This window comes from Salmo salar, chromosome 03 (assembly GCF_965601325.2).
Source record: "Salmo salar chromosome 03, fSalSal1, whole genome shotgun sequence".
NCBI classification, from domain to species: Eukaryota; Metazoa; Chordata; class Actinopteri; order Salmoniformes; family Salmonidae; genus Salmo; species Salmo salar.
In genome coordinates, this window is record NC_138293.1 from 102,341,326 (window position 1) to 102,485,504 (window position 144,179).

Genomic DNA, 144,179 nt, shown 5'->3' on the forward strand with positions numbered 1-144,179 from the left:
GTTTACAGAACATCTATAATAACTAGGTTCAGGTCAGATAGAGGTCATATGTTGTTACTGTTTACAGAACATCTATAATAACTAGGTGCAGGTCAGATAGAGGTCATATGTTGTTACTGTTTACAGAACATCTATAATAACTAGGTTCAGGTCAGATAGAGGTCATATGTTGTTACTGTTTACAGAACATCTATAATAACTAGGTTCAGGTCAGATAGAGGTCATATGTTGTTACTGTTTACAGAACATCTATAATAACTAGGTTCAGGTCAGATAGAGGTCATATGTTGTTACTGTTTACGGAACATCTATAATAACTAGGTTCAGGTCAGATAGAGGTCATATGTTGTTACTGTTTACAGAACATCTAACATGTTCACCTGTTTTACCTGTTTATTGCATCATAACATCAATGTCTCCACTGTTCTTCCCTTAGAACAGAATCTATCTAACCTCCCTAACTCTGGACTTCACCACTGTCTCCACTGTTCTTCCCTTAGATTCTGTTCTAACTAACCTCCCTAACTCTGGACTTCACCACTGTCTCCACTGTTCTTCCCTTAGATTGTGTTCTAACTAACCTCCCTAACTCTGGACTTCACCACTGTTTCCACTGTTCTTCCCTTAGATTGTGTTCTAACTAACCTCCCTAACTCTGGACTTCACCACTGTCTCCACTGTTCTTCCCTTAGATTGTGTTCTAACTAACCTCCCTAACTCTGGACTTCACCACTGTCTTCACTGTTCTTCCCTTAGATTGTGTTCTAACTAACCTCCCTAACTCTGGACTTCATCACTGTCTCCACTGTTCTTCCCTTAGATTGTGTTCTAACTAACCTCCCTAACTCTGGACTTCATCACTGTCTCCACTGTTCTTCCCTTAGATTCTGTTCTAACTAACCTCCCTAACTCTGGACTTCATCACTGTCTCCACTGTTCTTACAGAGTTCCTATCCTTGCATTCTGAAATATGAAGATAAAAAAGTAATTTTCAGTCATCGTTCATTTTATTCTTACACCTGATAGAATGGTAATGTATTGTATTATTACACCTGATAGAATGGTAATGTATTGTATTATTACACCTGATAGAATGGTAATGTATTGTATTCTAACACCTGATAGAATGGTGTTACGTTCCCCAGTTTCTGTTGTGGTTTGTGTATTATCATGTATGTATTTCAGGAGATGGATTCCTGAAGTTCTCAACGAGCAGCTGATTGGGCAATCAACATTGATTGTTTGGAGAGCTGACCCCGCCCCCTCATCAGGACGCAGCTGTCTCCAATTACTAACTTCTTCTGAAGCTATATAAGCCCCAGTTCTGTTGCTCAGAAGGGAGATGATTGCTGAGAGACAAGGCTAATGGCTGAGGGTTATAGCATGTTGGTTGTTTCCAAGAATTTTGGTATGTACTGTGTCCGTTGTTGCTGAGGGAGCTGATTGGTTGTGTGTGTCAATAGGATGCAGTGTTTTGATTATTGACTTACATTTGTGTAATTCTGTTTCATTTGTTCCCAGGGGGGAAGGGGAAGGCACCTAGGGAGTGTTTAGGCAAGAGGCCCGCGGGCATACATATACCCGTAGTAGTTTGCTGTCTATGCACACTAGGAAAGACCTGGGCGGACCAACCCCTGTATTTTGGTTAGTGCACCAGGTGGTGCTAGATAGTTAAGTAGTGGGTAGTCAGGTAAGGTAGGAGAGGGGGCTTTGATATTTACTTTCTTTGCTTTGGTTCCGTCCAGCCCCTTTTTCCCAAACCTTACCACGTGAAGGAATAAATTCCCTGTTAACGGTATTCTCTGCTTATTCGTCATACTTGTTCACACCTACACTTCCCTACCTTATTCACAGCAAGGAGAGTTGAGTTGTAGCAGGGTGTTGCGTTCCCTCTTTCTAGAGGCGTGCGTAACAAATGGTAATGTATTATATTCTACCACCTGATAGAATGGTAATGTATTGTATTCTAACACCTGATAGAATGGTAATGTATTGTATTCTAACACCTGATAGAATGGTAATGTATTGTATTATTACACCTGATAGAATGGTAATGTATTGTATTCTAACACCTGATAGAATGGTAATGTATTGTGTTCTAACACCTGATAGAATGGTAATGTATTGTATTATTACACCTGATAGAATGGTAATGTATTATAGTCGTTGCCTCAAACATAGAAATACGTGCTGTTGATAACTTGGTCGACTTTCAATGTCATTGCTGGTACATTAATAAACAACTAAGATAATGTGTGGTACTATAGAGATGGCAGCCCAGACTAGCATTGTCAACAGTGACAAATGGAAGATAGGTCCATGTACCTTTGCACTCATTCAGTTTCTGTCTTTTCTGTCCCTCTGCAGTGCCATTGTCCTCCTCCATGTTATTTGGTTTCTGTCTTTCTGTCCCTCTGCAGTGCCAGTGTCCTCCATGTTATTTGGTTTCTGTCTCTCTGGCCCTCTGCAGTGCCATTGTCCTCCTCCATGTTATTTGGTTTCTGTCTCTCTGGCCCTCTGCAGTGCCATTGTCCTCCTCCATGTAATTTGGTTTCTGTCTTTCTGTCCCTCTGCAGTGCCATTGTCCTCCTCCATGTTATTTGGTTTCTGTCTCTCTGGCCCTCTGCAGTGCCATTGTCCTCCTCCATGTTATTTGGTTTCTGTCTTTCTGGCCCTCTGCAGTGTCAGTGTCCTCCATGTTCACAATGGACCCCTGCTTCTCTTCCACAGTGAACTTCAACCTGAATGAACACACACAGACATGATTGGTATTGAAACTCTTAGGTGGCACATACACATTATTTGCTGGTCCAAATTCACTCCCTCCCCCTCTTACTTGGCCCTGACTTAACCTTTAGATTATTCTGAAGGGTCTGGATAGGTAGAATCAGGAAAGTGGTGGAGTTTACACCATATTGCTTACACCTCATATACAAACATCTAAGGGTTAGGGCCAAGGGAAAGAGTTAGGGAGAGAACTGATTCTCTATGGGTAAAGAGTTAGGTAGTGAACTGATTCACTATGGGTAAAGAGTTAGGTAGTGAACTGATTCACTATGGGTAAAGAGTTAGGTAGTGAACTGATTCACTATGGGTAAAGAGTTAGGTAGTGAACTGATTCACTATGGGTAAAGAGTTAGGTAGTGAACTGATTCACTATGGGTAAAGAGTTAGGTAGTGAACTGATTCACTATGGGTAAAGAGTTAGGTAGTGAATTGATTCTCTATGGGTAAGATTTAGGTAGTGAACTGATTCAATATGGATAAAGAGTTACCCATAGTGAATCAGTTCACTACCTAACTCTTTACCCATAGTGAATCAGTTCACTCCCTAACTCTTTACCCATAGTGAATCAGTTCACTCCCTAACTCTTTACCCATAGTGAATCAGTTCACTACCTAACTCTTTACCCATAGTGAATCAGTTCACCACCTAAAGCCCAAACCACACAGGGAGCCCTTTTTATACGCGTGTGAACAAGCATGGTAATAGAATGCATGGGAGTCAATGAGAGAAGACAGACAGGCTGTGAGTGTTACTCTGGTAACAGAATGCATGGGAGTCAATGAGAGAAGACAGACAGGCTGTGAGTGTTACTCTGGTAACAGAATGCATGGGAGTCAATGAGAGAAGACAGACAGGCTGTGAGTGTTACTCTGGTAATAGAATGCATGGGAGTCAATGAGAGAAGACAGACAGGCTGTGAGTGTTACTCTGGTAATATAATGCATGGGAGTCAATGAGAGAAGACAGACAGGCTGTGAGCGTTACTCTGGTAATATAATGCATGGGAGTCAATGAGAGAAGACAGACAGGCTGTGAGCGTTACTCTGGAAATATAATGCATGGGAGTCAATGAGAGAAGACAGACAGGCTGTGAGTGTTACTCTGGAAATATAATGCATGGGAGTCAATGAGAGAAGACAGACAGGCTGTGAGTGTTACTCTGGTAATAGAATGCATGGGAGTCAATGAGAGAAGACAGACAGGCTGTGAGTGTCAACGACATCACATGTATATAGAAAGTCAACTTAGAAAGCTATTTTTCACGCGGCGCAATGCTACTAAAATGAGCTGATTATTTCTCAGAAAATAGACTGTTTCTGCATTGTTACCGACTCTGGAATTGTGAAGTGCAGGTTAACATTTTACATCATGAATCTTGTTCTGGAGGCAGCTCTACAGAGTGGTGATTCTGGAGGCAGCTCTACAGAGTGGTGATTCTGGAGGCAGCTCTACAGAGTGGTGATTCTGGAGGCAGCTCTACAGAGTGGTGATTCTGGAGGCAGCTCTACAGAGTGGTGATTCTGGAGTCAGCTCTACAGAGTGGTGAGTCTGGAGGCAGCTCTACAGAGTGGTGATTCTGGAGTCAGCTCTACAGAGTGGTGATTCTGGAGGCAGCTCTACAGAGTGGTGATTCTGGAGGCAGCTCTACAGAGTGGTGATTCTGGAGGCAGCTCTACAGAGTGGTGATTCTGGAGGCAGCTCTACAGAGTGGTGATTCTGGAGGCAGCTCTACAGAGTGGTGAGTCTGGAGGCAGCTCTACAGAGTGGTGAGTCTGGAGGCAGCTCTACAGAGTGGTGATTCTGGAGGCAGCTCTTCAGAGTGGTGATTCTGGAGGCAGCTCTACAGAGTGGTGATTCTGGAGGCAGCTCTACAGAGTGGTGATTCTGGAGGCAGCTCTACAGAGTGGTGATTCTGGAGGCAGCTCTACAGAGTGGTGATTCTGGAGGCAGCTCTACAGAGTGGTGATTCTGGAGGCAGCTCGGTTCCTGTCGTGAGTCTTGATTGACTTATGTGAAATAGGTTGACCCATAGACTGGCCACTCTTCATGGACACACAGCTGGGTACAGGGGAGGCTGGTCTCTCCTGCTTGACTGGACTGCAACACAAGAGAGACAAAGATTACATCTCTCATCTACTCTGAGCTCAGATGGGGAAACATAAGAAGAGCTTCATTCCAAAATGATGATGATCGCATTCATAGAGGAAAAGGAGGACTCCCAGGTGTAAGTCGATCCAAACTTTGTTAGCACATAAAAGGCAAGTTTCTTTATTGTGCTGTATTCCTGTGAGCTGCCACCTAAAACGCACACAAGGACTCGGCACTCCTGAGCGCATCCCTGATTTGGCTCAAATTCAATTTGGAATTCAATCAGATCAGTTTGAATTGCGGCCTCATCCAGCGAGGGTATCATATTAGCAAGGGAGGAGAATTTTTCACCTGGTCGGAATGTGAGAGGATCACGTCCAAACACAATGATATCCTTGGGCATGCTGTAATGATATCTTCGGGCATGCTGTAATGATATCCTTGGGCATGCTGTAAAGATATCCTTGGGTATGCTGTAATGATATCCTTGGGCATGCTGTAATGATATCCTTGGGCATGCTGTAATGATGTCCTTGGGCAATCTGTAATGATATCCTTGGGCATGCTGTAATGATATCCTTGGACATGCTGTAATGATATCCTTGGGCATGCTGTAATGATATCCTTGGGCATGCTGTAGTCTTCAGATCTGGTGGAGAAGTTGTCCCTCAGCTGCTTGATGATATTTTCCATCAGCTCTGTGACAATGCTGCGGCCTGGTCCCTCTGCCTGTTATTCTTCAGTGTGCTGAAGTGCAGTAGCCTTCCAGAGGACAAGTCCAAATCCAACAACTCAAGCTTCCTAGTAAAGGCCTCAAGCTTTTTCACCATGTCCACGACTGTTTTCTCTCTTCCATGTAACTGCAGATTTAAGTTACAGAATGTCGCCAAAAAAGCTACATTAGAGAGGAATTTCTCAATTTCTAAAATACGAAGGTGATCAGGTGCTGCCCTCATTGAGCTTTTTCTGACAAAATCCACAACCTGGTCATGCAGCTCACAGAATGGCTCTAGAGCAGTTCCTTTACTCAGCCAGCACACGTTATTGTGAAGCAGGAAATCATCCTGGATGGACTCCTCTGGTTCTGTCACCAGCTTGCTGAAAAGACGGTGTTGTGTTGCTTGATGTCTCCCTGACAAAGTTGATTATGTGCATTACTTTACCCATCAAATCTTTTAGCTCAGCGTTTAGTCTGGTACACTCTGATGGATGAGACAATGTAAACCATGTTTAGTCTGGTACACAACACACTCTGATGGATGAGACAATGTAAACCATGTTTAGTCTGGTACACAACACACTCTGATGGATGAGACAATGTAAACCATGTTTAGTCTGGTACACTCTGATGGATGAGACAATGTAAACCATGTTTAGTCTGGTACACAACACACTCTGATGGATGAGACAATGTAAACCATGTTTAGTCTGGTACACAACACACTCTGATGGATGAGACAATGTAAACCATGTTTAGTCTGGTACACTCTGATGGATGAGACAATGTAAACCATGTTTAGTCTGGTACACAACACACTCTGATGGATGAGACAATGTAAACCATGTTTAGTCTGGTACACAACACACTCTGATGGATGAGACAATGTAAACCATGTTTAGTCTGGTACACAACACACTCTGATGGATGAGACAATGTAAACCATGTTTAGTCTGGTACACAACACACTCTGATGGATGAGACAATGTAAACCATGTTTAGTCTGGTACACTCTGATGGATGAGACAATGTAAACCATGTTTAGTCTGTTACACAACACACTCTGATGGATGAGACAATGCAAGCCATTCGTTTGTGGGGTGATCTCCTTCAACCTGCTGACCAGGCCCCTGTGTCTGCCCACCATAGCAGGAGCCCCTTCAGTGACGACAAAGTTGACATCTTCGAATGACAAGCCATGCTGCGTAAACAGTTCTTCCAGCATTGTGAATAGGATGTCCCCGGTGGTATGTCCTTCCAGGGGAACGTCCCCGGTGGTGTGTCCTTCCAGGGGAACGTCCCCGGTGGTGTGTCCTTCCAGGGGGTCGTCCCCGGTGGTGTGTCCTTCCAGGGGAACGTCCCCGGTGGTGTGTCCTTCCAGGGGAACGTCCCTGGCCTGGTGGTGTGTCCTTCCAGGGGAACGTCCCCGGTGGTGTGTCCTTCCAGGGGAACGTCCCCGGTGGTGTGTCCTTCCAGGGGAATCAGGGCCAGTAGCTCTTCTTTAAAGTAATTTCCATGAACATAACGGACATATACACACAACTGTGCTACATGGGTGTTGTCAGTACTCTCATCAATAGCCAGGGGAACATGCTCAGCCTGACTGAGCCCCTCCAGAACAATCCTATGCACGTCATCCTTCAGAGCACGGACACGCCGTCCGGCTGTTGTCACAGACAGGGGCGCCTGTTTGACAGACCAAATTATGCTATCCATAGACTGGTCTGTAGCCAATTCCTCCAAAACTGTCACCATGCACTTTTTAAATAGCTCTGCTTCTGTGAAGGGCATGTTGCGTTTGGTTAGAACCCAGGATGCTTTTAGGAAAGCACTTGGACCTTTGTTGGGTCAGGCCACGAAGGAGGATTCTACTGCTGTGTTTGTAGGTTGTAGTTAATGCTTCAGTGTTTCTGCTTCAGGCCTCTGGGGCGGGAAGGCCACTTTGAAAGTATCACGCTTATATTCATAATGCCGTCTGAGATTGAATTCTTTGCAAACAGTGACATTTTCATTGCGAACAAGACACTCTGGCTTGGCATTGTAGAAAGATGGTAAGATGAATGGATATCTCTCTGTCTGTTCTTCCCTGAAACTTTGATTTTCATTTTCCACCTTTCTTTTGCTACTTTTTGTTCTCTTGCTATCAAGGTAATTGTTCTGAATGAATGTTGACATTAATAAAGTAGTGTAGACTACAGTAAGCTAAGTAGACCTGTTTTTACCCACCAATCAACGCACAGAGATATAAACAAAAAAATATAATTGAATAGAGATATTGGGGATTTTATGAACTTAATCAGATCTAAATGATTTTATTGTCACTCAATGTATTATCTACTAATCAAATGTGTTAAACATGTTGTTAAATTTGTAGTGTAGGCCTGTTAATTGTGCTAATATTATATGCTAATTATGTTCTGGCCCGCCGACTTTAACTCAGAAATAATTTCTGATGTCACGTCCTGACCATAGAAAGCTGTTATTTTCTATGGTAGAGTAGGTCAGGGCGTGACGGGGGTTTTCTAGTTTAGTTTTTCTATGTTGTTATGTTCTAGTTTTGTATTTCTATGTTGGGTTTTGTTTGGGATGATCTCCAATTAGAGGCGGCTGGTCATCGTTGTCTCTAATTGGAGATCATACTTAAGTAGGTGTTTTTCCCACCTGGGTTTGTGGGAGATTGTTTTTGAGTAGTGTATGTTTCACCTCTGCATCACGGTTTGTTGATTTTTTTGTTCTTTAGTTTATGTGTATTGTGTGTATTGTGTGTGTTGCATAGTTTCACAGTTCAATAAAATATGTGGAACGATAATCACGCTGCTCCTTGGTCCGCTCCTCTCTATGACAACCGTGACACCCGAAGCCAAATCTAGTTGACCAACCCTGTTTTATAGTATGCCATGGCCTTTACTGGCCAACTGCTGTTATGTTTATGATATATTATGGTGTTGTGTCACTAGACTTTGACCAGATATTATTGCATCCAAAGATCAACTGTACCTAGAACACAGATACAAAGCCACTTGTCATCAGGAAGCTGCTCTGACAGAACAACGGAAAATATCTCAATGACTTGACATGTTCTGGTTGTGAATTCAGGCTACAAGGTAAGAATCTTCCCAGGGATTATTGTAAAGTGTGTAGGGAAATTAAATGTATGGTGTAATGTTAGTTTAGTGAATGACAGTAAAACACTCAGATCTAACAGTCCATTTCACCTGGGACGGCTACGTGACAGTTCAATCATACAAAATGGCGCTAACTGGGCGTTGGCAAGTCAAAAACAATAACATATTGTTCATATATCGTATTATACTATTTGTTTATCGTGGTTATTTTACAATTTGTAAAAATGTTAATGTATCATAGTTCTAAATCATTTTTCAGAATATCAGAACATTTGTTGTTTTCTAAAATACAATGAGCTCCTGCTTCCTGTGTAATTTGGTATGAAACCACTGAATATACTTTTCTTAACATTGTCATTATGAACTGAATTCAGTAACAGCATAATAATATCATACCTGTTGAACAAAGCAACACACTAGAATGAGAGAAATTATTAAAAGAGAAAGTGAGACATTATTATTAATATTATTATTATTATTATTATTATTGTTAGTGTTATTATTATTATTGTTATTATTGTTATTATTGTTATTATTGTTATTATTATTGTTATTATTATTATTAATAGTTCCACTACATGGAGAAAAGTTTAAAAATATCAATCACAACTACATGTTCATGTGATGCATTAAATCACCTGACTGTTTGGATGTGTCTGTTAGTAAATGTTTTATTGCAACAAAAATAATCATAAAATAGAACAATTGACATTCAATAATTAGTTGTCACTGTGTTAACCACAACCAACAGCCTGGATCTCGACCACAACCAACATGCTGGATCTCTGTTTAGTTGTCACTGTGTTAACCACAACCAACATGCTGGATCTCTGTTTAGTTGTCACTGTGTTAACCACAACCAACATGCTGGATCTCTGTTTAGTTGTCACTGTGTTAACCACAACCAACATGTTGGATCTCTGTTTAGGGGTCAGTGCTCTAAAATGAGTCTCTCTGGAGCGAGAAAGGAGGGGGCCCCTGACTCTAAAATGAGTCTCTCTGGAGCGAGAAAGGAGGGGGCCCCTGACTCTAAAATGAGTCTCTCTGGAAAACATGACACCAAAGCTAAGAGGTGAGGTAACAATGTTGTTTAAGAACTTATAAAGAGTTTATTTCTAAAACGTTATATTTCACATTTTTCATCAGAAATGGTTGCTTATGGGTAACTTCATGTGTCTGTAAAATATTGTTGTTCTAAGATTTTAATTCATAGATTTTTGTGTATGAATTTTTATTTTGCAAAACGCTATATAGCTGGAATTAAATGTTTGTATCCTTTATATTTGACTGTGATATGTGGTTGTCTCACCAGCACACACACACACACACACACATACACACACACACACACACACACCTTAACCAGCATACACACACACATAATTTAGCCTACTCTTAGTTATTGCCTAATATGTTGGCAGGCATAACTTTATTGTTTTTACTAATTCTGATTGTTGTTACAAGCTGAATTCTAACAATATATCCGTTATATCAACACACTTCACTCCTGTTTAAACCAAAAAGGGTTCTATCTTGCTTAATGTATGGAATCACTAAAAGTACTATATAGAACCCTTTATAGGGTTCTTTGATCAGAACTCTAGAGGTTCTCCTTCACTGAACCAACATTGTTCCATATAGAACCCTGCATGGTGCCATTTATGAATTATGGCTACTATTAAATAGTAACATTTTTAGCTAAGAATATAATTTATAGGAAAACAGAAATGGAGGAAAAATCACAATATTAGTTTAAAATGATCTTTCTAAATAGCAGTGCTGGGGTATTTGGAAAGCCATAGTCAGTCAATCAACAATAGAATAATACTCTTATGAAAAATATGTATCTTTAACTTACAGTCTGTGGATACTATGAGACTAGAAAGGTTCAAATGCATGTAACTCACAGCACAGTTGAAAAATCTATGTCAGGTGGACATCAAATGAGGATGTTCTACAGAGATAGGTGGGCTGGGCTGAGAGGAGCAGAGGGATTAAAATAGCTCATGATGGGTAATAGTCCTTACTGTAAACACTATAGATGTCTGAGTACTATCTATCCACAGGGTAATAGTCATTACTGTAAACACTATAGATGTCTGAGTACTATCTATCCACAGGGTAATAGTCATTACTGTAAACACTATAGATGTCTGAGTACTATCTATCCACAGGGTAATAGTCATTACTGTAAACACTATAGATGTCTGAGTACTATCTATCCACAGGGTAATAGTCATTACTGTAAACACTATAGATGTCTGAGTACTATCTATCCACAGGGTAATAGTCATTACTGTAAACACTATAGATGTCTGAGTACTATCTATCCAAAATATAATGTGTTTAATTGATTATTATTATAAAAATCAATATAAATAATTACTGTGTATTGTGGGGGGGGGTAGAATTGATCTTCATTATATCCAAACACACTTGTGGTCAGGGAGGCATCTCTTAATTTGAATGATGGCCCACGTCAACTCTGGCTGACTTCTTTACAATACAGTACAATACATTACAATGCAGTACAACTTTGTCCATTAGTTACAGCAAACAACAGCAATGTGTGTTCTGCTCCGTTCTCAACCCCCCAAACAGCAGTCCTCACACATACAGTTGAGACGACCATAGATTCAAGCTGCAGTGCAGCTCCCCTGGATGGAGAGCATGTTGTGGGGGTAAGGGCCTTGCTCAATGGCCCAACAAAAGGTGATTGTTTTGAGGATGTGAACACAGCAGCCCTCCAGTGGTCATATCAATTCCGTCCGTATTTTCCAGCTACTGGCCCGGGATTCAAACTGAACACTTTTCAGGCCGCAGGTCCAACGCCTGCCAAAGCTCCAACTCATTTGCCACTGGGCGAAAACCTGAGTTAATCTTCCGAAATAAGCATGAGTTAATCAGCGAAAATGAGACCGAAATGCTATGCAGACATGATTATTATGATGTAGAACAACAACTTATATGCAGTTGTCATCAGCAGCAGCCACAAGAGAGAGCCTCTGATAGTTCTGGGTAACTGCCAGACTGAGCAAAACATAGATACTGTGTTAAAAGTCATCTAATGATTAACTAGGCTATTGAACAACAACCATCAAGCGCTATGATGAAACTGGCTCTCATGAGGACCGCCACAGGAATGGAAGACCCAGAGTTACCTCTGCTGCAGAGGATAAGTTCATTAGAGTTACCAGCCTCAGATTGCAGCCCAAATAAATGCTTCACAGAGTTCAAGTAACAGACACATCTCAACATCAACTGTTCAGAGGAGACTGTGGGAATCAGGCCTTCATGGTTGAATTGCTGCAAAGAAATCACTATTAAAGGACACCAATAAGAAGAAGAGACTTGCTTGGGCCAAGAAACATGAGCAATGGATGTTAGACCGGTGGAAATCTGTCCTTTGGTCTGATGAGGCAAAGTATTAGGTTTTTGGTTCCAACCGCCATGTGTTTTTCAACAGGACAATGACCCAAAACACCTCCAGGCTGTGTAAGGGCTATTTTACCAAGAAGGAGAGTGATGGAGTGCTGCATCAGATGACCTGGCCTCCAAAATCACCCGACCTCAACTCAATTGAGATGTTTTGGGAAGAGTTGGACACAGAGTGAAGGAAAAACAGCCAACAAGTGCTGCTTTTAGTTTTAGACTGTTGGAAAAGCTTTCCAGGTGAAGCTGGTTGAGAGAATGACAAGAATGTGCAAAGCTGTCAAAGGGTGACTACTTTGATAAATGTATTTTGATTTGTTTAAGACTTTTTTTGGTTACTACATGATTCCAAATGTGTTATTTCATCGTTTTGATGTCTTCACTATTATTCTACAAAAATATTAATAATAAACGTGAATGAGTAGATGTGTACAAATTTTGGACTGGTACTATATATATATATACACATCTACTCAAAATAAACTGGAATGAGTACTTTAGTCCCAGAGGCCTTAACCTATAGAAGGACTATAGTATGTTTAGTCCCAGAGGTCTTAACCTACAGAAGGACTAAAGTATGTTTAGTCCCAGAGGTCTTAACCTACAGAAGGACTATAGTATGTTATAGATACTTTAGTCCCAGAGGTCTTAACCTACAGAAGGACTATAGATTGTTACGCACGCCTCTAGAAAGAGGGAACGCAACACCCTACTACAACTTAACTCTCCGTGGTGTGAAAGAGGTATGGAAGTGTAGGTGTGAGCAAGGATGACAAATAGGCAGAATATACCGTTTACAGGGAATTTTAATCCTTCACACGGTAAGTTTGGGGAAAAGGCAGGAGAAAGCGAAATTATGTTACGCACGCCTCTAGAAAGAGGGAACGCAACACCCTGCTACAACTTAACTCTCCGTGGTGTGAAAAAGGTAGGGAAGTGTAAGTGTGAGCAAGGATGACACAAAGGCAGAGAATACCGTTTACTGGGAAAAGGGGCTTTTTTAAGGTTGGGGAAAAGGGGCTTATATAGCTTCAGAAGAAGTTAGTAATTGGAGACAGCTGCGTCCTGACGAGGGGGCGGGGTCAGCTCTCCAATCATCAATGTTGATTGACCAATCAGCTGCTCGTAGAGAATTTCAGGAATCCATTTCCTGAACTACATACATGATAATACACAAACCACAACACAGAAACTGGGGAACGTAACATAGATACTTCAGTCCCCAGAGGTCTTAACCTATAGAAGGACTATAGTATGTTTAGTCCACAGAGGTCTTAACCTACAGAAAGACTATAGTATGTTTAGTCCCAGAGGTCTTAACCTACAGAAGGACTATAGTATGTTTAGTCCCAGAGGTCTTAACCTACAGAAGGACTATAGTATGTTTAGTCCCCAGAGGTCTTAACCTACAGAAGGACTATAGTATGTTATAGATACTTTAGTCCCAGAGGTCTTAACCTACAGAAGGACTATAGTATGTTTAGTCCCAGAGGTCTTAACCTACAGAAGGACTATAGTATGTTTAGTCCCCAGAGGTCTTAACCTACAGAAGGACTATAGTATGTTATAGATACTTTAGTCCCAGAGGTCTTAACCTACAGAAGGACTATAGTATGTTTAGTCCCAGAGGTCTTAACCTACAGAAGGACTATAGTATGTTTAGTCCCCAGAGGTCTTAACCTACAGAAGGACTATAGTATGTTATAGATACTTTAGTCCCAGAGGTCTTAACCTACAGAAGGACTCTAGTATGTTTAGTCCCAGAGGTCTTAACCTACAGAAGGACTATAGTATGTTTAGTCCCAGAGGTCTTAACCTACAGAAGAACTATAGTATGTTATAGATACTTCAGTCCCCAGAGGTCTTAACCTACAGAAGGACTATAGTATGTTTAGTCTCCAGAGGTCTTAACCTACAGAAGGACTATAGTATGTTTAGTCCCCAGAGGTCTTAACCTATAGAAGGACTATAGTATGTTTAGTCCCAGAGGTCTTAACCTACAGAAGAACTATAGTATGTTTAGTCCCAGAGGTCTTAACCTACAGAAGAACTATAGTATGTTTAGTCCCAGAGGTCTTAACCTACAGAAGGACTATAGTATGTTTAGTCTCCAGAGGTCTTAACCTAGAGGACTATAGTATGTTTAGTCTCCAGAGGTCTTAACCTACAGAAGGACTATAGTATGTTTAGTCCCAGAGGTCTTAACCTACAGAAGGACTATAGTATGTTTAGTCCCAGAGGTCTTAACCTATAGAAGGACTATAGTATGTTATAGATACTTCAGTCCCCAGAGGTCTTAACCTACAGAAGGACAATAGTATGTTTAGTCCCAGAGGTCTTAACCTACAGAAGGACTATAGTATGTTTAGTCCACAGAGGTCTTAACCTATAGAAGGACTATAGTATGTTTAGTCTCCAGAGGTCTTAACCTATAGAGGTCCTAACCTCTCCAACTCTCCCTGACCTGAGTGTGTTAACTCCTGAGAGTCTAGGGGGGAACCATAACCTGCCTCTCCAAATCTCCCTGACCTGAGTGTGTTAACTCCTGAGAGTCTAGGGGGGAACCATAAACCTGCCTCTCCAACTCTCCGTGACCTGAGTGTGTTAACTCCTGAGAGTCTAGGGGGGGAACCATAAACCTGCCTCTCCAACTCTCCCTGACCTGAGTGTGTTAACTCCTGAGAGTCTAGGGGGGAACCATAAACCTGCCTCTCCAACTCTCCCTGACCTGAGTGTGTTAACTCCTGAGAGTCTAGGGGGAACCATAAACCTGCCTCTCCAACTCTCCCTGACCTGAGTGTGTTAACTCCTGAGAGTCTAGGGGGGAACCATAAACCTGCCTCTCCAACTCTCCGTGACCTGAGTGTGTTAACTCCTGAGAGTCTAGGGGGGGAACCATAAACCTGCCTCTCCAACTCTCCCTGACCTGAGTGTGTTAACTCCTGAGCTACTTTATTCCCCTCTGGCTGGGGGTGGAGTCAGTGAGTCACAAACCAGTAAAATAGGTCGCTCTCTTTCAAGCTCTGAGATTTAAAGATGTTCCTATGAAGGTTCTAACGATTAATTTAGCCTTCAGATGCTTTTGGGAAACCAGGCCCTGCATAAGAACATCTGCTAAATGACAAAAGTGTCAAATGTAAATGTTTTACAAACAGATCACATATACATTTCTTGAATATTTAAAAAAATATATATATATATATATTGATGTCACAAATGTATCATTTGTACATATCTTTATTAAAAATGTAGTAATTTGTTATATTTGACTGTATAAAACCTAGCAGTACTACTGATTTCTCTGAGAGTGAGGCAGATATATATTATTACTGTGTAAAACCTAGCAGTACTACTGATTTCTCTGAGAGTGAGACAGATATATATTATTACTGTATAAAACCTAGCAGTACTACTGATTTCTCTGAGAGTGAGACAGATATTATTACTGTGTAAAACCTAGCAGTACTACTGATTTCTCTGAGAGTGAGGCAGATATATATTATTACTGTGTAAAACCTAGCAGTACTACTGATTTCTCTGAGAGTGAGGCAGATATATATTATTACTGTGTAAAGCCTAGCAGTACTACTGATTTCTCTGAGAGTGAGGCAGATATATATTATTACTGTATAAAACCTAGCAGTACTACTGATTTCTCTGAGAGTGAGGCAGATATATAGCATTTAGCAAAAAAACATTATTTGTCTCTCTGAAATGAAACCATCAAGTGATAGATTTTAAACAATTACGTGTCTGTCACTGAACAACCCCATGCCATGATTAGATAGTGAAAAAACACAACAATCTCTTTCATAATTTCTTTAAACAATAAAGGCACATTTATGAACATTTCTATAAAGTGATATGTTGTGTTTTGGAATGAAACTCTTCTTATGTTTCCCATCTGAGTTCAGAGTAGATGAGATATGTAATGTTTGTCTCTGTTGTGTTGAAGCCCAATCAAGCAGGAGAGACCAGCCTCCCCTGTACCCAGCTGTGTGTCCATGAAGAGTGACCAGTCTATGGGTCATCCTATACTGTTTAGAGAGGGAGACTTTTCTACTGAACAAAGGTAAGAAGAACTCATTGGTCATGGTCAGTGATTTAAACAACACTGTCTCTAGTAATTTCTCCTCTCCCATTTTCCCATTTCTTTTTGTTGTTTTCATAATCCATAGGCTAATCCTTTTGTCCATTTACATAGTCCTAAAATAATGTTAAACAAACACAACATTCCCTTCGTGTGTGTGTGTGTGTGTGTGTGTGTGTACTCCCTGGATGATGAGATGTAATCTCATGTTTTCTCCACAGAAACCAACAGGAGAGATCAGAGTCAGAGATTCTCAGTGGTCAGTCTTCCCAGAGTCATCAAACAGACCTGGCCTCCATATTCAGTGTATGTGGTCCTGTTATGTACATTTGTTTTTGTTTACCTCAAGTAAAGTTTATCTGTCAATTATTCATTAATGTGTTAATGAGAAAGCATTTCTTCTCTTGCTTAACTTATTTACTTGATTTATTTTAGTTGCTTGAAGAGAAAATTATGACATTTGTGAAGAACGAGCTGAAGATGTTCAAGAGGATTCTTAGTCCAGAACTCCCAGAAGGCTTTGAGAGTCAGAAGCAGGATAAGGAAGTGGTGGATGCTGAAGATGAGAAGCAGGAGAGAAGTGCCAGAGAGGGGGCTCTGAAGATCACACTGCACGTCCTGAGGAAAATGAACCAGAAGGAGCTTGCTGACACACTGGAGAACTGTAAGAGCTGTCTGCCTCATGTTGAATGCTGTTTTATAACATTTAAAAGCTGTAGCTAAAGTACAGCTAAAGTAGCTGTGTAACTCAATGATATTGTAGCAGCCTTAACACAACACCTAGTGACCTCATCAAGTAGCAGCAGGGATGTGTGTGATACATTTAGACAGAGAGACAACATTAATGATACTGTCTGCAATACGAATAATATTAACATAATCAGTCACTCCAGTGTGTAATGCATTATGAAAATAGATACACATTTATACAGGCAGTTAAGAATAAGAAAAAATTATTCTAATGTACACCTTTATAACAGTCCTACAATACTGTAGGCATTAAAACAGACGTAATATTAATATCTTCTGTGTTATTTCTTCATTCAGATGAGCTTGCTGTGACTTGCCAACGTGAACTCAAATCTAATCTGAAGAAGAAGTTTCAATGTGTATTTGAGGGGATCGCTAAACAAGGAAACCCAACACTTCTCAATAAGATCTACACAGAGCTCTACATCACAGAGGGTGGAACAGGAGAGGTCAATAATGAACATGAGATGAGACAGATTGAGACAACAACCAGGAAACAAGCAAGACCAGAGACTGCAATCAAATGTAACGACATCTTCAAACCCTTAACTAGACAAGACAAACTTATAAGAACTGTGCTGACAAAGGGAGTCGCTGGCATTGGAAAAACAGTCTCTGTGCAGAAGTTCATTCTGGACTGGGCTGAAGGAAAAGCAAATCAGGATGTCCAATTTGTATTTTCAATCCCTTTCCGGGAGCTGAATTTGATGAAAGAGGACAAACACACTTTCATTGAACTTCTTAATCACTTCTCAATGGAAACCAAACAATCAAGAATCTCCAACTACAACAAGTACAAAGTTCTGTTCATATTTGATGGTCTGGATGAGTGTCGACTGCCCCTAGACTTCCAGAAGAACAAGATCTGTTGGGACGTCACAGAGTCAACCTCAGTGGATGTTCTGCTGACAAATCTCATCAAGGGAAATCTGCTTCCCTCTGCTCTCCTCTGGATAACTACCCGACCTGCAGCAGCCAATAAGATCCCTTCAGAGTGTGTTGACCAGGTGACAGAGGTACGAGGGTTCAATGACCCACAGAAGGAGGAGTACTTCAGGAAGAGATTCAATGATAAGGACCTGGCCAGCAGAATCATCTCACACATAAAGAAATCAAGGAGCCTCCACATCATGTGCCACATTCCAGTCTTCTGTTGGATTTCTGCAACAGTCCTTGAACCCATGCTGAAACATAAGAGAGAAAAGATGCCCAAGACTCAGACTGAGATGTACATACACCTTGTGGTGTTTCATACCAAACAGAAGAATGAAAAGTATCTTGGGAAAGAAGAGACATGTCCACACTGGAATAAAGAGAGCATTCTGTCACTGGGAAAACTGGCTTTTCAACAGCTTGTGAAGGGCAATCTGATTTTCTATGAAGAAGACCTGAAAGAGGCTGGCATTGATGTCAATGAAGCCTCAGTGTACTCAGGTTTGTGCACACAGCTCTTTAAAGAGGAATGTGGGCTGTACCAAGACAAGGTGTACTGCTTTGTGCATCTGAGCATTCAGGAGTTTCTGGCTGCTGTATATGTGTTCCTCTCATTCATCAACAACAATGACAATCTAATGGGGAACTTTTTTGCGCTGTTCAGAGATAAGCCTGAAGTTACTGAAGTTACTTTCTACAAGAGTGCTGTGGATAAAGCCTTACAAAGTGAGACAGGAAACCTGGACCTGTTCCTTCGCTTCCTTCTGGGCCTCTCACTGGAGTCCAATCAGAAGCACTTACGAGGTCTACTGACAATGACAAGAAGCAGCTCACAGAGCCATGAAGAAACAGTCAAGTACATCAAGGAGAAGATCAGGGAGAATCCCTCTCCAGAGAGGAGCATCAATCTGTTCCACTGTCTGAATGAACTGAATGACCATTCTCTAGTGGAGGAGATCCAAAGCTACCTGAGATCAGGAAGTCTCTCAAAAGCCAAACTGTCACCTGCACAGTGGTCAGCTCTGGTCTTTGTGTTGCTGACTTCAGAAAAGGAGCTGGATGTGTTTGACCTGAAGAAATACTCCAGATTAGAGAAAGGTCTTCTGAGGCTGCTGCCAGTGGTCAAATCCTCCAGAGCTGTTCTGTGAGTAAATACAATTACATATAAGAACTAATCATCCGGAAGAAGTATTCAGTTTAGAGAAAAACATGTATTATAATATTATATTGAATAACATATTTAATCAGTGTGTTGGTATTCACATTAGAATAACAATATGACCAAACAATTCTATGAGATTGAAGATTAATCTATATGTTGTTTGGGAGAATAAACCAAATGCATCTGCCATTGTCCTTCTACACGACTGGTCTTAAATTAACATTGTGTTTGTGAAATCATGATGCTCTCTCTGTCAGGCTGTCAGGCTGTGGAGTCACAGAGAAAGGCTGTGCTTCTCTGGTCTCAGCTCTGAAGTCAAACCCCTCACACCTGAGAGAGCTGGATCTGAGTAACAATGACGTGAAGGATTCAGGAGTGAAGCTGCTCTCTGCTGGACTGGGGAATCCCCACTGTAAACTGGAGACTCTGAGGTCAGTGTTCCTGTTGTTGGTCAACAAGTGATAACTGTTCACCAGATCCACAGTCTTCACTGTCCACACCATGTCTTTGGACAGTGAAGCTTTCAGTTTTCAAGTTGATTCTATACTCCAGCAATTTAGATCTGAGATAAAACATTTTATATTAGGTGACAGTACAGAATGTCACCTTTTATTTGAGGTTAATGGTGAGAGGTTAGTATGTTTTGTTGTAGCCTCTGTAACTCTCTCACTCATTAGTATTAATGATCCATTCATGATTTTTCTTAATCTTAGCAGTCACAAGCTTGATGAAGTCTTTGTCGGCAAGGAATTTGGGACCAAATACTGAACTTTTGACTACTTTAATACACTATAAGTGAATTGGTCAGAATACTGGAGGGACTTGATAGATAGAGTGCTTTTATTTTTCTAAATGGTGAAACAGATATGTATAAAATACCCCAAAATAAAAGGTGACTTTATATACTGTCACCTCATATAAAACATCCACATTGCTGGAGTATAGAGCCACATTTTAAATGTTAGCTTCACTGTCAAAATAGATATGGTGTGGACTGTATACTCAATACAATCTAAATCTTATACCTCACTGTCTGTCTTTTGACTGATACTGCTTTTTAAACTGGTCTGGTCAGTCAACTCAAATATTTGTGCTTCATATTTTTCTCTCTACAAGCAGTACTTTGATAATTTGGCATTTCTAATAATGATACATTAATTTATGAATAGATATGGAAGGCTTCAGGACACTGATATATCTGAGTATGTTTAAAAAATATACTGCCACTATTTTCACCACCAAAGAATAGCAGTGTGATTTTAATATGATTTGACCCTTTGCAGGCTGTCAGGCTGTCTAGTCACAGAGGAAGGCTGTGCTTCTCTGGCCTCAGCTCTGAGGTCAAACCCCTCACACCTGAGAGAGCTGGACCTGAGCTACAATCACCCAGGAGACTCAGGAGTCAGACTGCTCTCTGCTGGACTGGAGGATCCACACTGCAGACTGGAGAAACTCAAGTATGTAGAGGGTTTATGCAGGGGCGAAAATCTGATATCAACTTTGGAGGGGACAATTACATGAAATTTTCTCAAGAGCAATTCCTGAGGGGGACACCAAAAGTAGGGCTGTAACACATAGCCTACATTGTAATATGGCAAATGTATATTGAGGAACCAAAGAGATAAGGTGTTTGCCGTACTCCTAACTACCGGTACCCAAAACTACACAACTAATCACAACAGCAATACCATTGCCTTTAACAAATCTTAGTTCAGTCACCAGTTTAAGTTGAGAGTGGGGGTATCCATGGCATTTTCCAATTATGTTCCTATTTTACAAGTAAAAAAAATTGAGAACCTTTCATAATGTTGGCAAACAAAGACTCAACAAACTTACCTGAGACTCCCTGTCTCTGCCAGTCTGTCCCTGCATATCTGTCCCCAACTCTGCTGTCTGTGTGCCATCTGTTGCCTGCTCTGCCTAATGACATCATTGTGAAACATTTCCATTATAATTTCATTTCTTTCTTGTGAACATTTTATCAACTAGTCTTTGAGATATTAGGCTAGTAGGGTTCTTACTTTTGGTGTACTGAAAAATACTCTGATGTCGGTCTTTTATTTTTCTGCCATTTTTCTATCTGGCTGTCTGGCTACACACACATACAGTGTGTAGGTTATTTACAGTAGGAGATAGGCTTCTATCATCTTATCTTTTATCATTCTATTTGGGCTTCGATCTAAAAGGTAGCTAGCAAATGTGAAACGGATTAAAATGACAAGAGTTGACAGCTGTATGAGTTCACCATTTACACAACATATGCTGCAACCTTTTGTAATTTTAACCTGTTTGGGCTAGGGGGCAGTATTGAGAATTTTGGAAAAAATATGTGCCCATTTTTAACTGCCTCCTACACCAACTCAGAAGCTAGAATATGCATATTATTGTTCAGGTTTGGATAGAAAACACCCTAACGTTTCTAAAACTGTTTGAATGGTGTCTGTGAGTATAACAGAACTCCTATGGCAGGCAAAAACCTGACAAGGTTTCATGCAGGAAGTGGCCTGTCTGACAAGGAGTCGTGCGTCTTGCATCTGTTTATTGAAGAGTAAGGATCTTAGCTGTAACGTGACAATTCCCAGGGCTCCAATAGGCTCTCAGAACCCGGGAAAAACCTGAACGATGACGAGGCAGCCTCTGGCTGAAACAGATTATCGCCTTATCCAAGTGGCCGATCAGAGGACCATTGAATGAGGCACGTGCACGATTCGCCCCCGTGGAGAAATTTCATTCGGCTGTTTAGCTTATTGCAGATTCCCGGTCGGAATATTATCGCTTTTCTACGAGATAAATGGCATAAAAATTGGTTTTAAACAGCGGTTGACATGCTTCGAAGTACGGTAATGGAATATTTAGACATTTTTTGTCACGCCATGCGCCATGCGCACGACCGTTATTTACCATTCGTATAGTGTCTAGAACGCACGAACAAAACAGAGGATATTTGGATATAACGATGGATTATTTGGGACCAAACCTACATTTGTTATTGAAGTAGAAGTCCTGGGAGTGCATTCTGACGAAGAACAGGAAAGGTAAGAACATTTTTCTTATAGGAAATAGGATTTTGGTGAAGGCTAATCTTGCCGGGTGTCTAAATTGCTAGCCGTGATGGCTGGGCTATGTACTTAGAATATTGCAAAATGTGCTTCATCCGAAAAGCTATTTTAAAATCGGACATATCGAGTGCATAGAGGAGTAATGTATCTATAATTCTTAAAATAATTGTTATGCTTTTTGTGAACGTTTATCATGAGTAATTTAGCAAACTGTTAGTAAATTCCCCGGAAGTTTGCGGGGGTTATGCTTTTTCTGAACGTCACATGCTAATGTAAAAAGCTGTTTTTTGATATAAATATGAACTTGATTGAACAGACATGCATGTATTGTATAACATAATGTCCTAGGTGTGTCATCTGATGAAGATCATAAAAGGTTAGTGCTGCATTTAGCTGTGGTTTGGGTTTTTGTGACATTATATGCTAGCTTGAAAAATGGGTGTCTGATTATTTCTGGCTGGGCACTCTCCTGACATAATCTAATGTTTTGCTTTCGTTGTAAAGCCTTTTTGAAATCGGACAGTGTGGTTAGATTAAGGAGAGTCTTGTCTTTAAATAGCTGTAAAGTAGTCATATGTTTGAGAAATTGAAGTAATAGTATTTCAAACGATTCAAAAATCGCGCCACTGAATTCAGGTGGCTGTTACGTAGGTGGGACGAATTCTTCCCGCCTTGCCCATAGAGGTTAATAGTTTGTTTCATATTTGCTGGCTTCCAACAATAGCTGAATTTACAAAGCTAGCGAGCACCAATTCCGTTTCAGTGGTGTTTGCTATAATCTTCGCTACCCAGGTTAAATAAAGGTGAAATAAAGAAATAAATAAAAGTTCCCTTGCGACAATTTAGCTGTTGCAACGAGACCATTAAATATATTTAAGACAATGGTAGTTCTGTTCAGTTTGGACTTCATTGGCGCGATTGACTGGATTAACCTCACATCAGTTACGTTCATTGAGTGCCTTTCAGACAGTAGATACCACCCCTCTGTTACCTTGCCAACTAAGGAACTGGCAGTGGATCAAACCATTGTGAGGCAAAGGGTGGGGGGGGTCGCAATCTTTTGAAAACGCGCTATGCAGTGTCTATAATCAGCACAATTGCTTTCATTGCGTATTATTAATATTATTTAACCTGTTAGGGCTAGGGGGCAGTATTTGCACGGCTGGATAAAAAAATGTACCCGATTTAATCTGGTTACTAATCCTACCCAGTAACTAGAATATGCATATACTTATTATATATGGATAGAAAACACCCTAAAGTTTCTAAAACTGTTTGAATGGTGTCTGTGAGTATAACAGAACTCATTTGGCAGGCAAAACCCTGAGACATTTTCTGACAGGAAGTGGATACCTGATGTGTTGTATTACCTTTAAACCTATGCCATTGAAAAACACAGGGGCTGAGGAATATTTTGGCACTTCCTATTGCTTCCACTAGATGTAACCAGCCTTTACAAAGTGTTTTGAGTCTTCTGGAGGGAGATCTGACCGAACAAGAGCCATGGAACGATGATGGCCCATTAGACACCTGGCGCGCGAGTTCATGTTGGGTACTCTCGTTCCAATACGTTATAACCTGTTTAGGATAGGGGGCAGTATTGACACGGCTGGATAAAAAACATACCCAATTTAATCTGGTTACCACTCCTACCCAGTAACTAGAATATGCATATACTTATTACATATGGATAGAAAACACCCTACATTTTCTAAAACTGTTTGAATGGTGTCTGTGAGTATAACAGAACTCAAATGGCAGGTCAAAACCTGAGAGATTCCTTTACAGGAAGTGGCCTGTCAATGTTTTCTAATTTTAATTATTTAATTTGTGGTGCTGACTTGACTGCCGGTTATTGGAGGGAAACGATTTCCTCAACATCAATGCCATAGGAAAACGCTGTTTTTGGATATAAATATGAACTTGATAGAACTAAAAATGCATGCATTGTCTAACATAATGTCCTAGGAGTGTCATCTGATGGAGATTGTAAAAGGTTAGTGCATCATTTTAGCTGGTTTTATGCTTTTGGTGACCCTGTCTTTGAATTGACAAAACATTACACACAACTCTTGTAAATGTACTGTCCTAACATACTCTAAATGTATGCTTTCGCCGTAAAACCTTTTTGAAATCGTAAAACGTGGTTAGATTAAGGAGATGTTTATCTTTCAAAGGGTGTAAAATAGTTGTGTGTTTGAAAAATTTGAATTTTGACATTTATTTGGATTCAAATTTGCCGCTCTTGAAATGCACCTGCTGTTGATCTAAGCCCGCCGGACTTCACTTCATGAACGAGGGGAAAAAATATATTTACGTTCGTTCAAACATGTCAAACGTTGTATAGCATAAATCATTAGGGCCTTTTTTAACCAGAACATGAATAATATTCAAGGTGGACGAATGCATTCTCTTTTATCCTCTCTAGGCTAGGCGGGACGAATTCGTCCCACCTACGTAACAGCCACTGTGGCGCGATTTTCAAAACCTTAAAAATCCTATTACTTCAATTTCTCAAACATATGACTATTTTACAGCTATTTAAAGACAAGACTCTCGTTAATCTAACCACACTGTCCGATTTCAAAAAGGCTTTACAACGAAAGCAAAACATTAGTTTATGTCAGCAGAGTACCAAGCCAGAAATAATCAGACACCCATTTTTCAAGCCAGCATATAATGTCACCAAAACCCAGAAGACAGCTAAATGCAGCACTCACCTTTGATGATCTTCATCAGATGACAACCCTAGGACATTATGTTATACAATACATGCATGTTTTGTTCAATCAAGTTCATATTTATATCAAAAACCAGCTTTTTACATTAGCATGTGACGTTCAGAACTAGCATACCCCCCGCAAACTTCCGGGGAATTCGCTAACATTTTACTAAATTACTCACGATAAACGTTCACAAAAAGCATAACAATTATTTTAAGAATTATAGATACAGACCTCCTCTATGCACTCGATATGTCCGATTTTAAAATAGCTTTTTGGTGAAAGCACATTTTGCAATATTCTAAGTACATAGCCCAGGCATCACGGGCTCGCTATTTAGACACCCGGCAAGTTTAGCACTCACCATAATCATATTTACTATTATGAAAGTTTGATTACCTTTTGTTGTCTTCGTCAGAATGCACACCCAGGACTGCTACTTCAATAACAAATGTTGGTTTGGTCCAAAATAATCCATCGTTATATCCGAATAGCGGCGTTTTGTTCGTGCGTTCCAGACACTATCCGAAATAGTAAAGAAGTGTCGCGCGCATGGCACAATTCGTGACAATAAAATTCTAAATATTCCATTACCGTACTTCGAAGCATGTCAACCGCTGTTTAAAATCAATTTTTACGCCATTTTTCTCGTAGAAAAGCGATAATATTCCGACAGGGAATCTCCTTTTCGGCAAACAGAGGAAAAAATCCCAAAGGCGGGGGCGGTCGGGTCACGCGCATAAACCCAGTGTCCCTTGATCGGCCACTTGAGAAAGGCGATAATGTGTTTCAGCCTGGGGCTGGAATGACGACATTCTGTTTTTTCCCGGGCTCTGAGCGCCTATGGACGACGTGGGAAGTGTCACGTTAGAGCAGAGATCCTTAGTAAATGATAGAGATGGAAAAGAAGTTCAAGAAATGGTCAGACAGGCCACTTCCTGTAAAGGAATCTCTCAGGTTTTGACCTGCCATTTGAGTTCTGTTATACTCACAGACACCATTCAAACAGTTTTAGAAAATGTAGGGTGTTTTCTATCCATATGTAATAAGTATATGCATATTCTAGTTACTGGGTAGGAGTGGTAACCAGATTAAATCGGGTATGTTTTTTATCCAGCCGTGTCAATACTGCCCCCTAGCCCTAACAGGTTTTAAATGACATAGTTATGTTTCAGTGATATATTGGGGGGGACAAATCATATTTTTCCCGGGATTTCCACCCTTGGGTTTATGTCAATGTTCATATCAGACATGTTTGACTTATCAGGCTAGTTAAGACAAACTTTGACAAAGTTATATGCTGGCTGTGTGTGTGTGTGTGAGTGAGTGTGGGAGTGTGTGTGTGTGTGTGTGTGTGTGTGTGTGTGTGTGTGTGTGTGAGTTCAGGTGTATCCCTCAATGACTGTCTGTTCTTCTGCTTACCGCTACAGTGTGGAACATGGTGGAGAGAACACAATGAAACCTGGACTTAGAAAATGTGAGTGTTGACTGCTGTGAAGAATATGACTAAGAATAAGTCTTAATTCAAGTTAAGTCAAAGTCAAAGACCACCATCATTACTTACTTGGTCATATTAAATATCAGCTGTAGTTCTACAGAAGCAGAAATCAGGGACACCAAAGTTTAGAAAGAGTTGCTTTGACATTGTGTGTGTGTGTGTGTGTGTGTGTGTGTGTGTTCAGGGTGTGTGTTTCATTAATGGGAATAACACGATTATTCAACAAGTCTCAAATTACCTTCATTTCTCCTTGGAAACAGATTTATTAAAAGAGAGTTAACATTCTAATGTGAATGATGATGATTTCTAATATTGTGTCCGGTTTCATCCATCAGATGTCTGTGATCTCACACTGGACCTAAACACAGTAAACAGACGCCTCTCTCTGTCTGAGGAGAACAGAAAGGTGACATGTAGGAGAGAGGAGCAGCCGTATCCTGAACACCCAGAGAGATTTGAGGGCTGGAGACAGGTGCTGTGTAGAGAGGGTCTGACTGGGCGCTGTTACTGGGAGGTAGAGAGGAGTGGGGGATGGGCTGATATTGGAGTGACATATAAATTAATCAACAGGAGAGGTGAGGGTAATGACTGTGTTATTGGATCCAATGACAAGTCCTGGAGTCTGTTCTGCTCTGATAACCATTACACTGCCAGGCACAATAATAATCCCACTACCATAGACGTCCGCCCCTCCAGCTCCCACAGAGTAGGAGTGTATCTGGACTGGCCAGCCGGCACTCTGTCCTTCTATAGAGCCTCCTCTGACACACTGACCCACCTGTACACATTCTACACCACATTCACTGAGCCCCTCTATCCAGGGTTTAGGGTTGATGACACCTCTTCAGTGTCCCTGTGATGTTTCACTCTAATCATGTGTTTTATGTTTGATCACAATATGACATTTAAATACATGGAGTAACACACCAGTTATGCCAGTTTATTCCTGTAAATAATAACCATGGTAACTCTGTCTGTTTCTTTCTGTGATCCTGCGCCCTGTGAGAACACCCACACACTGGACACACACACACACACTGGACACACACACACACACACACACACATACACTGGACACACACACACACACACACTGGACACACACACACACACACACTGGACACGTGTGGCGTAGCATCTCAGTGCAACAGGCATCACTACAGTCCCTGGTTCGAATCCAGGCTGAATCACATTCTGTATGGCCGTGATTGGGAGTCCCATAGGGCGGCACACAATTGGCCCAGCATCATCCGGGTTTGGCCGGGGTAGGCCATCATTGTAAATAATAATTTGTTCTTAACTGACTTGCCTAGTTAAATAAAGGTTAAAAAACACACACACACACACAGGACACACACACACAGGACACACACACACTGGACACACACACACTGGACACACACACACTGGACACACACACACCGGACATATTACACACACTGGTCACACACATACACACCCACACTGGATGCACACACACACTGGATACACACACACACTGGATACACACACACACTCACACACTGGACACACACTGGATACAAACACACACACTGGATAATCCATCCACCTGACAGGTGTGATATTTCAACAAGCTGATTAACCAGCATGATCATTACACAGGTGCACCTTCTGCTAGGGACAATAAAAATTCACTCTAAAATGTGCAGTGTTGTCACACAACACATTGCCACAGATGTCAACGTTGTGAACAGACTGCCCCATGGTGGTGGTGCGGTTATGGTATGGGCAGGAATAAGCTACGGACAATGAACACAAGCGCATTTTATCAATGACAATTTAAATGCACAGAGATACCGAGATGAGATCCCATTGTCGTGCCATTCATCCATCACCTCATGTTTCATCACGATAATGCACGGCCCGATGTCACAAAAAAACTGCTCTTCCATGTCCTGACTATTCACCAGACATGTCACCCTTTGAGCATGTTTGGGATGCTCTGGATAGACGTGTACGACAGCGTGTTCCAATTCCCGCCAATATCCAGCAACTTTGCACAGCCATTGAAGAGGAGTCGGACAACATTCTACAGGCCACAATCAACAGCCTGATCAACTTTATGCAAAGGAGATGTGTCGCGATGCATGGGGCAAATGGTGGTCACACCAGATACTGACTGGTTTTCTGATCCACACTCCTACTGTTTTATTAAGGTATCTGATAAACAGATTCATATCTCTATTCCCAGTCATGTGAAATCCATAGATTAGGGCCTAATGAAAGTATTTCAAATGACTGATGTCCTTATATGAACTGTAACTCAGTAAAATCTTTGAAATTGTTGCATGTTGGGTTTATTGTTTTGTTCAGTATAATAAAAATATCAGTTGTAAATGTTTTATGTTTGATATGATGTTAGTAACACTAAGTCCCACTACTGGCTTGCTTCTGAAGCTAAGCAGGGTTGGTCCTGGTCAGTCCCTGGAGAGGAGACCAGATGCTGCTGGAAGTGGTGTTGGAGGGCCAGTAGGAGGCACTCTTTCCTCTGGTCTAAAAAAGATCCCAATGCCCCAGGGCAGTGATTGGGGACACTGCCTTGTGTAGGGTGCCGTCTTTCGGATGGGACGTTAAACGGGTGTCCTGACTCTGAGGTCATTGAAGATCCCATTGCACTTATCGTAAGAGTAGGGGTGTTAACCCCGGTGTCCTGGCTAAATTCCCAATCTGGCCCTCATACCATCATGGCCACCTAATCATCCCCAGCTTACAATTGGCTCATTCATCCCCCTCCTCTCCCCTGAAACTATTCCCCAGGTCGTTGCTGTAAATGAGAATGTGTTCTCAGTCAACTTACCTGGTAAAATAAAGGTAAAATAAAAAAACAAAAAATAAAAGTCATTCCATCCTTTCACTAAATGGTAGTAACACTAAGTCATTCCATCCTTTCACTAAATGGTAGTAACACTAAGTCATTCCATCCTTTCACTAAATGGTAGTAACACTAAGTCATTCCATCCTTTCACTAAATGGTAGTAACACTAAGTCATTCCATCCTTTCACTAAATGGTAGTAACACTAAGTCATTCCATCCTTTCACTAAATGGTAGTAACACTAAGTCATTCCATCCTTTCACTAAAGCTCTAAAGTAACTTTTTATTGACAGATGCCTCATTTAAATGTTGTGGATGTTGATGAAAGGAAATCCCATATAGCCTACTGGACAGGACTTTGTTATGGCATCTTCTGTTTGGGAGTCTCAGGTCAGGTCTGAGCCATGATCAGAATGTGTCTCTGTCTATTTCCAGCCCTGCCATTTCTACCTGTCCTGATCTAGTGTTTGACCCCTGACCTCCTCACACCGTCTCACTGTCCATGTCTGCTTTTAGCCCCCACCTCTACTTCACTGTGTTATAATGGACCTTATGGTTGTTATGTCACCTCTGTAACCAGCTATCAACCATACTGACCTTTCTGACACTATCCCATGGCCCTAGAACTGAACATTTAAAGTACTCTGAGTTTTGCTTACTGTCCATTTACTTATGTATTTTGTATTTGCTGTGTATTGGAATTGTGCCTCAGAGCATCATGGGCGTTTGTATGTGTTGAGATGATCACGTTCCAGATAAATGATTGAACTGATTCCTGTCTCCTGTCTCATCATTATTGAATTATTAGCTAAGAGAGAGAGTTGGATGGCAGAAAAAGCCTTGAGACGGATGTCGGAGCGGGAAAACAACGTGATTTAAAAGTTAGGAATATACAGTGATTAAAGGAAAGGACATTTATTCAGCTGTGAAGATGAACTTTGGAATTTAAAACTGCTAAATGAAGATCATGTGACTGAGGAAAATATTGCTGTGGTTGAGGACAATACTGAAGTGACTGACAATCAGGATCCTATTGAGAAATGAAAAATGACTGGAATTGTTGGAAACATTGGACAGTTTGATGAAAGTATTGAGCAGTGGACTTCATACACAGAACGGTTTCAATATTTTGTTCTTGTAAATTACATTGATGATGACAACACTGTGCTTACAGTTTTTAGTGTAATGGGGCCAAAGACATGTAATTTACTAGTCAGCCTGCTACAGCCAGACAGAACAGGTAATAAGACGTATGGGGATATTGTGGAGATACTTAAAGGACATTTTTCACCAGAACCACTAGTTAATGCTGAAAGGTTCAGGTTCCACAGGAGATATCAGGAAGAGGGAGAATCAGTACCAATGTTTGCTGCTGCATTAAAGAAACTATCAGAACACTGTGAGTTGAATGGTGTTGTAAATGACATCATTAGAGACAGACTAGTATGTGGGCTACGGAGTGAAGCTACACTAAAGAGACTGGTGACTGAAAGTCATCTGACCTTGGTGAAGGACATTGAAATCAGTGTGTCCATGGAACTAGCTGCTAAAGAGGCTCACCAGTTGAGTTCATCAGGAACTTAGTGGATTCATCTAACAATCCTAATCACCAGCTGATACATTGTAATCTCATACACAGGGTTCACCTTCCACCTAGAAAACATCATGTAATGAAAATCAGAACCTCTCCTCTGTGTGATCTATGTAATGAAGACCTTCCACCTAGAAAACATCATGTAATGAAAATCAGAACCTCTCCTTTGTGTGATCTATGTAATGAAGACCTTCACACCTAGAAAACATCATGTAATGAAAATCAGAACCTCTCCTCTGTGTGGTCTATGTAATGAAGACCTTCCACCTAGAACACATCATGTAATGAAAATCAGAACCTCTCCTCTGTGTGATGTATGTAATCAAGGTGCCTTGGGCTCCTTTAATCAGATGTACTGGGAGTGACCAGGGGACATGTTTTGGAAAGAGGGTCCCTCTGTCTTATCTGCTGTAGTGGATATCATCATACCTTGTTCACCCAAACTGTTATCACTTAATGATCATTCACCACTATCATTACAGAAAATACCTTTAATGTTGTCAGGTTTGACAGCAGCTAAACAGATGTTGGAACTAAGATGGCTACCACCACACCTCATTGGATCAGCACTTTATACATATCATTTATCATTAACTATCCACTGTTAGGATCCATGGGGCCAAACAACAATTGACATTCAGGTTATCTCCAGCTGAAAGCATAAAAGTGTGTTTTTTACCTAACAGATCCAAATGTGGCCTGATTTGATTAACTTGATTTAGTATTTAATTTCATGGAGATCAGGGTGGGGTGGGGTGGTCCCAGGAGGGGATGGAGGGTGGGTTGGGGTGGTCCCAGGAGGGGAAGGAGGATGGGTTGGGGTGGTCCCAGGAGGGGTTGGAGGGTAGGTTGGGGTGGTCACAGGAGGGGTTGGAGGGTGGGTTGGGGTGGTCCCAGGAGGGGTTGGAGGGTGGGTTGGGGTGGTCCCAGGAGGGGTTGGAGGGTGGGTTGGGGTGGTCCCAGGAGGGGTTGGAGGGGGGGTTGGGGTGGTCCCAGGAGGGGTTGGAGGGTGGGTTGGGGTGGTCCCAGGATGGGTTGGAGGGTGGGTTGGGGTGGTCCCAGAAGGGGATCGAGGGTGGGTTGGGGTGGTCTCAGGAGGGGTTGGAGGGTGGGTTGGGGTGGTCCCAGGAGGGGTTGGAGGGGTAGGAGGGTGGGTTGGGGTGGTCCCAAAAGGGGTTGGAGGGATAGGTGGGTGGGTTGGGGTGGTACCAGGAGGGGTTGGAGGGTGGGTTGGGGTGGTCCCAGGAAAGGTTGGAGGGTGGGTTGGGGTGGTTCCAGGAGGGGTTGGAGGGTGGGTTGGGGGGGTTCCAGGAGGGGTTGGAGGGTGGGTTGGGGTGGTCCCAGGAGGGGTTGATGCTGCTCAGGTGAGTGATTGTATATGTGGTTAATTAAAATTGTATTTCCCTTCAATAACTGGTTTACATAATATACATATATAAATATATATTTTACCAGTATTGTGTCTCTAGCTGTATAACCATTCCTGCTGTTATTTGTTCTGATATATAATTTAACAGTATTGTGTCTCTAGCTGTATAACCATTCCTGCTGCTATTTGTTCTGATATATATTTTAACAGTATTGTGTCTCTAGCTGTATAACCATTCCTGCAGCTATTTGTTCTGATATGTATTTTAACAGTAAAGAGATCTACCTTCCTAGAGAAGGCTAAGCTAGCAGATGTTGTTGACACTGTACATCACCTCGGCATGAGAAGGCAGGGTGACTCCAAGCCCAGAGGAGTTATTCTCCAGTTCACATCACGGATCAACAGGGATGCCACTTTGAAAGAAGCAAAGAGCTCTACCTTCCTACGTGACAACAACCTCGGTTTGCTGAAGATCTCTCGAAAGCAGAATAGAGAAAGGAGAGAGAAACTGTGGCCAGATGTGGAAAAAATTATCTAACTTTTTGCTATTTTTACCTGCAGTAAAGTGTTTCTTGGGCTGGCAGTTATCTTTGAGTGAGAGTAGTGTCAGCATAATAATATTTTAAATCTATATGGTGTCCAGCTCTGGTTTCTTCTCAGTTTTACTGGAGGTTGTAATTCTTGTTTATCTCATAGTACTTCCTGTTGTCACGGCTGTCGTGGAAGATAGAAGGGGACCAAGGCGCAGCGGGTTGAGTGCTAATAATAGTATTTAATAATAATTAGTGAACACGAAAAACACAAGAAAACAAAGAACGACAGGAACAGTTTAGCAGGCTAACATAAAGCAGTGCTAAAACAACTACCCACAAAATACCAAACCAAACACATACCTATATATAGGACTCTCAATCAGAGGCAACTAGAAAACACCTGCCTCCAATTGAGAGTCCAACCCACAATTAACTAAACATAGAAGTACAACTAACTAGACTAAACATAGAAATACATAAACATAGAATATACCCAACAACCTGGACACAAAAATCAAACACCCCATCACAATAAACACACACCCCGAACCACTTCAATAAATACCCTCTGTCACTTCCTGACCAAACTACAATAACAAATACTCCCTCTACTGGTCAGGACGTGACACTTGTTCTATATTCCACTTTGTCGTTGTCTATAGTTTCACTCAATGCCGGGGGGTTAAGAAATCATGTAAAGCGCAATGCCTTATTTTTATATTGCCAAACAGCTTAAAACAGATTTACGTCAACTTCTGCAGATCTCAGTGGGGAAATGATTTATGTCTCATGGTTCTGAACTCTCTGCTGGAGTCACCACTCTAATGAATCATTTCAATGGTTTCTGTCTCTCTCATGGTTCTGAACTCTCTGCTGTTGTTACCACTCTAATGAATCATTTCAATGGTTTCTGTCTCTCTCATGGTTCTGAACTCTCTGCTGGAGTCACCACTCTAATGAATCATTTCAATGGTTTCTGTCTCTCTCATGGTTCTGAACTCTCTGCTGTTGTTACCACTCTAATGAATCATTTCAATGGAAGTATTTTGCACTCAGACTGGGACCCCATTGGTCACTTTCTGTGTCTTGTCATCAACTGTAACATCATCATCATTATTACCAACATTTATTGGTTCAATTCCAAACTTGAAAATGATCAGTGACTTTGGACTCTTTGGAAAAGCCTATTCTCCATTGGCTAACCAAGTTCCCTAATGCTTTACTTATAGTAGGTGGGGATTTTAATATTTCTGTGAATAATGTAATGAATAGATGGTCTCTGGGACAGTCCACTTCTATGAATATACGTTTGAGGCAGTTTATGGAAAGGTTTGATATTATAGATATTTGGAGTGTAAAGTTTCTTAATGACTAGTCTTTCACTTTCGCTCCAGACAATCACCACAGATCTTTGGTTGGTGTCTAAATGTTTTGATAAACAGGTTATTTCTGTTAACATCCTGGTCACTCCCCTTACTGATCATAGAGCTGTTTATATTGACATTACACTGTTTATCTCTGATAATGGCCCTTACTGATCATAGAGCTGTTTATATTGATATTACACTGTTTATCTCTGATAATGGCCCTTACTGACCATAGAGCTATTTATATTGACATTACACCTGTTTATCTCTGATAATGGCCCTTACTGATCATAGAGCTGTTTATATTGACATTACACCTGTTTATCTCTGATAATGGCCCTTACTGACCATAGAGCTATTTATATTGACATTACACTGTTCATCTCTGATAATGGCCCGTACTGATCATAGAGCTGTTTATACTGACATTACACTGTTTATCTCTGATAATGGCCCTTACTGACCATAGAGCTATTTATATTGACATTACACTGTTTATCTCTGATAATGGCCCTGGCAGAGCATCCTATTGGAAGATTAATAGCTCTATTAAAATATGAGTTGGTCCAGATGGAGATAAACAATGTAATTACACACTTCTGGAACAACGCTATAAATAACAATTCATACAGTAATAACTGGGAGATGTTTAAATATGAGGTTGGAAAATATGCAAGCAAACATGGGAGTATTGTTGCCAAGACCAGGAGAGCTGAAGAAGAAAGTGTTATTACAAAGATCACCTGTCTTGTTCAAAAGCCTGTTGAAAGTCTTTCAGAGGAGGATAAATCTGTTCTGTTTGATCTACAACACAAGTTGGATGATATTTATAGACTGAAAGCAGAGGGAACCTTTGTCACATGTAGGTAGAAATGGCTAGAGGAGGTGGACAAAATGAATTTGAATTTTTTTTCAGGTTAGAAAATACCACTCTAAAAATAAAACAATTCAGTAATTAAATATGACTGGTCTCATCACAGATGATCCCACATTAATCTCCATCTTTAGTTCAACTTCTACAGTATTGTGAGGTGTCCTCAACTCTTTGTTTTGATTGTCTGGGGGATGTGAAATCAGTTGGTGAGGCTGACAGGGAACAGTGTGACGACCCTATTATAGTTGAACACATCATTTATTCTATTGAACAACTTAAACATAATAAGTCTCCTGGGACTGATGGTGTATCTGCTGAGTTTAACAGAACTGTTTCTGTTGGAGGTCTCCTGGGACTGATGGTGTATCTGCTGAGTTTAACAGAACTGTTTCTGTTGGAGGACTCCTGGGACAGATGGTGTATCTGCTGAGTTTAACAGAACTGTTTCTCACCAGTTGGTCCCTTTTCTGTTGGAGGTCTCCTGGGACTGATGGTGTATCTGCTGAGTTTAACAGAACTGTTTCTCAACAGTTGGTATCTTTTCTGTTGGAGGACTCCTGGGACTGATGGTGTATCTGCTGAGCTTAACAGAACTGTTTCTTTTGGAGGTCTCCTGGGACTGATGGTGTATCTGCTGAGTTTAACAGAACTGTTTCTGTTGAAGGTCTCCTGGGACTGATGGTGTATCTGCTGAGTTTAACAGAACTGTTTCTCAACAGTTGATATATTTTCTGTTGGAGGTCTCCTGCGACTGATGGTGTATCTGCTGAGTTTAACAGAACTGTTTCTCAACAGTTGGTATCTTTTCTGTTGGAGGTCTCCTGGGACTGATGGTGTATCTGCTGAGTTTAACAGAACTGTTTCTCACCAGTTGGTATCTTTTCTGTTGGAGGTCTTTTCTGAAAGCATTGTAAATAATACCCTCCCAGTTTGACTGAAGCTCTGACTACATTAACCTGTTTAGGATAGGGGGCAGTATTGACACGGCTGGATAAAAAACATACCCGATTTAATCTGGTTACCACTCCTACCCAGTAACTAGAATATGCATATACTTATTACATATGGATAGAAAACACCCTAAATTTTCTAAAACTGTTTGAATGGTGTCTGTGAGTATAACAGAACTCAAATGGCAGGTCAAAACCTGAGAGATTCCTTTACAGGAAGTGGCCTGTCTGACCATTTCTTGAACTTGTTTTCCATCTCTATCATTTACTAAGGATCTCTGCTCTAACGTGACACTTCCCACGTCGTCCATAGGCGCTCAGAGCCCGGGAAAAAACAGAATGTCGTCATTCCAGCCCCAGGCTGAAACACATTATCGCCTTTCTCAAGTGGCCGATCAAGGGACACTGGCTTATGCGCGTGACCCGACCGCCCCCGCCTTTGGGATTTTTTCCTCTGTTTGCCGAAAAGGAGATTCCCTGTCGGAATATTATCGCTTTTCTACGAGAAAAATGTCGTAAAAATTGATTTTAAACAGAGGTTGACATGCTTCGAAGTACGGTAATGGAATACTTAGAATTTTATTGTCACGAATTGCGCCATGCGCGCGACACTTCTTTACTATTTCGGATAGTGTCTGGAACGCACGAACAAAACGCCGCTATTCGGATATAACGATGGATTATTTTGGACCAAATCAACATTTGTTATTGAAGTAGCAGTCCTGGGTGTGTATTCTGATGAAGACAACAAAAGGTAATCAAACTTTTATAATAGTAAATATGATTATGGTGAGTGCTAAACTTGCCGGGTGTCTAAATAGCGAGCCCGTGATGCCTGGGCTATGTACTTAGAATATTGCAAAATGTGCTTTCACCAAAAAGCTATTTTAAAATCGGACATATCGAGTGCATAGAGGAGGTCTGTATCTATAATTCTTAAAATAATTGTTATGCTTTTTGTGAACGTTTATCGTGAGTAATTTAGTAAAATGTTAGCGAATTCCCCGGAAGTTTGCGGGGGGTATGCTAGTTCTGAACGTCACATGCTAATGTAAAAAGCTGGTTTTTGATATAAATATGAACTTGATTGAACAAAACATGCATGTATTGTATAACATAATGTCCTAGGGTTGTCATCTGATGAAGATCATCAAAGGTGAGTGCTGCATTTAGCTGTCTTCTGGGTTTTGGTGACATTATATGCTGGCTTGAAAAATGGGTGTCTGATTATTTCTGGCTTGGTACTCTGCTGACATAATCTAATGTTTTGCTTTCGTTGTAAAGCCTTTTTGAAATCGGACAGTGTGGTTAGATTAACGAGAGTCTTGTCTTTAAATGGCTGTAAAATAGTCATATGTTTGAGAAATTGAAGTAATAGGATTTTTAAGGTTTTGAAAATCGCGCCACAGGATAGCAGTGGCTGTTACGTAGGTGGGACGAATTCGTCCCGCCTAGCCTAGAGAGGTTAATACCTGAAGCCAAGAAAGACCTGCAAATGTATTAAACTGTGATAGAGGATCACTCTGTAAATGTATTAAACTGGGATAGAGGATGTCATAACGTTGGCCTGTGGGTAAGGTTTATGACCCCCCCCCCCATAAATACCTTTCTCCCTTCCCCTTTCTGACCCTACTGAAGGACTGCTGTCCTGAAGGACTGCTGTCCTGTTCAATATAGAGAGTCTGGGAACATCAAACAAATGGGGAAAGGAACCATATTTTGGTAATAAAACCAGTTGGAAATATGCTTTGGAACGTAATGAGTATGGATGTCAGTTCGGTTGTCATCTGAGACATTATGACTGATGACAGGACGACATAAACTGTACCTGAGAAAGTATACACCCTCTAGTTATCAGAGTAACATGGAATTGTTATGCAATTGAAATGTTTGATATTGAAATTGTTTGTTAGGAGATTAAATGTAATTTTAGCTTCCAAATGAGAGAATTGGGTTTTCATAAGGAAAGTGCCCTGCTTGATCAGTGGCCCACCCCTGTGAAGAGACAGGGGTTATAAACGATGAAACACATCCTTCCCCCCTCTCCACTATATAAGCCTTTGACGAAAAGATAACCACGTTGTTCCAGTACGTGAGGTCTGCAGCCTCTACGTTAGAAGGACACACATGTCAAGTACAGAACTAAGCCAACCTCGGCGTGAGCTTTGGTGGCGAATGGTATGAACTTTGAGCTTATTCACTACAGAAATGATACTTCCTAGCCGTTGAGTTAGCAGCGGCCGCTGTAGACGTGGGCTAGGAAAGGACGGACGACGGATCCAGTCTAACAACGAACAGACGAAGATACCACCACGTATACAATTTACCACCATTGACATTCTTCCGAGGACAGGAAGATCTGTTGGCCAACCCGGCCAGCATCTACGACCAATCTACTGAAGCGCAGCTCAGAGTAAATATTTATTGCATTTTCCTTTTCAAAATGGGCGGTAATTTAGAATGGATAAGATAATGTATTTACGATAGCATAGCTGCTGTTTCTTCGTTCCTAAGTCTTCCCGCTCTTTCATTCAAGCCCAACCCCCTTTCCTTTGTGTAACCAGCCATGATACAGGTTCCGTCCACCAGGACGTTTTCTGTATGACATCATATGTATTCGGTGTATTTGTAATTCTGTGTGATAAGTTTAGGTATTTAGTAAATAAATAATTCAACCCAATTTTGTATTGCTGATTCAACTTGTTAGCCAGGGTTCGTGAAGATAGCCAAGAATTTACAACTTTCATTATGAGACTGAAAATAAGATAAGGGTTTAGGTGGGACGCTAGCGTCCCCCCCGTGGTGCACTCCATCAACAGCAGGTGCATTTCAAGAGCGGCAAATTTGAAACCAAATAAATGTCAAAATTCAAATTTTTCAAACATACAACTATCTTACACCCTTTGAAAGATAAACATCTCCTTAATCTAACCACGTTGTCCGATTTCAAAAAGGTTTTACGGCGAAAGCATAAAGTTAGATTATGTTAGGAGAGTACATTGACAATAGCTGTGTGTAATGTTTTGTCAATTCAAAGACAGGGTCACCAAAACCATAAAACCAGCTAAAATAATGCACTAACCTTTTACAATCTCCATCAGATGACACTCCTAGGACATTATGTTAGACAATGCATGCATTTTTAGTTCTATCAAGTTCATATTTATATCCAAAAACAGCGTTTTACTATGGCATTGATGTTGAGGAAATCGTTTCCCTCCAATAACCGGCAGTCAAGTCAGAACCACAAATTAAATAATTAAAATTAGAATACATTGGTAAAATATTATATTGTCCTTTAAAGAATTATAGATTTACATCTCTTGAACGCAATCAACTTGCCAGATTTAAAAATAACCTTACTGGGAAATCACACTTTGCAATAATCTGAGCACTGCGCCCAGAAAAATACGCGTTGCGATACAGACTAGCCGCCATGTTGGGGAGATCTAAAATCGAAAATACTATGTAAATAATCCATTACCTTTGATTCTCTTCATCAGATGTCACTTCCAGGTATCACAGGTCCATAACGAATGTAGTTTTGTTCAAAAAAGCTCATCATTTATGTCCAAAAATCTCCGTCTTGTTAGCACATGATCTAAGCCCGCCGGACTTCACTTCATGAACGAGGGGAAAAAATATATTTACGTTCGTTCAAACATGTCAAACGTTGTATAGCATAAATCATTAGGGCCTTTTTTAACCAGAACATGAATAATATTCAAGGTGGACGAATGCATTCTCTTTTATAACGTATTGGAACGAGGGTACCCAACATGAACTCGCGCGCCAGAGTCTAATCGGCCATCACCGTTCCATGGCTCTTGTTCGGTCAGATCTCACAGTAAAAGACTCAAAACACTTTGTAAAGGCTGGTGACATCTAGTGGAAGCAATAGGAAGTGCCAAAACATTAATCAACCCCTGTGTGTTTCAATGGCATAGGCTTAAAGGTAATTCAACACATCAGGTATCCACTTCCTGTCAGAAAATGTCTCAGGGTTTTGCCTGCCAAATGAGTTCTGTTATACTCACAGACACCATTCAAACAGTTTTAGAAACTTTAGGGTGTTTTCTATCCATATATAATAAGTATATGCATATTCTAGTTACTGGGTAGGATTAGTAACCAGATTAAATCGGGTACGTTTTTTTATCCAGCCGTGAAAATACTGCCCCCTAGCCCCAACAGGTTAATATTGACTGCTATCGAAGTAAAATATTACCAAGTATTTTAAGAGTTTATTCGGAAGATAACGGCTCTATAAACGTTCTTCCGTGGTGCCCCGACTTTCTAGTTAATTACATTTACATGATTAGCTTAATCAGGTAATATTAATTACAGAGAGAATTTTATAGGTTAGCATGTCTTATCACTTAATCCGGCATAGTCAAAGACACGACAAGGATCACTCTGTACATGTATTAAACTGGGATTGAGGATCACTCTGTAAATGTATTAAACTGTGATAGAGGATCACTCTGTAAATGTATTAAACTGTGATAGAGGATCACTTTGTAAATGTATTAAACTGTGATAGAGGATCACTCTTTACATGTATTAAGCTGTGATAGAGGATCACTCTGTAAATGTATTAAACTGTGATAGAGGTTCACTCTGTAAATGTATTAAACTGTGATAGAGGATCACTTTGTAAATGTATTAAACTGTGATAGAGGATCACTCTGTAAATGTATTAATCTGTTATAAAGGTTCACTCTGTAAATGTATTAAACTGTGATAGTGATAGAGGATCACTCTGTAAATGCATTAAACTGTGATAGAGGTTCACTCTGTATATGTATTAAACTGTGATAGTGGGTCACTATGTAAATGTATTAAACTGTGATAAAGGATCACTCTGTAAATGTATTAAACTAGGATAGAGGTTCACTCTGTAAATGTATTAATCTGTGATAGAGGATCACTCTGTAAATGTATTAAACTGGGATAGAGGTTCACTCTGAAAAATGTATTAAACTGTGATAGGGATAGAGGACTACTTTGTAAATGTATTAAACTGTGATAGGGATAAAGGATCTGTCACGGCTGTCTGAAGAAGAGGACCAAGATGCAGCGTTTGTTTTCCACATATTTATTATAACTGTGAAACTGAAGGCAATACATAAATAAACTAAATATTCAAAAAACAACAAACCGTGACGCAGAGAGGTAAACACACTACTCAAAAGATAATCACCCACAAAACACAAGTGAAACAAACATCAACTAAATATGGCCTCCAATTAGAGACAACAACAACCAGCTTCCTCTAATAGGAGGTCAACCCAAATAGAAAACTAGAATAAACATAGAAATAGAAACATAGAACAAAACCAAAAATACCCCCTGTCACGCCCTGACCTACTCTACCATAGAAAATGACAACTTACTATGGTCAGGACGTGACAGGATCACTTTGTAAATGTATTAAACTGTGCATTTGACCAATTCCAGTCCCCTTCTTCCTGGGGATACTTTTTGAGAAGCTCTGTTCTGAGATACTCAGTTCTGGTGACCAAATAAAAGTACATTCTACTCCAGAATGTATCAAAATAAAATGATGCTGACACCATCTAAAATATAATTTCCACCTCTAGAAATGAGCCTAATAAGATATTGGTAAAAATGTTAAATGATTTTAACACATTGGACCAAAAAACCTGTATGGATGGTATATTATCAGCTATTAGCAATACGCAGTATCACCTGCAACCCAACGGATGCAGCATAGTGGCTATAAATACATAGGCTGAAGCATGGGGTTTGTCTATCTACATTATCTCCTGTATCAACTGATGTAGCATAGTGGCTATAAATACATAGGCTGAAGCATGGGGTTTGTCTATCTACATTATCACCTGTATCAACATGCAGCAGTGTCCACATGGTCTGATAAACACTCCTAACAACCAGACCACTAGGAGGTGTCCACATGGTCTGATAAACACTCCTAACAACCCCACCACTAGGAGGTATCCACATGGTCTGATAAACACTCCTAACAACCCCACCATTAGGATGTGTCCACATGGTCTGATAAACACTCCTAACAACCCCACCACTAGGAGGTGTCCACATGGTCTGATAAACACTTCTAACAACCCCACCATTAGGATGTGTCCACATGGTCTGATAAACACTCCTAACAACCCCACCACTAGGAGGTGTCCACATGGTCTGATAAACACTCCTAACAACCCCACCACTAGGAGGTATCCACATGGTCTGATAAACACTCCTAACAACCCCACCACTAGGAGGTGTCCACATGGTCTGATAAACACTTCTAACAACCCCACCATTAGGATGTATCCACATGGTCTGATAAACACTCCTAACAACCCCACCACTAGGAGGTGTCCACATGGTCTGATAAACACTCCTAACAACCCCACCACTAGGAGGTGTCCACATGGTCTGATAAACACTCCTAACAACCCCACCACTAGGAGGTGTCCACATGGTCTGATAAACACTCCTAACAACCCCACCACTAGGAGGTGTCCACATGGTCTGATAAACACTTCTAACAACCCCACCATTAGGATGTGTCCACATGGTCTGATAAACACTCCTAACAACCCCACCACTAGGAGGTGTCCACATGGTCTGATAAACAGTCCTAACAACCCCACCACTAGGAGGTGTCCACATGGTCTGATAAACACTCCTAACAACCCCACCACTAGGAAGTGTCCACATGGTCCTAAAGCATACCGTTACATCATTTTGTATCACATTTCAGTGATTAAACTGTTCAGATTGCTTGCGATTAGAGTGTTGTGCCAGTAACCAAAAGGACACTGGTTCAAATACCTGAGCTGGATGATGAATGTGTGAATTATCTTGTCATCTTTTTGGGTAACCACAATGGAACATCTTTAAGGACATAAACTGGCAGAACAGGTTTCAGCAAAGTATGGAGTCATTGTTTTCAGGAAGGTGTACCTATGGCGATAGGAGAGAGGAGGCAGACCAAGGGCAAGGGTAGCCACCTGAACTACTGCCCTACAAAGATAAACAGCAGTCAACACAAACAGTGAATCTGAAAAAAATGGCCTTAAAGTTTGTTTTCTATCCATGCATATCAGCTATGTCCAATGATCTGACCTATGACCCCTAAAATACTGATACTACACTCTGCCTTGGTATGACCTTAAACAGCTGTCTGGGTAATGAAACAGCAAAGTGCAGCATGTAGAAATCTAAATGTGTTGATCCAGCTTTCTTGTTGTTTTTCTGTTTGATGGAAACAGTTTGAGAGTTCTAACTACATTCCAACTGTATTTAATGGTGTTATGTAGTTGTGTTGTCATGTTGTGAATGTTGTATTGTAGTAACCCTCAACTGTGTATAATGGTGTTATGTAGTTGTGTTGTCATGTTGTGAATGTTGTATTGTAGTAACCAACTGTATTTAATGGTGTTATGTAGTTGTGTTGTCATGTTGTGAATGTTGTATTGTAGTAACCAACTGTATTTAATGGTGTTATGTAGTTGTGTTGTCATGTTGTGAATGTTGTATTGTAGTAACCAACTGTATTTAATGGTGTTATGTAGTTGTGTTGTCATGTTGTGAATGTTGTATTGTAGTAGCCAACTGTATTTAATGGTGTTATGTAGTTGTGTTGTCATGTTGTGAATGTTGTATTGTAGTAACTCTCAACTGTATTTAATGGTGTTATGTAGTTGTGTTGTCATGTTGTGAATGTTGTATTGTAGTAACCAACTGTATTTAATGGTGTTATGTAGTTGTGTTGTCATGTTGTGAATGTTGTATTGTAGTAACCAACTGTATTTAATGGTGCTATGTAGTTGTGTTGTCATGTTGTGAATGTTGTATTGTAGTAAACCTCAACTGTATTTAATGGTGTTATGTAGTTGTGTTGTCATGTTGTGAATGTTGTATTGCAGTAGGCCTAACCCTCACCAATTTTTCCAGTGACGGAGAGAGACACCAAACAAGACACAGAGACAGCAACAGAAGAATAGATTATGATTGCGAGAGACACCAGACAAGACACAGAGACAGCAACAGAAAAATAGGATATGATGGGGAGAGACACCAGACAAGACACAGAGACATTAACAGATGACACAGAGAAAGTGAGGGAGAGAGACACCAGACAAGACACGGAGACAGCAACAGACGACACAGAGAAAGTGATGGAGAGAGGCAGAGGAGGGGAGAGCAAACAGCAGACTGTATCAGTAAGCTGCTATAGGGATTCTAATTACTGCATTGTGTGTGTGTGTGAGAGAGAGAGTTTAGGTGTTGTAGGATTCTTTAATCAGTGTGGCTCATTGGACAGGTCGGAGTCTATGTTTGAAGTTGTGGAGTGTTTTTTGGCAATACACTTTAGATGTATTCAAGGATTTAGCTGTTGAAATTCTGTCCTGGACACCCCTACTGGCTATGGGCTAAGCCACCAATGTCTTCAAATACTAGGGGAGAGAGGAGGTGCTACCCCTGGGGAGAGAGGAGCTGCTACCCCTAGGGAGAGAGGAGCTGCTACCCCTGGGGAGAGAGGAGATGCTACCCCTGGTGAGAGAGGAGCTGCTACCCCTAGGGAGAGAGTGGAGGTGCTACCCCTGGGGAGAGAGGAGCTGCTACCCCTGGGGAGAGAGGAGCTGCTACCCCTGGGGAGAGAGAGGAGTTGCTATCAGGAGAGACTGCGACCCTGCTCTATAAGAGCTTAACGATTGGTGATTGTTGGGGCTCGTTTTGTCAGGAGCTTCAGTGATGAAGACTGCTGAACTTGCTGATGTTTCACAATATGCCATGGCCGTCTCAGTCACCAGGTCTCAACACAATTGTACACCACCATCAATAAAACACCAAATTATCCAATTTATTGTGGAAGAATGGTGTCACATCCCTCCAATAGAGTTCCAGACAGTTGTAGAATGTATGCCAAGGCACATTGTAAGAGCTATGAAGAGAAGGAGTCTTAGCGAGAACAGGCAGAACCTGATATGTAAATGAGCAGAGCAAAGGAAAGTAACTTCGACGACCGAATGATCATTCAGACTCTGTTTCTATGGAGAGAGAGATTAAAGGTAAGACGGCGATTGTTATGTGTATTCATATAGTTGATGGTATTGTTATGTGTATTCATATAGTTGATGGTATTGTTATGTGTATTCATATAGTTGATGATATTATGTGTATTCATATATTTGATGATATTTTTGGTGGACAGAGTTATAATAGTCCTACTCTCCTTAAAATGTTTTTGATATAAATTAGATGCGTGGGGTGAATTTGTTCTGTGCCCATCTGTGTGCTCCAGGGTGATCGCTCCTACACTATCTAGAATCTAAAAGGTTTCTTTGGCGGTCCCCATAGGATAGCCCTTTGTAGAACCCTTTTTGGTACTAGGTAGAACCCTTTTGGGTTCCATGCAGAACCCTTTCCACAGAGGGTCCTACATGGAAGCCAGAAGGGTTCTACCTGGAACCCAAAAGCGTTCTCCTATGGGGACAGCCAGAGGACCCGTTTGGAACCCTTTTAAAAAAAAAAATTATACTGGATCATAGGTCTATAGACTTGTCTTCTTAAAATAGGCTTAAAACACAACAAGCAACAAACAATGTTTTTTTCTTTCTAATCTACTGTTATTGCTTTTCCCTCAGGAAGGTATGTTGTGTGAAAGAGAGACAACTAAATATTGTGGAAAGCCTAAAAACAACTTACACTTGCTCAAAACAGATTGTGTGTATTCATTAGTGCCGACCACAACAAAACGTTTGGTAACAGAAAACGTTTAGGTTCACGTTGTACAGCATTTGGAGTAAACTTTTTATGCAACGTTGCAAAACTGTTGGCTGTGGTGTAAACTAATGAATACAACCCAGTTTGTAGCCTACGACTCGGCTGTTGATACCTGCCTGATGCTGAAACCTGAACGTAGCCTGAGCGGTATACTATGATGCAAGCTAGATATACTGGTTTTCTAAAGCTAGCCAGCTTCAGTTAGCTTCACATTCCAGCTCAGGCCTCATCCATCAGAATATACAGAGTGCTGGTCATCAGGAAGCTGCTCTCTCAGCAGAACAGAAAATATCTCAATGACTTGACATGTTCTGGTTGTGAATTCAGGCTACAAGGTGAGAATCCTGCCAGGGATTATTGTTAAATACTTATTTCCCTCATTAAAATGCAAATCATTTTATAACATTTTCAACATGCATTTTTCTGGATTTTTTTGTTGTTATTCTGTCTCTCACTGTTCAAATAAACTTACCATTAAAATTATAGACTGATAATTTCTTTGTCAGTGGGCAAACGTACAAAATCAGCATGGGATTAAATCATTTTTCCCCCTCGCTGTATGTAGGCCATAGCTGAGGTATAGATCTTGATCTGCATATCACTAACAAACCACTACTATACATTATAACCTAGCCTACTTTACATAATATAAAATCAGATCAATCATGTCCTTTTTAGCACTTCTGTATACATTCTCAGGAACATTTAGAAAATAACATATTGAAAGACAATAAATTGCCTACTTTTAATTACTAAAAATAATTGTGAGACATGGCCTTGTGTTGTTGTACAGTCTAGAACTAACAAACAGTAACTTATTATTATTACTGACAATTGCTGTCACGTTTTCTGGAAAAAATGTCGGACCAAGGCGCAGCGGATGTTGAGTTCCACATATTTTAATAAAATTAAGTGAAACTTAGCAAAGACAAAAACAAATAAACAATAAACTAACAACGAACTGTGACTACAGAGATGCTACGTGCACTAACTTAAAACACAATATCACATAAACACAGGTGGGAAAAACAGCTACTTAAATATGTGGACCTCTCAGGAGGTTCCAGACCGTGGACCGTCTCAGGAGGTTTCGGACCGTGGACCGTCTCAGGAGGTTCCGGACCGTGGACCGTCTCAGGAGGTTCCGGGCCGTGGGCCGTTGTTGGAGGTTCTGGACCGTGGACCGTCTCAGGAGGTTCCGGACCGGCGACCGTCTCAGGAGGTTCCGGACCGTGGACCGTCTCAGGAGGTTCCGGACCGTGGGCCGTCTCAGGAGGTTCCGGACCGTGGGCCGTCTCAGGAGGTTCCGGACCGTGAAACGTTGTTGGAGGTTCTGGACTGGGAACCGTCGCCGGAAGCTCTGGACTGGGAACCGTCGCCGGAAGCTCTGGACTGGGAACCGTCGCCGGAAGCTCTGGACTGTGGACCGTCGCCGGAAGCTCTGGACTGGGAACCGTCGCAGGAAGCTCAGGACTGGGAACCATCACCGGAAGCTCTGGACTGGGGATCATCGCAGGAAGCCTGGTGCGTGGGGCCGGCACTGGTGGTACCGGACTGGTGACACGCACCTCAGGGCAAGCGGGAGGAGCAGGCACAGGACACACCGGACTGGGAAGGCGCACTGGAGGCCTAGTGCGTGGAGCCGGGACAGGTGGTGCCAGACTGGTGATACGCACTTCAGGGCGAGTGCGGGGAGCAGGCACAGGACGTACCGGACTGGGGACACGCACTTCAGAGAGAGTGTGAGGAGCAGGCACAGACGTACTGGACTGGGAAGGCGCACTTGAGGGAGAGTGCGAGGAGCAGGCACAGGACGTACCGGACTGGGGACACGCACTTCAGGGAGAGTGCGAGGAGGAGACACATAACGTACCGGACGGGAGAGGTGCACTTGAGGCCAGAAGTGTGGAACCAGCACAGGTTGCACCAGACTGCTAACCGGATCCTTTGGTCGGATGTTGAGCAGAACACACTTGCCCAAAATCTCTCTCATCTCACTCTCTCCCAACTTCACCATTGCCTCCCTTACAGTCTCTGGCTCTTCCCTCTGCTCAGTCGCCAGCTCCATGTGCCCCCCCCAAAAAAATAAACTTGGGGTTGTCCTTGGGCTTTCTGTAGCCGCGAACCCTGTCGTTGTCGCTGTCCTCCATTATCTCTTTCCGATGTCCAGAAATCCTTCACCTGGTGAACACGCTGCTTGGTCCTGGTTTGATGGGATATTCTGTCACGTTCGCTGGAATAAATGTCGGACCAAGGTGCAGCGGATGTTGAGTTCCACATAATTTAATAAAATAAAGTGAAACTTAGCAAAGACAAATACAAATAAACAATAAACTAACAACGAACTGTGACTACAGAGATGCTACGTGCACTAACTCAAAACACAATATCCCATAAACACAGGTGGGAAAAACAGCTACTTAAATATGATCCCCAATTAGAGACAACGGTTACCAGCTGCCTCTAATTGGGAATCATACAAATCACCAACATAGAAAATAAACAAGAACACCACATAGAACTAAATAAACTAGATCACCCCCAGTCACGCCCTGACCCACTTCACCATAGAGAAACAATCGCTCTCTATGGTCAGTGTGTGACAATTGCCATGGAGATTAAATTTCACAACTACATTTTCATGTGATGCATTAATTGTTTTGATATGTCTGTTCGTAAATGTTTCATAAGAGATAATGAATAAATGATAACAATTCACATTCAAGAATTACTGTGTTAACCACATGTTGGATCTCTGTTTAGGGGTCAGTGCTCTAAAATGAGTCTCTCTGGGGAGAGAGAGGAGGGGGGCCCTGCCTCTAAAATGAGTCTCATTGGGGAACATGACACCAAAGCTAAGAGGTGAGATGACAATAGTCAATGTTCTTATATTGTTTATTTGACTGTGATATGTGGTTGTCTCAGCTAGCTATCTTAAGATGAATGCACTTCTTGTAAATCTCTCTTGATAAGAGCATCTGCTAAATCAGGGGTTCTCAATCCGGGTTCTATGGAGGTACTGCAGGGGTTCCGCGTCACCCTGACTGTACTCGTTACAATGTAAGACATTTGATAGAATTTTCACATGACACAACCACTTTGCCTACTCTTAATTATTGCCTAATATAATGGAATGCATATTTTCTTTACCAATTCTGATCGTTGTTACAAGCAGAATGTTGACAATATTACCGTTATATCAACACACTCTTCACACCCGTTTAACAACTCTAAATAGCTTTGGCATAGTAGGCATCAAGTCCCTTGCAAATAATGTTGCCTACAACGTTGCATACAATGTTCATTTTCATCAAACACATATTACGCCCTAGATGCCTTGAATTTGCCTAATTTATAGCAATGCCCAATTTAAGATTGTTTTTTAACAAAGTGATGTTGCGCTCCAAAGGGAGAACTTGAAATAACATGATGTAGATAATTAAATAATCAAAAGGAAAACGTGTTTATTATACACTCTTAAAAAAGAAGGTTCTTATCGAACCAAAAAGGCTTCTATCACTTCGTTAATATATGGAATCCCTAAAAGTTATATATATTTTGGGGTTCAGTGAAGAAGAACCTCTAGAGTTCTGATCAACAAAAGGTTAATGTTTTGAAGATGTGAATCCAGCAGCCCTCCAGTGGTCAGAACAAGTCCACCCTTTTTTTTCTAACGCCCGGCCTGGGATTCGAACCAGCCACCTTTCAGCCACAGGTCCAACTCCTGCCACAGCTTCAACCTTTTAGCCGTGTCGTGGAAATATTCTGTCAATAATATTTTGCAAATACTGGAGCTTGTAAATTCAATAGACCTTTACTACAATGTAACAAGGGCCGAGTTTGTTAAACCCTCTCTGGGATATGTGGGACGGTAACGTCTCACCTGGCCAACGTCCAGTGAAAATGCAGAGCACCAAATTCAAATAAATTACTATAACATTTTTACATTCTTATCCAGAGCGACTTACACATTGGTGCATTCACCTTATGATATCCAGTGGAACAACCACTTTACAATAGTACATCTCTATCTTTTTCGTTTTTGGGGGGGGGGGGTAAGAAGGATTACTTTATCCTATCCCAGGTATTCCTTAAAGAGGTGGGGTTTCAGGTGTCTACGGAAGGTGGTGATTGACTCTGCTGTCCTGGCGTCGTGAGGGAGCTTGTTCCACCATTGGGGTGCCAGAGCAGCGAACAGTTTTGACTGGGCTGAGCGGGAACTGTGCTTCCGCAGAGATAGGGGGGCCAGCAGGCCAGAGGTGGATGAACGCAGTGCCCTTGTTTGGGTGTAGGGCCTGATCAGAGCCTGAAGGTACGGAGGTGCCGTTCCCCTCACAGCTCCGTAGGCAAGCACCATGGTCTTGTAGCAGATGCGAGCTTCAACTGGAAGCCAGTGGAGTGTGCGGAGGAGCGGGGTGACGTGAGAGAACTTGGGAAGGTTGAACACCAGACGGGCTGCGGCATTCTAAATGAGTTGTAGGGGTTTAATGGCACAGGCAGGGAGCCACGCCAACAGCAAGTTACAGTAATCCAGACGGGAGATGACAAGTGTCTGGATTAGGACCTGCGCCGCTTCCTGTGTAAGGCAGGGTCGTACTCTGCGAATGTTGTAGAGCATGAACCTACAGGATCGGGTCACCGCCTTGATGTTAGCAAGGGTCACCGCCTTGACGTTCAATACCGGAGGAAAACAAAGTGGAGCGAGTGTTCTGGTTGCGCGCCTCTATCAAAGAGTACACTTCTCTCATTCTGAACAGGGTTACTTCTTCATTTCTCAAAGGAAAAACCTCAACCAATTTCTAAAGACTGTTGACATCCAGTGGAAGTGATAGGAACTGCAATCAAGTCGCTTAGAAATCTGGAATCCCAATGAAATCACATTGAAAAGAGAGTGACCTCAAAAAATAAATTCTGAATGGTTTGTCCTTGGGGTTTTGCTTGCCAAATAAGTTCTGTTATACTCACAGACGTTACTCAAACAGTTTTAGAAACTTCAGAGTGTTTTCTATCCAAATCGACTAATAATATGCATATCTTAGATTCTGGGACTGAGTAGCAGGCAGTTTACTATGGGCACGCTTGTCATCCGGACGTCAAAATACTGCCCCCTAGGCCAAAGAAGTTGTTAATGAAATAACTGTTTTTCAAAGTCTGAGCACCCTCCCTTTATACAGTTTCAAGCACACACACACCTCTCATAGATTTTTCCTTTAAATGAATCATTACTCTTGTTGGCTTTACACCACTATTATCTTACACACTAAGTTCTTTCTCCAGGACGCACTTCCTTACACCCGTACGTATCATTAAACACTCTGGGTGGCTTTCTCATGCCCCTCCTGATAAAAAAAACACTCTACAAATCACTGGGCTAATTATATTGTTAACTCTTAACTACTTAGGACAGCTCACGAGGTGTCCTAAATATCTGCCGACTAGGTGGGACTAGAGACTAGAGACTTCATGCATAGCTTTAATTTATACCCATAAGTGTAAAATGTCTTTATTCTCAGCACTTATATGACCAATTTTCTACTCTGAGACGCTTTGTGGATATGGGCCCAGATCTCAAAATATTGTTTATAAAAAACGGATAATATTTGTTTAACATAATCATAAAAAAATGAATATTACTAATGTAACCCACTGTAAAGACTGGGTTTAGTTGATTGTGTTGCACTGCCCATTTCCGCATTCTGGAACTGTCCGTGTCCACGTACGGTGTGGCGCCAATAATGATGGGCAATCCGGTTCTTTTGGCTCCCAAACGGCTCTTTAAAAAAAAAAATGTTTTGATTTTTTTCAGGTCAAACAGTTTGCGACAGTTTGACTATGATTGATGTTAAAACAATTCAAAATAAATTATTAAATTAAATCATACTCTACCTTAACCACAATGATTTTAAAAATGCATTGATTTGTAATGCTATTAAACATTTGCATTTAAAGTATAACTTTTTAATGTATATAAACAAAGTGCATATAAATCTAACAATTCAAAAGGAATACAATCTGAACAGCATAATAATAGAATATTGCACCATATCAAAGAAAAATAAATAACAATGTGCAAAACTGCAGCATCCCACTTAAAACATTAAACTGGTCCCTCTTTTCTCTCTCTTGTGGTGGCTAATTTCTGCATTATCAAACGAGGAGAGTTACAAACACACCAGTCCGAGTTAAACTACGTCTTTAATAGTTAAGATACTTTTGCAAAAGTACTTGACCCCCAATAATGCACTCTCTCGAATGAACCATTGAATGAGGTAATTACACAATGGCTACATAGATATTTTATAGCAAAGATACACCCCCTTCAACGTACATTGACAAACCACAGATACTTAGTAACAGTTCACAAAGGTTACGTTTTGTATGACAGATATCCATAAAACACAGCAGACAGTAACTGCTATGTCAACCTTAGAACCGTCCCTCCCTGGTACGGTATAGAACGAAAACACCATTTCATCCAATGGCATATATCAATTGTCAACTCTAGATACTCCCATCTCAAGCAAACCCCCTCTTGACCCTACTCCTGGACAGGCTCACTGGGGAGTGAGCCTCTAGGCCATATATTATCACAGGATAAGTGTGAGATCTAAGAGAGGACATACAAAGGTCCAGTTACTGCCATAAACCTCCCCACAATAAAGAAAAGGAGGGAGTGACTTGCTCACAGACATTGTGGAGACAAGTCATTGGTTCCCCATTAATCACGCCATCCCTTCACATGGTTTAAGAATAAGTAAAGACACATTCCCATGATGACAAATCTGATCTCTTGTAACGGCCGTCGTCAGAATTAGACCAAGGTGCAGCGGAGGATGTGTTCATCATTAGAATTTTAATTAAAAAAGAGAACATTTTACAAAAATGAAACAAAAACGACCAGAAACAGTCCTGTCAGGAAAACACACTAACAGAATACAATTACCCACAAAACCCAAAGGAAAAACATGCTCCTTATGTGTGACTCCCAATCAGCAACAACGAACTTCAGCGGTGTCTGATTGGGAAACACACACGGCCCAAAACAAAGAAATACAAAAAACTTAGAAAACGAACACAGAACGCCCACCCAATGTAACACCCTGGCCTAACCAAAATAAAGAACAAAAAACCCCTCTCTATGGCCAGGGCGTTACAGTACCCCCCCAAGGTGCGGACTCCGGCCGCAAAACCTGACACTGAAGGGGAGGGTCCGGGTGGGCCTTCTTACGGCGGCGTCTCAGGTGCGGGACGTGGCCTCTGCTCCACCCTCGGCGTCGCCCTCTTAGGTGGCGCACCTGGCCGCGCCGAAGGTCTGGTGGGCGACCCTGACTGCGCCCGGCTGGCGGGCGACCCTGGTTGCACCCGGCTGGCGGGCGGTGATGGCTGCGCCCGGCTGGCGGGCGGCGAAGGCTGCGCCCGGCTGGCGGGCGGCGATGGCTGCGCCCGGCTGGCGGGCGTCCCTGGCGGCTCCGGCGACACTGACCCAGGATTCACCAGGCTGAGGAGACATTTAAGAGACCTGGCCCTAGGCGCAGGCACAGGCTGGCGGGCGGCTTTGGACCGGCGGGCGGCTCTGGCGGCTTTGGACCGGCGGGCGGCTCTGGCAGCTCCGGACAGGCGGGCGGCTCTTGCGGCTCCGGACAGGCGGGCGGCTCTGGCGGCTCCGGACAGGCGGGCGGCTCTGGCGGCCCCGGATAGGCAGGCAGCTCTGGCGGCTCCAGACAGGCGGGCGGCTCTGGCGGCTCCGGACTGGTGGGCAGCTCTGGCAGCTCCGGACTGGCGGCAGCTCTGGCGGCTCTGGACTGGCGAGACCCACTGGAGGCCTAGTCATAGGAGGCAGCACAGGAGAGACCAGGATGGGGAGACCCACTGGAGGCCTGGTCCGTGGAGCAGGCACAGGACTGACCAGGATGGGGAGACCCACTGGAGGCCTGGTCCGTGGATCCGGCACAGGAGAGACCAGGATGGGGAGACCCACTGGAGGCCTGGTCCGTGGAGGAGGCACAGGCTTAACCAGAATGGGGAGACCCACTGGAGGCCTGGTCCGAGGAGGAGGCACAGGATAATCCCGGCTGTGGGGGAGCACTGGAGTTCTGGTACGGACGCTCTTTACCCACACTCCAGGCTGAATGCCCACTTTGGCCCGGCATGGGCGGAGAGCAGGCATTGGGCAAACTGGACCCTCCCAGCTCCCTGGAGACACAGTGCGCAGAGCCGGTGCAGGATACCCTGGCCCGACAAGGCGCACTGGAGACCAGACGCGCTGAGCTGGCACAACCCGTCCTGGCTCGATGCCTGCCCTCGCATGGCACTTGCGGGGGGGTGGTATGTAGCGCACCTGGCTTTGAACGCGCACTGGGGACACCGTGCGCTCCATAGCATAACACGGTGTCTTACCAGTACCACGCTGCTTCCGGTAAGCACGGGGAGTTGGCTCAGGTCTACCGCCTGACTCCGCCAATCTCCCCGTGTGCCCCCCCCCCCAAAAAAAATTGGGGGCTGCCTCTCGTGTCTGCTGCGCTCCCTTTCCTCATACCAGCGCCTCTCAGCTCTCGCCGCCTCGATCTCCCATTGCGGGCGGCGACAATCCCCAGCTTGAGCCCATGGTCCTTTCCCGTCCAGGATTTCCTCCCAAGTCCACGAATCCTGAACGCTCATCTCCTGGCGCTTCTCCTTCCTCCGCTGCTTGGTCTGTTGTTGGTGGGTAATTCTGTAACGGCTGTCGTCGGAAGAAGACCAAGGTGCAGCGGAGTTAGTGTTCATCATAGACGTTTAATTGACGAAAGAACACTATACAAAAAAACAGGAAAAACAACAGCCAAACAGTACTGACAGGTAACACACTGAACAGAAACAATTACCCACAAAACCCAAAGGAAAAACATGCTCCTTATGTGTGACTCCCAATCAGCAACAACGAACTTCAGCTGTGCCTGATTTGGAGCCACACACGGCCCAAAACAAAGAAATACAAAAAAATTAAAAAAGGAACATAGAACGCCCACCCAATGTAACACCCTGGCCTAACCAAAATAAAGAACAAAAAAAAAACTCTCTATGGCCAGGGCATTACACCTCTCCCCTCTCTGGGCCCCAAGTGTCTGAGCCCCAGCTAAGGGAGACGTGCAACTGAAAAGACACCAGTGTCCAATGGACACTTTCTAATGACAAGTACCTCAAATAAGCATATTATACTTATAAAACATCTTAATTATCTATGTTACCCAACTAATTCTGATTCGTCCACAGCACTCTTCTTTATTGCCATGTTATAAACAGCAGCACATAGCAATGCTGACCATATTTTGCTTTTATGAGAGCAAGCTCATGCAAGCTGCCTCACTTTCGAGGGGCTGATGCGGTTTCTTCTCTCAATAATTATTTGTCCCATTTTTGAGAAGACCCTCTCAGAGGGAACGGATGAGGCCACTATGCAGAGTCTCCCTGTCATGACTTTAGTAAGCCGTGGGTAGACAGAGGCCTTGTTCTTCCACCAGCTCAGAGGATCTGCAGATCTTTGGAGGAGGGTCTCCACCAAATAGGATCGGACCTCCATTATGGCATCTGCTGAGGGATTCCTTCGTGCTGCATACCCAGTTGCTCTCTCGTCAAACAGCATCCAAACAGCAGACGTTTGTGGCACTACTGCTGGTGCTTCTGCTCCATCTGATCCCTCTTCTTCCTGTTTCCCTGGTACCTGATTCAGCTGACTGCTGGGGCTGTCCCTCCCTGCTAATGAGATTATTGTCACATCCTGACCAGTAATAGGGGTTATTTTGTTATTGTAGTTTGGTCAGGACGTGGCAGGGGGTATTTGGTTTATATGGTTCAGGGTGGTTGTTTATGTAGAGGGGTATTTGATTTATTAATCCAGGGTTTTGGTTATTGTTCTATGTCAGTTTAGTTCTATGTTCAGTCTAGTCGTTTGTATTTCTATGTTTAGTTAATTGGTGTTGGGGCCTTCAGTTGGAGGCAGCTGTCTATCGTTGCCTCTGATTGAAGGTCCTATAAATAGGTATGTGTTTTGTCATGGGATTTTGTGGGAGATTGTTGCTGTGTATAGCTTTGTGCCTTACCGGCCTGTTCTTTGTCGTCGTGTTTTTGTATACGTGTTTGTTTTGGTTTTTCCTTCTTTATCCTTTAATAAAAGAAGATGAGTATACATTTTCCCGCTGCGTCTTGGTCTAAACCCTACGACAACCGTTACAGTTATTCTTTGAAGAGCCTCATCAATTGCTCTGGCATCACTGAAGGCTAACATCTTAAACCTGGGGTCAAGTGCAGCGTTTCTGATAGCACGTGATTATATTCCATTCTGTGGAACTTTCTGTCCATTGATGAACATAGGGTTTCCATCAACTCTGTCACATGTCCTGTGGATACATTTGCTTCTCTCTGGCGGCTGAATGTGATTCGCGCAGACCCTTACACAGGAGTATCATTTTTGAAGCTGTCACATAGCTGAAAAGAGAGAACAGTAACTTAATAGTTCTGTTTCATGTTTTGTCTACTGATTCTACATTCTCATCTACTGCTCATATACATATATAATACTGGATTAAATAATGATGTAGTAATAACTGCTTACTGTACCTCACTGATCTCCACAGTGACCTGCTCCAGGACTCTGCACAACTCCTCCACCACCTCCCATTCCTCTTGGGTCAGAGCATCAACAGGGGTATTGACAATGGCCAGGGTAGAGATGATGGCATCGTTTGACTCAAGAAACCGCTTCAACATATAAAATGTTAAATTCCTCTTTGTTGTGCAGTCTTGTTTAGGCCTCAGCTCAGGCATCCCCATCTGACGTTGTGTAGACTTTAGTTTTTCAGCATCTACTGTGATCCTGTGGAAGTATTCAGCAGCTGCTTTCACTTTGTCCACAGTGGGCTTCATCACCTTCAGAGCATCTCTTACAATCAGGTTAATTGTGTGGGCAAGACATGGATGATGGGTCCATTTAAAAATGTTCATGGCTTTGGTTATGTTAGCTGCATTGTCGCTAACACAACAGACAGCTTTTCCATCTACTTGCCATTCTCTGGCCACTCTCAACAGTTCCTCTGTCAAGTTCTCTGAGGTGTGTCTGTCGCTGAACTCAAAGCAGTCCAGAAGACAGCTAGACATTGAAAAATCTTCACTGAAGTGATATGTAACCGACATGTAAGAAGTGGTTACCCTTGATGTCCAGCAGTCAGTGGTAAGGCAAACTGCAGTAGCTTTTTGGACTCTTTCCCTCAATGAAGCCTGTGTGCTCTCGTACAGCTGTGGAATAAGTGATTTTGAAAGGGTTTTCCTACTTGGAATTGGTTACATTGGATTTAGACTATTGCAATAATTTCTAAAACGTCTGTCCTCCACGATCAAAAATGTATGGAAATCGGTGGCAATCATTTTAGCTAATGCAATATCAATTTGCCTTGTTTTGCCTCAGACATAGACTTTGGCATAAACTGGTCCATAGAAGACTGCGTTTCTGTGGGTCGCGGAGTAGGCCTACTTGACTGAGTTGTTTCTTCTACCTGTTAAATCCCGTGGCGGGCTTCTCCCTCTCTCGTTGAAGGATGCTGGCTATCTCTGTCCGGTTCTCCTCTTTTCACTAGATGGACGGTATCTTAAGTGTTTAACCTCTGTATCCGAAGACCAAACTTTTTAATATTATTTTCGGGGCGCCACAAACAGACTGGACACATGATGTTTTTTCTGATGATAACTAGTTCATTGAAACCACCAGTGAGCCCAGCTTCATAATATTACGTTATGTCCCTTGTGATTTAGTAATGGCTAAAAAAACAGGCCTTATTTTAGGTCATTTTTCACCCTATTAGTTCTATCGAGCAACACTTTTTTTGACAACTTATTGTTTCTAAATGGCTGCTGGGTAATTTGATATCCATCAACATTTTCATTCGTAGGCATTGAATTGAGCAAATGTTGTGCAGGTTCACTGAGTTGCAAACCAAGTGGATAGGTCTAGCTCATGGATTTGTAGATCTGACACAGTTGCTACCTCAGATTATGAGCCTAGCAAGTGTCATGAATGAGTTATGTCATACCTGCAGAAGGCCACTATTTTTTACCTTATAAACCCGAAACCTAAAAATCTATCAAATGTATTCATAAAGCCCTTTTTACATCAGCAGATGTCACAAAGTGCTATACAGAAACTCTAACCCTAGGTATAACCTATTTTTGCCTTAACCCTAACCCCTAACCTACATACAAACTTTTTTATCCCTAAGGTAATACAACACATCAGGTATCCACTTCCTGTCAGAAAATGTCTCAGGGTTTTGCCTGCCAAATGAGTTCTGTTATACTCACAGACACCATTCAAACAGTTTTAGAAACTTTAGGGTGTTTTCTATCCATATATAATAAGTATATGCATATTCTAGTTACTGGGTAGGATTGGTAACCAGATTAAATCGGGTAAATTTTTTTATCCAGCCGTGCAAATACTGCCCCCTAGCCCTAACAGGTTTTAATTGCTAAATATTTCCAATAGATGGAAGCATAAGATCACGAAGCATCAGTTATAGGCTACAAGCAGCAATATGATTGACATAAAATAGTATGCAATAACAGACTATATGTCCCATGATTTTCTAAAATGGTTACATTACTTTAGTTAGCTATATATCTCGTATTAGGCCTGTGTTACTTTTGGGAGAGCAAAACAAATGTGACTATAGCAGGTGTTGAACCCCGGGTAAAATATCACTAGTCAGAACCTCAACCTTAGTATACATGCGTTATAAAAAATCATGTTAATATCTGATATTGCGAGTAAACAACCTCGGAATAGAAAAGACAAGTCTTCCAGACCTCCAATAAATTACATCATTCAACCCTCCCGGTTAGCAAATTTACCTCAACATGCCCCTCGAGAAGGCAGAGTGACGACACAAGCTTTTTAGCGAGGCTGAGTTGACTACTAGCGGGAGAAGGCAGAGCAGGTTGATGAATTTGACAATGAATGTACATGGAAGAGGTGACTAAATTAATGTTCAGGCTTATTGATAATCATCATTATATTACGTCACAGTAATCTGTTAAATGCTTTTTCAGTCCTTCCTCTTGCGTTAGCAGTGTGGAAAGGGACAGAAAGAAGCTCACACAGGAGTTTTCCTGTGAGGGGGAGTGGTGGTGTATCCAGGGAGAAAACTAAACTTATCTTCTGAAATGTAATTTGTGGTCTTATGCTGCCATCTATTGGAATTATGTAGCAACTGCAGTAGTACTGAATAATGTGTAATTCCTTACTAAAGTAGTAATTACTAAGAATTGTCAAATATAAAATCTTTTAGTTCATCTTACCACTTACAACCAAAACCACTTATATCATAACAAACAATGAAACTGACATAAACCAAAAACAACATACATTTATTTAATTATAAATATATATATATATATATATATATAAAAAAAGACAAGAGTGTGACTTGTCTTTTTATATAGAGTTATATATATATATATATAACTATTTATTTAGATGGGTGACGTTATCTGCCAAAGTAACAGCCCTGTAGACAAAGAAGAGCTCTCCAGTAGATACCAAAATGTTCAAAGGACATTTTCTCAAAAATGAGGTTACAAGTTTATCAACATTCAAAGCAGAATGACTTTCCCATTGTTCCTCAACTGTAGTGTATGATACACCATTTTATAGCCCTGACTCTCTACTTTTATCCAATGTAAAAAACACTTTTTCAAATTTTGCTACATAAGACAAAATTCAGCCGTTTGGTCACATTTGAGGGTGAGGCAGATATATAACAATTTGCGGAAAAAAACATTATTATTTGTCCCTCTGAAATGACACCATCAAGTGATAGATTTTGAACAAATGCATGTCGGTCATTGAACAACCCTATCCCTTGATTATCTAGTGAAAAAAAAAATATTTTCTTTCATAATTTCTTTAAACAATTAATTTACAAACGTTTCAGAAAATGGATATATAGCATTTAAGAATGAATCTCTTATGTTTCCCCATCTGAGCTCAGAGTAGATGAGAGATGTTATGTTTGTCTCTGTTTTGTTGAAGCCCAATCAAGCAGGAGAGACCAGCCTCCCCTGTACCCAGCTGTGTGTCCATGAAGAATGACTCGTCTATGTATCTACCTATGTGGTTAAGAGAGGGAGACTTTTCTACTGAACAAAGGTAAGAAGAACTCATGGTTCATGGTCAGTGAGTTAAACAACACTGTCTCTAGTCATTTCTCCTCTCCCATTTTCCCATTTCTTTTTGTTGTTTTCATAATCCATAGGCTAATCCCTTTGTCCATTTTCATAGTCCTAAAACAATATTAAACAAACACAACATTCCCTGCCTGTGTGTGTGTGTGTGTGTGTGTGTGTGTGTGTGTGTGTGTGTGTGTGTGTGTGTGTGTGTGTGTGTGTGTGTGTGTGTGTGTGTGTGTGTGTGTGTGTGTGTGTGCACTCCCTGGATGAGGAGATGTAATCTCTATCCAGATTGCCTAGTCTGTTTTACCCCGACCTACATGTACGTATTACCTCAAATACCTCAGTACTGGTACTCCTTATAGTCTCATTATTACCTCAACTACCTGGTAGCCCTGCAACCCCAAAAAACACACCAATCTCTTTCAATATGTCTTTAAGAAATAAAAGCTAATTTACTAACATTTCTGAAAATGGATATATAGCTTTTTGGAATGAAACTCTTCTTATGTTTCCCCATCTGAGCTCAGAGTAGATGAGAGATGTAATGTTTGTCTTTGTTGTGTTGAAGTCCAATCAAGCAGGAGAGACCAGCCTCCCCTGTACCCAGCTGTGTGTCCATGAAGAGTGACTGGTCTATGGGTAGACCAATAAAGTTTAGAGAGGGAGACTTTTCTACTGAACAAAGGTAAGAAGAACTCATGGGTCATGGTCAGAGAGTTAAACAACACTGTCTCTAGTAATTTCTCCTCTCCCATTTTCCCATTTCTTTTTGTTGTTTTCATAATCCATAGGCTAATCCCTCTGTCCATTTTCATAGTCCTAAAACAATATTAAACAAACACAACGTTCCCTCCCTTTGTGTGTGTGAGAGAGAGTGTGTGTGTGCTGTCCCTGGATGAGGAGATGTAATCTCTATCTTGATTGCCTAGTCACTTTTAACCCTACCTACATGTACATATTACCTCAATTACCTCAACTACCTGCTACCCCTGCACATTGACTCAGTACTGGTACTCCTTATAGCCTCATTATTGTTACTCTATTGTGTTACTATTTCCTTTTTTTATTTAGCACATTTTTCTTACTACGAGTGTTTTCTGCATTTTTTGGAAAGGGCTCGTCAGTAAGCATTTCATTAAAAAAAAAAAAAAAAAAAAAAAGTAAGCATTTCATGGTAAAGTGTAAACCTTTTGTATTCTGCGCATGTGACAAATTCAATTTGGTTTATTTGAAGCGTGTGCGTAAAAACATGTCATCGGGTCGAACGGTCATCTCGCGCCGAACTGCACATGTTCAGGCCGTCAAATCAAAGCCACTCCTTCATTATAAAGTTGTTTTTGACCAACATGGAAATGTGTCAGTTTGTCCCTTTCATGAGGTTGGAGTAATAACAAGTTAAATTACTTAAGACAGAACATTTTCAAAATTAACAAATAAGGAAGTTATTTTTACCTCTTAAATTGACTTGTCAAACCCAAACCCTGGCCTGGTCTGCTTCATATGCGTTTACAGTAGACATTTTTTACATCAGCAGTTGTCACAAAGGGCTTAAATAGAAACCCAGTCTAAAACCCCAAACAGCAAGCAATGCAGATGTAGAAGCGCGGTGGCTAGGAAAAACTCCCTGGAATAGCAGGAACCTAGGAAGAAACTTAGAGAGGAACCAGGCTCTGAGGGGTGGCCAGCACCTCAGGAGTAAATGTCAGTTGGCTCTTCATAGCCTAGCATTCAGAGGTAGAGGTAGAGGTAGAGAGGTAGAGAAGTAGAGGTAGAGAGAGAGAGAGAGAGAGAGAGAGAGAGAGAGAGAGAGAGAGAGAGAGAGAGAGAGAGAGAGAGAGAGAGAGAGAGAGAGAGAGAGAGAGAGAGAGAGAGAGAGAGAGGGACAAGGTATCACGTCTGGTGAACAGGTCAGAGTTCATATCCTCAGTCAGACCAGTAGAAACTGGATCAGCAGCACTACAAGGTATCACGTCTGGTGAACAGGTCAGAATTCATATCCTCAGTCAGACCAGTAGAAACTGGATCAGCAGCACTACAAGGTATCACGTCTGGTGAACAGGTCAGAATTCATATCCTCAGTCAGACCAGTAGAAACTGGATCAGCAGCGCTACAAGGTATCACGTCTGGTGAACAGGTCAGAGTTCATATCCTCAGTCAGACCAGTAGAAACTGGATCAGCAGCACTACAAGGTGTCACATCCGGTGGATCATGTATCAATACTGATAGGATGGGAAAAAAAGGGAGCACTGCTCTCAGATCAGTTTTCTCCATTCAAATCTTTCCTTAACATTATAACTATTTCACAAAACTGATGACGGATCAGCACCTCGAGAAATTGTATCACCTATGGCAGCAAATATTGAGGAGGCTTATTCTAATGCTTACCCAATAAAAGTGCACTAAATCACAGATTTGACACATCATTGTGTTCATGTTAGGTTACACATCATGAAATATATTGAGACAAATGACAGACAGTAGCCTACAAGTAGCAAAATAGAAGTCAATATATTGAACATGGAATATATTTCAATATGATTGAAATTGACCTAAAGCCTACTGCTGATATTTTAATGCAGTCATCTCGGTTTTCATTTGAAGCATAATTTCAAACGTCCCTTGTTTGAATCAATTGTAAAGATATTGGCAACTTTGTAGTTATCGGGGGTCACAGAGAGACTGATAAACCATGTGATTCTATGTTTAGCAGAGATCTTCTGTGAATAAAGTCACGTGGAAGTGCAAAAAAACATTTAACGACTCACTCAGCTGTTCTACAGTGGTCTGAGGGAGGAGGTAGATCACTCAGCTGTTCGACAGTGGTCTGAGGGACGAGGTAGATCACTCAGCTGTTCTACAGTGGTCTGAGGGAGGAGGTAGATCACTCAGCTGTTCTAGAGTGGTCTGAGGGAGGAGGTAGATCACTCAGCTGTTCTACAGTGGTCTGAGACAGTAGGTAGATCACTCAGCTGTTCTACAGTGGTCTGAGGGAGGAGGTAGATTACTCAGCTGTTCTAGTGGTCTGAGACAGGAGGTAGATCACTCAGCTGTTCTAGTGGTCTGAGGGAGGAGGTAGATCACTCAGCTGTTCTACAGTGGTCTGAGGGAGGAGGTAGATCACTCAGCTGTTCTACAGTGGTCTGAGGGAGGAGGTAGATCACTCAGCAGTTATAGTGGTCTGAGGGAGGAGGTAGATCACTCAGCTGTTCTAGTGGTCTGAGGGAGGAAGTATATTACTCAGCTGTTCTAAAGTGGTCTGAGGCAGGACGTAGATCACTCAGCTGTTCTAAAGTGGTCTGAGACAGGAGGTAGATTACTCAGCTGTTCTAGTGGTCTGAGGGAGGAGGTAGATCACTCAGCTGTTCTACAGTGGACTGAGACAGGAGGTAGATCACTCAGCTTTTCTACAGTGGTCTGAGACAGGAGGTAGATCACTCAGCTGTTATACAGTGGTCTGAGGGAGGAGGTAGATCACTCAGCTGTTCTACAGTGGTCTGAGGGAGGAGGTAGATTACTCAGCTGTTCTACAGTGGTCTGAGGGAGGAGGTAGATTACTCAGCTGTTCTACAGTGGTCTGAGACAGGAGGTAGATCACTCAGCTGTTCTAGTGGTCTGAGGGAGGAGGTAGATCACTCAGCTGTTCTAGTGGTCTGAGGGAGGAGGTAGATTACTCAGCTGTTCTAGTGGTCTGAGGGAGGAGGTAGATTACTCAGCTGTTCTAGTGGTCTGAGGGAGGAGGTAGATTACTCAGCTGTTCTAGTGGTCTGAGGGAGGAGGTAGATCACTCAGCTGTTCTAGTGGTCTGAGGGAGGAGATAGATCACTCAGCTGTTCTACAGTGGTCTGAGGGAGGAGTTAGATCACTCAGCTTTTCTACAGTGGTCTGAGACAGGAGGTAGATCACTCAGCTGTTATACAGTGGTCTGAGGGAGGAGGTAGATCACTCAGCTGTTCTACAGTGGTCTGAGGGAGGAGGTAGATCACTCAGCTGTTCTACAGTGGTCTGAGACAGGAGGTAGATCACTCAGCTGTTCTACAGTGGTCTGAGGGAGGAGGTAGATCATTAAGCTGTTCGACAGTGGTCTGAGGGAGGAGGTAGATTACTCAGCTGTTCTAGTGGTCTGAGGGTGGAGGTAGATTACTCAGCTGTTCAAGTGGTCTGAGGGAGGAGGTAGATTACTCAGATGTTCTAGTGGTCTGAGGGTGGATGTAGATTACTCAGCTGTTCAAGTGGTCTGAGACAGGAGGTAGATCACTCAGCTGTTCTAGTGGTCTGAGACAGGAGGTAGATCACTCAACTGTTCTAGTGGTCTGAGACAGGAGGTAGATCACTCAGCTGTTCTACAGTGGTCTGAGGGAGGAGGTAGATCACTCAGCTGTTCTACAGTGGTCTGAGACAGGAGGTAGATCACTCAGCTGTTCTACAGTGGTCTGAGGGAAGAGGTATATCACTCAGCTGTTCTACAGTGATCTGAGGGAGGAGGTAGATTACTCAGCTGTTCTAGTGGTCTGAGGGAGGAGGTAGATTACTCAGCTGTTCTACAGTGTTCTGAGGGTTGAGGTAGATTACTCAGCTGTTCTAGTGGTCTGAGACAGGTTGTAGATTACTCAGCTGTTCTAGTGGTCTGAGGGAGGAGGTAGATTACTCAGCTGTTCTAGTGGTCTGAGACAGGAGGTAGATTACTCAGCTGTTCTAGTGGTCTGAGACAGGAGGTAGATCACTCAGCTGTTCTGGTGCTCTGAGACAGGAGGTAGATCACTCAGCTGTTCTAGTGGTCTGAGACAGGAGGTAGATTACTCAGTGTTCTACAGTGGTCTGAGGGAGGAGGTAGATCACTCAGCTGTTCTAGTGGTCTGAGGGAGGAGGTAGATCACTCAGCTGTTCTAGTGGTCTGAGGGAGGAGATAGATCACTCAGCTGTTCTACAGTGGTCTGAGGGAGGAGGTAGATCACTCAGCTGTTCTAGTGGTCTGAGGAAGGAGGTAGATCACTCAGCTGTTCTACAGTGGTCTGAGGGAAGAGGTATATCACTCAGCTGTTCTAGTGGTCTGAGGGAGGAGGTAGATTACTCAGCTGTTCTAGTGGTCTGAGACAGGAGGTAGATCACTCAGCTGTTCTACAGTGGTCTGAGGGAAGAGGTATATCACTCAGCTGTTCTAGTGGTCTGAGACAGGTTGTAGATTACTCAGCTGTTCTAGTGGTCTGAGACAGGAGGTAGATTACTCAGCTGTTCTAGTGGTCTGAGACAGGAGGTAGATCACTCAGCTGTTCTGGTGCTCTGAGACAGGAGGTAGATCACTCAGCTGTTCTAGTAGTCTGAGGGAGATGTTAGAGTACGAGCGTTTTCAAGTGAAACGTTAATAACAATTTGTACAGTTCTTATAGTTACTTGTTACATTTGACTGTATAAAAGTTAGTATTACTACTGATTACTCTGAGAGTGAGGCAGATATATATTATTACTGTGTAAAACCTAGCAGTACTACTGATTTCTCTGAGAGTGAGGCAGATATATATTGATACAGTGTAAAACCTAGCAGTACTACTGATTTCTCTGAGAGTGAGACAGATAAGTAGCATTTAGCAACAAAAAAACATGATTATTTGTCTCTCTGAAATGAAACCATCAGGTGATAGATTACAATCAAATACATGTCCGTTATTGAACAACCCCATGCCATGATTAGATAGTGAGAAAACACAATAATTTATTTGATCATTTCTTTAAACAATAAAAGTATAATATATAATATAATTTACGAACATTTCTGAAAATTGATATATAGGATTTTTGGAATGAAACTCTTCTAATGTTTCCCCATCTGAGCTCAGAGTAGATGAGAGATGTAATGTTTGTCTCTGTTGTGTGGAAGTCCAATCAAGGAGGAGAATCTAGCCTCCCCTGTACCCAGCTGTATGTCCATGAAGAGTGACATGTCTATGGAACGTCCGATAGACTTTAGAGAGGGAGACTTTTCTACTGAACAAAGGTAAGAAAAACTCATGGGTCATGGTCAGTGAGATAAACAACACTGTCTCTAGTCATTTCTCCTCTCTCATTTTACCATTTCCTTTTGTTGTTTTCATAATCCATAGACTAATCATTTTGTCCATTTCATAGTCCTAATTCCCTCCATGTGTTCGTGTGTGTGTGTGTGTGTGTGTGTGTGTGTGTGTGTGTGTGTACTCCCTGGATGAGGAGATGTAATCTCATGTTTTGTCCACAGAAACCAACAGGAGAGATCAGAGTCAGAGATTCTCAGTGGTCAGTCTTCCCAGAGTCATCAAACAGACCTGGACTCCATATTCAGTGTATGTGGTCCTGTTATGAACATTTGTTTTTGTTTCCTCAAGTAAAGTTGATCTGTCAATCATTCATCAGTGTGTTAATGAGAAAGCATTTCTTCTCTTGCTTAACTTATTCACTTAATTTTTTTCAGTTGCTTGAAGAGAATATTATTACATTTGTAAAGAACGAGCTGAAGATGTTCAAGAGGATTCTTAGTCCAGAACTCCCAGAAGGCTTTGAGAGTCAGAAGCAGGATAAGGAAGTGGTGGGTGCTGAAGATGAGAAGCAGGAGAGAAGTGCCAGAGAGGGGGCTCTGAAGATCACACTGCACGTCCTGAGGAAAATGAACCAGAAGGAGCTTGCTGACACACTGGAGAAATGTAAGAGCTGTCTGCCGAATGTTGAATGCAGTTTTATAACATTTAAAAGCTGTAGCTAAAGTACAGCTAAGGTAGCTATGTAACTCAATGATATTGTAGCAGCCTTAACAAAACACCTAGTGACCTCATCAAGTAGCAGCAGGGATGTGTTGTGTTGATTAATTTAGAGAGAGAGAGAGAGAGAGAGAGAGAGAGAGAGAGAGAGAGAGAGAGAGAGAGAGAGAGAGAGAGAGAGAGAGAGAGATCGGGACAAGGTATCACGTCTGGTGAACAGGTCAGAGTTCCTTATCCACAGGCAGACCAGTAGAAACTGGATCAGCAGCACTACGAGAGAGAGAGAGAGAGAGAGAGAGAGAGAGAGAGAGAGAGAGAGAGAGAGAGAACATTAATAATACCATCAATAATAATATAATCAGTCACACCAGTCTGTAATGCATTATGAAAACATTTACACATTTACACAGTCAGTTAAGATACTAAATTATTATAATTTAAAACTTTGTAACAGTCCTACAATACTGTAGGCATTAAAACAGACGTAATATTAATATCCTCTATGTTATTCCTAGATTCAGATGAGCTTGCTGTGATTTGCCAACGTGAACTCAAATCTAATCTAAAGAAGAAGTTTCAATGTGTATTTGAGGGGATCGCTAAACAAGGAAACCCAACACTTCTCAATAAGATCTACACAGAGCTCTACATCACAGAGGGTGGAACAGGAGAGGTCAATAATGAACATGAGCTGAGACAGATAGAGACAACAACCAGGAAACAAGCAAGACCAGAGACTCCAATCAAATGTAACGACATCTTCAAACACTTAACTGGACAAGACCAACGTTTCAGAGCTGTGCTGACAAAGGGAGTCGCTGGCATTGGAAAAACAGTCTCTGTGCAGAAGTTCATTCTGGACTGGGCTGAAGGAAAAGCAAATCAGGATGTACAATTTGTATTTTCATTTCCTTTTCGGGAGCTGAATTTGATGAAAGGTGACAAACACACTTTCATTGAACTTCTCAATCACTTCTCAATGGAAACCAAACAATCAAGAATCTACAACTATGACAAGTACAAAGTTCTGTTCATCTTTGATGGTCTGGATGAGTGCCGACTGCCCCTAGACTTCCAGAATAACAAGATCTGTTGTGACGTCACAGAGTCAACCTCAGTGGATGTTCTGCTGACAAATCTCATCAAGGGAAATCTGCTTCCTTCTGCTCTCATCTGGATAACTACCCGACCTGCAGCAGCCAATATGATCCCTTCATGGTGTGTTGACCAGGTGACAGAGGTGCGAGGGTTCAATGACCTACAGAAGGAGGAGTACTTCAGGAAGAGATTCAGTGATGAGGACCTGGCCAACAGAATCATCTCACACATAAAGACATCAAGGAGCCTCCACATCATGTGCCACATTCCAGTCTTCTGTTGGATTTCTGCAACAGTCCTTGAACACATGCTGAAACATAAGAGAGAAGAGATGCCCAAGACTCTGACTGAGATGTACACACACCTTGTGGAGTTTCATACCAAACAGAAGAATGAAAAGTATCTTGGGAAAGAAGAGACAGGTCCACACTGGAATCAGGAGAGCATTCTGTCACTGGGAAAACTGGCTTTTCAACAGCTTGTGAAGGGCAATCTGATTTTCTATGAAGAAGACCTGAAAGAGGCTGGCATTGATGTCAATGAAGCCTCAGTGTACTCAGGATTGTGCACACAGCTCTTTAAAGAAGAATGTGTTCTGTACCAAGACAAGGTGTACTGCTTCGTGCATCTGAGCATTCAGGAGTTTCTGGCTGCTGTATATGTGTTCCTCTCATTCATCAACAACAATGAGAATCTAATGGCCGAACCGCAATCAACGTCCATTAACTATTTTGCGCTGAAGCCTGAAGCTACTGTCTACAAGAGTGCTGTGGATAAAGCCTTACAAAATGAGACGGGAAACCTGGACCTTTTCCTTCGCTTCCTTCTGGGCCTCTCACTGGAGTCCAATCAGAAGCACTTACGAGGTCTACTGACAAAGACAAGAAGCAGCTCACAGAGCCATGAAGATACAGTCAAGTACATCAAGAAGAAAATCAAGGAGAATCCCTCTCCAGAGAGGAGCATCAATCTGTTCCACTGTCTGAATGAACTGAATGACCATTCTCTAGTGGAGGAGGTCCAAAGCTACCTGAGATCAGGAAGTCTCTCAGAAGACAACCTGTCACGTGCACAGTGGTCTGCTCTGGTATTTGTGTTGTTGACTTCAGAAAAGGAGCTGGATGTGTTTGACCTGAAGAAATACTCCAGATCAGAGGAAGGTCTTCTGAGGCTGCTGCCAGTGGTCAAAGCCTCCAGAGCTGTTCTGTGAGTACATCAAATGACATATAAGAACAAATCATCAGGAAGAAATATTCAGTTTAGATTAACCTCTATGTGCTAGGCCAGTTGAATCCTGTGGCGCGTTATTCAAATCCTTAGAAATGCTATTACTTCAATTTTTCAAAAATATGACTATTTTACACCATTTTAAAGATAAGACTCTCTTTAATCTAACCACACTGTCCGATTTCAAAAAGGCTTTACAACGAAAGCAAAACATTAGATTATGTCAGCAGAGTACTGAGCCAGAAATAATCAGACACCCATTTTTCAAGCTAGCATATAATGTCACATAAACCCAAACCACAGCTAAATGTAGCACTAACCTTTGATGATCTTCATCAGATGACAACCCTAGGACATTATGTTATACAATACATGCATGTTTTGTTCAATCAAGTTCATATTTATATCAAAAACCAGCTTTTTACATTTGCAAGTGACTAGCATGTGACTAGCATTCCCACCGAACACTGCCGGTGAATTTACTAAATTACTCACGATAAACGTTCACTAAAAGCATAACAATTATTTTAAGAATTATAGATACAGAACTCCTCTATGCACTCGATATGTCCGATTTTAAAATAGCTTTTCGGTGAAAGCACATTTTGCAATATTCTCAGTAGATAGCCCGGCATCACAGGGCTAGCTATTTAGACACCCAGCAGGTTTAGCACTCATCAAAGTCAGATTTACTATAAGAAAAATGTTCTTACCTTTGTTGTTCTTCGTCAGAATGCACTCCCAGGACTTCTACTTCAATAACAAATGTTGGTTAGGTCCAAAATAATCAATCGTTATATCCAAACAGCGGCGTTTTGTTCGTGCGTTCTAGACACTATCCTAAAGGCTAAATCAGGGTTACGAGCATGGTGCAATTCGTGACAAAAGAATTCTAAATATTCCATTACCGTACTTCGAAGCATGTCAACCGCTGTTTAAAATCAATTTTTATGCCATTTTTCTCATAAAAAAGCGATAATATTCCGACCGGGAATCTGCGTTTAGATAAACAGACAAAGGAAAACAAAGCATTTGGTCGAAGCGGGCACGCCCCTAAGCCCATAGTACTCTGAGTGGCCACTTGCCAAAAGCGATAAAGTGTTTCAGCCAGAGCCTGCCTCGATATCGTTCAACGTTTTCCCGGGCTCTGAGACCCTATGGAAGACGTAGGAAGTGTCACGTTATTGCACAGATCCTGAGTCTTCAATAAAAAGAGCCAAGATGAAACACTACTTCTCAGACAGGCCACTTCCTGCTTGAAATCTTCTCAGGTTTTGGCCTGCCATAGGAGTTCTGTTATACTCACAGACACCATTCAAACAGTTTTAGAAACTTTAGGGTGTTTTCTATCCAAAGCCAATAATTATATGCATATTCTAGTTACTGGGCAGGAGTAGTAACCAGATTATATCGGGTTACGTTTTTTATCCAGCCGTGTCAATACTGCCCCCTATCCCCAACAGGTTAAAATATTTATTATTGAAAAACTTACTGAATCAGTGCATTGGTATAACATTATGACCATACAATTCTAGGAGACGGAAGATTAATCTATATGTTGTTTGAGAGAATAAACCAAATGCATCTGACACTAGTTAAATTAACAGTGTGTTTGTGAAGTCATGATGATTTCTTTGTCAGGCTGTCAGGCTGTGGAGTCACAGAGGAAGGCTGTGCTTCTCTGGTCTCAGCTCTGAGGTCAAACCCCTCACACCTGAGAGAGCTGGATCTGAGTAACAATGACCTGAAGGATTCAGGAGTGAAGCTGCTCTCTGCTGGGCTGGGGAATCCCCACTGTAAACTGGAGACTCTGAGGTCAGTACTCCTGTATTTGGTCAACAAGTGATAACTGTTCACCAGATCCACATGTGTTTAACAGGCACACATAGTCCACACCATATGTGTTTGGACAGTGAAGCTTACAGTTTTAAATGTGGTGCTATGAATCAAATCAAATCAAATCAAATGTATTTATATAGCCCTTCGTACATCAGCTGATATCTCAAAGTGCTGTACAGAAACCCAGCCTAAAACTCCAAACAGCAAGCAATGCATGTGAAAGAAGCACGGTGGCTAGGAAAAACTCCCTAGGAAAAACTAGAAAGGCCAAAAACCTAGGAAGAAACCTAGAGAGGAACCAGGCTATGAGGGGTGGCTCTTCTGGCTGTGCAGGGTGGATATTATAACAGAACATGGTCAAGATGTTAAAATGTTCATAAATGACCAGCATGGTCAAATAATAATAATCATAGTAGTTGTCGAGGGTGCAACAAGCACGTCCGGTGAACAGGTCAGGGTTCCATAGCCGCAGGCAGAACAGTTGAAACTGGAGCAGCAGCACGGCCAGGTGGACTGGGGACAGCAAGGCATCATCATACCAGGTAGTCCTGAGGCATGGTCCTAGGGCTCAGGTCCTCCGAGAGAAAGACAGAAAGAGAGAAAGAGAGAATTAGAGAAAGCATATTTAAATTCACACAGGACACCGGATAAAGACAAGAGAAATACTCCAGATGTAACAGACTGACCCTAGCCCCCCGACACATAAACTACTGCAGCATAAATACTGGAGGCTGAGACAGGAGGGATCAGAAGACACTGTGGCCCCATCCGATGATACCCCCGGACAGGGCCAAACAGGCAGGATATAACCCCACCCACTTTGCCAAAGCACAGCCCCCACATCACTAGAGGGATGTCTCCAACCACCAACTTACCGTCCTAAGACAAGGCCAAATATAGCCCACAACGATCTCCGCCATGGCACAACCAAAGGGGGGGGCGCCAACCCAGACAGGAAGACCACGTCAGTGACTCAACCCACTCAAGTGACGCACCCCTCCCATGGACGGCATGGGCTTGAGTATTTGGGTATGCTCCAGCATTTTGGATTTAAGATAGATTGTTTCATATTAGGCGACAGTACAGAATGTCGCCTTTTATTTAATCCCCTGAACAAGGCAGTTATAATGTAAAAACTTCTTAGGGATAGCGTCTAGTTTCCTGAATTTCCGCCTGACTGACATACCCAAATACTCAAGCCCAAAAGCTAGGATATGCATTTAATTGGTAGCATTGGGTAGAAAACACTTAGAAGTTTCTACAACTGTTGAAATAATGTCTGTGACTATAACATAATTGATATGGAACAAAAAAATCTGAAGAATATCCAACTGAATTTGTTTTGTTTTTTAGGCCGCAGGCTCTTCCAATGCAAACCTATTGGCTATATGTAAATCCGGTTCCCAGATTGCAATTCCTATGACTTCCACTAGATGTCAACAGCCTTTATTCAAGGTTTCAGGCTTGTTTCAAACCCCTCACATTCATACTACTTTCCGTATGAAATATTATAGTTTATTTTCATTTAAGACTTGTCACGCCCTGACCTTGGATATCCTTTGATGTCTCTATTTTGGTTGGTCAGGGCGTGAGTTCGGGTGGGCATTCTATGTCCTTTTTCTAAGTTTGGTATTTCTTTGTTTCGGCCGGGTATGGCTCTCAATCAGGGACAGCTGTATATCATTGTTGCTGATTGGGAGCCATACTTAGGCAGCCTGTTTTCCTTTGGGTTTTGGTGGGTGGTTAATTTCTGTTTAGTGTTTTGCACCTGACGGAACTGTTTGGTTGTTCTTTTGTTTGCTTGTCGCATTAGTGTTCAGTTTTAACATTAAAATGACGAACACTTACCACGCTGCATTTTGGTCTGATTTCTCTTCCCCTTCATCCGAGGACGACGAAGACCGTTACAGAATCACCCACCATAAGAAGACCAAGCAGCGTGGATTGGAGCATCGGGTTGATGGATGGACTTGGCAGAAGGAGCGAAGATTCTGGGAGGACAAGTTATGGGAGCTACGGGAGCCCGAGAGGCAGCCTCAAACATTTATTTTGGGGGGGCCCACAAGAAGTTGGCCTGAGTCAGGATGGAATACTGAGCCAATTTCCCGTGCTTATAGGAGGCATCGTAGTACTGGTCAGGCACCGTGTTATGCGGTAGAGAGCACAGTGTCCCCAGTACGCGTTGAGAGCCCGGTGCGCTACATCCCAGCTCCTAACATCTGCCAGGCGAGAGTGGGCATTGAGCCGGGGCGGAGTGTTCCAGCTCAGTGCATCTGGTCTCCGTTGCGCTGTCTCGGTCCAGGTTATCCTGCGCCGGCGCTGCGTACTGTGTCTCCGGAGCGCTGGGATGAATCAGTCCGTCCTCTGCCTGTGCGCCGCCCGCGCCGGGCTAGGTTGGGTATTCAGCCTGGAAGATGGGTAACAAGCCTACGCACCAGATCTCCAGTGCGACCCCACAGTCCAGTACGCCCTGTTCCTGCTCCTCGCACTAGCCTTGAGGTGCGGGTCTCCATTCTGGTACCTCCAGTACCAGCCCCATGCACCAGGACTCCAGTGCGTCAGCCCAGTCCAGCTCGTCCTGCTCCTGCTCCTCGCACTAGCCCTGTGGTGCGTGTCCCTAGTCTGGCGCCTCCTAAGCAAGCCCCACACATCAGGCCTTCAGTGCGCAGTTCCCGTCCAGAGCTTCCGGCAACAGTGCCCCGTCCAGAGTGTCCGGCAACAGTGCCCCGTCCATAGTGTCCAGCAACAGTGCCCCGTCCAGAGTGTCCGGCAACAGTGCCCCGACCAGAGTGTCCGGCAACAGTGCCCCCGTCCAGAGCTTCCGGCGATAGTGCCCCATCTAGAGATGGCCCAGAGTCCGAAGCCAGCAGCGATGGCCCAAAGTCCGGAGCCAGCAGAGACAGCCCACAGTCCGGGACCGACAGAGACGGCCCACAGTCCGGAACCGACAGAGACGCCCTCCAGTCCGGAACCGACAGAGACGCCCTCCAGTCCAGAGCTCCCAGAGTCGCCCTCCAGTCCGGGGCCCGCTGCGAGGGTCCCTAGTCCGTGGTCGGCGGCAAGAGACCACGCTCTAGGGGAGCCATTAAAGTGGGGTGAGCCAGCGGTGGAGCGGGGTCTGCGTCCTGCTCCTGAGCCGCCACCACGGGTAGATGCCCACCCGGAACCTGCCCTATAGGTTTAGGTTTTGCGGCCGGAGTCTGCACCTTTGGGGTGGTACTGTCACGCCCTGACCTTGGAGATCCTTTTATGTCTCTATTTTGGTTGGTCAGGGAGTGAGTTGGGGTGGGCATTCTATGTCCTATTTTCTATGTTTGGTATTTCTTTGTTTTGGCCCGGGTATGGCTCTCAATCAGGGACAGCTGTATATCGTTGTTGCTGATTGGGAGCCATACTTAGGCAGCCTGTTTTCCTTTGGGTTTTGGTGGGTGGTTAATTTCTGTTTAGTGTTTTGCACCTGACGGAACTGTTTGGTTGTTCTTTTGTTTGCTTGTCGCATTCGTGTTCAGTTTTAACATTAAAATGATGAAAACTTGCCAAGCTGCATTTTGGAATGATTTCTCTTCCCCTTCATCCGAGGACGACGATGACGTTACAAGAGTACCTGAGGATTAACCTGTCTGGGCTAGGTGGGATGTCAGCGTCCCACTCTATTCAACAACCAGTGGTATACCGTGGCGCGAAATACAAAAACCTTAAATGCTATAACTTCAATTTCTCAAACATATGACTATTTTACACCATTTGAAAGATAAGACTCTCGTTAATCCAACCACATTGTCCGATTTCAAAAAGGCTTTACAGCGAAAGCAAAACATTAGATTATGTCAGGAGAGTACCCAGCCAAAAATAATCACACAGCCATTTTCAAAGCAAGCATATATGTCACAAAAACCCAAACCACAGCTAAATGCACTCCTAGGACATTATGTTATACAATACATGCATGTTTTGTTCAATCAAGTTCATATTTATGTCAAAAAACAGCTTTTTACATTAGCATGTGATGTTCAGAACTAGCATACCCACCCAAAACTTCCGGTGAATTTACTAAATTACTCATGATAAACATTTACAAAATACATAACACTTATTTTAAGAATTATAGATACAGAACTCCTTTATGCAATTGCGGTGTCAGATTTTAAAATAGCTTTTCGGCGAAGTTTACCAGTAGCCTTTTTGGATTCCTTTGTCTGCATGTTGAACGAGTGGATTACTGAAATCGATGGCACCAACTAAACTGACTTTTTGGATTATAAAGAAGGATTTAATCTAACAAAATGACCATTCATCTTGTAGCTGGGACCCTTGGGATTGCAAACAGAGGAAGATCTGCAAAAGTAAGTGATTTATTTTATCGCTGTTTGTGATTTTGTGACGCCTGTGCTGGTTGAAAAATATGTTGTTGTATGGTGCTGTCTTCAGACAATCGCAATGTATGCTTTCGCTGTGAAGTCTATTGTAAATTGGACAACGCAGTTCGATTAACAAGATTTTAAGCTTTTAAATTATATAAGACACTTGTATTTTCATGAATGTTTAATATTACAATTATTTATTTGAATTGCGCGCTCTCCAATTTCCCGGAAGTTGTCGACTGGTGTCCCGCTAGCGGGATCTACGTTCATTTGTATGCTACCATGATTATGAATAATAATGAATGAATGATGAATGAGAAAGTTACAGAGGCACAAAGATCATACCCCCTCTGTTATTGGTAATGGTGAGAGGTTAGCATGTTTTGTTGTAGTCTCTGTTATTGGTAATGGTGAGAGGTTAGCATGTTTTGTTGTAGCCTCTGTTATTGGTAATGGTGAGAGGTTAGCATGTTTTGTTGTAGTCTCTGTTATTGGTAATGGTGAGAGGTTAGCATGTTTTGTTGGAGGCCTTCTACTGGATCTAAACTGTTCCTGTTTCCGGTCACAACTTGCAGACTTGTTTACGCTGCTGTGCGTTTTGTTGCCGATCTTACTTTGCTACCTGATGGATTTTTACTTTTTCATTACCGTATATTTTTACTTTTTCCCTCACTCAACTTTTTTCATTCAACTTTTTCACCCCGGAGGTTTTATCTGGACATGGTTCGTCAGGACTTCAAACAGCCGAAGCTAAGTAACATTAACATGATGCCTTCTAATTGCAGTCGTTGTACTTATAATATACAGGAGAACGATCGCCTTACGGCAAGGATAGCTGTGCTGCAAGCCCAGCTTCAGACGCGATCGTTAGGCAAGGGTAATTTCAGTGTAGGAAAGGATGAAACAGCGTCTGTGCCACCAGTAAGTACAGATAGTAACGTTAGTATAAACCCCCTCGCACGGTCCCCGCAGCCGGACATCTTTCTCATGGCTTCTGGAGGGAAACGCTGTAGGAATGCTCAACCGGTGTCGCTTATTCAGCCGACAGAAACTTTCAACCGGTTCTCCCCATTAAGCGAGTCGGAGTCGGAGGCCGAGATTTCTCTGGTCTCTACTCCTCCCGTTGTGGGGTCTGAGACGCCGACGGCTCCCACCATTAGCTCTGACAAATTGAAAACCCTAGTCATTGGCGACTCCATTACCCGCAGTATTAGACTTAAAACTAATCATCCAGCGATCATACACTGTTTACCAGGGGGCAGGGCTACCGACGTTAAGGCTAATCTAAAGACGGTGCTGGCTAAAGCTAAAACTGGCCAGTGTAGAGAGTATAGAGATATTGTTATCCACGTCGGCACCAACGATGTTAGGATGAAACAGTCAGAGGTCACCAAGCGCAACATAGCTTCAGCGTGTAAATCAGCTAGAAAGATGTGTCGGCATCGATTAATTGTCTCTGGCCCCCTCCCAGTTAGGGGGAGTGATGAGCTCTACAGCAGAGTCTCACAACTCAATCGCTGGTTGAAAACTGTTTTCTGCCCCTCCCAAAAGATAGAATTTGTAGATAATTGGCCCTCTTTCTGGGACTCACCCACAAACAGGACCAAGCCTGGCCTGTTGAGGAGTGACGGACTCCATCCTAGCTGGAGGGGTGCTCTCATCTTATCTACGAACATAGACAGGGCTCTAACTCCTCTGGCTCCACAATGAAATAGGGTGCATGCCAGGCAGCAGGCTGTTAGCCAGCCTGCCAGCTTAGTGGAGTCTGCCACTAGCACAGTCAGCGTAGTCAGCTCAGCTTTCCCCATTGAGACCGTGTCTGTGCCTCGATCTAGGTTGGGCAAAATTAAAAATGGCGGTGTTCGCTTTAGCAATCTCACTAGTATAAAGACCTCCTCCATTCCTGCCATTATTGAAAGAGATTGTGATACCTCACATCTCAAAATTGGGTTACTTAATGTTAGATCCCTCACTTCCAAGGCAGTTATAGTCAATTAACTAATCACTGATAATAATCTTGATGTGATTGGCCTGACTGAAACATGGCTTAAGCCTGATGAATTTACTGTGTTAAATGAGGCCTCACCCCCTGGTTACACTAGTGACCATACCCCCCGTGCATCCGGCAAAGGCGGAGGTGTTGCTAACATTTACGATAGCAAATTTAAATTTACAAAAAAAAACAATTACGTTTTCGTCTTTTGAGCTTCTAGTCATGAAATCTATGCAGCCTACTCACTCACTTTTTATAGCTACTGTTTACAGGCCTTCTGGGCCATATGCAGTGTTCCTCACTGAGTTCCCTGAATTCATATCGGATCTTGTAGTCATAGCAGATAATATTCAAATTTTTGGTGACTTTAACGTTCACATGGAAAAGTCCACAGACCCACTCCAAAAGGCTTTCGGAGCCATCATCGACTCAATGGGTTTTGTCCAACATGTCTCTGGACCTACTCACTGCCACAGTCATACTCTGGACCTAGTTTTGTCCCATGGAATAAATGTTGTGGATCTTAATGTTTTTCCTCATAATCCTGGATTATCGGACCACCATTTTATTGCGTTTGCAATCGCAACAAATAATCTGCTCAGACCCCAACCAAGGAGCATTAAAAGTCATGCTATAAATCTCAGACAACCCAAAGATTCCTTGATGCCCTTCCAGACTCCCTCTGCCTACCCAAGGATGTCAGAGGACAAAAATCAGTTAACCACCTAACCGAGGAACTCAATTTAACCTTGCGCAATACCCTAGATGCAGTTGCACCCCTAAAAATTAAAAACATCTGTCATAAGAAACTAGTTCCCTGGTGTCGTGACGTTGTATTAGTTAATGTGACGACTGTTGCTCATTGAATGATTAACGGTTTATAATTGCGTTATTAAATTAATTAAGCAATGAATCAAGCAATTATTAACTCATCAACCTGGGGCACCATGGGAACAGTATTTTGATTGAGTTTCTATTTCCCAAATTAACTCAAAGGATATCAGAATATTGATTTTACAACAGTCGCTAAATTAATCAATTTCCTCTACAGTCTCATTCTGAACGTCGCATAATCCGGGAATCTGCACGGACCCGGGCTTCACCAATGAGTATACCACACCAATCTTAGTTGATTATTTATTTACTAGCAAGCTAAAATGATGATAAAATTACACATACACAAAACACAGTCTAGATATTGATTAGGACTTAGTATAACGGGCCAACACACTATGGCGCGTGTTACCCAAAATGGGGATTTAAAAGAGAGAGAAATCAAGAAAGTACATGAGAGAAATATACATTTGGATTCATTTGTCAGCCATGCTTATTTAAACCTGGCCTTGCCCCGAACTGCCGCTCTTATGGGTCAGAATATAATGATGTAATTACGTGTTGGAGGTCTCAGGTGGGAAGCTCCGCGTGTGTCGTTTAGGCTTCTCTGTGACGCACTTCTCCGGCGCAACTCTCTGGTTGTCCTCACGATGTCAGTGTCCTTCTTGGCTAAGTGGTCTGATCCCTCGCCCTTGATCTGAAAGGGGTCTTCTGAGGACAGACAGCTCTGTAGCTCAGAGCTCACAGCTTCGGACTCGAACGGTGTCTATACCACGATTCAATGGAGAGTGTGGTTCGGCTTGAATTCACCCGCTTAGACACAGCTACTCGTCCGTAGCTCGTGTAGAAAAAGATTTCTTTGTCTTCAACCTTGTGTTTCGTTTTGGGGTTCGTTGACTTTGTTAGACCTTAGCTGCAGCTTGGGGTCACTTAGTCTCCTTGTTAATTCTTCACTCTCCTGTCTTATACCCTAGGGTCAGAAGTGGGCGTAACCGCCTTTAGGGCAATTCTCTGGGCGGACCAAGTAAAGGGGCAAGGCCTAGATTTGACTAAAATCCTATTTTAGACACTACCTTCACATCTCATCTTTACCAAAACATTCTCTTTGATTTGGATATTTTCCACACAACGTACAATGTATAAACATCAGGCATATACTGGGAAAACTCTTAAAGGTACAATGTTTTCATAATAACGTCATCTCTTAACCTTTAATAACAATTCAAAAGTTACATACATTTTCATATTCCACCTCTCGTCATGACCACCATTGTGGCTGACGGAAACCATTGTTCCAAAGTCCCTTTATTGCATGTTTTAATGTTCTGAGGCCAGTTCTCCATAGTGAGAGGACAAAGGAATTTCTCAGTGGCCTAAGGTTTATTATGGCGTGAGGGGTCATAAAACCCCCACATCTTCAGACCCCTAGATCTCTCCTCCTCTGTTGGGGTTTTGGGAGATAATCTGTAGGGTGGTGGTCTCCTGTACCCTGACCTGATCAGGACAGTCATGACAGTCCCCCTCTGGTAGGTTCAACTTGGAATGATTCTGCATGTTGCAACCCACCATAAGAATGACCATCGGATGTCCTGGTCTGTGGATCATCAGAGCAGCCCCCCCCCCCCCCCCCTTTGGTGGTTCACCCTGGTAGGCTTTCCGCAAGCTGTGGATCACCACCAGAATGGACCTAGGAGGTCTGGCAGTGGCTCTGTGTTCCGGCCCGTCGTCTGGTTATCCCGGCCAGTGGACCTAGGCAGTAACTTGGCAGACGTTAATAATGCACAACACTCAGGCAATACATCATTACATTTCCTCCCCAAACGAGCGGCGTCTTGGCTCTAAGGCTTCCTAAGTGTCAAAGGTAATGAAACAAAAAATTTGAATAAAAACATAAAAGTATACAAAATATGTCTACCACACCTTAATCATCTAATATGGACTATGTTCTATATATGTCCAAGATCTAGGCTAAATAGCTCTATCATGGCATTGTCTCTAATGTCATGTCTAGGGTGATCCTACTTGCAGGTGGGTAGTTAAGGCACTTGGAAAAACTTGGCCCCTGAAGGGCAAAGCTTACATTAGGGACATTACTGGGCTGACCTAGCGAGTTCGGGAGAGGAGGCTGGGACTGGGCCCTGTAAGAGGGTTTCCGGATCCATTGCCAACTTTCCAAAAATCGGGATCGCTTCCGTCCCACGGGTGATCCTAGTATAAGACCTCATTAGGTCTTCCATTACACGTGTGCGCCTGTGTACGTAGTAGGTGCACACGCCAAGGGAAATGAGACCAAGGATCACAGTCAGGATACTGTCCGGCACCGTCCAAGAGCGGGCGACAGACCAATCTTTTGGTCTGTAGTCAGTCAGGTCGACTAACAGTGCCTCATCCAGTCCGCTAAGATCAACAGTCATGGGTCCCTCGTACTGGATTTGGTATTGAATGGCTTGTGGTAACTCAAGGGAACGTTTAGCAAAAGCGTCCGGCATTTCAATCTCTGTGTCTATCCGGTCGTCGGGAAGGTGGTATAGAGCGAGGTCGTCTACGTGAATAATCGCCCCCTCTGGTACCGTAACAAAAACAGTCTGGTTGGGGAGGTTCAATTGGGTGATGGAGTCATGGCGTTCGTAAGTCATAGTGGCGGACGCGAACGGTGTGTTGACCAACCATCGGTTCCCTACCACCTCCACTTGTGTGGTGGTGGCCCCATCCCTGGCTGTTAGTTTGGCTCTACAGCGTTCTTCGCTGGTGATAGCTTTAATACCACAAAGACGCTCGGTGTTATCCCTGACAAATGGTTTGATAGGACAAAGGTAGTGGACATCTTTGGTTAGAGTACACATTAGCAGGTTAGGGGTGAGATAGAAATCTGGGTTGTTTTCCTGGTAAGCTACAACTGGGGGCGTGGCAATCTTTACGTGGGTACTGTCGCGCCAAAATCCTACATTGAGAACCGTTTTCAATCTATAGATATTCTCCAGTTCAACAACCGGCAGCGTCAGTAGAAAACCCACTTCATTACGATCAACATCAACGTGTATTGGCATGGCCGACCCCAGAATATAGGCCAAATGTGACTGTAACGGCCTTATCGTGGTTGAAGTAGCTGAGGTCAATATGTCGTGCACCATTGAGGGGCACTAGATATGAGGGGATTCTATTCATGGCCAAGTCGTCCATAGAAGAGCTAACTTCACGGAGAAAATCCTCCAGTAACAATCGAACCAATTGGACATGGGCATAGTCATGGTTCATGACCTCTGCTCGCTTTCCTACAGACAGGATAGTTTTGTTCAGGAGAGTAGCGTGTGTGTTGACCACCAGAATAGTGTCCTGGAGAGACTTTCCCACATGTTGCAACCTAAGGGCCTGTGCCTTCATCTGTTGCTGGATAAGTGGCATCTCTTCAGTAATCTCCCTAACATTCCTCTTGACTGTGGCTAGACTGACTGCGTTGACGGCAGTGGTACCTAGGCAAATAGTGACCCTACGGCTGCCCCTATAGATAGTAGCGCCCCGACAAATCGTTTTTCTCGCCTGGGCTCAGCTAGTTCTGACTGTGTTATTGTGAACTTTTGGAGTTGGGCCAACATATGGGCAGTGTCTTGCTGGGCGTGCTTAATTGCCTGGCTGGTCCAGTCAGCCCCGGCCCAACTCAAATGCGCCGCAGGTGGAATGTGTTGGCGGTACACATTCTCTGCATCTAGGCAGACATATACCCTCTGCGTGTGTACTCGGCAGTTAGTTATGAGGAGTCCTGGATCGTCGCGGAGAACGATTCCCGTAGGGGGTCCGTTCGTGATTACGTCTGCTGGGTTGGTTTTGACCAGGGCGCAGAGTGTCAGGATCATCCAAAGGAACTCCATCCTACAGAAACGCATAATCAGAGATTGTTGGATTATTTCAGTTATTTGTATTCGTAAACAAAAATTGTTTCGACAACTATTTTTCTGTTTTTCTTATTTTTAATCAGTACAGCGCAGGACATTTACATTACATTTACATTTAAGTCATTTAGCAGACGCTCTTATCCAGAGCGACTTACAAATTGGTGCATTCACCTTATGATATCCAGTGGAACAACCACTTTACAATAGTGCATCTAAATCTTTTAAGGGGGGGGGGGTTAGAAGGATTACTTTATCCTATCCTAGGTATTCCTTAAAGAGGTGGGGTTTCAGGTGTCTCCGGAAGGTGGTGATTGACTCCGCTGTCCTGGCGTTGTGAGGGAGCTTGTTCCACCATTGGGGTGCCAGAGCAGCGAACAGTTTTGACTGGGCTGAGCGGGAACTGTGCTTCCTCAGAGGTAGGGGGGCCAGCAGGCCAGAGGTGGATGAACGCAGTGCCCTTGTTTGGGTGTAGGGCCTGATCAGAGCCTGAAGGTATGGAGGTGCCGGTGGAAGCCAGTGGAGAGAGCGGAGGAGCGGGGTGACGTGAGACAACTTGGGAAGGTTGAACACCAGACGGGCTGCGGCGTTCTGGATGAGTTGTAGGGGTTTAATGGCACAGGCAGGGAGCCCAGCCAACAGCGAGTTGCAGTAATCCAGACGGGAGATGACAAGTGCCTGGATTAGGACCTGCGCCGCTTCCTGTGTGAGGCAGGGTCGTACTCTGCGAATGTTGTAGAGCATGAACCTACAGGATCGGGTCACCGCCTTGATGTTAGTGGAGAACGACAGGGTGTTGTCCAGGATCACGCCAAGGTTCTTAGCACTCTGGGAGGAGGACACAAGGGAGTTGTCAACCGTGATGGCGAGATCATGGAACGGGCAGTCCTTCCCCGGGAGGAAGAGCAGCTCCGTCTTGCCGAGGTTCAGCTTGAGCTGGTGATCCGTCATCCACACTGATATGTCTGACAGACATGCAGAGATGCGATTCGCCGCCTGGTTATCAGAAGGGGGAAAGGAGAAGATTAATTGTGTGTCGTCTGCATAGCAATGATAGGAGAGACCATGTGAGGATATGACAGAGCCAAGTGACTTGGTGTATAGCGAGAATAGGAGAGGGCCTAGAACAGAGCCCTGGGGGACACCAGTGGTGAGAGCGCATGGTGCGGAGACAGATTCTCGCCACGCCACCTGGTAGGAGCGACCTGTCAGGTAGGACGCAATCCAAGCGTGGGCCGCGCCGGAGATGCCCAACTCGGAGAGGGTGGAGAGGAGGATCTGATGGTTCACAGTATCAAAGGCAGCAGATAGGTCTAGAAGGATGAGAGCAGAGGAGAGAGAGTTAGCTTTAGCAGTGCGGAGAGCCTCCGTGACACAGAGAAGAGCAGTCTCAGTTGAATGCCCAGTCTTGAAACCTGACTGATTAGGATCAAGAAGGTCATTCTGAGAGAGATAGCAGGAGAGCTGGCCAAGGACGGCACGTTCAAGAGTTTTGGAGAGAAAAGAAAGAAGGGATACTGGTCTGTAGTTGTTGACATCGGAGGGATCGAGTGTAGGTTTTTTCAGAAGGGGTGCAACTCTCGCTCTCTTGAAGACGGAAGGGACGTAGCCAGCGGTCAAGGATGAGTTGATGAGCGAGGTGAGGAAGGGGAGAAGGCCCCCCGGAAATGGTCTGGAGAAGAGAGGAGGGGATAGGGTCAAGTGGGCAGGTTGTTGGGCGGCCGGCCGTCACAAGACGCGAGATTTCATCTGGAGAGAGAGGGGAGAAAGAGGTCAAAGCACAGGGTAGGGCAGTGTGAGCAGGACCAGCGGTGTCGTTTGACTTAGCAAACGAGGATCGGATATCGTCAAACTTCTTTTCAAAATGGTTGACGAAGTCATCCGCAGAGAGGGAGGGGGGGGGGGAGGGGGAGGAGGATTCAGGAGGGAAGAGAAGGTAGCAAAGAGCTTCCTAGGGTTAGAGGCAGATGCTTGGAATTTAGAGTGGTAGAAAGTGGCTTTAGCAGCAGAGACAGAAGAGGAGAATGTAGAGAGGAGGGAGTGAAAGGATGCCAGGTCCGCAGGGAGGCGAGTTTTCCTCCATTTCCGCTCGGCTGTCCGGAGCCCTGTTCTGTGAGCTCGTAGTGAGTCGTCGAGCCATGGAGCTGGAGGGGAGGACCGAGCCGGCCTGGAGGATAGGGGACAGAGAAAATCAAAGGATGCAGAAAGGGAGGAGAGGAGGGTTGAGGAGGCAGAATCAGGAGATAGGTTGGAGAAGGTTTGAGCAGAGGGAAGAGATGATAGGATGGAAGAGGAGAGAGTAGCGGGAGAGAGAGAGCGAAGGTTGGGACGGCGCAATACCATCCGAGTAGGGGCAGAGTGAGAAGTGTTGGATGAGAGCAAGAGGGAAAAGGATACAAGGTAGTGGTCGGAGATTTGGAGGGGAGTTGCAATGAGATTAGTGGAAGAACAGCATCTAGTAAAGATGAGGTCAAGCGTATTGCCTGCCTTGTGAGTAGGGGGGGAAGGTGAGAGGGTGAGGTCAAAAGAGGAGAGGAGTGGAAAGAAGGAGGCAGAGAGGAATGAGTCAAAGGTAGACGTGGGGAGGTTAAAGTCACCCAGAACTGTGAGAGGTGAGCCATCCTCAGGAAAGGAACTTATCAAGGCGTCAAGCTCATTGATGAACTCTCCAAGGGAACCTGGAGGGCGATAAATGATAAGGATGTTAAGCTTGAAAGGGCTGGTAACTGTGACAGCATGGAATTCAAATGAGGAGATAGACAGATGGGTCAGGGGAGAAAGAGAGAATGTCCACTTGGGAGAGATGAGGATTCCAGTGCCACCACCCCGCTGGCTCGATGCTCTAGGGGTATGCGAGAACACGTGGGCAGACGAAGAGAGAGCAGTAGGAGTAGCAGTGTTTATCTGTGGTAATCCATGTTTCCGTCAGCGCCAGGAAGTCTAGGGACTGGAGGGTAGCATAGGCTGAGATGAACTCAGCCTTGTTGGCTGCAGACCAGCAGTTCCAGAGGCTGCCGGAGACCTGGAACTCCACGTGGGTTGTGCGCGCTGGGACCACCAGGTTAGAGTGGCAGCGGCCACGCGGTATCGCGTGGCCACGGTATAGGACGATATCACTAGTGACAACAGATGTATATCTGGTAGCTGGGAAGAGAATAAAATATATTAGGTGCAACGTACTGGTCTCCTGGAAGGGATCAGCTGAGGCTACTTAAGAATTTCCTTAGTACCTCTGGTTTTGCTAGGGTTTTTATCTATTCGGTGCTGGCTAGCACCCCTTCTATTCCCATGGGGGGAGTGTACAACTTGATTTGGTTCCGGTGGACCCACTTTAATGTGGCGTTTTGTCGACCTTTGCTGATTTTGATCTGGTAAGCTACAGGTGATAGCTTCACCACAATCTCGTGTGGCCCCGTCCAGTGGGGCAGGAACTTTGTTGCGACGCCCGCGGGTTTGGTGTATATGTAGTACCACACCTTATCTCCGACCTCGAACACCTGGTGTGAGGCTTTTTTGTCGTAATAGGTCTTGTCACCTTCTGTACTTCTTTCCAATTGTCCTTGAGCGTACGCAAAGGTAGTCTGGAGATGGTTCCGCAAGTCGGTCACGTATTGATGAGCCGTGTAGGCGGTGGCTGCGGCGACATCTCCCGGTTGGTACAGGAGATGCAGTGGAAGGGTCATTTGCCGGCCCGTCATCATCTCAAAGGGTGTCATTCCCGTAGACCTGTTGCGTGAGGCTCTGATTGCCATCAGTACCAATGGGAGTTTGAGGTCCCAATCTTTGTGGTTGGCTGCCACATATTTCCTCAAGATTCTGACAATTGATTGGTTGCTCCTTTCTACCCCCCCCCCCGCCCCGAGCTCCTAGGGTGGTACGCGATGTGGAGTTTAGCTTTGACTCCCAGGAGTTTCCACAGTTCGGTCATTACAGCTGCCGAAAAGTGGGTTCCTCTGTCGCTGTCCACGGTTTCTCCTGGCAGGCCGAAACGACTGAAAACGTGGTTTAGCAAAAGAACGGCAGTGGTTTCCGCTGTGTCATTGGTCGCCGGCAGGCACTCCACCCACTTTGTGAATGCGCAAGTCACTGTGAGGAGGTACTTGTTGCCTCTGGCCGACCTGGCAACTGGGCCGACCCAGTCGATCTGGATCGAGCTCCAGGGGTAAGACACACCCTCACGGTGCTCTGTGAAGTGGCTTGGTGGGTTGAAACTGGCAGCAAACTAGACACCCCCTCACGTATCGTGCCACGTCTTGTTCCATGTGAGGCCAGTGGGCCACTTTTCGCAATGTTTCACATGTAGCCTTGACCCCCCTATGGCCTCCACATGGCTCGTCGTGGGCATGAGCTATCATTATCCCCCTCTGTGTTTTAGGAACCACCCACCTTCGAGCGATGTCGGTTTCTGAAACATACACCAATAGGTCATCTACAAGTGTGAGGTGCTGTTTAGTTGCTTACAGCGAACGCAAGTCGTGTGAACCTGCCAAAGCCAGTTCGGACAATGGGTTGTTGACAGGATCCGACAGGAATGCCATCAAAGTGGCGAGGGACTCATCTTGGTGTTGCATTGCTACCAGGTCGCCATTCATGAATGAATGCGTTAGCAGCACATTATGTTCGTGCGAAGACGTTTTCCGTGGTGCTACATGGCTACGCGTTACCGCAGACACCATAGCTTCCTCAGTGGGTTTCTCGTCTCGAGCATCAAACACCCAAGGGGTGCCATGAATTGCACCAGATTTCGCCATGCTGTCAGCATGGTCGTTGCCAAGTTTGTCACGACCAGGTGATTTGGAGTGTCCCTTGACTTTCTTCCAATACACCTGTATGTCGTGTTTGGTGATGAGGTCATCACAAGCTAGAATGAGCTCTTTGTTTTTCACCTCTTTACCACTTGAAGTAGTCATGTGCTTTTGTTTCCAAAACGGCAAGTGGCATAAGAAGGTGAGTCTCGCGTAGTTTGAGTCGGTGCAGATCGCCAGTTCTGCCAATTCGTGTTTTACCGCTGTTTGCAGGGTGATCAGCACGCCAGCCACTTCTGCAAACTGGCTGGTCTTGTTGCCAAGCTGAAATTGAAGTGGTTTGCACGGAATGTCGTTGTGCCATACCAATCCCACCCTAGCTTGCAAGTGGTCTAGATGGCGGTAAGAACAGCCATCTACAAATGCCATCGGCATGTCGAGACACACGTTCTCTTCGAAATAATGATGGTTCGAAGGCAATGGCGGAGCGATGTCACGCGGGAGTGGTCCGGAGTCGGTTTCATCGTCACCACAGTGTTGACACACCGCCAAAGCACTGCCCAAAGGCAGGTTTTTTTCTTTTGCGTAGTTGATTACTACATCATGGCTCTGCAGCGTCATGAGCCAAGCCGCTATCCTGCTGTTGTGTACAGCACCCTCACGGATTCGTTGGCTTTTCAGAAAAGTCACAGGCTGGTGACATGTTTCTATGATCACCTTCTGTCCGCCGACATAACTGGTGAAGTGTTTGATTGCCCAGACTGTCGACAGCAGCGCTTTTTCGGAGTCTGAGTATTTGTGTTCGGCGGGGTTGAGTGTTTTGCTCGCGTAAGCAACCACATGTTTGTCTTGGTCGTATTTTTGGTACAACCCAGCGCTAAGGCAGTGCTCTGAGAAACCGACTTCCAAAAAGAATGTCTTGTCTTTGTTGGGGTATACCAGGCAGGGTGCCTCGCAAAGCAGGTTTTTCAAGGAAGCCACCGCTTCATTGTGAGTGGCATCCCAAACGAATGGGGTGTCTTTCTGAAGAAGGTGAGTCAACGGTTTTGACAAGTCGGCGTAGTTTTCGATGAATTGATGGGAGTAATTACATACTCCCAAGAAGCTGCGCACCTCGTGAAGGTTTGTAGGTGTTTTGATGTTGTGGACTGCTTGGATTTGGTTAGACTGTGGCAGGATGCCCTCGGCACCCACCAGAAGCCCAACGTAGTTTACCTTGGTCCTGCACCATTGTCCTTTCATGATGGCCAACTTAGCCCCTGCAGTCCCGAGTTGGGTGAGAACGTGGTCCATTTCATTGAGGTGATGTGACCAAGTCTCACTTCTCATGAGAACGTCGTCCACGTAAATTATCGTCCCCCCTAGAGGCTGCGTCTGGCATCGCCTTGTGCAGGAAGATGTTGAACTCTGAGGGGGAGTTCGCATACCCGAATGGGTAACGATTGAACGTGAAGAGCTTGTTCGAGAAAGAGAAAGCCAACTTGTGTTGGTCACGCGGGTCGACTGTCATGGTCCAGAAACCATTTGCCACGTCGACGGTGGAGAAGTACTTGGCGTTTGCCACCTTTGGCAACTCTTGGTCGAGCTGTGTCATTGGCCAACGAGACAACGGAACCAGTTTGTTGAGTTGTCTATAGTCAATGGTAAGACGCCATTTACCCGTTGGTTTCAGAACGGGCCACACGGGAGCGCTGTACGTACTGTTACATTCCCTGATTATCCGTTTAGCTAATAAGGAATCGATAATCTCTTGTACTGCTGCGTATGCTGCGAGCGGGATTTTGTATTGTCTAACAAACGTAGGAGTTGCTCCGGGTGGCGTAGGAATACGCACCACATGGATACCCATAACCCCGCAATCCAGCGAGTCTGTCGACCAGATCTCACTGTGTTTATTAAACAATTCTCTCAACTGATGGCGTTCAGTGTCATTGACAAGAGCATCAGCCTCCGACAGTAGTTGTATTACCTGTGCATGGAAACCAGGATATGGTTCGGCGACATTGTACAGGTCTTCATCGGGTGGTGACGGCATGTCACTTTTGGAAGAGTCATCGGTTGTTACCTCACAAGAGTGTACTTCGCATGCCAGAGGAGACGCAATATCATCCTCCGTGACGATGGAGTATATTAACAGGTTGCTGTCAGGATCGACATCCAGCCGGAACGCCGATGTGTCGTCCAGTGGCAATACGGGAGTTAGTGCTATTGCTTTTGACTGACAAGTAAACAGTGTACCTCCCTCGCCATCTAGGTCTAGGGAGGACGGAAGAGGCCCAATCACGGGAACAACTAGTTCAAAATCATGGAAGGCGTAATCGATCAATGTTCCTAGCTGAGTGTGCCGAGGAATGGAAATATCCGCTTGAGTCAGATTTTGTACCAGGAGGTAAGTGGATCTAGCGGTTAGTTCCAACAGTGGGTTGCCATTGATAGTTAGCCCCAAGTCGAATAGTTTTGGAGAGGGTTGGAAGAAAGCCGTGGTGCCTTCCATCCGGTATCCGGGCGCCAGGTTCAGTCTTACAGAAACCTCTGTGGTTCTTGCCGGTATCACCATGGCGGACTCAGTTATCGCCTTGCAAGCTTCAGGAATAGTCTGCCCGGAAGCCATTCGCACCGGGTCGAAAGACAAGGCATGTTGGTTTGGCTGCGCCAAAGACCAAAGAACTTGGTGTATGGTATCAAGTTTAACACCCAATCTTACCAAGATATCCGCTCCCACATAGACTGTATGTGGGAGGTCCGCGACAACCAGTAGGTAGTGGGATAATTCCTTGGTTCCAATGCGGATCGATAGCGCACACACCCCTATTGCGGTGAGTGTTGTCTGGGGAGTCGTTCCCAGTGGAAATCTAAAAGTTTTCGGCACAAGGGGATGGCAGTTAGCTGTTTTCGAAATTTCGTTGAACATTTCCAAACTGATTGCGGATTTTTCTGACCAGGTGGCCAGGCTGCTATCCTCAGCCATAGTGCCGTTCAGGCACACGCCCCCTATCAGAGGAGGGCAGTAAGTGTCGGCTGGTGAATCACCCAAGCCGCACAAGAAAACCTCATGTTTGGTTAAGTTCCGAGTCCAACTCACATTGTCATTTGCCACAAATGGCGGGCTCATGGCCAAGTTCACCGGGTTTGCGTCAGATGCTGACGTCGGACACACGTCGTTGCACAATGTATGGCAGGTAGCCTTGGAAGAATGCGGCGAAGTCAACGGAGTTGGCATAGGTATTTGTGACCAGATTTGATTGGTTTTCCAATCCATTAGTGGTACCAGACGGTCAATTAAATCACTCCCAATCAGCATCCATTCGATTTCGATGCTAGTCACATACCCGGGGTGTATCAGTGACACGCTTTCGAAGTTGAGTTTAAGTAGGAGACGTTTGGTTAGGGGCGAGGTAGCTTGAGTGAAACCTCGAAGATTCGTATCGCAATGTTCCGTTTTCAACCAACGTTTTGTTGGGTCCACTGCCCTTTTTAGTTCATCCAGCAAGGTTTCGGATATGAGGGAAATTGTCGAACCCGAATCTATCAGAGCGTGACAGGTCACACAGTCCTCCAGGACTGTTCTAAGGTATGGCCTGTTCGAGTTGGTTTTTCTCGTCATATCCCCAACAAAATGGAGTGGGTTGGGAGAACGGAGCGGTTTGTAATCTGCGTCGATTTCCAAGACAGATAAGTCACCTACGTGACCCAGTGGGTCCTCTATCGGAATGGGAGAGGAATCATCTGTTGCAAAGCTGCTTATCTCGTGCATCTCCACCTCCGTGTCCAAATCTGTAGACAAAACCTGCGGGCTTGTGTCTAGAACGATTTTACGCCTAGTCAGAGCTTTTATCAGAGCTTCTATATCATTTCGGTTAGCGTTTAAATCATTGTTGAACACTTTGTTGCCCTTGTTACGCTTGTTACCCTTGTGTCCTGACCCTTTGTGAGAGTTAGGCGGAGGGGCATGTCGGCTAGGTTGATCTCTACGGGACCTGTTAGATTGGGGACGTTCATGATTAAATTAATTAAGCGATGAATCAAGCAATTATTAACTCATCAACCTGGGGCACCATGGGAACAGTATTTTGATTGTGTTTCTATTTCCCAAATTAACTCAAAGGATATCAGAATATCGATTTTACAACAGTCGCTAAATTAATCAATTTCCTCTACAGTCTCATTCTGAACGTCGCATAATCCGGGAATCTGCACGGACCCGGGCTTCACCAATGAGTTTACCACACCAATCTTAGTTGATTATTTATTTACTAGCAAGCTAAAATGATGATAAAATTACACATACACAAAACACAGTCTAGATATTGATTAGGACTTAGTATAACGGGCCAACACACTATGGCGCGTGTTACCCAAAATGGGGATTTAAAAGAGAGAGAAATCAAGAAAGTACATGAGAGAAATATACATTTGGATTCATTTGTCAGCCATGCTTATTTAAACCTAGCCTTGCCCCGAACTGCCGCTCTTATGGGTCAGAATATAATGATGTAATTACGTGTTGGAGGTCTCAGGTGGGAAGCTCCGCGTGTGTCGTTTAGGCTTCTCAATGACGCACTTCTCCGGCGCAACTCTCTGGTTGTCCTCACGATGTCAGTGTCCTTCTTGGCTTAGTGGTCTGATCCCTCGCCCTTGATCTGAAAGGGGTCTTCTGAGGACAGACAGCTCTGTAGCTCAGAGCTCACAGCTTCGGACTCGAACGGTGTCTATACCACGATTCAATGGAGAGTGTGGTTCGGCTTGAATTCACCCGCTTAGACACAGCTACTCGTCCGTAGCTCGTGTAGAAAAAGATTTCTTTGTCTTCAACCTTGTGTTTCGTTTTGGGGTTCGTTGACTTTGTTAGACCTTAGCTGCAGCTTGGGGTCACTTAGTCTCCTTGTTAATTCTTCACTCTCCTGTCTTATACCCTAGGGTCAGAAGTGGGCGTAACCGCCTTTAGGGCAATTCTCTGGGCGGACCAAGTAAAGGGGCAAGGCCTAGATTTGACTAAAATCCTATTTTAGACACTACCTTCACATCTCATCTTTACCAAAACATTCTCTTTGATTTGGATATTTTCCACACAACGTACAATGTATAAACATCAGGCATATACTGGGAAAACTCTTAAAGGTACAATGTTTTCATAATAACGTCATCTCTTAACCTTTAATAACAATTCAAAAGTTACATACATTTTCATATTCCACCTCTCGTCATGACCACCATTGTGGCTGACGGAAACCATTGTTCCAAAGTCCCTTTATTGCATGTTTTAATGTTCTGAGGCCAGTTCTCCATAGTGAGAGGACAAAGGAATTTCTCAGTGGCCTAAGGTTTAACTGAAAAGCAGCCTTCGCAAATGGAGGATGGCTTTCACTTCAGCAGTAATACATTTATGAACTTCTTTGAGGAAAAGATCATGATCATTAGAAAGCAAATTACGGACTCCTCTTTAAATCTGGGTATTCCTCCAAAGCTCCATTGTCCTGAGTCTACACAACTCTGCCAGGACCTAGGATCAAGGGAGATACTAAAGTGTTTTAGTATTATATCTCTTGACACAATGATGAAAATAATCATGGCCTCCAAACCCTCAAGCTGCATACTGGACCCTATTCCAACTAAACTACTGAAAGAGCTGCTTCCTGTGCTTGGCCGTCCTATGTTGAACATAATAAACGGCTCTCTATCCACCGGATGTGTACCAAGCTCACTAAAAGTGGCAGTAATAAAGCCTCTCTTGAAAAAGCCGAATCTTGACCCAGAAATTATAAAAAACTATCGGCCTATATCGAATCTTCCATTCCTCTCAAAAATTTTAGAAAAAGCTGTTGCACAGCAACTCACTGCCTTCCTGAAGACAAACAATGTATACGGAACGCTTCAGTCTGGTTTTAGACCCCATCATAGCACTGAGACTGCACTTGTGAAGGTGGTAAATGACCTTTTAATGACGTCAGACCGAGGCTCTGCATCTGTCCTCGTACTCCTAGATCTTAGTGCCGCTTTTGATACCATCGATCACCACATTCTTTTGGAGAGAATGGAAACCCAAATTGGTCTACATGGACAAGTTCTGGCCTGGTTTAGATCTTATCTGTCGGAAAGATATCAGTTTGTCTCTGTGAATGGTTTGTCCTCTGACAAATCAATTGTACATTTCGGTGTTCCTCAAGGTTCCGTTTTAGGACCACTATTGTTTTCACTATATATTTTACCTCTTGGGGATGTCATTCGAAAACATAATGTTGAATTTCACTGCTATGCGGACGACACACAGCTGTACATTTCAATGAAACATGGTGAAGCCCCAAAATTGCCCTCGCTAGAAGCCTGTGTTTCAGACATAAAGAAGTGGATGGCTGCAAACGTTCTACTTTTAAACTCGGACAAAACAGAGATGCTTGTTCTAGGTCCCAAGAAACAAAGAGATCTTCTGTTGAATCTGACAATTAATCTGGATGGTTGTACAGTCGTCTCAAATAAAACTGTGAAGGACCTCGGCGTTACTCTGGACCCTGATGTCTCTTTTGAAGAACATATCAAGACTGTTTCAAGGACAGCTTTTTTCCATCTATGTAACTTTGCAAAAATCAGAAACTTTCTGTCCAAAAATGACGCAGAAAAATTAATCCATGCTTTTGTTACTTCTAGGCTGGACTACTGCAATGCTCTACTTTCCGGCTACCCGGATAAAGCACTAAACAAACTTCAGTTAGTGCTAAATACGGCTGCTAGAATCCTGACTAGAACCCAAAAAATTGATCATATTACTCCAGTGCTAGCCTCCCTACACTGGCTTCCTGTTAAGGCAAGGGCTGATTTGAAGGTTTTACTGCTAACCTACAAAGCATTACATGGGCTTGCTCCTACCTATCTTTCCGATTTGGTCCTGCCGTACATACCTACACGTACGCTACGGTCACAAGACGCAGGCCTCCTAATTGTCCCTAGAATTTCTAAGCAAACGGCTGGAGGTAGGGCTTTCTCCTATAGAGCTCCATTTTTATGGAATGGTCTGCCTACCAATGTGAGAGACGCAGACTCAGTCTCAACCTTTAAGTCTTTACTGAAGACTTATCTCTTCAGTAGGTCCTATGATTAAGTATAGTCTGGCCCAGGAGTGTGAAGATGAACGGAAAGGCTGGAGCAACGAACCGCCCTTGCTGTCTCTGCCTTGCCGGTTCCCCTCTTTCCACTGGGATTCTCTGCCTCTAACCCTTTTACAGGGGCTGAGTCACTGGCTTACTGGTGTTCTTCCATGCCGTCCATGGGAGGGGTGCGTCACTTGAGTGGGTTGAGTCACTGACGTGGTCTTCCTGTCTGGGTTGGCGCCCCCCCTTGGGTTGTGCCATGGCGGAGATCGTTGTGGGCTATACTCGGCCTTGTCTTAGGACGGTAAGTTGGTGGTTGGAGACATCCCTCTAGTGGTGTGGGGGCTGTGCTTTGGCAAAGTGGGTGGGGTTATATCCTGCCTGTTTGGCCCTGTCCGGGGGTATCATCGGATGGGGCCACAGCGTCTTCTGATCCCTCCTGTCTCAGCCTCCAGTATTTATGCTGCAGTAGTTTATGTGTCGGGGGGCTAGGGTCAGTCTGTTACATCTGGAGTATTTCTCTTGTCTTATCCGGTGTCCTGTGTGAATTTAAATATGCTCTCTCTAATTCTCTCTTTCTGTCTTTCTCTCGGAGGACCTGAGCCCTAGGACCATGCCTCAGGACTACCTGGTATGATGACTCCTTGCAGTCCCCAGTCCACCTGGCCGTGCTGCTGCTCCAGTTTCAACTGTTCTGCCTGCGGCTATGGAACCCTGACCTGTTCACCGGACGTGCTTGTTGCACCCTCGACAACTACTATGATTATTATTATTTGACCATGCTGGTCATTTATGAACATTTTAACATCTTGACCATGTTCTGTTATAATATCCACCCTGCACAGCCAGAAGAGGACTGGCCACCCCTCATAGCCTGGTTCCTCTCTAGGTTTCTTTCTAGGTTTTTGGCCTTTCTAGGGAGTTTTTCCTAGGGAGTTTTTCCTAGCTACCGTGCTTCTTTCACGTGCATTGCTTGCTGTTTGGGGTTTTAGGGTGGGTTTCTGTACAGCACTTTGAGATATCAGCTGATGTACGAAGGGCTATATAAATAAATATGATTTGATTTGATTAGCCTCTGTTATTGGTAATGGTGAGAGGTTAGCATGTTTTGTTGTAGCCTTTGTAACTTTCTCACTCATCATAATTCATGGCTCATTCATGATTTTTCTTTATCATGCCATCATCAGGATAAATTTAGTAGGGTTTAGAAACATGTTATCTACTCACAAAGAAAGAAAGTTACTCCAGTCATCATCCACCATTCAGTTACTATTGGGTAAAACATAACCCAAAACACAACCAAAACAAACTGCAATTGCAATCAACAAGTTTACATCCAAATACTCAACTTTTGACTATTTAAATACAGTATCAGTAAATTGGTCAGAATACGTATGACGTCAAATGGGGAGACTGGATACATAAAGTACTTTTATATTTTTCTAAACGGTGAAACAGATATGTATTAAAATACCCTCAAATAAAAGGTGACATTATATACTGTCACCTCATATGAAACATTTTATTTAAAATCCAAAATGTTGGAGTATAGAGCCACATTTAAAATGTTAGCTTCACTGTCAAAATAGATATGGTATGGAGTGTATACTCCATACAATCTAAATCTGATACCTCAATGTCTGTCTTTTGACTGATACTGCTTTTTAAACTGGTCTGGTCAGTCTACTCAAATATTTGTACTATATATTTTTCTCTCTACAAGCAATACTTCAATAGTTTGTCATTTCTAATAATGACATATTAATTTATGAATAGATATGGCAGGTTTCAGGACACTGATTTTTCAGAAAATGTTGAAAAAATATACTGCCACTATTTTCACCACCAAAGAATAGCAGTGTGGTTTTAATATGATTTGACTCTTTGCAGGCTGTCAGGCTGTCTAGTCACAGAGGAAGGCTGTGCTTCTCTGGTCTCAGCTCTGAAGTCAAACCCCTCACACCTGAGAGACCTGGACCTGAGCTACAATCACCCAGGAGACTCAGGAGTCAGACTGCTCTCTGCTGAACTGGAGGATCCACACTGCAGACTGGAAAAACTCAAGTATGTAGAGGGTTTATGTCAATGGTCATATCAGACATGTTTGACTTATCAGGCGAGTTAAGACAAATATTCTGACCATCACTTGGACAAATGTTACTGTGTGTGAGAGAGTGTCCTGTGTGTGAGTGTCCTGTATGTGTTTTTCCAGTGTGTGTTTGAGTTCTGTGAGTCTGTCCAGTGTGTGTGTGTGTCTGTCCAGTGTGTGTGTGTGTCTGTCCAGTGTGTGTGTGTCTGTCCTGTGTGTGTGTGTGTGTGTGTCCTGTGTGTGTGTGTGTTATTTATGTGTGTGTGTCCAGTGTGTGTGTGTGTGTGTCCTGTGTGTGTGTGTCTGTCCTGTGTGTGTGTGTTATTTATGTGTGTCTGTCCTGTGTGTGTGTGTTATTTATGTGTGTGTGTCCTGTGTGTGTGTGTCCTGTGTGTGTGTGTCTCCTGTTTTTGTGTGTCCTGTGTGTGTGTGTGTGTGTGTCCTGTGTGTGTGTGTGTGTCCAGTGTTTAATCAGTGTGTGTGTGTGTGTGTCCTTTGTGTGTGTATGTCCTTTGTGTGTGTATGTCCTTTGTGTGTGTATGTCCTGTGTGTGTGCGTCCTGTGTGTGTGTGTCCTGTGTGTATGTCCTGTGTGTATGTCCTGTGTGTGTGTCGTGTGTGTGTGTCCAGTGTGTGTGTGAGGTCTGTGTATGTGTGTGTTTGTGTCCTGTGTGTGTGTGAGTCATGTGTATGTGTTTGACTGTGTGTGTGTGTGTGTCCTGTGTGTGTCCAGTGTGTGTTCAGTGTGTGTGTGTGTCATGTGTATGTTTATGTCCTGTGTGTGTGTGTGTGTGTCCTGTGTGTGTGTGTCCTGTGTGTGTGTGTGTCCTGTGTGTGTGAGTTCTGTGTGTTTGTGTGTGTGTGTGTGTGTGTGTGTGTGTGTGTGTGTGTGTGTGTGTGTGTGTGTGTGTGTGTGTGAGTCCTCTGTGTATGTGTGTGTCATTTGTGTGTGTGTGTGTGTGTGTGTCCTTTTTTGTGTGTGTGTCCAGTGTGTGTGAATGTGTGTGTGTGTGTGTCCTGTGTGTCTGTGTGTTCTGTGTGTGTGTGTGTGTCATTTATGTGTGTGTTGGTGTGTGTGTGTGTGTCCTGTTTTTGTGTGTGTCCAGTGTGTGTGTTTCCAGTGTGTGTGTATATGTGTGTGTGTGTGAGTCCTGTGTGTGTGTGTGTGTGTGTGTCATTTATGTGTGTGTTAGTCTGTGTGTGTCCTGTTTTTGTGTGTGTCCTGTGTGTGTGTGAGTCCTTTGTGTGTATGTGTGTGTGTGTGTGTCCTGAGTGTGTGTCCTGTATCTGTGTGTGTCCTGTATGTGTGTGTCCTGTGTGTATGTGTGTCCTCTGTGTGTGTGTCCTGTGTGTGTCTCCTGTTTTTGTGTGTCCTGTGTGTGTGTGTCCTGTGTGTGTGTCCACTTTGTGTGTGTCCTGTGTGTATGTCCTGTATGTGTGTGTCCTGTGTGTATGTGTGCCCTCTATGTGTGTGTCCTGTGTGTGTCCTGTGTGTGTGTGTCCAGTGTGTTTGTCCAGTGTGTGTGTGTGTGTGTGTGCGGGTGTTTCCAGTCTGTGTGTCTGTGTGTCCTGTGTGTGAGTGTGTGTCCAGTCTGTGTGTGTCCAGTGCGTGTGTGTCCTGTGTGTGTTTGTGTGTGTGTGTCTAGTGTATGTGTTTGTCCAGTGTGTGTGTGTGTGTGTGTGTGTGTGTGTGTGTCCAGTGTGTTTGTCCAGTGTGTGTGTGCAGGTGTTTCCAGTCTGTGTGTATGTGTGTGTCCTTTGTGTGAGTGTGTGTCCTGTGTGTGTGTGTGTGTCCTGTGTGTGTGTGTGTGTGTGTGTGTGTGTGTGTGTGTGTGTGTGTGTGTGTGTGTGTGTGTGTGTGTGTGTGTGTGTGTGTGTGTGTGTGTGTGACCTGTGTGTGTGTGTCCGGTGTCTGTGTCCAGTGTGTGTGTGTGTGTTTGTGTGTTTGTCCAGTGTGTGTGTGTGTGTGTGTGTGTGTGTGTGTGTGTGTGTGTGTGTGTGTGTGTGTGTGTGTGTGTGTGTGTGTGTGTGTGGAAACCTACTCAAACAAACACACACACACAAACACACACACTGGACACAAACACACTGGTCACACACACTGGACAAATACACAAACATACAAAAACACAAATACAAAACACAAATGACACACACACAAACAAACTGGACAGACACACACACACACACACACACACACACACACACACACAAGTATGTTTGTGTATTTGTCCAGTGTGTGTGTGACCAGTGTGTTTGTCCAGTGTGTGTGTGTGTGTGTGTGTGTGTGTGCGGGTGTTTCCAGTCTGTGTGTCTGTGTGTCCTGTGTGTGAGTGTGTGTCCAGTCTGTGTGTGTCCAGTGCGTGTGTGTCCTGTGTGTGTTTGTGTGTGTGTGTCTAGTGTATGTGTTTGTCCAGTGTGTGTGTGTGTGTGTGTGTGTGTGTGTGTGTCCAGTGTGTTTGTCCAGTGTGTGTGTGCAGGTGTTTCCAGTCTGTGTGTATGTGTGTGTCCTTTGTGTGAGTGTGTGTCCTGTGTGTGTGTGTGTGTCCTGTGTGTGTGTGTGTGTGTGTGTGTGTGTGTGTGTGTGTGTGTGTGTGTGTGTGTGTGTGTGTGTGTGTGTGTGTGTGTGTGTGTGTGTGTGTGTGTGTGTGACCTGTGTGTGTGTGTCCGGTGTCTGTGTCCAGTGTGTGTGTGTGTGTTTGTGTGTTTGTCCAGTGTGTGTATGTGTGTGTGTGTGTGTGTGTGTGTGTGTGTGTGTGTGTGTGTGTGTGTGTGTGTGTGTGTGTGTGTGTGTGTGTCTGTGTGTGGAAACCTACTCAAACAAACACACACACACAAACACACACACTGGACACAAACACACTGGTCACACACACTGGACAAATACACAAACATACAAAAACACAAATACAAAAACACAAATGACACACACACAAACAAACTGGACAGACACACACACACACACACACACACACACACACACACACACAAGTATGTTTGTGTATTTGTCCAGTGTGTGTGTGACCAGTGTGTGTGTGTGTGTGTGTGTGTTCAGGTGTATCCCTCAATGACTGTCTGTTCTTCTGCTTCCCACTACAGTGTGGAACATGGTGGAGAGAACACAATGAAACCTGGGCTTAGAAAATGTGAGTGTTTACTGCTGTGAGGAATATGACTAAGAATAAGTCTTAATTCAAGTAAGGGAAGACCCCCCTGAAATGGACAAAAATTAATGGGAACATATTGGCACCGTACGAAACATATACACGATATCCAATACCACTCAAATGGAAGGCAGATCATTCAAAGCTTATTGCAAATGTCTTACGGCAAATGCCAAGTGTCACACAGCAAAAATCCAAAAGATGGCGAGCGCGCTCCACAGTAAATTGTCATATTGCAAATGCACATCAAGTCAAGACACAGGGGTCAAATTTGGAACATTTGAAAATAAATGCAAAAACTTATAACCCCCTTAACTTCCCTGGGCTATGTGGGACGTGAGCGTCCCACCTAGTCAACAGCCAGTGGAATCGAGTGGAGCGAAATACAAATACCAAAGAAATCTCTAACTTTGATTTCTCAAACATATGACTATTTTACACCATTTGAAAGACAAAACTCTCGTTAACCTCACATCTAGATGTTCCGCTAGCGGAACACCGCTCCAATATCCAATGATAGGGCGTGGCGCGAATTACAAGCTCCTCAAAAATCCCAAAACTTCCATTTTTCAAACATATGACTATTTTACACCATTTTAAAGACAAGACTCTCCTTTATCTAACCACATTGTCCGATTTCAAAAAGGCTTTACAACGAAAGCAAAACATTAGATTATGACAGGAGAGTACCCAGCCAGAAATAATCACACACCCATTTTTCAAGCTAAAATATAATGTCACAAAAAACAAAACCACAGCTAAATGCAGCACTAACCTTTGATGATCTTCATCAGATGACACTCCTAGGACATTATGTTGTACAATACATGCATGTTTTGTTCAATCAAGTTCATATTTATATCAAAAACCAGCTTTTTACATTAGCATGTGACGTTCAGAACTAGCATACCCACCGAAATATTCCGGTGAATTTACTAAATTACTCACGATAAACGTTCACAAAAAACATAACAATTATTTTAAGAATTATAGATACAGAACTCCTTTATGCAATCGCGGTGTCAGATTTTAAAATAGCTTTTCGGTGAAAACACATTTTGCAATATTTTGAGTAGTTAGCCCGGCCATCATGGCTAGCTATTTTGACACCAACCAAGTTTGGCACTCACCAAACTCAGATTTACTATAAGAAAAATTGGATTACCTTTGCTGTTCTTCGTCAGAATGCACTCCCAGGACTTCTACTTCAACAACAAATGTTGGTTTGGTTCCAAAGAATCCATAGTTATATCCAAATAGCTGCGTTTGTTCTTGCGTTCAAGACACTATCCGAAGGGTGATGCGCCGGCGCATATCGTGACAAAAAAAATCAAAATATTCCATTACCGTACTTCGAAGCATGTCAAACGCAGTTTAAAATCTATTTTTACGCGATTTTTCTCTTAAAATAGCGATAATATTCCAACCGGGCGACGTTGTTTTCATTCAAAGGCTGAAAGAAAAAATTGAGAATTCTCATGAACGTGCCTATCCAGTGTCACTGTCCCCAGCCTGACCACTCACAAAATCTGCTGCAGTTATCTGCCCAGAGACAGCAGACGCCCCAATCCACTTTCTGGCGCCTTCAGACAGCCAATGGAAGCCTTAGAAATTGTCACGTAACAGCAGAGATACTGTATTTTTGATAGAGATAACCTAGAAGGACCAGAAATTGTCAGACAGGGCACTTCCTGTATGGAATCTTCTCTGATTTTTGGCTGCGATATGGGTTTTGTTATACTCACAGACACCATTCAAACAGTTTTAGAAACTTTAGAGTGTTTTCTATCCAAATCTACTAATAATATGCATATTCTCGTTTCTGGGCAAGAGTAGTAACCAGTTTAAATCGGGTACATTTTTATATCCGGCCGTGAAAATACTGCCCCCTAGCCCCAACAGGTTTAACATTCTAATGTGAATGATGATGATTTCTAATATTGTGTCTGGTTTCATCCATCAGATGTCTGTGATCTCACACTGGACCTAAACACAGTAAACAGACTCATCTCTCTGTCTGAGGAGAACAGAAAGGTGACATGTAGGAGAGAGAAGCAGCCATATCCTGATAACCCAGAGAGATTTGAGGACTGTGAGCAGGTGCTGTGTAGAGAGGGTCTGACTGGGCGCTGTTACTGGGAGGTAGAGTGGAGTGGGAGAGGGGCTGATATTGGAGTGACATACAAAGGAATCAGCAGGAGAGGAAGGGGTGATGACTGTTGTCTTGGATACAATGACAAGTCCTGGAGTCTGTTCTGCTATGACAACAGTTACACTGCCTGGCACAATAATAATCTCACTATAGTAGACGTCCCCTCCTCCAGCTCCCACAGAGTAGGAGTGTATCTGGACTGGCCAGCCGGCACTCTGTCCTTCTATAGAGCCTCCTCTGACACACTGACCCACCTGTACACATTCTACACCACATTCACTGAGCCCCTCTATCCAGGGTTTAGGGTTCATTATGATGAAGACTCCTCAGTGTCACTGTAAATAATAACCTGACAGACACACACACACACACACACACACACACACACACACACTGGACACACAGAATAGACACATACAAACACTGGACACACAAACACAGGACACACACATACACACACACACACACACACACACACACACACACACACACACACACACACACACACACACACACACACACACACACACACACACACACACACTGGACACACAGAATAGACACATACAAACACTGGACACACAAACACAGGACACACACATACACACACACACACACACACTGAACACACCGACACACAAACACAGGACACACACACACACACACACACACACACACACACACACACACACACACACACACACACACACACACACACACACACACACACACACACACACACACACACTGGACACACACACACTCTGGACACACACACACACATACACACACACACTCTGGACACACACACAGGACACACACACACACAGGGCACACACACACACAGGACACACACAAAAACTGGACGGACACACGCTGGACACACACACACTGGCACTCTCACACACACACTGGCCACACACACACACACACACATACTGACACACCCCCACTGACACACACACTGGACACACACATACACACTGGACACACACACTGGACACACACACACACAGCGGACACACACACGACACACACACACACACACTGGGCACACACACACTGACACACTGGACACACTGGACACACACAAACACTGACACACTCAAACACTGACACACACACACACTGACACGCACACACACGACACACACACACTGACACTTACACACTGACACACACACACTGGACACACACACACACTGGACAATCACACACTGACACACACACACAAACACACACACACACAGCGGGGACACACACAGGACACACACTGGACACACAAACACACACACTCACACACACACACAGCGGGGACACACACTGACACACACACACTGGACACACATACACTGGACACACACACACTCACACACAGCGGACACACACAGGACACACACTCTGACACACACACACACACTGTGTGATTTTATGAGATTTTATTTGTGTATGTACCACAGGAGGTTGGTGGGACCTTCATTTGGGAGGACAGGTTTGTAATGGCTGGAGGGGAATAAGTGGAATGGTATCAAACACGTAGTTTCCATGTGTTCCATTTCATTCACTCTGTTCCAGACATTATTATGAGCCGTCCTCCCCTCAGCAGCCTCCTCTGGTATGTACTGTCCTATATGTGAGAGAGCTCCAACAAGGAATTTCAATTTATGTATTACTTTTTATACCTGCAAATGGGAAATAAACTACTTGAACTCCTTATGAATGTCTGCAGCCGACTAGGCTGTTGGCGTCTGACAAGAGGTGAAAATATTGCAGGAATATTCTGCAAATTTTAAACGTCACTCAATCCACCCAAAACAACATGTAGTCTTTCCACAAGACTCCCATGAAGTTATAGTGTGACGTTATGAGTTGACGTTAAAGTAACATTCTCAGAACATACTGCACTTGTTTTATACTGTTTTAGTTGTATCCTCTGTTTAAACATTTAATCTCTTACAATAACACTGTTAAAATACCAATGTGATCATTTGTTGTCTTTTATGTTGAATAACTAATTGTATAATTATATATGGACATACGCTCCATAGTTGTACAAGTATACAAGGATATATTTTACTTTTCATAATAAAACAGACTTGAAACAAGAAAACTATGTTATTTGTGAAAACAATTTCGTTATTGATTTTACATTGCCTCTCCCAGTTGCAGGTTGACGTTTGTCATGAATCTTGACCTGGAGGCAGAACTGTGTGATTTCCTCTAGATTTGACTAATCAAATCAAATTTTATTGGTCACATAAACATGGTTAACAAATGTTAATGCGAGTGTAGCGAAATGCTTGTGCTTCTAGTTTCGACAGTGCAACAATATCTAACAGGTAATATCTAACAATTCCAGAAAAAAATACCTACACACAAATCTCAGTAAAGGACTGGAATAAGAAAATATAAATATATGCCAACCTGCCTCCCAGTCATCCCCTCCTTATCTTTACAAGGCTGCAGAACATGCAAGTTAGTGATGTGGGGGTTCACTCATAACCCCCAGTCCCCAGGTGGGTAGATGGCAGGTTGAATAAAGAGAAGCTAGTGATGTGGGGGTTCTCTCATAACCCTCAGTCCCCAGGTGGGTAGATGGCAGGTTGTATAAAGAGAAGCTAGTGATGTGGGGGTTCTCTCATAACCCTCAGTCCCCAGGTGGGTAGATGGCAGGTTGTATAAAGAGAAGCTAGTGATGTGGGGGTTCTCTCATAACCCTCAGACCCCAGGTGGGTAGATGGCAGGTTGTATAAAGAGAAGCTAGTGTTGTGGGGGTTCTCCCATAACCCTCAGTCCCCAGGTGGGTAGATGGCAGGTTGAATAAAGAGAAGCTAGTGATGCGGGGGTTCTCTCATACCCCTCAGTCCCCAGGTGGGTAGATGGCAGGTTGTATAAAGAGAAGCTAGTGATGTGGGGGTTCTCTCATACCCCTCAGTCCCCAGGTGGGTAGATGGCAGGTTGTATAAAGAGAAGCTAGTGTTGTGGGGGTTCTCCCATAACCCTCAGTCCCCAGGTGGGTAGATGGCAGGTTGAATAAAGAGAAGCTAGTGATGCGGGGGTTCTCTCATACCCCTCAGTCCCCAGGTGGGTAGATGGCAGGTTGTATAAAGAGAAGCTAGTGATGTGGGGGTTCTCTCATACCCCTCAGTCCCCAGGTGGGTAGGTGGCAGGTTGTATAAGAGAAGCTAGTGTTGTGGGGGTTCTCTCATAACCCTCAGTCCCCAGGTGGGTAGATGGCAGGTTGAATATAGAGAAAACAATAGGTTACATAAAAAAAATCCATAAATGTATAATTATTGTGCAGTTTACACTAAGTGTACAAAACATTAAGGACACCTTTCTGTCCATGACAAACTGACCAGGCGTAACTCAATATTAGGAGGGTATCATTAATGACCCTTTACGTAACAGACAATCCTCTATTCCGGGAACCTTCTTTAAATGTTCCCAAATGTTCCACACTGATACTCTCTCACAGCTGCTCCAGGGCCTCTTAGGTTGAGGAGTCATTCTCTTCTAACCTAATCACAGCTGCTCCAGGGCCTCTTGGGTTGAGGAGTCATTCTCTTCTAACATAATCACAGCTGCTCCAGGACCTCTTGGGTTGAGGAGTCATTCTCTTCTAATCTAATCACAGCTGCTCCAGGGCCTCTTGGGTTGAGGAGTCATTCTCTTCTAACCTAATCACAGCTGCTCCAGGACCTCTTGGGTTGAGGAGTCATTCTCTTCTAATCTAATCACAGCTGCTCCAGGGCCTCTTGGGTTGAGGAGTCATTCTCTTCTAACCTAATCACAGCTGCTCCAGGACCTCTTGGGTTGAGGAGTCATTCTCTTCTAACCTAATCACAGCTGCTCCAGAGCCTCTTGGGTTGAGGAGTCATTCTCTTCTAATCTAATCACAGCTGCTCCAGAGCCTCTTGGGTTGAGGAGTCATTCTCTTCTAACCTAATCACAGCTGCTCCAGGACCTCTTGGGTTGAGGAGTCATTCTCTTCTAACCTAATCACAGCTGCTCCAGGGCCTCTTGGGTTGAGGAGTCATTCTCTTCTAACCTAATCACAGCTGCTCCAGGACCTCTTGGGTTGAGGAGTCATTCTCTTCTAACCTAATCACAGCTGCTCCAGGACCTCTTGGGTTGAGGAGTCATTCTCTTCTAAGCTAATCACAGCTGCTCCAGGACCTCTTGGGTTGAGGAGTCATTCTCTTCTAACCTAACCACAAACAAAGAAAGGATTCAAACAAATAAACATCATGGTCCAACACATTAGGGGAGGGGGCGGCATAGGGAAGGTAGGGGAGAGGAGAGGGGGGGCATAGGGATTGTAAGGGAGAGGAGATGAAAAGGAAAGACTTCCTCCGTGTCAGGTAAGCAGTCTCATAGTCTACCCTCACCAACTAACCAGACTGAGTGAGTTCTGAACATCCCTCTCTGTCCTCTGATCCTGTCAGGTAAGCAGCATCATAGTCTACCCTCATCAACTTCCTGGACTGAGTGAGTTCTGAACATCCCTCTCTGTCCTCTGATCCTGTCAGGTAAGCAGTCTCATAGTCTACCCTCACCAACTTACCAGACTGAGTGAGTTCTGAACATCCCTCTCTGTCCTTTGAAGCTGTCAGGTAAGCAGCCTCAAAGTCTACCCTCACCAACTTACCAGACTGAGTGAGTTCTGAACATCCTTCTCTGTCCTCTGATGCTGCGTCCAAGTCTTCTTGGGTCTCTTTCTGGTGTTTTTGTCTTGACTCTGTTTTTTCAGTTAGTTGCCAGGCTGCCTGAAAAGCACAGAAAGATGGCACATACATAAGAGTTATAAACTATCTAAATAAATAAAGAGAGTCCCACACTCCATATATAAACTCCCACTAATTTATTGGGTATTTACCAACGTTTCAGCATCACTGTGTCTTCTTCAGGGTGATGTCATGAATACTTGAACCAGGTTATGTAGACAAACAGTGCAATTAGTGCAACCAATCACAATAGTGAGGGGTGTGTCATAATTATTAAATTAATTAGAATGAATTAATAAAACTGTTAAAAATAACAATAGTTTATGGAATATTAAATATAGTAGGCTATATTATATATATCCCCTCTTCATTATGATCTAGGATCAGGTCCCTCCTCTCCATGTAATCTGATTCATTATGATCTAGGATCAGGTCCTCCTCTCCATGTAATCTGATTCATTATGATCTAGAATCAGGTCCCCCTCTCCATATAATCTGATTCATTATGATCTAAGATCAGGTCCCCCTCTCTCCATATAATCTGATTCATTATGATCTAAGATCAGGTCCCCCTCTCCACGTAATCTGATTCATTATGATTGTTTTGTCTCATGTCTTTATATTCATATAGCCCGGGGGCTATGTAGCTGTATTGAAATGACCTTGTTTTATAACCTTCTTTGTTGCTCAGTGGTACTTCAGTTGTCCTGACCATGTCCAATTCTTTCACACAGTAATGCTCCAGCATCCACTCACAGCTTATGCATCTAATGCATTCCTCAAGTACTGCAGAGTTGTTAAGAAGTCCCTGAGATTGTCATGTTCAACCATATTTATTTGTCAGATGAAACCTGAGAGGATCACTGTAGTGTGTCATAAATGCATCCAAAATGGTTCTGAGGTCCTCAACAATGTTATTCTGTACCGTAGCTGGGATGCAGTGTTCTTTCCTGATTTTCTAAATAAAAAGACAGATACTGTTTTTGAGACCTTCAATTAGCTGCTCAGTGTTGATCTCTGTGGCTTGAACATATTCAGCCTCTGGCAGACTCTCTACATCACTCATGTCATCTTCAATGGGATCAGTCCCAGTCTCAAATTCATCATGAGGACAATTCTCATCTAAGTTGTCTCTTAACCTGTTAGGGCTAGGGGGCAGTATTGACACAGCTGGATAAAAAACATACCCGATTTAATCTGGTTACCACTCCTACCCAGTAACTAGAATATGCATATACTTATTACATATGGATAGAAAACACCCTAAATTTTCTAAAACTGTTTGAATGGTGTCTGTGAGTATAACAGAACTCAAATGGCAGGTCAAAACCTGAGAGATTCCTTTACAGGAAGTGGCCTGTCTGACCATTTCTTGAACTTCTTTTCCATCTCTATCATTTACTAAGGATCTCTGCTCTAACGTGACACTTCCCACGTCGTCCATAGGCGCTCAGAGCCCGGGAAAAAACAGAATGTCGTCATTCCAGCCCCAGGCTGAAACACATTATCGCCTTTCTCAAGTGGCCGATCAAGGGACACTGGGCTTAGGCGCGTGACCCGACCGCCCCCGCCTTTGGGATTTTTTCCTCTGTTTGCCGAAAAGGAGATTCCCTGTCGGAATATTATCGCTTTTCTACGAGAAAAATGTCGTAAAAATTGATTTTAAACAGCGGTTGACATGCTTCGAAGTACGGTAATGGAATATTTAGAATTTTATTGTCACGAATTGCGCCATGCGCGCGACACTTCTTTACTATTTCGGATAGTGTCTGGAACGCACGAACAAAACGCCGCTATTCGGATATAACGATGGATTATTTTGGACCAAACCAACATTTGTTATTGAAGTAGCAGTCCTGGGTGTGCATTCTGACGAAGACAACAAAAGGTAATCAAACTTTTATAATAGTAAATATGATTATGGTGAGTGCTAAACTTGCCGGGTGTCTAAATAGCGAGCCCGTGATGCCTGGGCTATGTACTTAGAATATTGCAAAATGTGCTTTCACCAAAAAGCTATTTTAAAATCGGACATATCGAGTGCATAGAGGAGGTCTGTATCTATAATTCTTAAAATAATTGTTATGCTTTTTGTGAACGTTTATCGTGAGTAATTTAGTAAAATGTTAGCGAATTCCCCAGAAGTTTGCGGGGGGTATGCTAGTTCTGAACGTCACATGCTAATGTAAAAAGCTGGTTTTTGATATAAATATGAACTTGATTGAACAAAACATGCATGTATTGTATAACATAATGTCCTAGGGTTGTCATCTGATGAAGATCATCAAAGGTGAGTGCTGCATTTAGCTGTCTTCTGGGTTTTGGTGACATTATATGCTGGCTTGAAAAATGGGTGTCTGATTATTTCTGGCTTGGTACTCTGCTGACATAATCTAATGTTTTGCTTTCGTTGTAAAGCCTTTTTGAAATCGGACAGTGTGGTTAGATTAACGAGAGTCTTGTCTTTAAATGGCTGTAAAATAGTCATATGTTTGAGAAATTGAAGTAATAGGATTTTTAAGGTTTTCAAAATCGCGCCACAGTCTGGCAGTGGCTGTTACGTAGGTGGGACGAATTTGTCCCGCCTAGCCTAGAGAGGTTAATGTCGTCATAGAATGGATGTTTCGTTGGTCTTCGCGTTCAATGATATAATTTACTTAGCTGCAGACAAATAATTAATATCAAAGACCTGTTCTTATTCTGTCGGTATCGATAGTCTAAAAGTTTACCACGTGGTATAGTTCACCTTCAGTAGAGGAATTGGATGGTCAAACCTATTGGCCAACTCGCAATGGAGTGGAGGCCTGGTCTGCTCAATGTAAATCAGGGTGGGGGTTTTATAGGTGAACCTAGAACAGGCTTGTCACATGACGCCTGGTCCTGTCCGTGTCCCTGGGGGCGTGCCGATGACTGACTTAATCTTTGAACATAAATACATTCTATCACATTAACATCAGTACACAGCATCTCAATGTATTACAAAATAGCTTTATCCTTATTAATACATTCTATACAACCATTTGGATGCATGTCCCATAGCTGAGGCTATTATATAAACACTTTTATGGTAATATGGCTATATTGTCTCTTCTGAGTATCACAAAATTGTACCAAGCGGACCAGTTCGTAGCTGGATTCTTCACCAATCTTTTATACCTTCTCCAGAACATAAATGTCATTCGGTTCCCCAATTCTGTGAGTTGGAAGAATTTCCTGTGTCTCTCTATGAACCATGTGGCAGGAGATTCTCCTCTGGAATTTTACAACCCCTTCACACAGGGCCTGGGTGGGGGGAGGTAGGTTGGGGGATGGTGCAAGGGGGGAGGGGGTCAACTGTCCTCCCTGTACTCAAAGAGGGCAACGTCATGACAACAGAATGGTGTCGTCTGCGTAGAGGTGGATCAGGGAATCACCCGCAGCAAGAGCGACATCGTTGATATATACAGAGAAAAGAGTCGGCCCGAGAATTGAACCCTGTGGTACCCCCATAAAGACTGCCAGAGGTCCGGACAACAGGCCCTCCGATTTGACGCACTGAACTCTATCTGAGAAGTAGTTGGTGAACCAGGCGAGGCAGTCATTTGAGAAACCAGGGCTGTTGAGTCTGCCGATAAGAATATGGTGATTGACAGAGTCGAAAATCTTGGCCAGGTTGATGAAGACAACTGCACAGTACTGTCTTTTATCGATGGTAGTTATGATATCGTTAAGTACCTTGAGCGTGGCTGAGGTGCACCCGTGACCAGCTCGGAAACCGGATTGCACATTCGAGAAGGTACGGTGGAATTCGAAATGGTCGGTGATCTGTTTATTAATTTGGCTTTCGAAGACCTTGGAAAGGCAGGGTAGGATAGATATAGGTCGGATTCGTCATCATCCTTGAGATGACGCACAGATGAACGACCTGCTAGCTAGTCGGTACAGCTAGGTAAGCTAGCTAGTTACTCTACCAGCAGCATCCTAGTTTATCCTAGCTACCACTACTTCATCACCGGCTGCCTACATTTCTTGTGGACCGATGGAGCTCCCCTGTTGTTTCTTCCACTTGTTAAATCCTGTGTAGGGCTTCTCCCTCTCTCGTTGATGGATGTTGGCTACCTCTGTCCGGTTCTCCTCTCTTCACTAGATGGACGGTAACTTTTAGTGTTTAACCCCTCTGTGTCCAAGGACCAAACTTTTGAATGTTAAATTCCGGGCGCCTCAAGTACATTTTTGTTGTTGATAAAATCTACTTCATTGGATCCGCCATGGAGCCCAGTTTCATAACACTATCTTATGTCTCTAGTTATGACGTAATCCCCAAAACACAGACCATGTTTTAGGATATTTTTCACCCTGCTTAGTTCTATTGAGCATCGTGGCACCAACTCTCCTTCTGAGCGTTCTATTCACAGCTCATTGTTCTGCTTCACAATGCCATTCTATTCCCAGCTTCGCTATTGTTATCAATGAGACCTGCCGACATTAACCATGAACACTGACCTCAGGTAACTTATTATTAACAGAGTTATGGCTACTTGGAGATCATGCTCAATGTTCACCTGTGTACACATTGTGGTAATCAACATTCTAATCAATGACTGGTGCATAGTGATCAAATGTTAAAAAATTTCTAATCATGGTTAAACATATGTGTTTTCAGAAAAAGGTATACAACCTAAACAAAACGCATGTCCATGTTCTCTTTTTCAAGGTGTGGCTGATTTAAATAGCCAGCATTCTTTTTAAAATGAAGAAATAACACTTTTCTTGGACTCTTGTTGTTTCTAAATGGCTGCTAGGTCATTTCAGATGCATCCAAGTCTTTGTTCGTAGGCATAGAATTGAGCGAATGCTGCGCAGTGTTAGGTTGCGTCAACCGAATCTGGTATCAGAACAGAATTTAACACTAGGCTACTGAATATATTTTCAGCTGTTTATTAATAGAATTAGTCAAGCAGAATAAATGGTAAATGCAATCTTCGTATATACGGGTTCACTGTAACACCTCGCAGGGCAAACAGAGAACTGAGTGACACATCCTTTGCTTTTCATTAAATACTCTGACAGAGATAGTTTCCACTCACTGCTGGCCTGTCAGAGGGAGGATGAGCGTGGTTTAAACTTACTCATCCTATCGCTGGAGTGCAGGCTGGTCCCAGCCTCTAGACGCATCTTTGTTGCCAAGCATAGTTGTCTTCTAGCTTATCTTCATGTGTGTACCCGAGAGTCAGACACCCAAGGACAGTGCCTGTTTTTATGCTACAGTTAGGACAGTTTCTGCTTTTGTGCTACAGCTATCTTCCATTCTATCAGCCCCTCCCGTACACCTGTCCTTGAGCGGCCCCACAACCAGGCATTGTGTGTGTGGGTCACGAGTCTACTCAGCCTACACTCCTACTAGCCAGCAACCCTCCAGTTAGTCATTTCTATTATATGTTGCTCAATCTATGTTAATACAATATAAACCTCTTATGTTTAGCATTAGTATTCATAAGCTATGCACCACAACTAGTTTAAGAAAATATAACCCAACAATCCCCCTTTTCACACCCTCTGGGTGTGAACATTTCCCAGTAAGAAATTTCTGAGAAATTTAGGATTCCCCCTTTTGACACCCACTAGGGTGTCACTCACTAAAATACAATACAAACACTTTTATTAATAGGCAATAACGATAACAAAAAACCTTCAGTCCTCCAGCTACACCTAACTTGTACTCGGTTGACTACCAGCCACCCAGGAACTTCAAACCTTCACATAAGGAAAGACAAATAGTACACAGCATAAATTCAGAACATTATTATTTAAAAACGTATAAAAAGAAGACCTTCTTGCGTCAGTGGCTAGACCTAACATGTGTGGGACAGACTCTTTGTCCCAGAACTTAAAACCTTCACATCCACCTGCTGCTACATTCAACACATATGAGAACATTTCGGATAGGCTTTATTCAACCACTTCCTCAACAGCAAACCAAGGATCGTCCTCAGACAGACCCATCTTTTGCCCCGAGCTGGATTCAGTGTCCTCTGGGGTCACTTCCATCAAAGGAATCATTCCGGGTGCCCATCTCCTCCGTTATCAATCTCTCCAGAACCCTGGAAATGAGACCTCTCGCACATGGGACCAAACAACAACCACACAACACAAACACACTCATACAGGTGAAAGCAGCCCATAATACAGTTCTTACAACACTTTTCCATTTTCCATTTCCCAAACATGAGCTGTGTTATCAGGAATGTACGTGCAGCAATGAACCTAATCATTCTACCTACACCGCACTCTTCTGCCAATAACATATCGAGAGTCAATCTATTTTACCAGGTCATGAGGGGGGTGGTGGATAATTGGTCAGAGAACCTCTTTACTGCATCCCCGGTTTCATTCATGAATCTGTTGATTATAAAAGATGTCATTAATCCAATCCACAGTTTTATTTATTGTCACCCACTAAAATAATGTAGTGTTAAAGCCGTCACATATTTGATTCATAGCTTTGTATTCATCTGGAACTTCCCTGAGGATGCCAATAGCATCCATCTAGACAAAGCTCCTCCTATCCTGGTCAAAACTCCGCCTGTGCCTACTTTAGCCTCTTATAACTGGCCTCTGATGACTAACTTGAACTGGTTGGACCTATAACCCCAGGGCACAAGTTCCTAACCACCCTTTGTGGTAATTTCTGTCGTATGCATCCTTTGCTGGTACTAGCCCACCCTTCATCAGTTATAGGTGCTGTGAGGTTAAGAATTTTCTACTCATCTTTCAAACCTAAGTCAGTCACATTAATGGCTGAAAGTAATCGTTAACCTCTATGGGCTAGGTGGGATGCTAGCGTCCCCCCCGTGGTGCACTCCATCAACAGCAGGTGCATTTCAAGAGCGGCAAATTTGAAACCAAATAAATGTAAAAATTCAAATTTTTCAAACATACAACTATCTTACACCCTTTGAAAGATAAACATCTCCTTAATCTAACCACGTTGTCCGATTTCTTCAATTTCTATGTCTACCTGTTCTGGTATCTCTATTCTCCCTAACTCTGGCATTCTATAGGCTTTATCTGATTAGCTAAAATGTCATCCATCCTTTAAAGAGATAGATCCTAGTAAACCAACTCTAGGGATAATATCTTGACTTAATATTCTAGCTACCATAATCATGTCCACCAAGTAAGTTGGGAACGCTTCTACCCATTTGCTATACTTATCTATTATTGTTAAACACCCCTTCTTCCCCTCAATAACTCCATTTCCAAATGTTGGAATGGATATTCTACAACAAACAATTTGTTTAACCTCTTGGGGCTAGGTGGGACGCTAGCGTGCCACCCGTGGTGCACTCCATCAACAGCAGGTGCATTTCAAGAGCGGCAAATTTGAATCCAAATAAATGTCAAAATTCAAATTTTTCAAACATACAACTATCTTACACCCTTTGAAAGATAAACATCTCCTTAATCTAACCACGGTTTACGATTTCAAAAAGGTTTTACGGCGAAAGCATAAATTTAGAGTATGTTAGGACAGTACATTTACAAGAGTTGTGTGTAATGTTTTGTCAAGTCAAAGACAGGGTCACCAAAACCATAAAACCAGCTAAAATGATGCACTAACCTTTTACAATCTCCATCAGATGACACTCCTAGGACATTATGTTAGACAATGCATGCATTTTTAGTTCTATCAAGTTCATATTTATATCGAAAAACAGCGTTTTACTATGGCATTGATGTTGAGGAAATCGTTTCCCTCCAATAACCGGCAGTCAAGTCAGCGTCACAAATTAAATAATTAAAATTAGAAAACATTGGTAAAATATTATATTGTCATTTAAAGAATTATAGATTTACATCTCTTGAACGCAATCAACTTGCCAGATTTAAAAATAACCTTACTGGGAAATCACACTTTGCAATAATCTGAGCACTGTGCCCAGAAAAATACGCGTTGCGATACAGACTAGACGTCATGTTGGGGAGATCTAAAATCGAAAATACTATGTAAATAATCCATTACCTTTGATTCTCTTCATCAGATGTCACTTCCAGGTATCACAGGTCCATAACGAATGTAGTTTTGTTCAAAAAAGCTCATCATTTATGTCCAAAAATCTCCGTCTCGTTAGCACATGATGTAAGCCAGCCGGACTTCTCGTCATGAACGAGGGGAAAAAATATATTTCCGTTCGTTCAAACATGTCAAACGTTGTATAGCATAAATCATTAGGGCCTTTTTTAACCAGAACATGAATAATATTCAAGGTGGACGAATGCATACTCTTTTATAACGTATTGGAACGAGGGTACCCAACATGAACTAGCGCGCCAGGTGTCTAATGGGACATCACCGTTCCATGGCTCTTGTTCGGTCAGATCTCCCTCCAGAAGACTCAAAACACTTTGTAAAGGCTGGTGACATCTAGTGGAAGCAATAGGAAGTGCCAAAATATTCCTAAACCCCTGTGTTTTTCAATGGGATAGGTTTAAAGTCAATACAACACATCAGGTATCCACTTCCTGTCAGAAAATGTCTCAGGGTTTTGCCTGCCAAATGAGTTCTGTTATACTCACAGACACCATTCAAACAGTTTTGGAAACTTTAGAGTGTTCTCTATCCATATATAATAAGTATATGCATATTCTAGTTACTGGGTAGGATTAGTAACCAGATTAAATCGGGTACATTTTTTTTATCCAGACGTGCAAATGCTGCCCCCTAGACCCAACAGGTTAAGTAATTATCCTAACCTGTTCTATCACCTGCTCTACCATACTCCCCCTATTTATACATGGCTCAAGCCATGTATCAATATTGCTGCATATCTAAACAATGTTTTTGGTAAGGTTAGTAAATTATCCTTATGTCAGCCCTTCTCTTGTAGGATTGCCCCCTTTCATTTTCCACATGTCCAATTCTCCCAGGGGAATTCATCCTTAGCTACTCTGTAACAATTCTCTGATGCATATGTGCTTGTCTGTGTAAATAGTCATATCTCTTCTTGGCGAATTTACCAAACATAAAGTTAGAATCAAAACTAAAATACATGCCTCTCCTCCTAACTTTTCATTTTTTTCATTTTTTCATTTTTTTTAAAACCAATGGAGCCGATAGTCTCTCCATGAATTAATATAAGCTAAGTGAACCAAATTCCCTTTTATTCTTATTATGTCTTTCTGTCTGTCCCAGTATTATTTCTGTCCTCACCTGTTTATAATTTAACTATGCTGGTCTCCTCTCCCTAACTGTTATCTAATCCTTCTGCGTCCCTTTTATCTTCTCTTCCTGTATTATGCTCTCCTCCTGCTACTTCCAACCCATCAAGGTCTCAGCAGTGCAGGGAGGACTTCTCCGTCTGCTGTCTTATTCCATAGCTACTTAACCTCTATGGGCTAGGTGGGACGCTTGCATCCCACCTACTCAACAGCCAGTGTAATCCTGTGGCACGATATTCAAATACCTTAGAAATGCTATTACTTCAATTTCTCAAACATGACTATTTTATACCATTTTGCAATATTCTGAGTAGATAGCTCGCCATCACGGGCTAGCTATTTTGACACCCACCAAGTTTGGCACTCACCAAACTCAGATTTACTATAAGATAAATTGGATTACCTTTGCTGTTCTTCGTCAGAATGCACTCCCAGGACTTCTACTTCATCCACAAATGTTGTTTTGGTTCAAAATAATCCATAGTTATGTTCAAATATCCTCTGTTTTGTTCTTGTGTTCAAGACACTATCCGAACGGTGACGCGCGGACACGTATCGTGACAACAAATTTCAAAATATTCCATTACCGTACTTCGAAGCATGTCAAACGCTGTTTAAAATCAATTTTTATGTTATTTTTCTCTTAAAATAGCGATAATATTCCGACCGGGAAACCCTGTTTTCGTTCAAAGACTCAAAGTTGAACATAGAGTTGTCTCGTGCACGTGCGCTCCCGTGTCATTGTTCTCAGCTCGATCACTATCCAAATGCGCTACTGTTTTTCAACCATGGACTGCAAAGTCATAATTCAACGTTCTGGCGCCTTCTGAGAGACTATGGGAGCCTTTGAAAGTGTCACGTTACAGCAGAGATCCTCTGTTTTCAATAAAGAGAGTGTAGAATGCCAAGAAATGGTCAAAGAGGGCTCTTCCTGTACAGAATCTTCTCAGGTTTTGGCCTGCCATATTAGTTCTGTTATACTCACAGACACCATTCAAACAGTTTTAGAAACGTTGATATTCGATTGTTCCAAGATGGCGCAGACCTGTATTGCTAGCCTATTTCTCTGAGTATAGCATCCCCTTTTATTGCAAAGTGTGATTTCCCAGTAAAGTTATTTTTAAATCTGGCAATGCAGGTGCTTTCACGAGATGTTCATCTATAATTCTTTGAATGACAATATTACATTTTAAAAATGTTTTCGAATAGTAATTTAGTAAATTATAGCGCTGTTTCACCGGATGCATTTGAGGGAAAATAGTTTCTCAACGTCACGCGCCGATGTAAAATGCTGTTTTTATATATAAATATGAACTTTATCGAACAAAAGAATGCATATATTGTGTAACATGATGTCCTAGGAGTGTCATCTGATGAAGATTGTCAAAGGTTAGTGCTGCATTTAGCTGTTTTTTGGTTATTTGTGATGCATGTGGTTGGTCGGAAAATGGCTATGTGAATACTTTGACGATATACTCCTCTAACATTATCTAATATTTTGCTTTTGCTGTAAAGCCTTTTTGAAATCGGACAACGTGGTTCGATTCAGGAGAGGTGTATCTATAAAACGATATAAAATAGTCCTATATTTGAAAGAAAAAAAAAAAAACTTTTTTCTATTGTTCGGTTATGAATATGGCGAAATGATTTTACGCTGGATGTTGATCCCGCATACGGGACGGAGAACATCAAGAGGTTCTAAACTTATTCAACAACAAAATATAATAATACTATTATATTAATTCCACAGCCTTGTTGTGTTAAATCTCTTCCACTGAATACAACCACAGCTGACTTCCTAAGGGAAAATAAACTTATCTAGATAATGTAAAAAATACCCCTAATTATCAAACAATATTCACATAACATAATCAGATCAAAATGACTAATCTGAACTACTCCACAAAGAAAAATTATTGTACCCTAATCGTCATTCTGTCTTCTCGTTGGTTCAAATTATCAATTGTGTCTAAGAACTTTAACTCCATCATAATTATCATTTCTACAAATTTCCTTAAAGTCAGTATCACAAATGACCTTAAGGCTAAAATAGGTTATACCTAGGGTTAGGGCTAAAATAGGTTATACCTAGGGTTAGGGCTAAAACAGGTAATTCGTAGGGTTAGAGTTTCTGTATAGCACTTTGTGACATCTGCTGACGTAAAAAGGGCTTTATAAATACATTTGATTGATTGTTAGGATTAGGGTTTTTAAGGCAAAAAACAGTATAGGTTTATAGCTCTCTTGCTCCTCCCTGTGGCCTTCTGTGGGTACTACATAACTCATTCGCGACACTTGCTAAATTCATAATCTGACGTAGGAACTGAGTCAGATCTACAAATCAATGAGCTAGACCTGTCCATTTGGTTAGAAACTCAGTGAACCTACACAGCTTTCGCTCAATTCGATGCCTAAAATTAAGATTTCGATGCATATCAAATTACCCAGCAGCCATTTAGAAACAACAAATCGTCAAAAAAAATAAATAAATCTTTAATAAAAAAAGGAATTCTGGCTGTTTAAATCTGCAGCATCTTGAAAAAGAGGACAGGGACATGCATTTTGTTTAGGTTGTATACCTTTTTCTGAAAACAAATATGGTTAACAATGACCAGAAAATGTTTAACGTTTGATGGGTATCCGCCAGCCATCAGCTGAAGCATGAGTCACCACAAGGTGTACCCAGGTAAACAGTGAGCTTGCACACAAAGTACTTGTGACGCTGGTAATGGTAAGTCACCTGAGATAAGCCTACAATGTTAACGCAGGCAGGTCTTATTGATAACAATAGCGAAGCTGCCATTGTGATGCAGAACAATGAGCTGGGAATAGAACGTTCAGAAGGTGAGTTGGTGCCACGGTGCTCAATTAAACTAATAGGAGCTGGCAGGGTGAAAAATGCACTAAAATAAGGTCTGTTTTTTTGCGATGACTTCATAACCAGGGACATAAGGCAATATTATGAAACTATTTTTCGGATAAAAACTAGTTAATTGGATAATTAACTAGTTTTTATCCGAAAAATACGTTGTTAACAATATTGTTTATCATAAGGTACTGGGCTCCATGGCGGATGCAATGAACTAGTTTTAATCAGAAAAAAAGCATAGTCAAAATTGGAATGTGTCCAGCCTACTTGAGGCCCCATGAAAATAATATTCAAAAGTCCGGTCCTTGGACACAGAGGGGTTAAACATTAAAGTTACCGTCCATCTAGTGAAGAGAGGAGAACCGGACAGAGGTAGCCAGCATTCGGCAACGAGAGAGGGAGAAGCCCTCCACGGGATTTAACAGGTGGAAGAAACAACCAAGGAGCTCCATCGGTCCACAAAAAATACAGGCGGCCGGTGTACGTTTGACATGTTTGAACGAACGTAAATAGATTTTATTTTGACTTTTCGTTGTGACTTTTCCCTCCCCCGTCCTACATTTTGAGTAGCCTACCGAACGGACTAACAACATGGAACAACTTGGAGTTATTTGGACCTAAATTATGAACTTTGTCGAAAGAAACAACATTTGTTGTGGTCCTGGGATTCCTGGAAGTGCCTTCTGATGAAGATTATTAAAGGTAAGGGAATAGTTCTAATGTTATTTATGATGTTAGATGACTCCAACATGCCGGCTAACTGTATAGCCTAGTGTATTTTTCTGAGCGCAGTAGTCAGATTATTGCAAAGTGTGCTTTCCCAGTAAAGTTATTTTGAAATCTGTCAATGCGGTTGCTTTTACGAGATATTAATCTATAATTTTTTGAATAACAGTTTAATATCTTATCCACGTTTTATAATGAGTATTTTTGTAAATTCACTGGCAGTTTTGGGGGAGACACATTTTCTCAACGACACGTGCCGATGTAAAATGCTGTTTTTGGATATAAATATGAACTTGATAGAACAAAAATGCATGTATTGTCTAACATAATGTCCTAGCAGTGTCGTCTGGTGAAGATTGTCAAAGGTTAGTGCATAATTTTAGCTGGTTTTCTGCTTTTGGTGACGCCTGTCCTTGAATTGAAAATGGATGTTTGTACTTTTTTGGCTATGTACTGTCCTAACATAATCTAACTTTATGCTTTCGCCGTAAAGCCTCTTTGAAAATCGGACAATGTGGTTAGATTAACCTCTTACATCTAGACGTTCCGCTAGCGGAACACCTGCTCCAATATCCAATGATAGGCGTGGCGCGAATTACAAATTCCTCAAAAATACAAAAACTTCAATTTTTCAAACATATGACTATTTCACAGCATTTTAAAGACAAGACTCTCCTTTATCTAACCACACTGTCCGATTTCAAAAAGGCTTTACAGCGAAAGCAAAACATTAGATTATGTCAGCAGAGTACCAAGCCAGAAATAATCAGACACCCATTTTTCAAGCTAGCATATAATGTCACAAAAACCCAGAAGACAGCTAAATGCAGCACTAACCTTTGATGATCTTCATCAGATGACAACCCTAGGACATTATGTTATACAATACATGCATGTTTTGTTCAATCAAGTTCATATTTATATCAAAAACCAGCTTTTTACATTAGCATGTGACGTTCAGAACTAGCATACCCCCCGCAAACTTCCGGGGAATTTGCTAACAATTTACTAAATTACTCACGATAAACGTTCACAAAAAGCATAACAATTATTTTAAGAATTATAGATACAGAACTCCTCTATGCACTCGATATGTCCGATTTTAAAATAGCTTTTTGGTGAAAGCACATTTTGCAATATTCTAAGTACATAGCCCGGGAAATCACAGGGCTAGCTATTTAGACACCCGGCAAGTTTAGCACTCACCAATATCAGATTTACTATTATAAAAGTTTGATTACCTTTTGTTGTCTTTGTCAGAATGCACTCCCAGGACTGCTACTTCAATAACAAATGTTGGTTTGGTCCAAAACAATCCATCGTTATATCCAAATTGCGGCGTTTTGTTCGTGCGTTCCAGACAGTATCTGAAAGGGTAAATAAGGGTCGTGCGCATGGCGCAATTCGTGACAAAAAAAATCTAAATATTCCATTACCGTACTTCGAAGCATGTCAACCGCTGTTTAAAATCCATTTTTATGCAATTTTTCTCGTAAAAAAGCGATAATATTCTGACCGGGAATGTCCATTTTGCTAAACAGAGGAAAGTAAACAAAGCTTTCGGTCGACGCGGGCACGAGCCTGAGTCTCACAGTACTGTAACCAGCCACTACCCAAACGCGCTACTTTTTTTCAGCCAGAGCCTGCAAAGCCACGATTCAGCTTTTTACCGCCTTCTGAGACCCTATGGCAGCCGTAGGAAGTGTCACGGGACAGCTAAGAACCTCACTCTTCAATAAACAGAGACAAGAAGAACGACACCTTGTCAGACAGGCCACTTCCTGCATGAAACCTTCTCAGTTTTTTGCCTGCCAAATGAGTTCTGTTATACTCACAGACACCATTCAAACAGTTTTAGAAACTTTAGGGTGTTTTCTATCCATATGTAATAAGTATATGCATATTCTAGTTACTGGGTAGGAGTGGTAACCAGATTAAATCGGGTACGTTTTTTATCCAGCCGTGAAAATACTGCCCCCTAGCCATAACAGGTTAAGGAGATGTTTATCTTTTAAATGGTGTAAAATAGTTGATTGTTTGAGAAATTGAAATTATTAGATTTTTGATGTTTTGAATTTCCCGCCTTGCTAGCAATCCCGTCAGTGGGATTAGGTTACCCTCGATCCCCAAGAGGTTAACCCCTAACCCAAATTCTAGGGTAAAGTATCCTAGAACACTAGATGGATGGTAAAACCTGTCTAAGCATTTAGCTTTTATTGTTTTGTTATATTATTATATTTATTGTTTCAAGGCAGAACACTTGATAAACAAGACACATTAGTTTTATTTTTCTAATGTGGTTTGAACTGGGTGACCTGGTAACCTCTATGTGAAAGTCCAGAAATTGGTGTGGGATAGGTGGGGCAGGTTTGAGACTGATCTAAGGAATTAACAAGAAAAATACACATTATTTCTCAGCTGCCTCACCAATGTCTGTACGTGAATTAAGAACTTTTAATTGCTAAATATTTCCAATAGATGGCAGCATATACCATGAAGCATCAGCTATAGTCTACAAGCAGCAATATGATTGACATAAAATAGATTGCAACCAAAGACTTTATGTCCCATGATTTTCTAAAATGGTCACTCATTACTTTATTTAGTTATATATCTCGTTTTAAGGCTGTGTTGTTTTTCGGAGAGCAAAGAAATAGTAATGAGAGCAGGTTTTGAACCCAGGGTAAATAATCACTAGTCAGATGCTTAAACCTATACTCTAGTATACTTTCATCATAAAATATTTTCTTAATATCTCATATTGGGACTAAACAGCCTCGAAATAGAATAGACAAGTGCATCTTCCAGCCAATAAATTCCATCATGCAACCCTTGCGGTAATCAAAATTACCTCATTGTGCCCCTCGCTTGCACGCGAAGGCAGAGTGCTTGCTGCAGCTGACAGCACAAGCTTTTTGGAGGGGCAGAGATGACTACTTGTGCGAGCATTTAACAATGAATATACTAGGAAAATACTTTTTTCTTGACCAGATGTGACTGAATTAATGTTCAGGCTTATTGATAATCGTTATATTAATGAAGTATAATTTCAAAACATGAGCATAAAAACAGGTGATAATAAACATGCATCGTCATTATATTACTTCACAGTAATCTGTTAAATGCTTCTTCTGTCCTTCCTCTTGCGTTAGCAGTGTGGAAAGGGACAGAAAGAAGCCACACAGGAGTTTTCCTGTGAGGGGAAGTGTGTTCAGGGAGAACTAAACTAACATTCTGAAATATAATTTGTGGTCTTATGCTGCCATCTATTGGAATTATGTTGCAACTGCAGGAGTACTGAATAATGTGTAATTCCTTACTAAAGTAGTAATCACACAGAACTGCAAAATGAAAAATGTTCTAGTTCATTTTACCACTTAAAACCATAAAATAACCATTTATAGCTTAACAAACAATGAAGCTGACATAAACCAAAATCACCATACATTTAGTTAATTTTATATATAAAACGATGTATTTAGTTGGGTGACGTTATCTGCCAAAGTAACAGCCCTGTAGAAAAAGAAAAGCTCTCCAGTATGTACCAACACAGTAAAAGGTGAGGTTACAAGATTATCAACCTTCAAAGCAGAATTACTTTCCCATTGTTCCTCAACTGTAGTGTATGTGTAACTGGTGTGAAATGATTAGCTAGTTAGCTATACTGTGATATACCATTATCTAGCCCTGAGTCTATATAGTGTAACTGGTGTGAAATGGTTAGCTAGTTAGCTATACTGTGATATACCATTCTCTAGCCCTGAGTCTATAAATTGTAACTGGTGTGTAATGGTTAGCTAGTTAGCTATACTGTGATATACCATTCTCTAGCCCTGAGTATATATAGTGTAACCGGTGTGAAATGGTTAGCTAGTTAGCTATACTGTCATATACCATTCTCTAGTCATGAGTCTATATAGTGTAACAGGTGTGAAATTGTTAGCTAGGTAGCGGGCGTGCACTAATAGCGTTTCAATCAGTGACGTCACTCGCTCTGAGACCTTGAATTAGTTGTTCCCCTTGCTCTGCAAGGGCCGCAGCTTTTGTGGAGCGATGGGTAACGGTACTTCGAGGGTGACTGTTGTCGATGTCTGCAGAGGGTCCCTGTGGCGTGGAGAGGGACGGAAGCTATACTGTGATATACCATTTTCTAGCCCTGAGTCTCCTTTTATAAAAAGTAAAAAACACAATTTCAAATGTTGCTACATACTGTAAGACCGATTTGAGTCCGTCGGTCACATTTGACTGTGTAAAACTTAGTAGTACTACTGATTTCTCTGAGAGTGAGACAGATATATATTATTACTGTGTAAAACCTACCAGTACTACTGATTTCTCTGAGAGTGAGGCAGATATATATTATTACTGTGTAAAACCTAGCAGTACTACTGATTTCTCTGAGAGTGAGGCAGATATATATTATTACTGTATAAAACCTAGCAGTACCTACGGATTTCTCTGAGAGTGAGGCAGATATATATTATTACTGTATAAAACCTAGCAGTACTACTGATTTCTCTGAGAGTGAGGCAGATATTATTACTGTGTAAAACCTAGCAGTACTACTGATTTCTCTGAGAGTGAGGCAGATATATATTATTACTGTGTAAAACCTAGCAGTATTACTGATTTCTCTGAGAGTGAGGCAGATATATATTATTACTGTATAAAACCTAGCAGTACTACTGATTTCTCTGAGAGTGAGGCAGATATATAGCATTTAGAAAAAAACATGATTATTTGTCTCTCTGAAATGAAACCATCAAGTGATTGTCACGTCCTGACCAGTAAAGGGGTTATTTGTTCTTATCGTTTGGTCAGGACTTGGCAGGGGGTGTTTGTTTTATATGGTTCGGGGTGGTTGTGTTGTAGAGGGGTGTTAGATGTATGTATTCCAGGGTTTTTGGTTATTGTTCTATGTTAGTTTATTTCTATGTTCTGTTTAGTTGGTTGTATTTCTATGTTTTCTAATTGGTGTTGGGGCCTTCAGTTGGAGGCAGCTGTCTATCGTTGCCTCTGATTGAAGGTCCTATAATTAGGAGTATGTTTGTTTTGGGGTTTGTGGGAGATTGTTTCTTTGTACTGCTGTGAGAGCCTACAAGACTGTTTGTCGGTTGTTTTCTTGTTTATTTTTGGTGAATAAAAATGAGCATTCACGTACCCGCTACACCTTGGTCTATCCATTACAACGAACGTGACAGGGATAGATTTTAAACAAATACATGTATGTCATTGAACAACCCCATGACATGATTAGATTGTTTTTTCACTATCTCTGAATTTCGGGAAAATTGATATACAGCGTTTTGGAATGAAACTCTTCTTATGTTTCCCCATCTGAGCTCAGAGCAGATGAGAGATGTAATGTTTGTCTTTGTTGTGTTGAAGTCCAATCAAGCAGGAGAGACCAGCCTCCCCTGTTCCCAGCTGTGTGTCCATGAAGAGTGACAAGTCTATGGAACCTCCTATATACTTTATAGAGGGAGACTTTTCTACTGAACAAAGGTAAGAAGAACTCATGGGTCATGGTCAGTGAGTTAAACAACACTGTCTCTAGTCATTTCTCCTCTCCCATTTCCCCATTTATTTTTGTTGTTTTCATAATCCATAGGCTAATCCCTTTGTCCATTTTCATAGACCTAAAACAATATTAAACAAACACAACATTCCCTTCCTGTGTGTGTGTGTGTGTGTGTGTGTGTGTGTGTGTGTGTGTGTGTGTGTGTGTGCTCCCTGGATGAGGAGATGTAATCTCATGTTTTGTCCACAGAAACCAACAGGAGAGATCAGTCAGAGATTATCAGTGGTCAGTCTTCCCAGAGTCATCAAACAGACCTGGTCAACATATTCAGTGTATGTGGTCCTGTTACGTACATTTGTTTTTGTTTACCTCAAGTGCCAGAGGCTTTGAGAGTCAGAAGCAGGATAAGGAAGTGGTGGATGCTGAAGATGAGAAGCAGGAGAGAAGTGCCAGAGAGGGGGCTCTGAAGATCACACTGCACCTCCTGAGGAAAATGAACCAGAAGGAGCTTGTTGACACACTGGAGAAAAGTAAGAGCTGTCTGCCTCATGTTGAATGCTGTTTTATAACCTTAAAAAGCTGTAGCTAAAGTACAGCTAAAGTACCTGTGTAAATCAATGGTATTGAAGCAGCCTTAACACAACACCTAGTGACCTCATCAAGTAGCAGCAGGGATGTGTTGTGGTGATTCATTTAGAGAGAGAGATAGACAACATCAATAATACCAATAATAATATAATCAGTCACACCAGTCTGTAATACATCATGAGAACATTTACACATTTACATAGACAGTTAATTATTATAATTGAACTTTACAACAGTCCTACAATACTCTAGGCATTAAAACTGACGTAATATTAATATCCTGTGTTATTTCTTCATTCAGATGAGCTTGCTGTGATTTGCCAACGTGAACTCAAATCTAATCTAAAGAAGAAGTTTCAATGTGTATTTGAGGGGATCGCTAAACAAGGAAACCCAATACTTCTCAATAAGATCTACACAGAGCTCTACATCACAGAGGGTGGAACAGGAGAGGTCAATAATGAACATGAGCTGAGACAGATCGAGACAACAACCAGGAAACAAGCAAGACCAGAGAAACCAATGAAATGTAACGACATCTTCAAACCCTTAACTGGACAAGACAAACGTATGAGAACTGTGCTGACAAAGGGAGTCGCTGGCATTGGAAAAACAGTCTCTGTGCAGAAGTTCATTCTGGACTGGGCTGAAGGAAAAGCAAATCAGGATGTCCAATTTGTGTTTTTTTTCCCTTTTCGGGAGCTGAATTTGCTGAAAGGGGAAAAACACACTTTCATTGAACTTCTCAATCACTTCTCAATGGAAACCAAACAATCAGGAATCTCCATCTACAACAAGTACAAAGTTCTGTTCATCTTTGATGGTCTGGATGAGTGCCGACTGCCCCTAGACTTCCAGAAGAACAAGATCTGTTGGGACGTCACAGAGTGAACCTCAGTGGATGTTCTGCTGACAAATCTCATCAAGAGAAATCTACTTCCCTCTGCTCTCCTCTGGATAACTACCCGACCTGCAGCAGCCAATAAGATCCCTTTAGGGTGTGTTGACCAGGTGACAGAGGTACGAGGGTTCAATGACCCACAGAAGGAGGAGTACTTCAGGAAGAGATTCAGTGATGAGGACCTGGCCAGCAGAATCATCTCACACATAAAGACATCAAGGAGCCTCCACATCATGTGCCACATTCGAGTCTTCTGTTGGATTTCTGCAACAGTCCTTGAACACATGCTGAAACATAAGAGAGAAGAGATGCCCAAGACTCTGACTGAGATGTACACACACCTTGTGGTGTTTCATACCAAACAGAAGAATGAAAAGTATTTTGGGAAAGAAGAGACAGGTCCACACTGGAATAAAGAGAGCATTCTGTCACTGGGAAAACTGGCTTTTCAACAGCTTGTGAATGGCAATCTGATTTTCTATGAAGAAGACCTGAAAGAGGCTGGTATTGATGTTAATGAAGCCTCAGTGTACTCAGGATTGTGCACACAGCTCTTTAAAGAGGAAAGTGTTCTGTACCAGGACAAGGTGTACTGCTTTGTGCATTTGAGCATTCAGGAGTTTCTGGCTGCTGTATATGTGTTCCTCTCATTCGTCAACAACAATGAGAATATAATGGACAAACTGCAAATGAAAGACAAGTCTGAAGTTACTTTCTACAAGAGTGCTGTGGATAAAGCCTTACAAAGTGAGACAGGAAACCTGGACCTGTTCCTCCGCTTCCTTCTGGGCCTCTCACTGGAGTCCAATCAGAAGCACTTACAAGGTCTACTGACAAAGTCAAGAAGCAGCTCACAGAGCCATGAAGAAACAGTGAAGTACATCAAGGAGAAGATCAGGGAGAATCCCTCTCCAGAGATGAGCATCAATCTGTTCCACTGTCTGAATGAACTGAATCACCATTCTCTAGTGGAGGAGATCCAAAGCTACCGGAGCTCAGGAAGTATCTCAGAAGACAACCTGTCACCTGCACAGTGGTCAGCTCTGGTCTTTGTGTTGCTGACTTCGGAAAAGGAGCTGGATGTGTTTGACCTGAAGAAATACTCCAGATCAGAGGAAGGTCTTCTGAGGCTGCTGCCAGTGGTCAAAGCCTCCAGAGCTGTTCTGTGAGTACATAAAATGACATTTAAGAACTATTCATCAGAAAGAAATATTAAGTTGAGTAAAATATGTATTATAATATGAAAATAATATTATATTGAAAAACATATTGAATAATTGAATTGATGTTTACATTAGTGTAACATTATGACCATACAGTTCTAGGAGATGGAAGATGAATCTATATGTTGTTTGAGAGAATAAACAAAATGCATCTACCGTTGTCCTTCTACACTACTCGTTAAATGAAGTGTGTTTGTGAAGTCATGATGATCTCTTTGTCAGGCTGTCAGGCTGTGGAGTCACAGAGAAAGGCTGTGCTTCTCTGGTCTCAGCTCTGAGGTCAAACCCCTCATACCTGAGAGAGCTGGACCTGAGTGACAATGACCTGAAGGATTCAGGAGTGAAGCTGCTCTCTGCTGGACTGGGGAATCCCCACTGTAAACTGAAGACTCTGAGGTCAGTATTCCTGTAGTTAGTCAGCAAGTGATAATTGCTCACCAGATCTACATGTGTTTACCAGGCACACAGTCCACACCATATGTGTTTGGACAGTCAAGCTTACAGTTTTACATTTGGTGCTATGATCCAGTATTTTGGATTTGAGATAGAATGTCACTTTTTGAGAGTGTTTATATATGTTTTATCGTTCAGAAATGAAAGCACTTTCATATGTACAAAAGTATTCACACCCTTGGCATTTTTCCTATTTTGTTGCCTTACAACCAGGAATTAAAATAGAACCCCTCCAAAAAATCTATCATTTGATTTACACAATATGCCTAACACTTTGAAGATGCAAAATATGTTTTATTGTGAAACAAACAAGAATTAAGAAAAAAATACAGATAACTTGAGCATGCCAAAGTCAATACTTTGTAGATCCACTTTTTGCAGCAATTAGTCTCTATAAGCTTGGCACATCTAGCCACTGGGATTTTTGACCATTCTTCAAGGCAAAACTGCTCCAGATCCTTCAAATTGGATGGGTTCCGCTGGTGTATAGCAATCTTTAAGTCTTACCACAGATTGAGGTTTGGGCTTTGAAGTTTGGGTTGGGGTATGATTGGGTTTGGGCCATTCCAAGACATTTACATTTTTCCCCTTAATCCACTCGAGTGTTGCTTTAGCTTAAACCTCCATCCCAGTCTCAAATCTCTGGAAGACAAACAGGTTTCCCTAAAGGATTTCCCTGTATTTGGCACCGTCATTCCTTCAATTCTGACCAGTTTCCCAGTCCGTGCCGATGAAAAATATCCCCAAAGAATGCTGCCACCACCATGCTTCACTGTGGGTATGGTGTTCTAGGAGTGATGAGAGATGTTGGGTTAGCGTCAGACATAGCGTTTTCCTGATGGCCAAAAAAGCAAAATTTTTGTCTCATCTGACCAGAGTACCTTCTTCCATATGTTTGGGGAGTCTCCCACATGCCTTTTGGTGAACACCAAACATGTTTGCTTATATTTTTCTTCAAGCAATGGCTTTTTTTCTGGCCACTCTTCCGAAATGCCCAGCTCTGTGAAGTGTACGGCTTAGTGGTCCTATGGACAGATACTCCAATCTCTGCTGTGGAGCTTTGCAGCTCCTTCAGGGTTATCTTTGGTCTCTTTGTTGCCTCTCTGATTTATGCCCTCCTTACCTGGTCTGTGAGTTTTGGTGGGTGGCCCTCTCTTGGCAGGTTTGTTGTGGTGCCATATTCTTTCCATTCTTTAGTAATGGATTTTATGGTGCTCTGTGGGATGTTCAAAGTTTCTGATATGTTTTTATAACCCAACCTTGATCTGTACTTCTCCACAACTTTGTCCCTGACCTGTTTGAAGAGCTCCTTGGTCTTCATGGTGCCGCTAGCTTGCTGGTGCCCCTTGCTTAGTGGTGTTGCAGACTCTGGGGCCTTTCAGAACAGGTGTATATATACTGAGATCATGTGACAGATCATGTGACACTTAGATTGAACACAGGTGGACTTTATTTAACTAATTATGTGACTTCTGAAGGTAATTAGTTGCTCCAGATCTTATTTAGTGGCTTCATAGCAAAGGGGGTGAATACATATGCACGCACCACTTTTAATTTTTTTAATTTTTTTTGGAAATGTTTGGAAACAAGGATTTTTTTTCATTTCACTTCACCAATTTGAACTAGTTTGTGTATGTCCATTACATGAAATCCAAATCCAAATCTATTTAAATTACAGGTTGTAATGCAACAAAATAGGAAAAACGCCAAGGGGTTGAATGCATTTGCAAGGCACTGTATGTATGAAAATACCCTCAAATAAAAGGTGACATTATATACTGTCACCTCATATAAAACATTTGATCTCAAATCCAAAATGTTGGAGTACAGAGCCACATTTAAAATGTTATTTTCACTGTCAAAATAGATATGGTGTGGACTGTATACTCAATACAATCTAAATCTGATACCTCAATATCTGTCTTTTGACTGATACTGCTTTTTAAACTGGTCTGGTCAGTCTACTCAAATATTTGTACTATACATTTCTCTCTCTACAAGTAATATTATGATCATTTATAATAATGAAACATTAATTTCTGAATAGATATGGCAGGTTTCAGGACACTGATATATCTGAATGTGTTGAAAAAATGTACTGCCACTATTTTCACCACCAAAGAATAGCAGTGTGATTTTAATATGATTTGACTCTTTGCAGGCTGTCAGGCTGTGGAGTCACAGAGGAAGGCTGTGCTTCTCTGGTCTCAGCTCTGAGGTCAAACCCCTCACACCTGAGAGAGCTGGACCTGAGTAACAATGACCTGAAGGATTCAGGAGTGAAGCTGCTCTCTGCTGGACTGGGGAATCCCCACTGTAAACTGGAGACTCTGAGGTCAGTATTCCTGTAGTTGGTCAACAAGTGATAACAGTTCACCAGATCCACATGTGTTTACCAGGCACACATAGTCCACACCATATGTGTTTGGACAGTGAAACTTACAGTTTTAAATTTGGCGCTATGCTCCAGCATTTTGGATTTGAGATAGAATGTTTCATATTAGGCGACATTACAGAATGTCACCTTTTATTTAAAGGTTTTCATACATATCTGTGCTACCGTTTAGAAATGAAAGCACTTTCATTTATGCAGTTCTCCCATTTGAAAATGTCTTCATTATTTGGACAAATTCAGTTATATTGTATTAAAGTAGTCATCATTTAAGTATTTGGTCCCATATTCCATGCCTGCAGTGATTACATCAAGCTTGTGATTCTACTAACTTGTTGAATGCATTTGTAGTTTGTCTTGGTTATGTTTTGGATTGTGTTTTTCCTAATAGAAACTGAATGGTGAATAATGTCCTGTCATTTTGGAGTCACTTCACTTGGATTGTCAGTAAGAATAGAAGACGTTTCTGAACACTTCTACATTCATGTGGATGCTACCATGATTATGAATAATCATGAATGAATCGTGAATGATGATGAATGAGAAAGTTACAGAGGCACAAAGATCATACCCCCTCTGTTATTGGTAATGGTGAGAGGTTAGCATGTTTTGTTGTAGTCTCTGTTATTGGTAATGGTGAGAGGTTAGCATGTTTTGTTGTAGTCTCTGTTAATGGTAATGGTGAGAGGTTAGCATGTTTTGTTGTAGCCTCTGTTATTGATAATGGTGAGAGGTTAGCATGTTTTGTTGTAGTCTCTGTTATTGGTAATGGTGAGAGGTTAGCATGTTTTGTTGTAGTCTCTGTTATTGGTAATGGTGAGAGGTTAGCATGTTTTGTTGTATCCTCTGTTATTGGCAATGGTGAGAGGTTAGCATGTTTTGTTGTAGCCTCTGTTATTGTTAATGGTGAGAGGTTAGCATGTTTTGTTGTAGTCTCTGTTATTGGTAATGGTGAGAGGTTAGCATGTTTTGTTGTAGTCTCTGTTATTGGTAATGGTGAGAGGTTAGCATGTTTTGTTGTATCCTCTGTTATTGGCAATGGTGAGAGGTTAGCATGTTTTGTTGTAGCCTCTGTTATTGGTAATGGTGAGAGGTTAGCATGTTATGTGTAGCCTCCGGAACTTTCTCACTCATTATTATTCATGATTCGTTGATGATTTTTTGGCATCATCTCATGGCATCATCAGGATTAATTTTGTCATGTTTAGAAACATGTTATCTACTCACTTAGACAGAAAATGACTCCAGTCATCATCCACCATTCTGTTAATATTGGGCAAAACACAACCCAAAACAAACTGCAAATGCAACCAATGAGTTTGAGTCACACGCTTGATGTAGTCATTGTGTTCAAGGAATATCAGACCGAATACTAAACTTTTGACTAATGTAATACACTATGAGTGAATTGATCAGAATACTTATGACTAGATACATAAAGTGTTCATTTCTAAATGGTGAAACAGATATCTATGAAAATACCTTCAAATAAAAGGTGACATTATATACTGTCACCTCATATGAAACATTTGATCTGAGATCTGAAATGTTGGAGAAAAGAGACACATTTAAAATGTTAGTTTCACTGTCAAAATAGATATGATGTGGACTGTATACTCAATACAATCTAAATCTGATACCTCACTGTCTGTCTTTTGACTGATACTGCTTTTTAAACTGGCCTGGTCAGTCTACTCAAATATTTGCACTACACATGTTTCTCTCTACAATCTATACTTTGATAAATTGTAAATTATAATGATGATTAATTTCTGAATAGATATGGCAGGTTTCAGGACACTGATATATCTGAATGTGTTGAAAAAATATACTGCCATTATTTTCACCACCAAAGAATAGCAGTGTGGTTTTAATATGATGTGACTCTTTGCAGAATGTCAGGCTGTCTAGTCACAGAGGAAGGCTGTGCTTCTCTGGTCTCAGCTCTGAGATCAAACCCCTCACACCTGAGAGAGCTGGACCTGAGTTACAATCACCCAGGAGACTCAGGAGTCAGACTGCTCTCTGCTGGACTGGAGGATCCACACTGCAGACTGGAGAAACTCAAGTATGTAGAGGGTTTATGTCAATGTTCATATCAGACATGTTTGACTTATCAGGCTAGTTAAGACAAACATTCTTAACACCACTTGGACAAAGTTATATGCTGACCGTGTGTGTGTGTGTGTGTGAGTGTGTGTGTGTTTGTGTGTTCAGGTGTATCCCTCAATGACTGTCTGTTCTTCTGCTTACCGCTACAGTGTGGAACATGGTGGAGAGAACACAATGAAACCTGGGCTTAGAAAATGTGAGTGTTGACTGCTGTGAAGAATATGACTAAGAATAAATCTTAATGCAAGTTAAGTCATAGTCAAAGACCACCATCATTACTTACTTGGTCATATTAAATATCAGCTGTAGTTCTACAGAAGCAGAAATCAGGGACACCAAAGTTTACAAAGAGCTGCTTTGACAATGTGTGTGTCTGTATGTGTGTTACATTAGAAATGTGTGTTTATGTTCATGCATGCGTACGTGTGTGTGTGTGTGTGTGTGTGTGTGTGTGTGTAATTAATTGGAATAAGTGTGTTTTATATTACCATACAGTATAACATATGATCATTCAACAAGTCTCAAGTTACCTTAACTTCTCCTTTTGATACCTAGAAACATCTACTTTAAATGAATTAGTGAAAAGTGAGTTAACATTCTAATGTGAATGATGATGATTTCTAATATTGTGTCTGGTTTCATCCACCAGATGTCTGTGATCTCACACTGGACCTAAACACAGTAAACAGACTCCTCTCTCTGTCTGAGGAGAACAGAAAGGTGACATGTATGAAAGAGAAGCAACCGTATCCTGATCACCCAGAGAGATTTAAGGGCTGTAGACAGGTGTTGTGCAGAGAGGGTCTGACTGGGCGCTGTTACTGGGAGGCAGAGTGGAGTGGGAGAATGGGGGCCGATATAGGAGTGACATATAAAGGAATCAGCAGGAGAGGATGGGGTAAGGACTGCGGGCTTGGATGTAATGACAAGTCCTGGAGTCTGATCTGCTCTGACAACAGTTACATTGCCAGTCACAATGATAATGCCACAACCATAGACGTCCGCCCCTCCAGCTCCCACAGAGTAGGAGTGTATCTGGACTGGCCAGCCGGCACTCTGTCCTTCTATAGAGCCTCCTCTGACACACTGACCCACCTGTACACATTCACCTCCACATTCACTGAGCCCCTCTATCCAGGGTTTTTTGTTTATGATGACTCCTCAGTGTCCCTGTAAATAATAACCTGACACATACACACACACACACACACACACACACACATACACACTGTCACACATACAGAACACACACACTGGACACACACACACAGGACAAACACACTGGACACACAACACACACACACTGGCCACACACACACTGACAAACACACAAAGGACATACACACTGGAACCACACATACAGAGGACACACACACAGGACACACAGAAACGCACACTGGACACACACAAACAAAAACACAAACACACACATTACACACACACTGGACACACACACACTGGACAGACACACACACACGAACACACACACATGACACACAAACTGGACACACACTGACACACACAGGACACACACACACACTGGACACGCACACAGCTGATGGTTATGTTCTGTGTTAGTTTGTTGCTCAGTCAGATAGAGCTTAAATGATGTCCTGTGTTTCTCAGAGTTTTTTTTGTGAAATTGTTCGTAATATTATGTTTCATTTGTTCCCAGGGGGGAAGGGGAAGGCACCTAGGGAGTGCTTAGGCAAGAGGCCCGTGGGCATACATATACCCGTAGTCATTTATTGTCTATACACACTAGGAAAGACCTGGGCGGACCACCCCCTGTATTTTGGTTAGCGCACCAGGTGGTGTTAAGTTAGGTAAGTAGTGGGTAGGTCACCAGGTGGTGCTAAGTTAGGTCAGTAGTGGGTAGGTCACCAGGTGGTGCTAAGTTAGGTCACTAGTGGGTAGGTCACCAGGTGGTGCTAAGTTAGGTCACTAGTGGGTAGGTCACCAGGTGGTGCTAAGTTAGGTCACTAGTGGGTAGGTCACCAGGTGGTGCTAAGTTAGGTCACTAGTGGGTAGGTCACCATGTGGTGCTAAGTTAGGTCAGTAGTGGGTAGGTCACCATGTGGTGCTAAGTTAGGTAAGTAGTGGGTAGGTCACCAGGTGGTGCTAAGTTAGGTAAGTAGTGGGTAGGTCACCATGTGGTGCTAAGTTAGGTAAGTAGTGGGTAGGTCACCAGGTGGTGCTAAGTTAGGTAAGTAGTGGGTAGGTCACCAGGTGGTGCTAAGTTAGGTAAGTAGTGGGTAGGTCACCAGGTGGTGCTAAGTTAGGTAAGTAGTGGGTAGGTCACCAGGTGGTGCTAAGTTAGGTAAGTAGTGGGTAGGTCACCAGGTGGTGCTAAGTTAGGTAAGTAGTGGGTAGGTCACCAGGTGGTGCTAAGTTAGGTAAGTAGTGGGTAGGTCACCAGGTGGTGCTAAGTTAGGTAAGTAGTGGGTAGGTCACCAGGTGGTGCTAAGTTAGGTAAGTAGTGGGTAGGCAGGTAAAATAGGAGAGAGGGCTACATTTACTTTCTTTGCTTTGGTTCTGTCCAGCCCCTTTTCCCCAAATTTACCGTGTGAAGGAATAAATTCCCAGTAAATGGTAAATTCTCTGCCTTTTGTCATCCTTACTCGCACCTACAATCCCATACCTCTATCACTCCACCTACAGTCCCATACCTCTTTCACTCCAGCTACAGTCCCATACCTCTTTCACTCCAGCTACAGTCCCATACCTCTTTCACTCCACCTACAGTCCCATACCTCTTTACCTCCACCTACAGTCCCATACCTCTTTACCTCCACCTACAGTCCCATACCTCTTTCACTCCACCTACAGTCCCATACCTCTTTCACTCCACCTACAGTCCCATACCTCTTTCACTCCACCTACAGTCCCATACCTCTTTACCTCCACCTACAGTCCCATACCTCTTTCACTCCACCTACAGTCCCATACCTCTTTACCTCCACCTACAGTCCCATACCTCTTTACCTCCACCTACAGTCCCATACCTCTATACCTCCACCTACAGTCCCATACCTCTTTACCTCCACCTACAGTCCCATACCTCTTTACCTCCACCTACAGTCCCATACCTCTTTACCTCCACCTACAGTCCCATACCTCTTTACCTCCACCTACAGTCCCATACCTCTATACCTCCACCTACAGTCCCATACCTCTTTACCTCCACGGGGAGTTGAGTTGTAGCAGGGTGTTGCGTTCCCTCTTCATAGAGGCGTGCATAACAGCAGCATAAGACCACGAAGCATCAGTTATAGGCTACAAGCAGCAATATGATTGACATAACATAGCATGCAACCACAGACTATATGTCCCAGGATTTTCTAAAATTGTAACTCTAGTTAGCTATATATCTGGTATTAGGGCTGTGTTGCTTTTGGGAGAGCAACAAAATAGTGACTATAGCGGGTATTGAACCCCGGGTAAATTATCACTAGTCAGAACCTCAACCTCAGTATACATGCATTATAAAAAATCATCTTAATATCTGATATTGGGAGTAAACAACCTCGGAACAGAAAAGACAAGAGTGCGTCTTCCAGCCCACCAATAAATTACATCATTCAACCCTCCTGGTTAGTAAATTTATCTCAACATGCCCTTCTTCTTCACATAAAAACAGGTAATAATTAACATGAATCATCATTATATTACTTTACAGTAATCTGTTAAATGCTTTTTCAGTCCTTCCTCTTGCGTTAGCAGTGTGGAAAGGGACAGAAAGAAGCTCACACAGGAGTTTTCCTGTGAGGGGGAGTGGTGGTGCATCCAGGGAGAAAACGAATCTTCTGAAATGTCATTTGTGGTCTTATGCTGCCATCTATTGGAATTATGTAGCAACTGCAGTAGTACTAAATGATGTTTAATTCCTTACTAAAGTAGTAATTACTCAGAATTGCAAAATATACAATCTTCTAGTTAATTTTATCACTTACGTCTGTCTGTCTGTCTCACTGTCTGTCTGTCTGTGTCTGCCTCACTGTCTGTCTGTCTGTGTCTGTCTCACTGTCTGTCTGTCTGTCTGTCTGTCTGTCTGTCTGTCTGTCTGTCTGTCTGTCTGTCTGTCTGTCTGTCTGTGTCTGTCTCACTGTCTGTCTGTCTGTGTCTGTCTCACTGTCTGTCTGTCTGTGTCTGTCTCACTGTCTGTCTGTCTGTGTCTGTCTCACTGTCTGTCTGTGTCTGTCTGTCTGTCTGTCTGTCTGTCTGTCTGTCTGTCTGTGTGTCTCACTGTCTCTGTGTCTGTCTCACTGTCTCTGTGTCTGTCTCACTGTCTCTGTGTGTCTCTCTGTCTCTCTGTGTGTCTCTCTGTCTCTCTGTGTGTCTGTCTGTCTCACTGTCTCTGTGTCTGTGTCTGTCTGTGTCTGTCTCACTGTGTCTGTGTCTGTCTCGTCTGTCTGTCTGTCTGTCTGTCTGTCTGTCTGTCTGTCTGTCTGTCTGTCTGTCTGTCTGTCTGTCTGTCTGTCTGTCTGTCTGTCTGTCTGTCTGTCTGTCTGTCTGTCTGTCTGTCTGTCTGTCTGTCTGTCTGATCCCGAGCTCTTCTTATGTATCCCCATCTGAGATCAGAGTAGATGAGAGATGTAATGTTTGTCTCTGTTGTGTTGAAGACCAATCAAGCAGGAGAGACCAGCCTCCCCTGTTCCCAGCTGTGTGTCTATGAAGAGTGACCAGTCTATGGACCGTCCTATATGTTTTAGAGAGGGAGACTTTTCTACTGAACAAAGGTAAGAAGAACTCATGGGTCATGGTCAGTGAGTTAAACAACACTGTCTCTAGTCATTTCTCCTCTTCCATTTTCCCATTTATTTTCGTTGTTTTCATAATCCATAGGCTAATCCTTTTGTCCATTTCATAGTCCTAAAACAATATTAAACAAACACAACATTCCCTCCCTCTGTGTGTGTGTGTCTGTGTGTGTGTGTGTGTGTGTGTGTGTGTGTGTGTGTGTGTGTGTGTGTGTGTGTGTGTGTGTGTGTGTGTGTGTGTGTGTGTGTACTCCCTGGATGAGGAGATGTAATCTCATGTTTTGTCCACAGAAACCAACAGGAGAGATCAGAGTCAGAGATTCTCAGTGGTCAGTCTGCCCAGAGTCATCAAACAGACCTGGCCTCCATATTCAGTGTATCTGGTCCTGTTATGTACATTTGTTTTTGTTTACCTCAATCAAGTTGACCCGTCAATCATTCATTAATGTGTTAATGAGAAAGCATTTCTTCTCTTGCTTAACTTATTTACTTAATTTTTTTCAGTTGCTTGAAGAGAATATTATGACATTTGTGAAGAACGAGCTGAAGATGTTCAAGAGGATTCTTAGTCCAGAACTCCCAGAAGGCTTTGAGAGTCAGAAGCAGGATAAGGAAGTGGTGGATGCTGAAGATGAGAAGCAGGAGAGCAGTGCCAGAGAGGGGGCTCTGAAGATCACACTGCACGTCCTGAGGAAAATGAACCAGAAGAAGCTTGCTGACACACTAGAGAAAAGTAAGAGCTGTCTGCCTCATGTTGAATGCTGTTTTATAACATTTAAAAGCTGTAGCTAAAGTACAGCTAAAGTAGCTGTGTAACTCAATGATATTGTAGCAGCCTCAACACAACACCTAGTGACCTCATCAAGTAGCGCAGGGATGTGTTGTGGTGATTAATTTAGAGAGAGAGAGACAACATTAATAATACCATCAATAATACCAATAATAATATAATCAGTCACACCAGTCTGTAATACATTATGAGAACATTTACACATTTACATAGACAGTTAAGATAATAAATTATTATAATTTAAACTTTACAACAGTCCTCCAATACTGTAGGCATTAAAACAGACATAATATTAATATCCTCTGTGTTATTTCTTCATTCAGATGAGCTTGCTGTGATTTGCCAACGTGAACTCAAATCTAATCTTAAGAAGAAGTTTCAATGTGTATTTGAGGAGATCGCTAAACAAGGAAACCCAACACTTCTCAATAAGATCTACACAGAGCTCTACGTCACAGAGGGTGGAACAGGAGAGGTCAATAATGAAAATGAGCTGAGACAGATTGAGACCACAACCAGGAAACAAGCAAGACCAGAGACTGCAATCAAATGTAACGACATCTTCAAACCCTTAACTGGACAAGACAAACTTATCAGAACTGTGCTGACAAAGGGAGTCGCTGGCATTGGAAAAACAGTCTCTGTGCAGAAGTTCATTCTGGACTGGGATGAAGGAAAAGCAAATCAGGATGTCCAATTTGTATTTTCATTCCCTTTTCGGGAGCTGAATTTGATGAAAGAGGACAAACACACTTTCATTGAACTTCTCAATCACTTCTCAATGGAAACCAAAGAATCAAAAATCTCCAACAAGTACAAAGTTCTGTTCATCTTTGATGGTCTGGATGAGTGCCGACTGCCCCTAGACTTCCAGAAGAACAAGATCTGTTGTGACGTCACAGAGTCAACCTCAGTGGATGTTCTGATGACAAATCTCATCAAGGGAAATCTGCTTCACTCTGCTCTCCTCTGGATAACTACCCGACCTGCAGCAGCCAATAAGATCCCTTCAGGATGTGTTGACCAGGTGACAGAGGTACGAGAGTTCAATGACCCACAGAAGGAGGAGTACTTCAGGAAGAGATTCCGTGATGAGGACCTGGCCAACAGAATCATCTCACACATAAAGACATCAAGGAGCCTCCACATCATGTGCCACATTCCAGTCTTCTGTTGGATTTCTGCAATAGTCCTTGAACACATGTTGGAATATAAGAGAGAAGAGATGCCCAAGACTCTGACTGAGATGTACACACACATTGTGGTGTTTCATACCAAACAGAAGAATGAAAAGTATCTTTGGAGAAGGATTCTCCCTGATCTTCTCCTTGATGTACTTGACTGTTTCTTCATGGCTCTGTGAGCTTCTTCTTGTCTTTGTCAGTAGACCTCGTAAGTGCTTCTGATTGGACTCCAGTGAGAGGCCCAGAAGGAAGCGGAGGAACAGGTCCAGGTTTCCTGTCTCACTTTGTAAGGCTTTATCCACAGCACTCTTGTAGACGGTAACTTTACGCCTTTGTCTGATCCTCACAGAAAGGTTCCTGGACGTTGTTTGCAGTTTGTCCATTAGATTCCCATCACTCTTGTAGAAAGTTACTTCAGGCTCATCTTTTGTTTTCAGATTGTTCATTACATTCTCATTGTTGTTGATAAATGAGAGAAACACATATAGAGCAGCCAGAAACTCCTGAATGCTCAGATGAACAAAGCAGTACACCTTGTCCTGGTACAGCCCACATTCCTCTTTAAAGAGCTGTGTGCACAATCCTGAGAACACTGAGGCTTCATTGACATCAATGCCAGCCTCTTTCAGGTCTTCTTCATAGAAAATCAGAATGCCATTCACAAGCTGTTGAAAAGCCAGTTTTCCCAGTGACAGAATAATCTCTTTATTCCAGTGTGGACCTGTCTCTTCCTTCCCAGAGAGGAGCATCAATCTGTTCCACTGTCTGAATGAACTGAATGACCATTTTCTAGTGGAGGAGATCCAAAGCTACCTGAGATCAGGAAGTCTCTCAAAACCCAACCTGTCACCTGCAGTGGTCAGCTCTGGTCTTTGTGTTGCTGACTTCAGAAAAGGAGCTCGATGTGTTTGACCTGAAGAAATACTCCAGATCAGAGGAAGGTCTTCTGAGGCTGCTGCCAGTGGTCAAAGCCTCCAGAGCTGTTCTGTGATTAAATAAAATACATGTAAGAACTAATCATCAGGAAGAAATATTCAGTTTATAGAAAAATATGTATATAATGTTATCTTGAAAAATGTATTGAATAAATGCATTGATTTGCATGTATATAATATTATATTGAAAACCATTTTGAATCGGTGTATTGGTGTTCACATTAGTATGACGATATAACCATACAATTATATTAGAAGGAAGATGAATCTACATGTTGTTGGAGAGAATAAACCAAATGCATCTGCCATTGTCCTTCTACACTACTTGTTAAATTAACAGTGTGTTTGTGAATTCATGATGATCTCTTTGTCAGGCTGTCAGGCTGTCAAGTCACAGAGGAAAGCTGTGCTTCTCTGGCCTCAGCTCTGAGGTCAAACCCCTCACACCTGAGAGAGCTGGACCTGAGCTACAATCACCCAGGAGACTCAGGAGTCAGACTGCTCTCTGCTGGACTGGAGGATCCACACTGCAGACTGGAGAAACTCAAGTATGTAGAGGGTTTATGTCAATGTTCATATCAGACATGTTTGACTTATCAGGCTAGTTAACCTCTATGGGCTAGGCGGGACGAATTCGTCCCACCTACGTAACAGCCAGTTGAAGCCTGTGGCGCGATTTTCAAATACCTTAAAAATCCTATTACTTCAATTTCTCAAACATATGACTATTTTACAGCTATTTAAAGACAAGACTCTCGTTAATCGAACCACACTTTCCGATTTCAAAAAGGCTTTACAACGAAAGCAAAACATTAGATTATGTCAGCAGAGTACCAAGCCAGAAATAATCAGACACCCATTTTTCAAGCTAGCATATAATGTCATAAAAACCCAGAAGACAGCTAAATGCACCACTAACCTTTGATGATCTTCATCAGATGACACACCGAGGACATTATGTTATACAATACATGCATGTTTTGTTCAATCAAGTTCATATTTATATCAAAAAACAGCTTTTTACATTAGCATGTGACGTTCAGAACTAGCATACCCCCCGCAAACATCCGGTGAATTTACTAAATTACTCACGATAAACGTTCACAAAAAACATAATTATTTTAAGAATTATAGATACCAAACTCCTCTATGCACTCGATATGTCCGATTTTAAAATAGCTTTTCGGTGAAAGCACATTTTGCAATATTCTCAGTAGATAGCCCAGCCATCACGGCTAGCCATTTAGACACCGACCAAGTTTAGCCCTGATCAAACTCCGATTTACTATTACAAAAGTTTCATTACCTTTGTTGTCTTCGTCAGAATGCACTCCCAGGACTGCTATTTCAATAACAAATGTTGGTTTGGTCCAAAATAATCCATCGTTATATCCGAATAGCGGCGTTTTGTTCGTGCGTTCCAGACACTATCCAAAATGGTAAAGAAGTGTCGCGCGCATGGCGCAATTCGTGACAAAAAAATTCTAAATATTCCATTACCGTACTTCGAAGCATGTCAACCGCTGTTTAAAATCAATTTTTATGCCATTTTTCTCGTAGAGAAGCGATAATATTCCGACCGGGAATCTCCTTTTCGGCAAACAGAGGAAAAAATCACAAAGACGGGGGCGGCCAGGTCACGCGCCTAAGCCCACAGTCCCTTGATCGGCCACTTGAGAAAGGCGATAATGTGTTTCAGCCTGGGGCTGGGATGACGACATTCAGGTTTTTCCCGGGCTCTGAGCGCCTATGGACGACGTAGGAAGTGTCACGTTAGAGCAGAGATCCTTAGTAAAATATAGAGATGGCAAAGAAGTTCCAGAAATGGTCAGACAGGCCACTTCCTGTAAAGGAATCTCTCAGGTTTTGACCTGCCATTTGAGTTCTGTTATACTCACAGACACCATTCAAACAGTTTTAGAAACTTTAGGGTGTTTTCTATCCATATATAAGTATATGCAAATTCTAGTTACTGGGTAGGATTAGTAACCAGATTAAATCGGGTACGTTTTTTATCCAGCCGTGAAAATACTGCCCCCTAGCCATAAGAGGTTAGACACCGACCAAGTTTAGCCCTGACCAAAGTCAGATTTACTATTACAAAAGTTTGATTACGTTTGTTGTCTTTGTCAGAATGCACTCCCAGGACTGCTACAATAACAAATGTTGGTTTGGTCCAAAATAATCCATCGTTATATCCAAATAGCGGCGTTTTGTTCGTGCGTTCCAGACACTATCCGAAATGGTAAATCAGGGTCACGAGCATGGCGCAATTCGTGACAAAAAAATTCTAAATATTCCATTACCGTACGTCGAAGCATGTCAACCGCTGTTTAAAATCCATTTTTATGCCATTTTTCTCGTAAAAAAGCGATACTATTCCGACCGGGAATCTCCGTTTAGGTAAACAGAGGAAAGAAAACAATGTTTTCGGTCGACGCGGGCACGAGCCTGAGTCTCACAGTACTGTAACCAGCCACTACCCAAACGCGCTACTTTTTTTCAGCCAGAGCCTGCAAAGCCACGATTCAGCTTTTTGCCGCCTTCTGAGAGCCTATGGCAGCCGTAGGAAGTGTCAATTAACAGCAGAGATCCTTTGTAATGGATAGAGATGGCAAAGAAGGCCAAGAAATGGTCAGACAGGGTACTTCCTGTATAGAATCTTCTCAGGTTTTGACCTGCCATTTGAGTTCTGTTATACTCACAGACACCATTCAAACAGTTTTAGAAACTTTGGAGTGTTTTCTATCCAAAGCCAATAATTATATGCATATTCTAGTTACTGGTCAGGAGTAGTAACCAGATTAAATCGGGTACGTTTTTTATCCAGCCGTGTCAATACTGCCCCCTAGCCCTAACAGGTTAACAGAACTGTTTCTCACCAGTTAGTCCCTTTTCTGTTGGAGGTCTCCTGGGACTGATGGTGTATCTGCTGAGTTTAACAGAACTGTTTCTCACCAGTTGGTCCGTTTTCTGTTGGAGGTCTGTTGGGACTGATGGTGTATCTGCTGAGTTTAACAGAACTGTTTCTGTTGCAGGTCTACTGGGACTGAAGGTGTATCTGCTGAGTTAAACAGAACTGTGTCTCACCAGTTGGTCCCTTTTCTGTTGGAGGACTCCTGGGACTGATGGTGTATCTGCTGAGTTTAACAGAACTGTTTCTGTTGGAGGTCTCCTGGGACTGATGGTGTATCTGCTGAGTTTAACAGAACTGTTTCTCACCAGTTGGTCCCTTTTCTGTTGGAGGTCTCCTGGGACTGATGGTGTATCTGCTGAGTTTAACAGAATTGTTTCTCACCAGTTAGTCCCTTTTCTGTTGGAGGTCTCCTGGGACTGATGGTGTATCTGCTGATTTTAACAGAACTGTTTCTGTTGGAGGTCTCCTGGGACTGATGGTGTATCTGCTGAGTTTAACAGAACTGTTTCTCACCAGTTAGTCCCTTTTCTGTCGGAGGACTCCTGGGACTGATGGTGTATCTGCCGAGTTTAACAGAACTGATTCTGTTGGAGGACTCCTGGGACTGATGGTGTATCTTCTGAGTTTAACAGAACTGTTTCTATTGGAGGTCTCCTGGGACTGATGGTGTATCTGCCGAGTTTAACAGAACTGTTTCTCACCAGTTGGTCCCTTTTCTGTTGGAGGTCTCCTGGGACTGATGGGGTATCTGCTGAGTTTAACAGAACTGTTTCTGTTGGAGGTCTCCTGGGACTGATGGGGTATCTGCTGAGTTTAACAGAACTGTTTCTTTTGGAGGACTCCTGGGACTGATGTTGTATCTTCTGAGTTTAACAGAACTGTTTCTGTTGGAGGTCTCCCGGGACTGATGGTGTATCTGCTGAGTTAAACAGAACTGTTTTTGTTGGAGGTCTCCTGGGACTGATGGTGTATCTGCCGAGTTTAACATAACTGTTTCTCACCAGTTAGTCCAATTTCTGTTGGAGGTCTCCTGCGACTGATGGTGTATCTGCTGAGCTTAACAGAACTGTTTCTGTTGGAGGACTCCTGGGACTGATGGTGTATCTGCTGATTTTACCAGAACTGTTTATGTTGGAGGTCTCCTGGGACTGATGGTGTATCTGCTGAGTTTAACAGAACTGTTTCTGTTGGAGGTCTCCAGGGACTGATGGTGTATCTGCTGAGTTTAACAGAACTGTTTCTGTTGGAGGTCTACCGGGACTGATGGTGTATCTGCTGAGTTTAACAGAACTGTTTCTGTTGGAGGTCTCCTGGGACTGATGGTGTATCTGCTGAGTTTAACAGAACTGTTTCTGTTGGAGGTCTCCCGGGACTGATGGTGTATCTGCTAAGTTAAACAGAACTGTTTTTGTTGGAGGTCTCCTGGGACTGATGGTGTATCTGCCGAGTTTAACAGAACTGTTTCTCACCAGTTAGTCCCTTTTCTGCTGGAGGACTTCTGGGACTGATGGTGTATCTGCTGAGTTAAGCAGAACTGTTTCTGATTGGAGGACTCCTGGGACTGATGGTGTATCTGCTGAGTTTAATAGAACAGTTTCTGTTGGAGGTCTCCTGGGACTGATGGTGTATCTGCTGAGTTTAACAGAACTGTTTCTTTTGGAGGTCTCCTGGGGACTGATGGTGTATCTGCTGAGTTTAACAGAACTGTTTCTGTTTGAGGTCTCCTGGGACTGATGGTGTATCTGCTGAGTTTAACAGAAGTGTTTCTGTTGGAGGTCTCCTGGGACTGATGGTGTATCTGCTGAGCTTAACAGAACTGTTTCTG

General features: G+C 42.7%; 3 protein-coding genes and 1 pseudogene across 8 annotated transcripts; all 4 read left to right on the forward strand.

Moving 5' to 3' along the window:
* The first annotated feature begins 8,473 nt into the window (after positions 1-8,473).
* LOC106586013 (NLR family CARD domain-containing protein 3) lies at positions 8,474-103,171 on the forward strand. 4 transcript variants are annotated; one of them, XM_082972973.1, is made up of 11 exons: positions 8,474-8,698; positions 9,648-9,791; positions 60,433-60,549; positions 65,739-65,855; positions 66,093-66,177; positions 66,306-66,534; positions 67,110-68,892; positions 70,555-70,728; positions 95,545-95,718; positions 98,842-98,888; positions 100,870-103,171. In XM_082972973.1, the coding sequence occupies exons 2-11, from the start codon at positions 9,664-9,666 to the stop codon at positions 101,397-101,399; spliced, it is 3,384 nt and encodes a 1,127-aa protein (XP_082829099.1). In that variant the 5' UTR covers positions 8,474-8,698; positions 9,648-9,663; the 3' UTR covers positions 101,400-103,171. The 4 variants fall into 4 exon arrangements, with proteins under 4 accessions (XP_082829099.1, XP_082829096.1, XP_082829097.1 ...); XM_082972970.1 differs by lacking the exons at positions 60,433-60,549; positions 65,739-65,855; positions 66,093-66,177; ... (4 more) ...; positions 98,842-98,888; positions 100,870-103,171 and adding exons at positions 16,107-16,223; positions 16,463-16,547; positions 16,677-16,905; ... (3 more) ...; positions 26,299-26,345; positions 26,702-29,973; XM_082972971.1 differs by lacking the exons at positions 60,433-60,549; positions 65,739-65,855; positions 66,093-66,177; ... (4 more) ...; positions 98,842-98,888; positions 100,870-103,171 and adding exons at positions 16,463-16,547; positions 16,677-16,905; positions 17,289-19,068; ... (2 more) ...; positions 26,299-26,345; positions 26,702-29,973.
* Positions 44,883-59,952, forward strand: LOC145877450 (uncharacterized). 2 transcript variants are annotated; one of them, XR_014391764.1, is made up of 3 exons: positions 44,883-44,953; positions 48,432-48,530; positions 59,725-59,952. XR_014391764.1 is itself a non-coding variant. In XM_082972969.1 (2 exons), the coding sequence occupies exon 1, from the start codon at positions 46,711-46,713 to the stop codon at positions 47,227-47,229; it is 519 nt and encodes a 172-aa protein (XP_082829095.1). In that variant the 5' UTR covers positions 45,380-46,710; the 3' UTR covers positions 47,230-48,530; positions 59,725-59,952. The 2 variants fall into 2 exon arrangements, 1 of the variants encoding a protein (XP_082829095.1); XM_082972969.1 differs by lacking the exon at positions 44,883-44,953 and having other exon boundaries at positions 45,380-48,530.
* Positions 103,172-124,972: 21,801 nt separating the features above from the next.
* LOC145877521 (NLR family CARD domain-containing protein 3-like) lies at positions 124,973-127,223 on the forward strand (annotated as a pseudogene). The gene is made up of 2 exons (XR_014391811.1): positions 124,973-126,753; positions 127,034-127,223. The product of XR_014391811.1 is annotated as an NLR family CARD domain-containing protein 3-like (transcript).
* Positions 127,224-136,728: 9,505 nt separating this feature from the next.
* LOC145877451 (NLR family CARD domain-containing protein 3-like) lies at positions 136,729-138,706 on the forward strand. Its single transcript, XM_082972974.1, has 3 exons — positions 136,729-136,904; positions 137,033-137,261; positions 137,642-138,706. Exons 2-3 carry the CDS (start codon positions 137,051-137,053, stop codon positions 138,679-138,681), a joined length of 1,251 nt encoding a protein of 416 aa, XP_082829100.1. The 5' UTR covers positions 136,729-136,904; positions 137,033-137,050; the 3' UTR covers positions 138,682-138,706.
* The last annotated feature ends 5,473 nt before the right edge of the window (positions 138,707-144,179 follow it).

Bases quoted from the DNA above. Each gene is read 5' to 3' on its own strand.
- LOC145877450 (XM_082972969.1), top strand. From the start codon at position 46,711: ATGTGGACCTCTCAGGAGGTTCCAGACCGTGGACCGTCTCAGGAGGTT.
- LOC106586013 (XM_082972973.1), top strand. From the start codon at position 9,664: ATGAGTCTCTCTGGAGCGAGAAAGGAGGGGGCCCCTGACTCTAAAATG. The intron at 65,856-66,092 runs GTAAGAAAAACT...TTTTGTCCACAG, and splicing joins GACTTTTCTACTGAACAAAG to AAACCAACAGGAGAGATCAG. The intron at 98,889-100,869 runs GTGAGTGTTTAC...TTCATCCATCAG, and splicing joins GAAACCTGGGCTTAGAAAAT to ATGTCTGTGATCTCACACTG.
- LOC145877451 (XM_082972974.1), top strand. From the start codon at position 137,051: ATGACATTTGTGAAGAACGAGCTGAAGATGTTCAAGAGGATTCTTAGT. The intron at 137,262-137,641 runs GTAAGAGCTGTC...TTCTTCATTCAG, and splicing joins TGCTGACACACTAGAGAAAA to ATGAGCTTGCTGTGATTTGC.